Here is a 142,441-nt window from a genome sequence, read left to right on the forward strand (position 1 = left end):
TATGCCATTTTCGACTACAATTTCGGCAAAGTTGAGAAAACTTGCAAAAGAGTCCATTCTTTGTATTTGTTTATACATTCACTTTTTTAGTACCCCAGAGTCTAGAGGGAATGACAAGTGTAGTGGGGGTTTAGCAGCAAAAGAGAAAACAAACAGCTAAAATCACGAAAAAAAATGTGACAAAGGTTTTTAATACTAGTATGCGGTTCCGTAGTAAATATCGTAGCAGCGAGATAGCGATGCGTTAACATTACGCAGCAACTATGAGGGAAATCAAAATGCATGCATTACAAAATGTAATAGACAATTTAAATTAAAGTAAACACGCTACATACGAAAACAAGTTCGTTGCATCTCCAAAACCAGCATAATCGTGAACTTCTGCCGTAGTTTAAGGAAGGAGTATCAATTCTGTGATGGTCGGGGAATGACGTCATCGTAAAAATAAAGAAACTCTGAAGAGAATTTTCAGCGCCTTTCAAGCTAACTTTCTTATTTAATAAATATAGGTTATTTTCATCGCATTTAACCTCGGCATTGTTGTCACATTACACAGGGAAAAGATTAAGCCAGAAACCACTCAACCAGAATTCTAGCACCGCGCAACGCTGGCGAGACAAACAAATACACTGGCCATAAAAATGGCGCTAAAGCTTCCATGTCGCTGCCAGCTAACACAAAATAAATGCAGAAGAAAGGTGACGTCAAAGACGTGACAATTTATAGATTTTTAGCTTACTTACAATGTATCTCACATGGGAATCGCTAGCATAATCGAATTGACTTTAGACTGCAGTCATTCAAATAAATATCTGGATTTTCAAAAGGGTACTCAACAATAGGCCATATTCATGTCATCTATCGGGTTATATAGAAATGCGCAGGGCGTAACGAATACTTTTATATAGCCTTTATTAATATCGGGAGCGTATTGCACTCAACTGAAATGTCACCAGTGGCCAGCCAGCAGGTGATCAAAGCGCGGGGAAAAGCGGATTTAAATAGGCGAGAAAATACAAAAGACAAACCGGTGACCATTGCCTTTTGCAGGTGAAGTGAGAAAATGGCAGTGAGAGAGGTTGTCAAGCAGAGAGACACAATCTATTAACTGCTTTCTACTGAATGTTTACGAGAGGTATCTAGAGGTTTGGATCCGGAAGAACGCAGTTATGATAGGTAATAAAGGACACCTTGGTAACCTTTCATATCCAGGTGGCATGATGATACTACCAAAAAAGTTGGTGGCATAAGACCAAGCGCATCACTGAGGACGCAAGCAAAGTACAGCGGCAGGCAAACAACTTACGAGGCAGAATTCTTTAATAAACATCAACGACTCCAGAAAGGAAAAAACTGTTTACGCAGTTTAAGCGGTGATTTACTATCAGATCTACATAGGTCTGCAGTAGCGACCAAAAAATCCAGATATGGGTTGGAATGAATCTGGGAGACACAAGTGTTGAAGAGCACCTTACTGATATCTTTGGAAATAAAAACATGTAACAGTTTTATGCTGACATTATTTACCTACAAGGCTTAACTTTCTAGCCTAGCGGGAAAGCTCAGAAAATATTCAGAACAGTGCAGATTCGAGATGGAACTACAGTTATTGATATGTCAACTGAAATCGATTGGAATAAATCGTAATAAATTTGAAGAAAGAGATTACCACCGATCCGTTAGGGTAGCGCAGTGGATACCAAGTGAACTGTAACGTAGCCGCCAGCGACAGAAGAGTCAAGCAGGCATGATGCGATTAGGATATTCAACTGGATAACTAAGGTGGCCGGAAATATCGCATGATATGGTTGATTGTAGATCAGTGGGAATGGGCTTTGCCTTGTAACGGGCGCAACTTAGTTGATCTCGGTATCCTATGTGCGTCTTCCACAACAAACCAGATAGCGGTGAAAAGAGGGGGGGGGGGGGAAATAGAAAACGATAATTAAAAAAAAAACTTTTGCTGGTGGAGTGCCCATTCGCAGAACGAAACACTTCAAGCCACCAGGCAGACCTCTACAGTCAGCCACTAAGAGGTGACCGCTAGAAGGAGCAAGCAAACGTGAAACAGAAACACGAAGTGAAACCCTTCACTGTCAAGTGATTTACCATGCTTGAGACCTCTTCAGTTCCTTGTATACACATCACGATAAAGAGCGTCGTGCCGTTACGGCAGAACACGAGAACAATGCGCTGTGCTGCTGGCACGAGGCTTCTTGGAAGTTGACTTCCAGTCTGGTCAGCCTTCCAGGTGATCCTCGATAAGAACTGGTGGTATCTCTTTCCAGAAAACCAGCAAGCGGATTGATGTTGTTGCAGCTGCATATGTCAAGACTACCATCTTACGGTGAGAGAGATAAGAGAAGGGCCCATCTTTGTGTTGCCGCCCTACTGTCAGAAAAGCTTATTTGACGCAGACAACTTCTTGCCTCAGGCATCATGGGTAGTCCTCTCTGCGCGCCGCTCTGCATGAGCTGAGCCAGAATTTACGAAGCGCACTTTTATCAGGGTGCAGCTAGGGCGTCAGCGTTATCTGTGCAGGCGAAGCGCTCATACGAAAGTTCAGGGTCCGCATGGAGTACAGCTGAAGGTGACCTGGACTGAAGGTGATTTCAGCTGAAGACGTCAGGTACAAATGAAGGCCGCATCGGCGCTGTCTGTTATCTCTTTCTCTCTTTTTTGTAAATGAATTTGTGATATGAAAGCCGCAACCTGCCATTCAGAAACCAAATTTGAAGCGTATAAACTTTTCGCCAAGTTTACAGAAAATCGCTACAGTGGCAACGCATCTGACTACAATGACTGAGAGCTTAAAATGGCTTAAAGCATATGTTTAACCCTTTGCGTCCTGACGCACTAAGGTTAGGCACAGGTGAGCCATTTTGTCTAGTTGCAGTCTGGACACTACCACCTCAAGCATTGTGGCCGGGAAAAGCATAGCATACGCACTCTGCCATGAAGCGGTCACCAGCATCATCACCAGCATCAGCCCAACTACGTTCAGCGCAGTACAAGGGCCTCTCCCATTTCCCTCCAATTAACTCTCTCCGGTCCCACCTGCGGCCACGTGATCTTCGCCAGCGACCTAACCTGGTTCGACCACCCGACTGTCTGCCGCCTCTGCTGCTCTTGCCTTCGCTCGGAACCCTCTCCTTCACCCTAAGGACCATCGGTTATCTTACCTTCAGATTACATGCCGTGTTCATGCTCTTATCTCCTTCATAAAGGTATGGTACGTTTAAAAGCGTTGCACAACAAGCCAGTACGAACAATTAGTGACATTCATTCGGCAAGACAAATTCCTTGCGTAATCTACAAAGGCAGAAAGAAAGGTGTGCTGTTTTTCTGCGTCTACGTAACAGCAATGCGGCCAGAGAAAGTGCATCTGAGCTTCCGCCTGTCACCATGATGCCGTCTGGGTATTCCATGGACAACCGAAGCTTTCCGCGTTTAGGTCTTCAAGAGCCGGCTCGCCTCGCCCACGACACTGGGCTTTCTGCCAGTGTCGAAGCCCTGGCCTCGTGCCCTGAATCTTTATTAGTCTCTTACCCTTCCATATATTGCCGTCCTCCCTAACCCTAGTGTTGTTCTCAGCCGGGACGGCGCACGACAATTTGGCTTTGAACTTGAATCCTCGCCCTATTCCAAAGCAAGCCACCGCACCTTTTGTATTCGTTGAGCGCGATAACGTTGTTTCCAGGTTCTCTTTTGCTAACACTGAGTTGCGAGCCGGGGATCTTCCGGAAGCGCTTTGTTTACACAGGCGTAGCATGTGTCCAGGAGGCTCCTCTAAGCAGATAAACATACCACGCCTCAAAAGAAAGCTATGACAAAATTGCTTGCCCTCCCCCTCCCTCCCCCTCTCTTCCTGCTTGCCGCGCTCCCATCCCTGATTGTGACCCGCCAAAGACAATAAGATATGCGCCGTAAGCACTCGAGACTGATTGCCATATTCTAGGTCCATAGCAAAAGGTCTCGTGTGTACGCGTATCGTCCTTACTCCTATAAACAGCCTTACAAAACATCGTTTTGTCCACTGCCATTGACCCTGCGGGAACATTTTTTTCTATACAAGCTCTTTATATAGATGAAACTGTGATGGTACTTTTCAAGACTGCTCCTGTGGACTCACTGAGTGAAGCTCTTCACATGAAACATTTGGTGCCTGCATTTTACTTCACGGCTACGTGACTGTTAGTACTGTTAGTAAGCCTATTGGCGGCAATGAATGCCATGAATGCCATGAGCATTGGCAACAAGACACGAGAATTTATGGCCGCCTCCAGCTCCATCGCGTGAGCATTTCGGTATGTTTACACAAGCGGTGTAAGAGCACTTTAGGGATACCGTTATCTGTGGTAGATACTTCATACTCTGCAGCTGATATTGAAAGCATCGCTGCGGCGGATCAAATCCCTGTAATATGACCCGCCATTATTCATCAACAGCGTCAACCTCATGCATCCATAATAGTCACTATTATTACCAGGCAACATTGTACATGGGGGGGGGGGGGGGGGGGTTTAGAGAGCATTGCCTGTTCAAGAATGTTATGTGACAAGCACGCCGTATATAAGTGGCATTGGAACTAGACAGCAAAACCTGTGGTGAGAACCGCTGACCACCAAAAAAACATGTGAAGTAGCCTCTCATATCGTTGCGCAGCTTTTTTTGCGACGCAGTATTCAAGAACGGAAAAAAGAACAATGTCGTCTACATGGGGTTGTGCTCCGCATGGCTACAAAGAACATATCTGCCGCTTTCGCAAAACATGAAACATTCGCCCCACCACAATACTATGCCAGTCGCACTACAAACTGAGGAAACCTCTATTTCGTTAGAGGCAGGATTGATCAAACGTTTTGGGCAGGGCCAGTGCATTTGCAAGGCCTTCAGAACCCCGAATGTGTAGGGGCTGTATAGGGGCCTCCAAAGTCGCTGAAAAAAAAATGTAAAGTAGCGTCATGTCGTTTCTCCTCTTCTGTCCTCCTCCACCACAATCCTAAAGACGTCTTTCTCGTTTGTATTTGTCTGCATGTTTGCGTGCATGCATGCGTGTGCGCGCGCTCGATTTCCTGTGTCAGCGGTAGTGACACCTGGACTGGGAAAGTTCTGGACAGAGAGAAGCGGCACCGTCAGAAAAGTGCCTAGTTCGAAAAACGAGGGCAGAGGAGAGCTCCATTCTTCAAAAGTTGCTGCTTCTTTTGTTTACGGGCTCATTGACGCGCACTCGACACACAGAATAAATCTACTCCTTCATACGATGCTCCTACACTGTAAACACGAAATGAGTAAAAAGGCAGTAAGGTACTCCCTAGCACACTCCCATATATATGAGGGAGCGCACCAAAGGACGGCTTACGCCATCGTTACTCCTTTGTGTTCAGAGTGTAGAGGAGCAAACAGAATTAGCGACCACGTAGTCGTGGAGCACTCTGAATATATGTATATATTTCTTATCGCTTTGCTGTCGTTTTATGGGCATTCCGTGGGCAGCACGCAGGCCTTCTGCCGGTTGCGATGCAGTCCCTCGCGGCAGAAGCATCCGCGGACTGTTCCGCTGCCGCAGCGGGTCTTGGGGCTTGGCTCATCGCAGGTTGTCTCGGTGCAGCCAGCCTTCGCCTCTCTGAACGTCTCACCCGCGACGACGCACCTCTTGTCCGCAATGGCACCTGCAAAAAATCGAACGGGGGAACTGTGGCTTGATCGGACCGCTCAATCGCTTTGCGTTTGTGTGTGTGTGGGATCGCGTGGTCCTGCACTTCAGCAGTGCCGGCTCTTCACATTATTTTCTCAAGACTGTGCCTGTCTATGTACTTCGCAGTTTGCGGTCACGTGGGTTTGAAACTGTCTAATAAAGCCGATTCCAACAAGTTCGACAGGCTCAGCCCATCTACGAAGCTTAATGGAGACTATAAAAAGAACACCTTAGTGAATAAACAAGGAATATTATTAATCGCCCAGCATGAAGTCTACCCAGATCCACGTCAAGGAAGAAATGGTCACCTGAGGTGAGAGATATTAAGTCATCGTGGAAATCAGCCCTTTCTGTTGTTGGTGGTCGCCTCTTCTGTGCTCAGTGAAACTTTTTCTGTTTCCCAATTAAGTACGTTCCATGCCACGAGAGAAAAAAATTTATACAATTTCTCTTTGGCTAGTGTATAGGTCTCCCGAACTGTTACGTCATAAAGTAGCTCACCATTCTTGAATTGCTTCCGCTTCGTATGCGCAATCATGCCCAACAATTCTGGACAAAGGCGTTTTTGAACGGTAATAAGTTTATGAATACAATTTTTTTATTTTATTGTAAGAGTTCACTATAACAATCATTACATCCGCGGATCTCCCGTCGGCGGAATAAATTTTTTTCGCTATTAACGTTTCTACTATCGTCAAAAGCGTTCCCTGTTGGTTTTATATAGCAGTCTTAACTCCTCGATGCGAGCGACGGAAGCACTATAAAAGAAAGATTTTGCTACGTATCGGAAGAATGGACCATTACCTTCAGTATTTCCATACAAGTACCTTAGAGTTTTGCAATATTCAAAATTTTTGTCCAACATTGTTTGACACGTGAAATAAACTTGCTCCTCAAGAAAACCAACTGCGGAGCGCCGCAAGCTGAAAAAGCTTTCCTGCAGCCCGCAGAGTATGCAGGGAGTGTTTCGATTAAGTATGAAGGCCTCTTCAGGAAATGGAGTTTTTTTCCGCCGCCTGTATCGTAGTTAGACTGAATTTTCAGCACTTGTTTACTGGCTCTGAAGTATAGAATATATTGACTAGTCGCTTCACAACAGACTTCAGGCTTCGAGTGATGAGTTATTTTTATATTTCGAATATTTTTTTCCACTTGTTTACTGGCTCTGAAGTACAGAATATATTGACTAGTCGCTTCATAACAGACTTAAGGCTTCGAGTGATGAGTTATTTTTATATTTCAAATATTTTTTTCATAATTAGCCTTCTATAAAGGTGCAACTCCGTCAGTACAGTTCAGTTGCAGAAGCCGAACTCTGCGATTCGAACGCAACACCTTCGGCATGTAACGATGCTACTGGGCCCCAGCGGCAGTTAAGTGTTGTGGCTGTTAATCGCGACAGGATGACTTTGAGGTCTTGTGGCTATTTTTGGGCTGCTACCAGCTCTCCCTACATACAGATACAGCAGAAAACCGAAGACAGTAGGATTACGAGAACGCGTAATGCGCTTGAAAGATGTACAAAGAAATTCGGACACAGCCACTGTAGGCCGGCTAAGAGCTACTAAAATATACGATACACAACGCATAATTTAACCTACATGCCGCAGCAATACACAGCCAACCTTCTACGTTCGGTCCTACCACCGAACTCAGAAGGGCTTCATGTCCTAATGAATTCTGACGGCTACGTCCTCCAACGCAGCTTCATGCCGCGTTGGTGGACGCATAGCAGTCAGGTATCAGAGCAAGGAGAAAAGCTCTCTTGCTTACATGCGTAACAGGAGGGCCTCCTGCTAGCCTAATTACGTTGAGAAAGGGTTGAGAAAATCTTATTCGCGTCGTCCTGTCTACTCCTTCCTCTAGTGAACGCGTGCTTTTCGCTCGTCTTTTATTCCGTAATCATGCACCAACTGGCCCATCAAGATACGCTTCTGCGATCTTATTCGCGGGCACTGTTTCCTTTTTTTTCACAGATACCAAGATGACTTTTTGATGGAATTCACCTATATACCAATGCAAACAGCTATAAACATTTCATTTCCCTGTGCGTGTGATTTCTCCTTTCTCCACCTTTTTTTCACTTAACTTGAATTTAAATTTTAATTTAAATTGCTTAAATTATTCCGGAACGACAACATGTAATTCACTGTATGCATTTTTTAAATACAAAGAAATTACGACACTGAAAAGCATTACTGAAAAAAAAAAACATTTCAATTTACCCGCCGCGGTGGCTAAGTGGTTAGGGCGCTCGACAACTGATCCGGAGTTCCCGGGTTCGAACCCGTCCGCGGCGGCTGCGTTTTTACGGAGGAAAAACGCTAAGGCGCTCGTGTGCTGTTCGATGTCAGTGCACGTTAAAGATCCCCAGGTGGTCGAAATTATTCCGGAGCCCTCCACTACGGCACCTCTTTCTTCCTTTCTTCTTTCACTCCCTCCTTTATCCCTTCCCTTACAGCACGGTTCAGGTGTCCAACGATATATGACACAGATTCTGCGCCATTTCCTTTCCCCCAAAACCAATTTTCATTTATTTTTAATTTATTGTCTTGGACTGCATATGAGGACCGAGATGAGCTTTTCGGTAATACCAATGGGAGCAACTGAAACTGGAAGGAAATTCCATTCGCTTATCGCGAGATGAACAAATTAAACCCTGATTGCGGCAGTGCGCGTAAATGGAGGGTCAGTTTTGCTTATCTTCATCAAGGTGAGCAAATATATATTACGCGGAAGTGATTATCTCCGCACAATTGGATCCAAGGTAATAGCTAGCATAGAGCTTATCAAAAAGGGTAAAGCACAAGAGCTAACACCTGCTTCCGAAGTTAATAGGTCAAGGTCGTCTATTGTGATGCTTCAATGACGGGATGTTGCTGTCGCGTGACAAAAAGGCTGGAATTTGTTTTGTAGCGTCGGTAATCAGTTGATAAAATACAACTGAAGTGCACTTCAAACAGATCGCGCATACTCCAGATTTGGCGACAACAACTTCCTACAGTCGACATTCGATATTTCGAACTAGAACAGTAGCGAAAATTTGTTCGAAATATACGCAGTTCGAGTGTTTCAATACACTGGCTGTTTGTTGACGGGACCAAACGGGAGTTGGAATAAACCGTAAGCCGGGATTCAGGAAGTTCGAAAAAAATTACGGGGGGCACTTGAGGAGCTTGGGAATAAAGCGAAAGCCTTGCAGTTCATTTCAAATTTCATTCTAGTTTTCCGATTCTATTCTAATCCGATTAAAATTCTATTCTAACTATATTCTATTCCTTTGTAGTTGGTGGAGTTGTAAGTATAAGTTCGTACTGATTATTACTGGTCAATATTTCATATTTTTCTGCCTTTCGAAGTGACACGGTTTCGACCAACCGCTAGTTTTATATAAAAAAACCATTTTGAGGAAAGGAAATGGCGCAGTATCTGTCTCACATATCTCCGTGGACACTCGATCCGCGCCGTAAGGGAAGGGATAAAGGAGGGAGTGAAAGAAAGGAAGAAAGAGGTGCCGTGGTGGAGGTCTCGGATAATTTCGACCACCTGGGGATCCTTACGTTGCTTCATCATGAACTATAACCACGCTCGCAACCTGTACACACATAACATATTTTTGGAACATTAGGCTTATTTTTGGAATATGGCGGAGTGCTAGACGTACTCTGGCACGAGTCGGCCCGGTATTGCACTGCCTCCGGGATTGGCCCGAAGCCTATGGGCCTATTAGCGCGCGGCGCCTTTTCTATCTACCTTTCCCTCCTATCATTTAAGTCTCCCACTTTCAGCACGCGGCAGCGAGCGTGGCTCGGCTTGAGCCAGTAGGCATAATAATAATAATTGGTTTTTAGGGAAAGGAAATGGCGCAGTATCTGTCTCATATATCGCTGGACACCTGAACCGCGCCGCAAGGGAAGGGATAAAGGAGGGAGTGAAAGAAGAAAGGAAAGAAGAGGTGCCGTAGTGGAGGGCTCCGGAATAATTTCGACCACCTGGGGATCTTTAACGTGCACTGACATCGCACAGCACACGGGCGCCTTAGCGTTTTTCCTCCATAAAAACGCAGCCGCCGCGGTCGGGTTCGAACCCGGGAACTCCGGATCAGTAGTCGAGCGCCCTAACCACTGAACCACCGCGGCGGGTCCGTGCTCTTTCTTTTTCCTACTTCCTCGCAGCAAATTCAGTCAGTCAACCTGTACACATTTCTTATTGTGTACATAGTTTGTGTATATTACCTCTCCCCCTATCCCCTGTTCCTGTCCCCTCACCTCTTCCATTTCATTTCTCCATTCTGCCTGCTATTCTTTTATTCCGCTGCCGCAGCTCTGGTACTTCAGTATCGATGCCAGATGCCAGGGCTAGCAAAAATCTGATGCTTCATTTTTATTATTATTTGAATAAACCACTACTTCTACCATCTTTACGCCGCGGTGGCTAACTGCCACCTGACAGGGTGGCAGGGTGGGCGCGCTGCTTATCCAGTGTGCGGAACGTACTCAGCGTTACAGACGCCAAGCCACGTCTACTTGCCCGATACACCACAGCTCGTCTACTGAGCCGGAGTACCTGGGTTCGAAACCGACCGCGGCGGCCGCGTTTCGATGGAGACGAAACGCAAAAGGCGCTTGTGTGGTGTGCGATGTCAGTGCTCGTTAAAGGCCCCGGTGGTCGAAATTATTGCGGAGCCCTCCACTACGGCACCTTTCTTCCTTTCTTCTTTCGCTCCCACCTTTATCTCTTCCCTTACGGCGCAGTTCAGGTGTCCGCCGATATGTGAGACGGGTACTGCGCCATTTCCTTTTCCCAAAAACCAATTTTAATTTTATTTCTCACCCGCCACGGTGGCTCAGTGGTTAGCGCGCTCGGCTACTGATCCGGAGTTTCCGGGTTCGAACCCGACCGCGGAAGCTGTGTTTCGATGGAGGCGATACGCTAAGGCGCCCATGCGCTGTACGATGTCAGTGCACGTTAAAGATCGCCAGGAGGTCGAAATTATTCCGGAGCCCTCCACTACGGCACCTCTTTCTTCCTTTCTTATTTCACTCCCTCCTTTATTCCTTCCCTTACGGCGCGGTTCAGGTGTCCGCCGATATGTGAGACAGATACTGCACCATTTCCTTTCCCAAAAACCAATTCACCCTCTCACATTTTTTTTTCCTTCGAGCGACGCTGTGATTCTTCGACTAGGATCTTTCTCCTTTTATTCACGAAGATTTATCAAAGTAGCTTTTCAACCCTTATTCGAGGCGACATGGCTGCGCTCAGAGAAATACTTCCAGAGTTCAAGAAGTAACACTTGAAGACGATTAATTTTTGTGGCGCAAGGGCATCTGTCGCAAAGAGCGCCGTGGCAGAAGGTGTTCTGTGTTTACTCAAGGCGGGGGTCAAAGTCCCGCTTTCTAAGCATTTCACCCCAAAGAAGCCGAGCACCAGGCCAGGAGAAATCCTGCACCTATTGACCCCCGGTCTGCACCAGGTAACACCTGGGATCGAACCCCGTACCTCCTGCTTGTGAGGCGAATCCTCAAGCCACTAGGCCACCACTGCGGTCCAATAATTAATATTTAATGAAGTGTTATTCGTCTAAGTTTGTAGGCAAATACGTTTAAATCGATAGCCAATGAAAGTAGTCAATCATTATATGCAAACGAAACAGGAACATAAATGTCAGCCGTTAAGAATACATTGAATAGAAATTATGTTAAACATTGATGGGCTTTAAAAAAATGTCTGTAGCTAGTGAGCATAAAATTTCTAATCAGTTTTAAGTGGTAAAGAAGTCCTTATACCGATTCATTCGCCTATAAATTCACTTCTCTTCACACACTTTGTGACGGACAAGATTAAAATTTTCCCTGGCCGAATACCTTGTTCTGCGGACGGGTGTACAAAACGAACACAGAGGCTGGTGGTAGATAGACAAATGACAAAACAACAAAAGGTAGATTGATGTCACGTGTACCAGTAAGCGCTGTACTCGTCGTGCATCAACAACTTGTTCCATAGAACTGTCAAAAAAAAAATTGAAGGCTCATAATTTACGAAGTCCGATTTTGTAGTGTTGGTGAAGGTTCTAAGTGTTTTTTGTATGTTATCCCCCTAAACACACTCCAACAACTAAGAAAACTTTTTCTTTGTTGCCATCACGTAAAGAATTTTGCTTGTAAAAGTGATTTTATAAATGACTGGGTGACGCTCACAGATTTTTCTTTTTGATAGGCTATAGTTCATCGGGTCTTAGGACATCAGCCGTCTGAGCACATCTTGCTAGTTCAGATCACAAGACCTTATTCAACCAGCAAGGTCTTGGACCTTGTCTGAATAAGCATTGGCTGCTATCATTTACAATGTACAAAAGCAGGGCAGAAAGCACTGCAAGCGAACAGGGCATGAAATAATGAGCACCCTGAGTCTGATGAAGACTTGTATGCACTTACCAGACGCCGTGTCACAGTGCTGGACGAGTACCAGCAAGATGCTCGCAATGAGCACAGAACCGTAGGCTATTATTGCACCCATCATATCTTCAGTGACCTGAACGACGCTTATTTCCAGTCACGCACAGTGCAACCAACCGCCCTAGTTATTTTTGCTCCTGGTAGCTCTTATCAACCTCGAGGCCTGACTGCGGATACTGTACTGTAAGCAAACCGCCGCACCCGTGGCACCACCTTCGCCTTTGTTCTTTGCCATTTAGCCGTTTGCTTTTTCCTTCGTATCTCTTTAACCCCCGCAGTCCGCCTCGGTGTCGCTGCTGTGTCACGTGGGCCACGGAGTTAATCGCTGCTCCTTTCCGCCCCGTGCCGCCTCTCTGCCCGACGAGCCGTCATGCAGCCGTAAGAAGGCAAGCACCAACTGCGGCTCTACGCACACACAAACACACACAAGCGTGCACACACATTCGGCCGGGAAATGTGACGCGCTGGGACGCAAGCTGTTCTCGCTTAACAAATGTGTGTTGCTACCTTTCTGGCGTTCATAAGGAGCCGGCTAAGAAACGTGCCGCCGCTGTCGAGTGCGGAAGCCTATATAAGTGTTTATAGCTTCCCTGAATGGAAGCAGATGCTAGGGAACAGGAGGGAGTGCGCGGGGTGAATTACGGGAGCTTGCGGTATGGGCGGCGTATGCGCGGAACGCCGTCGTGACTTCTTTTGCGCAAGAGAACCGTCGGCGAGTTGTTCTCTTGTCTCCCTGCCGTAGACCGTATCCCGGAGATTTATGCGTGCAGAAAACGTCTACGTGGGCGTGTTTTCGCGGGGTCGTGCGTTGTCGCTGTAGGGTGGAGCGAACGGCAACAAACGAGGAGTCTCAGATGCAAGAGGCTGGGTGAAGAAATGCGGCAGAAGACTATCCAGCTACTGTATACAGACTCGTATCGGGCCGCAAACAATGGAACGTAAAGTAGATGTTTGACAATGGTGCTTGTAGAGGAAGATTTATCCATATATTAAACAGTCGCCATCGACGTCGTCTATTTGGTGCTTCGTAACCGAATACTTCACGCTCGCCCACCGAAAAAATGATTTGAATGTAGGACCCGAGAATGTAAATAAACTTGACCATACTCTGCACAATCACGGCGGGTTAAAGTATGCTCGCACAAAAAAGGGAACACGGCAATGCGTGGCTTCGAAAGCGCTCCCGCCGAGATCCGGCAAGTATGGGCGACGGCAAGCGCCTACGGGAGGCTATGTTCCCTGTAAATATGACGCATACTGTACCTCTGTCACTCACGCTTCTTTCCGAAGGGTGGGAAAGAGGTCTAAGAGCGTTTAGCCCCACACCTCATCCCTAAAGTGAAGTAGTGACAGCGATAGCTATACCGCATCTTCTCCGCTGAGAGTGGCCGCTATTGGTTATATTTGGACCACGTGACCATAGACCGATCCTCGCCTCACACGTCCTGGGCACGTCTTTGATAACGCTTGAGTGACCAGCAAATGAAGGCGAGAGTTTCCAGTTCCGAAATGCTACAATGTCCACTGCCCAGAAGAGAGAATTCATCGTGAAGTTACGGATGTGGACAGTAAACTCACAACATGGCATGAACATTAGTCATAATTACTCTGTGCCTGTTGCTACAATGGTCCCAATCAGGGTGTTCAATATTTGCGGTAAGGCCGTGTGGGCCGATTCCAAATGTCTTCTTTTGGACCTGCTTGTGCCGCCACCGAAACGTGCTTGCCTCATCCAATCACCATTCCGGATCTTCTTGCAGGCTTCGCTGAATCTATTGCGTTCTTTTGTTTAGCTATAAATGTGACTTTCCCTTTTGCTCCCAATATTTTACCCTTGCTTTGTTGTCTCCACTTTTCTTTCATAGGCAGCAACTGCAGCGGCCATGGCTTCGACACAAGGCATATTAAGCTCAACCGCCCAGTACGGTAGCGCCAGCTTAAGAAAGGACACATCTGAGCATCAAAAGCTAACAAACCTTTCTGGGGCTTTTCAGTTGGCTCATTACTGCTTCCATGCAGAAGGCGAGCTATTTAATAGGCATGTATCCCAGTACTAGCTACCGTTGAGCTATCAGGGACAATGATCCAGCCTTCGCGTAGTACAAGCCTTGGATGTGAAGGTTTCCTTAATGTTTCCGGGTTCTCGGTATTCTGGCTCTCCAGTCAAATACTGAGACGATTCGGTGACAAAACCAAGTGTCGAGTGGTTCATTGGAAATAAAAATGTGTCTCCGTCGTTGTTCTGAGCGATTTTAAAAGAAAAGGGCAGGGTCACCGAAGTGTTCACGTCACCGTAAACCGCACTTGGGTAATGGCCATTACATTAGGCGCATAGTATAGCTTAGTCGGATGTAGCAGTGACGTGCATCAAAACCCATATCGCAAGCGTGTGCCACAGTTCGTAGCAGAAGAAGATGAAGAAGGACTGAACACATCCGCCGGCGCGACAGGCAACAACATCGTCCGGTGAAGACACGACGGCGTAGCTCACCATTCGTCTTACGTTTGCCAGTCTAGCCTCAAGTCTCTTCCGCTCCAGGTTTTCTCAGACAGTGTGGCGACAGCAGCCTGGAGTAATGGCCGACAGGGTGGAGACTTCGCGAGCTACACCAACGCTGGCCACTCCCGAAGGAAGCGAATTGGACGAAGCCGAGACCACCTGGAAATTCAGACTCAAATACAAGACAAAGTCGACCGAAGGCGCGTCGAGCGCGGCCGCGGAGAAAGAGTCCACAGCTGCCTCTAGCCGCGAAAAAGTGGATGACGTAGAAAAGGCACCGACTCCTGTTCCGGTAGCGGCCAGACAACGAAGAAATGATGACGCAGAGAGGGCGAAGAGAGCTTTGTCGGCGCCGGCGGCGGGACAAGAAGAAATCGAAGACGTGGCGAAGGCGTCCACTGCGGTCGCGGCCGCTGCCGCTGCCGGAGCCGTTGCTGCTCGCATCGTAGGACGCCGAGTCGCCGTCCAAGACGAGGTGCAAGCGGTGCAGCAAAGAGGGTGCAGCAGCGAGCCATCCGTCGTGTGGCTGATGGCGGCTGCCGGCTTGCTTGTTGTGTTCTACCTTCTGCTGCGGCCAGGATCCAAGGGAAGCCGCTGATTCGTGTTCAAACGGCCTGCTCTGTGCGTCCCAAAGGGAAGTACTTAGGAAACTGCGGAGAACACCATGTTACGGACGCTAGGGTAGCTGCAGATACCAGTGACACTACGAAAAGGAGTGCCACCGTGTCTGTTTGAGACGGTCCCTTAAACGTGAGTCTTGTGGTAATCGGCGGCTTCAATATTCTGTACTGCCTCCTGCTGCAACCAGTGCCTTGGTGAGGCCACCGATTAAGTGCGATGGAATACCTCTCCCCTGCACCTTACCTTTGTATTTTGAACAGCCTCTAAATTCGTTTCGAAACAACTAAGCTGAAGTGCAATGATTTCTCGACTTGGGTATAATAGTGAAAAATAAAATTTCTGTTCTATTGTAGCGCTTCGAGCCTTTATTTATTCGGTTAAACATTCCGAGGCTGTCTGGAGTACGCTGTAAATGCGATCGGCAGCGATAGCGACCTTAGAAACCCAAGATCCTGTGAAGACACAGAAGAAATGAGCTTGCTGTCAGCTTGCAAAAACCGGTTTGAGAGACTAGCCGCAAGCTGGGGGAAACCGCAACTCTTGTGAACTTAACTCGGCGCTGCCATGAGCCCCGAACGCTAGGCGTTTCTTGACGCTTCAACAAGCACGCCGGCCCAGTGCAGCCGACGCGTTACAGTGCTCTGAAGCCTGAAAGTAGCGCGTCGAACTCGTTTTTGTAGCGAAAGCTACATTGGCCACGAACTCGCGGTGTCTCCGTGCTCGCATTTCCACCGTGCTCGCACCGCATCACGTGACCAACCACGTTACTGGTCACATGACCAACCGCGTGACGAACCACATGATAACTAGCCAGGCAACCAGACTAACCTGGACTTGCAATCAAGATTAACCAATGCTAACCAAGCTACGCCTTAACTTTCTCTACGTATATCCTGGCATAGCCGAGCTAAGCCACTGCCAATATTGGAATGCAAGAGCTATACTTGGTCCACGTGCGCCAGAGAATGAGCTTAAATTCTTTCTCGAAGTGGCACTGGGTACCGTGGAACTACACAGTTTCAGTGTCAGTCTATCAGTGAGTCTGGAACTGCATCCTATGCCAATTTGTATACATGAAATGGAGACACAGAAGCAGCTGCTACACATACCACAGAAAGCGCAACAAAAGTACACAACAAACCAGCAGCGCACTAGACGGGACTAAGTACATAAGAAAACAGACGCCAGCGCTACAGAAGCAAAGGTGAGCCTGATGTAGACCAAATCAAATTCAAGACAGAAATTAGCTGGACCAGTTGGTACATGACACATGATGGAATATGGCTTTGTTCTTTCTAGTGCGCTGCTAATTTTCTGCGTCATGCACCTGATGGCCCGGATAATTCCTCTCAAAATATCTGTAGCTACTTTGTTCTCTCCAGTTCTCCGGAGTGAGAACCACGAACGCGACAGCGGCGGCTGCGTTTCGATGGGGGCGAAACGCTAAGGCGCCCGTGTGCTGTGCGATGTCAGTGCACGTTAAAGATCCCCAGGTGGTCGAAATTACTCCGGAGCCCTCCACTACGGCATCTCTTTCTTCCTTTCATCTTTCAATCCCTCCTTTATCCCTTCCCTTACTGCGTGGTTCAAGTGTCCGCCGATATGTGAGACAGATACTACGCCATATCCTTTCCTCAAAGAAAACAATTTCCATATTCAATTTTGCACGTAGCATTGTTGTGATTCAGTAACCAGTAACTCTCTCTATCCCCGAAACATACGCAGCAGCGTAATTACGTCTCACGTGGCACGTTCTCGCAACGGGCGGGAACGGGCAGTTTTGGTAACCGGTCTCGGTTCTTGTATGTGGCGAGCTCGAAACCCGAGACGGCACGCTACGGAGCACTCGTGCATAGTATCAGGCTCAGCATCCTTGTTCCCGCTCTGTTCGGAACCCCTGGCGAGGTACCTTGCAAAGCGCGAGCGCCATCTGCATCTTCAGAGCACGAACAAGTTACGCACGCTTGTAGCTTGACGAAGCTATACGCTCCATCCAGCCAGAACACACCTTTTATAGTCCGCGTGCGCGGCACTATAGGAACACGCAGAACCTCTTTCAAGCAGTGGACATCTTTGTTTCCACTTCTAGCGGAGTGGTCATGGCCTTCCTCACGGCCACGTAGACCAGGGCAGGGACCTAGAAATAATCCTTCCAGTCTAATGGAATGTCATTCGCCAGTTTCCCCTTTCGCTCCTAAGAGGAGCAGCCCGTGACAGAAGGTGATAAGGATAACTATTGCATTAACACTTTATCTATACGTAAGAAATTTTCAGTAGGAGAGGTTATGATGATGATGATGATGATTATGATGATGACAGTGGATTTTTATGGCGCAAGGGCATCTGAGGCCGAAGAGCGCCATGGCACAAGGTATTTTCGTTTGCTCAAAATGGGGTCAAAGACCCAATTTCCAAGCATTTCACCCTGAATAAGCCAAGCACCAGGCCAGGGAAAGCTTGTATCCATTGTATCGTCGGTGGGTACCCTCTCGCATGCGAGGCGGATGCTCAATCACTAGGCCACTGCTGCGGTCAATAGGAGAGGTGCCTCCTGGATTGCAGTACTTTTAAGTAATGGAACTGAGAGATGTTACATTCAAGTGAAAGCTTGGAATGACTTCTCTCCCAAGAACACGCCTTTTTCGATTTAGTTCCCACCAGCGGCGACGCATTTCCGCTACCAGAGCACTACACCCTCTATATTCCGTCGTAGAAGACTGAGCTGCGCGGTTATGGAGACCAACGGCCCATTTCTTTGCTGGCCTCTTGATCGGACAGTTCCATACAGTTTTTTTCTCGGTAAAAATCAAATTTACAGCCCTTTCTGACTATGTTGATATTTGTTCGGCAGCGAAAGACGCATTTATTGCTGGAAAAAGTGCCTTTAAAAATCTCCCACCGCTAGAATAAAATTCGTGGCATCTACACCGAAAAACACTCCACAGTTACCGTTTTGAAGTGAATGGAGGTGTGCCTTTAGGGACTCATGGAAAGCTCGCGTGGTCCAAACGCTTGCACCACTGGCGGAAGAAAGCAGCTGTTTGTGGCCGTATACTTGCTGGGACATGCAAGACAATCTTACAGATGCACTAAAATTGAGGCAGAACTCAATTGTCGTCTTTATAGCCGAACAGACGTCAAAATAAAACGTTCGGTTTGCGGTTATTATTGTGTCTATTGCTTAAACTCTACATTTTGACGATCTAGCACGATTTCCAAGGGTGACCATAAATCCGCCCTGCTTCTCGGTGCTATTTCGGGTGTCAAGTCACAGGCAGTCGTGTCGCTACTGTCCTCTTTCTAATGCATGCAGCTTCAGATATCCATGCAAAGTCATTAAAAAATGCTACAGTCTTGGCGGAAAACACAATATTTGTATACAAAGTCGTCCGAATATTAAGAGGCAAGCACTGAGTCATGCGCACACAGAGATTATGTTTAGACTGAAAGAAGCGAAAGATGTAGGAAGAAAAATTAACAGCTCGCCTTATTTATACACGTACCCAGGCTTATTTTCCTTACCCTGGGTTTCGATGTAGGCGAAATTGTAGAGGCCGGTGCACTGTGCGATGTCAGTTCACGTTAAAAAACCCCAGCTGGTCGAAATTTCCGGAGCCCTTCATTACGGCATTCCTGATAGCCTGAGTCACTTTGAGACGTTAAACCCTTATAAACCAAACCAAACCTTACCCTGATGCCACCAATTAACAAGCGCCTAAAATGCATCGGTGTTTAATACGAACACATATTTTTTTATTCACTGCTACACTTCACTCTCAAAATCGCTAATAAAGGTCCGAGTTATCGTCTCCTATCGACCTATCGTCTCGGCGCCACGTACAGCATTCTTGGACAAAAATGTTGAATATTCCAATTTTCAAATGTTGAAGGCAATGGTCCATTGTTCCGATGCGTAGCAAGATCTTTCTTTTAAAAATTTTCCATCGGTCGCATCGAGCGGTTAAGGCTGCATAGAAAACCAATGGGGGACGTTTTTTGACCATATGAAAAAATTTAATAGCAAAACAAAATGCGAACGTGCTTAAGGGACATCTACGGATATATTGTTTCTTTCTTATAGTGAAATCTTACAATATATTAAAAAATTGCACTCATAAACCCTTTCGCGGCGAAAAATGTTTTTGTCCAGAATTGCTGGGTATGCTTGTCAGGACGATGTCACCGACAATATCGATTGCTGGGGCGATGTTACACGGAAGGTCCACTGAGCACGCCCTTAGTGACCAAAACGGAGTCTTTTGTCAGTACATAGGGCACTTGCAGAAAAGCTAAGCTTCATAGGTGGTCATATAAAATCGTTTATCTAACAGCCGCATCGATAAATCACTCCACAATTTTCGAGCCTCTTCATCGCCAGAGGTAGCCGGCCAAGGAGATGATGCAGTTGAGACGGTCAAAGCGTCGAGGTGACCAAGGCTCAGATTTTCTTTCAGGAACGGTTCAATCCCATTCGCGGCAGGGACATATCACTTATGCTGCTTGAGGTCATCGATGATCTTCCTCTTATCCGCTATCTGTTTCTCCAGTTCCCGGATGATCATCTCGCGCTCCCTGATTTCCCCTTCCATGTGGTCGTGCAGCATCTTGATCTGGTCTTTTTGCTGCGAAAGAAACAATTAACCCTTATAAAAATGGTTTATAGACTTTCTATAGACCTTATAAGGGCCCTTTTGTCTTCCTATAGATATTTTTTTTCATAGTCTACAGAGTGTCTACAGACAAAAGTCTACTGAAGTGTGCGGTCATAAATCGATAGATTGTCGATAGAATGTCTATAGACGAGTCTATGAAATGTCCACAGAAAGTTTATAGATTTTATCGATAAAATGGTATCTACAGTCTAGAGAGTGCCCAATGAATTTTTTAAAGGGAAAACGGCAGTGTTGTCGGATAAGACGTTCACAGTTCAGTCGATTTTCAGGTACGAGATAGCACAGCACATAAAGATCTGCGGTGCCGAATCGTGCAGCGTCTACATACACTCATTGCATACAGTTCGAAACGAGCGCATCAGAGCGATTGGCCAGAAGTGAGAACCTATACCAACGCCTCTCCTGAAGAGACGCTAATTTCTAGCTCTTCCCTCAACGTTAAAACAGGAAAATAAATGGCCGTGGCGCGAAGCTCATGCCGCCTTTCTGTCAACTGCGCAGATACATATTCCTGTCGATGTGACTGGAATTTGCAGTAACCCCGCATAGTAAAACCCCCGAAGCTCTCGGCAGAGATACAGAAAAGAGTTCTTTAAAAGTAAAACGACGACCTCTGTAGGTATACTCTTCCGCCAGAAGGTCCATAGCCAGCTGGTCGGCGAGGGCCGTCAACGCCAATCACACTCGCCATTGGGGATGAGGTGGGCTATGGTAAAGAGGGGGTCGTAGAGCTGCGGGACAGGAGAGAGAGATGTGCTCCGCAACTGTGTATAGAAAGCGCCTCCACAAGAGCCTGCATCTGCAGAGATTCCTCAAGCTTCACCGAATGACTCCCTTGCTCCTTCTCCGGATCAGCAAGATCAGAAGAGGGATGTAATTCCGACCGTGAGCCTCACTGGCAATAACAATAATAATAATTGGTTTTTGGGGAAAGGAAATGGCGCAGTATCTGTCTCATATATCGTTGGACACCTGAACCGCGCCGTAAGGGAAGGGATAAGGAAGGGAGTGAAAGAAGGGAGGAAGAAGGAGGTGCCGTAGTGGAGGGTTCCGGAATAATTTCGACCACCTGGGGATCTTTAACGTGCACTGACATCGCACAGCACATGGGCGCCTTAGCGTTTTTCCTCCATAAAAACGCATCCGCCGCGCTCGGGTTCGAATCCAGGAACTCCGGATCAGTAGTCGAGCTCCCTAATCACTGAGCCACCGCGGCAGAGGCATGTTCGGCTTCTCGCGGCGGCGTGGCTGTCAGATACTCACTTTCTGCGAATGTTGCTGCTTGCTCTTCTGTCCCGGCAAAGCTTCGCCGCGAAGATTAACGCCAGCTCCCTCCTAACACTGGTGCTTGCTGACCCTCTATTGCCGCACATGATTGAACGCTCTAGCATGTACATTTACGGGCCACTGGAGGCTCATCACAGGACGTTGAGCAGACTTGGGTGCGTAAGAATAAAAAGGCGCTCTTTTGCTCCCTTCTATGGCATAGCTACTCTCGTTTTTACTTTAACGCGATAGCATTAGAAGCTTCATCGGGGAAAAAATGTGTCGTTGGTCACAATATCGCTGACTGGCTTGAGGAAAGTGATGTCGCTAGACAGGAAGTGGCGCCTTTTCCGGCGAGGACACCTAAGTATTCTAATGCTGTCGCATCGCCAATACAAAACAATGTAGGTGTCCCTGTGAATTTTTTCTCTCACACTTGACAAGCTTCAGGCTCTACTAACCCTAACTCCAGCCTCACCTCTGCCTACATTACTCGACGACCCGGACTCGATCTGCACATTTGCTTATGTTTTTCTGTGTGCTTGTGTGTGTGCGTGCGTGGGGGGGGGGGGGGGGGGGAATGACAGCATTCAGTGTTCTCCTAGCGAGATGTTTTGGATGCGGGAAGGAAACGTGCGCGTCACAAAATGGGCGACCCGCCCGGTGGCCCAGTGGCTTCGGCGTTCGACTGATGATTCCAAGGTTGCAAGATCATCATAAGGGATCACCGTATTTCGACGCAGGCGAAATACAAAAACGCCCATTTGCTGCGCGATGTCTGCGCATGTTAAAGAAACGTGGCGGTGAAAATTAAGCCGAAGTCCTCCCCTGCACCGTCGCCAGTCGTTTCAAAGAATTGTTAAAACCCGGCAGTCCACAAAGCGAGTCAGGGAGTACCTAGACAGGATTCTCCGCCTCAACAGATGGCGCCACTAAGTTTACACGAGTGTGTCAGGCCCCAGCAGCGGCAGGTGATTGCGTATATTAACCTATCCTAAACGACGCCGAAAACAAATAATAAAGAAGCACTATCCGACATCGTATATTGGACGAAACCAACCATCAAATGTCACTTTCGCAAAGAGTTCGGGCTCCTGAGAGATTTTTTTTTTTTTCAGCTCGAGAGAAGTTTAAATCTTTCTCAACTTGAAATGCTACTCTTGGTACGAAGTGGCTGACGTCTCACGGAGCGTTACGTGGCCTGAGAATCCTTGCCTTGGTCGTTTCTCTCTTTTTTTGTTTCTTTCAGCGTAAATTTACGGTGTTGTGCTAGTTGTCTCTCTCAGCCGCCTGAGTGGATCTGTGTAAATTCCTGGCCATCGTATACCGCGCGAACTATGGAAGCCAAGCTCGGTCCTCTGCTGGAACGCTTAACTGAATTTTGCGTGAAACTCGCTTTTCGTAGCGTAAATGTCATCAAAAGCGTCGCGAGAGCCCGTCGAGAAACGTCGTAATATTTTTCAAAATACGGGCACTCAGAAAGCAACGCATGAGACTTGCTTTCCCTGTGGGCAATTTGGGAAAAAAAGTTTAGCACGTAGTAGGTTTAGTGAGCCGGCTTCGTGTGCTTGACCTGCTTCTTGCGTCATATAAGTGATGTCACCTGAAACAACCAGTACACAAGAACGCTGTCGCGTCAACATATCTCCGTCTAGAAAGAAAAAGTGTCTCATATGGACAACACTTTTTCAAGGTGTGTTTTCTCGGTATAAACAAAATGCCACAGCATTTAGCTCTCTCTCTCTCTCTTTGTTTCATGTGTGTGTGTGTGTGTGTGTGTGTGTGTGTGTGTGTGTGTGTGTGTGTGTGTGTGTGTGTGTGTGTGTGTGTGTGTGTGTGTGTGTGTGTGTGTGTGTGTGTGTGTGTGTGTGTGTGTGTGTGTGTGTGTGTGTGTGTGTGTGTGTGTGTGTGTGTGTGTGTGTGTGTGTGTGTGTGTGTGTGTGTGTGTGTGTGTGTGTGTGTGTGTGTGTGTGTGTGTGTGTGTGTGTGTGTGTGTGTGTGTGTGTGTGTGTGTGTGTGTGTGTGTGTGTGTGTGTGTGTGTGTGTGTGTGTGTGTGTGTGTGTGTGTGTGTGTGTGTGTGTGTGTGTGTGTGTGTGTGTGTGTGTGTGTGTGTGTGTGTGTGTGTGTGTGTGTGTGTGTGTGTGTGTGTGTGTGTGTGTGTGTGTGTGTGCGTGCGTGCGTGCGTGCGTGCGTGTGTGCGTGCGTGCGTGCGTGCGTGCGTGCGTGCGTGCGTGCGTGCGTGCGTGCGTGTGTGTGTGTGTGTGTGTGTGTGTGTGTGTGTGTGTGTGCGCGTGTGTGTGTGTGTGTGTGTGTGTGTGTGTGTGTGTGTGTGTGTGTGTGTGCGCGCGCGTGTGCGCGTGCGCGTGCGTGTGCGTGCGCGCGCGCTTGTCGACGAGCACTCACCAGCTTGCGGAAGTACTGCTCCTCGCGGGCCAGTTCCATCTTGGCGAAACTTCCCCCGGCCTCGCGAATGCTGCCACCAGCGCCCCCACCCTGCATGCATTTGCGTTTCAATTACATCAGCGGTCTCCTTGGGAACAATACAAAACTGCCAGTGCTTTTTCCACCTCCTGCCGTGAGTAGTAGAGGTGACAGTACTACCGCTGGTACCGCGTTCTGTGCTTTTTATATTTCTGTGGTGCGCTTAACTGTTCGCGTCGTTGGCTTCAGAGTAACTATAGCACACTGGATGCTAATAGCTGTACCAGTACATGTGCCTCGTCTCCTGGTAATTAAGAACGATGTGCTACTAACGACAACCACTACTGATGCTGCTACCATTACTTCATGATACCGCACGCTGCAAGCTCCGGTTAGCCCCCCTGACACAGCTATTGGTGTAACAATAGTTTACTGAGAGCGGAACAAATAAGATATGTATATGTCATTAGCCTCTTATCTCTAACGCCAATTAAGTTATTTGGTCACTAAGAATATGAGTAAAATAACTGCAAGGTCCCATGGTTAAAAAAAAAACGACAGGGGACCTCCTAATGCAAAGTGAAGTTGTTTGTGTCACATGAATATACAATTCCCTCAGTAATAACATTGTTAGTAAAGAAACATAAAATAGCAAACGTACAAGCGGAGTTCCCGGGTTCGAACCCGACCGCGGCGGCTGCGTTTTTATGGAGGAAAAACGCTAAGGCGCCCGTGTGCTGTGCGATGCCAGTGCACGTTAAAGATCCCCAGGTGGTCGAAATTATTCCGGAGCCCTCCACTACGGCACTTCTTCTCCCTTTCTTCTTTCACTCCCTCCTTTATCCCTTCCCTTACGGCGCGGTTGAGGTGTCCAGCGATATATGAGACAGATACACCGCCATTACCTTTCCTCAAAAACCAATTATTATTATTATTACAAAGCGCAGCAAGGAGCGATATGAGTGCACTATAACAGCAGCAATGAATGACAGAAAATAGCATCGTGGTACGCAAAAGTTAAATAGTGATTTGCAAGGCTAAATATCTTAATATGGCCGAGGAAGGCATTTTCCGCCATTCGAAATCTGGAATGTTAACATAGCAGGACCCAAAAAGCTATACCGCGCCGTCGTATTTGAAGGCAGCCCGCGCCTGAGCTTATGAAAAATCCAAAAAAGCAGCCCGAATCGCTTGTGCGTGAAAGCGTCATCTGGTAAAAGGGATTCGAAGTCAAGGTGGGAAGCGACGCCGACTGCAGAGTCCTTTGTTACGTGCAGCGGCGCAGCTTGCAGCCCCATCAAAACAAAATCAGGGCCGTGTCTTGGCCGCCTAAATTTTCCTATTAGCGCGCTGCCAACAAGTTGCGAAAGATCGTGTTTTACTCAGTTATTCCCAAAAAAACTTCATTAATTCGGGTTTAGTGGTCGTTTGTTTCGTTATTTCGGGTTAGGCCTATGAGAAACATTGAACCCTATGGGCACTTGCCGGGGAATCAGAATTTGTTTGTTAGATAGGAACTTCGTAAAATCGGGCTTCGTTAATAATAATAATAACAACTGGTTTTGTGGGAAAGGAAATGGCGCAGTATCTGTCTCATATATCGCTGGACACCTGAACCGCGTCGTAAGGGAAGGGATAAAGGAGGGAGTGAAAGAAGAAATGAAGAGAGAGGTGCCGTAGTGGAGGGCTCCGGAATAATCTTGACCACCTGGGGATCTTAAACATGCACTGACATCGCACAGCACACGGGCGTCTTAGCGTTTTTCCTCCATAAAAACGCAGCCGCCGCGGTCGGGTTCGAACCCGGGAACTCCGGATCAGTAGCCGAGCGCCCTAACCACTGAGCCACCGCGGCGGGTCGGGCTTCGTTAGATCGAGTTTTAACTGTAGCTTACATGTGCTAGCCAAGTTTGAGGCAATCCTGCGACAGGGATTCGAACATACGACATATGCACCTTCAATTGTGTGCGTTCCCAGACTCACCTCTTCCGTTAAGGCGCGGTTGAGGTGTCCCTCGAGATGCGAGACTGTTACCGCGCATTTCCCTTCCTCGAAAACAAACATTCCTACCAAAATTGCGACGCAACCGTTCGTCGTACACCGTTGCACATGGTGTCGGGATATTTCGTTGCATATAGCATACGTCTCTTAGCCAGGTTGGAGGCTAGCTCGCGACAGGTATTCGAACCGAGTGTCCGACTGTTTAACTTGGACATTTGTGGATTCAGCGTTTGTGGAATCAGCGTTCGGAGGGGGTGTCCTTGTTTCATTTCCCAGTGCGGAACCTGCGTCGAGGCCGAACGCTCACGATGACACATTAATGATTTCGCCTACGCAGTCTCAAGTGGCATCTGAAATTTTCTGCCACAGTATATCGCAAAATCAATCTGCGCTCAAATTTCGGATTAAGGAGCACCGCAGCTGTTAGTAAGCATTTCTTGTGTGCAAAAAAATGATTTTAACATCAGTAGTGGTTAGAAAAAGTTATTGACAATGACAATTGCACTGGCATTGACATTAGAATGAGTGGTAACGAGCGCAAGACAGAGTACACATCACCCAAGTGCAACAAAAAATGGGTCACTATTTACATGCCAGTCACCAGTCATGATCATACATACGAAGGGCGCAATGAAAAAGAGCAGTGATACACACGCTCCTTTGTTTTATTTCTAAAACCGATACTCATAAAATCGACACACACTATTGTTTCCTTCGTCTTGTGGACGGAAACACCACGTGCAGTCGCAGATTAAACTGAGGTTTGCACCTCATTATGCGCTTTATCCTTATTCCGATCGATATACTCTTTAAATTGCGAAATAGCCCCCCGCTGGTTGCGTTTTCTTGTAAATAAAAGTTCTGTTACTTATTTTCATTTTATGGATATTACCAAGAGCACTGTTAATATTTCAGAAAGTTAGCTTTGAGGAAATGACAGACTTGGTGACTCATGTGATTTTTGGTGGACACCTCAACCGTGCCATGAGAAGGGAGGAAGGTGGGAATGAAGGAAGAGAGAAAGAAGTGCCGTAGTGGAGGAAAGATTGAATAATAATTGGTTTTTGATGAAAGGAAATGGCGCAGTATCTGTATCATATATCGTTGGACACCTGAACCGCGCCGGAAGAGAAGGGATAATGGAGGGACTGGGAGAAGAAAGGAAGAAAGAGGTGCCGTAGCAGAGAGCTCCGGGATAATTTCGACCACCTGGAGATTTTTAACGTGCACTACCATCGCGCAGCACACGGGCGCATTTGCGTCTCGCCTCCATCGAAACGCGGCCGCCGCGGTCGGGTTCGAACCCGGGTAAGAGGGTCAAAGCCTGCATGTTAGTATAGTCCGTGTATGCCGTCCTGAACATTTTAAGCCGATATGCTGCATTTCCTTGGAGTAAGCGCGCTGGTGAAAGAACGAAAGGGGAGGGGGGGGGGGGGGACGAACAGACTAGCAGCACATCCATCACTGCGACGTAATTCTCCCACAGCTATGAAAGAGGCTTCACGGCAGACCCACTCCAGAAAGAGGTTTCAGGCCGTACACGTATACACATGCGAAAAACACTCATCTGCATGTTAGATGTATAATTACTAGTCCCCACTAACACACCTAAATCCATCCACTTCTACCTTCACTCCATCACTGGTGTAGCTGGCGCCATCTGATCAGTAAGAATCTACTTTTAAAACCGAGTATTCAGCCCTGATAGCGTGAACAAGTACTCAACGTGTCAACGGAACGCAAATGTTTTCGTGGGTCCATCAAATGCACCGGCCCTCACCTTGCCTGCAGCGCCACTCCAGTCGCTGGGAAGCGACGACTTGAGGCGAAAGTAATGGCTGAAAAAAGAAAATAGAGAACGCTAGGCTTACTTCTCGAGAGCGTAGCAATTAACCAGTCTATGGTGCCGTATAATTCTGGGGGTTACGCATGCTTTTGCCATCGAAAGCGGAAGGGACTCCAACTGGCCCGTAAAACGGGAATATGTCCAGATCTCTTCCCGAAGTTCCCGGACTTTAAACCTCCTTGTTGTATAACGAATTCAATTTAGGAATGTAACGCACCGCTACAACTACTATGAAATCTCTCAGGCGGTAAGTACAGACCGTTAAATATTTCATAAGGCAAGACAGATGGCGCAAGAACACATCGGTTCACCGCTCAGTCATGGTCACAGGCAAGACATATCGCATAGGCTTCATTATTACGTTGCCGACAACTAGCATGATATAACTCTCAAAGCTAGCGATCAAATTTTCCGACTTTCTCAGGATCGCTGCAGATAGTTTTTGTCGCCGACGGTACGCCCATTTATCAGTACCCTAAGACACTTTTTATCACTACCGTAAGACCCAATATTCGTGCAGTACCTACGCAAGAGTTCGTGTTCGTGGAAAAAAGAAGCCGGAAGCTCGTACAGTCTAAACAGCAAATTGTAAAAAGATGGTAAGCTGTCCTCTAACGCACTCCCTTTAAAAGGGTGTGCGCTAGAGAACGGCTTACTCCCTTTTTCTCCCATATGACGTATCCGTGTTTAGGGTGTAAAGCGGTCATATTGACCCGAAGCATTTGGTTAATATTTCCACCCACAGACGTCCCGCTGAAAATCGCCTGCAGCGCAAAGCAGCTGTGCTCTCACCTCGTAGGAAGGAGGCGCTGGAAATTTTTCGCCAACCGGCCGCTCAGCCGCAGCGCCATGTTTGAATCGCAGGGTTCCTCGCCTTCGTCCTCTCCTTTAGCTGTATCAAAACAAAGCGCGTTGCGGCTCGCTTCGGCGCGTGGTTATGATAAGGTTTACGGAGCATGCCAAGCACTCCAAGCCGATAATTTAGTGGCTTGGCGTTTGTGCTTAACGTTACTAGAGTGATCAATTGACCTCAGTTGACCAGTAGCCTTGTGTTTGGCGCTCTTTGACCGCAGATGCCCTTGCGCCATAAGAATCCACCATCATCATCACTTCACAAGTGGTTGACTTCAGCCTGCTGAGAGATACACGAACAGCAGTGATACCAGAACATCTGGCAATATCGCGAGCTGCATTTACTATTCTGATCTGCTCATGGTGCAACAGTCTTCATGCATGCGTGCTGCTCAACGTATCTGAAGGGAATATACTTAAAATTAACAGCGCCCGAGCGTAGTTACATTGATCTAAAAAGGTAAGACATCGAGGTTCCTCAAATCATAGTAGTAGTTGTTGTTGACCTCCAAACATTATTTCGCATACCCACAAGGGGAGTTGGATTCTGTGACATAGATGAGTTAAATGAGAAACGGGGTTCATGAGCTTAATTTGGAAATCGAAAAAAAATTTCATGGAAGAAATTTTGATTCGAGACGAAAATTTTGAATTTCTGTTGCTGTGCCCAAGCATGGAATTCGAAGCGCCAAGTGAAAGACAAACATTCAAAACAAGCACTAACCGAGTTTTTGAATTTGAAATTCCAGCAGTCGCCTCCTAAATGAAGTGAAGCGGCGACAGAGAGAAGAAAGTTGGCTTTATTCTTTATGGGGCTTAATCCCCGCCGTCGGTATGTGCCAGTAAGCCCGAGGACATCATAATCATCATCAACGTCCCAAAGCGACTCAGGCTATGAGGGACTCCGTAGTGGAAGGCTTCGGAAGTTTCGATCCCCTGGAGTTTTTTAATGTGCCCTGACATCGCACAGTACACAGGCCTCTATGATTTCGCCTCCATCGAAATGCGACCGCCGCGGCCGGGGTCGAACCAGCGCCTTTCGGGTCAGCAGCACGAGTACCACAATCACTGAGCCACCGCGGCGGCTAGAAGAGAAGCAAGTGTCCATTCTTTCAGGCTCATCACAGTATGGACACAAAGGGGAGATCGCCAGACCATATCTATTAAGGAATAATTTTTTTATTAAGTACACACTTTAAGCAGAAAGGAGTTCAAAGGGAGTAAACTGTCCTCTACCCCACTCCCTTTTGTAAAAGGGATCGCGCTTGAGGACAGTTAACTCTCTTCTTGCTCCCATGCGTGCGTATTCATGTTTAGCATGTACAGCCAGGAACAGTGGGTGGCTCCCCTATTTCAAGAAGCCACTGGAGTCCGCTGCTACCAGTGTGCCGTCTTCTGAATTTTGACAGAGGTTTGCGCCTGTGTTTGTCCCCTTTCTTGTCCATGTTCGTTATACGCGCAAAATTTCTCTCCATTATGAACAACCAACTCACCCAAAACGCGACGATGCCAACCCTCGTTGGCGTGCAAGGCGAGGGATAGTAGCGCGCCCTCCCATTGCTCATGCATCATGTTCCCGATTGTGCGATTTCTTGGACTGTGTTGGCAGGCCAATACTATGTGGTAAAGGTATGCCTTTTCGTTAAAAAATCGGCATTCCGCTTTATAATGATTTGAAAACATTTTATTAAGCCGCGCCAATGTATTCACGTGTAAGAGACTTTAAGCTTGCTGGATATGCAAAAATTATTGCTCTAAGGGAACAAAATATTATGGATATTATACCAGAAGATTGTAAGCGCTGAGGCAGCAAATTCTTGCATTATCGGATGCTTACGAAGCCCACCCGCCGGAATATATGCGCAGGTCGGAAGGATATCAACGACTGGACCAATGAGAGATGCCTTCGCTAAAGCGTCAACAAATTAATTAGAAAGAAGACCCCTGCGGCTGGGAACCCAAACTAAACGTACTGACTGCACATGTGGAGGTATCATAAACTTCAGCATGCGTAGGCGCGGACAGAGGGCAGCATATGTATAATGAGTCCGTAATTATTATTATTAAAGAAGGAAAAAAGTTCCCCAGCTTACGCAGGGCAAGGATCACTGCTAGAAACTGGGCCAAATAAATAGGGGCGAAATTTGAATACGGACGTAATGAGTGAAAAGTACTTGTCAGGGGACGTGGAGTGAGAGAGAAATAACATTAATTTGCGCCCGTCAAAAATGACAGGGGAAAAGGGTAGAGCCTAAACCTCCAATCATTCCCCTAACCGTCGACCGGAATCCCTTGGGACTCGGCGGCGGTCAGGGCGAGATCGATGACTTTGCGTTGTTCTTCTGCTTCGTGGCTGAGTAATAAGGTCTCCCAGGATTGTATATTTCTATTCAGGTGGTTATAGAAAGGGCAGGTCCAGACAATTTGGACGAGATCTGCAATGCTATTGAAGTGCGTGCATCTAGGATTAAAGACTCCTGGATGTCATTTACTGTACAGCTGAGGGTTTGTAAACACCCCGGTTTGCAGTTTCCTCTTCCCTACTGAGCTGTTTATCTGCTCCTGGATAGGTCTTACGACAGAACTTATCATGAGAAATGATTTCATGGAATGTGAGTTCGTCACCCGAAGGGAGGTGTTCCTGGCGTGGAGGTGGCGCGTCATCGGCGATCGACCGGAAAATGAGCCCCCGGGCGATCGCGTGCGCCTTATCCCTCTCCCACAGGCCCTCATGAACCAGGGACCAGATCAGTGAGATTAGCTCTGATGGTACTTGTCGTTCTCTCAGAATTTTGGCGGCCGCAGCAGATTCTCCCATATCTTTTGTTCCACTGAAGTCCTCCCTCCTCCAAACTTCCACACATGCCTTTTCTTGACACAGCGAGGCAATAGCAATGTGGCAGCGAAAGGCCCTCAAGTAATGTTGCAATTATAGTGTAGTTGCAGACCCGCCGCGGTGGCTCAGTCGGTAGAGCGCTCGGCTACTGATCCGGAGCTCCCGGGCTCGAACCCGACCGCGGCGGCTGCGTTAAAGATCTCCAGTTGGTCGAAATAATTCCGGAGCCCTCCACTACGGCACCTTTCTTCCTTCACTCCCTCCTTTATCCCTTCCCTTACGGCGCGGTTCAGGTGTCTCCGATATGCGAGACTGATACTGCGCTATTTACTTTCCCTACAAACCTATTCTCCTTTTCATAGTGTAGTTGCACACAATGTTTAACAAAGGGAACGGCATTAGTTTGGCATATATTGCAGAAAGATATCAAAGGTAGTTGAACAAATTCGTTGTTGCTCCGCACCGGAACGATTTTAGATATTCGTACCTTTAAACGTACAATCAAAGATTGGACAAAATGAGCTCTGGGAAATGTGAAAGCGAGACTAAACAGCTCTAAATAATTGCCCAAGCTGACAAAGGAAAATCAACTGGGACACACGTTGTTCCGAATCGCATATCTTCAAAAACATATGGACCGGCCGCGGTGGCTCAGTGGTTAGGGCGCTCGACTACTGATCCGGAGTTCCCGGGTTCGAACCCGACCGCGGCGGCTGCGTTTTTATGGAGGAAAAACGCTAAGGCGCCCGTGTGCTGTGCGATGTCAGTGCACGTTAAAGATCCCCAGGTGGTCGAAATTATTCCGGAGCCCTCCACTACGGTACCTAATTCTTCCTTTCTTCTTTCACTCCCTCTCTTATCCCTTCCCTTACGGCGCGGTTCAGGTGTCCAACGATATATGAGACAGATACTGCGCCATTTCCTTTCCCCAAAAACCAATTATTATTATTATTAAAAACATATGGGCCGTCAGCAGGCACAATATTCCTGTAAGAAATAGAAAAAGATATAAAACATTGGCAACGAATTTTACAATTCCCGAACAGAGACAGCGCCTCTCGCTCTAAGAGCAGTATGGGGGTACGGTTTGTACGCAGGCGCTCCAGAGAACAAAAGTCTGCTAAGTCCGAGATGGCTCAGTGGTTAAGGCGCTCGTCTACTAAGTCGGAGTACCGGCTGCGAACCCGACCGCAGCGGCGGCGCGGCCTCGTTTCGATGGAGGCGAAACGCTAAATGCGCCCGTGTGCTGTGCGATGTCAGTGCACGTTGAAGATCCCCAGGTGGTCGAAATTATTCCGGAGACCTCCACTATACAGCACCTCTTTCTTCACTTCCTCCTTTATCCCTTCAGTTGCGGGGCGGTTCGTTCGTTCGGGTGTTCACGCAGATACGTGAGACAGTTACTGCCCAATTTCCTTTCCTCAAAAACCAATTTTTCCACCTCCAAAAAATGAAAATTGGTTTTGAGGAAACGAAATCCCGCACTAATTGTCTCACTTATCTTGATGAACATGGGAACCGCGCCGTAAGGGAAGGTTTAAAGGAGGGAGTGAAAGTAGAAAGGGGTGCCGTAGTGGAGGGCTCCGGAATAATTTCGCCTTCCAATCCTTGGCGGATCCCCCAGTGTGGGTATGTGCCACAAAGAGCAAATAATCAGTGTTTTTTTTTTTTTACTGGGTGCTGTGCAGTGTTCCCCTAGAGGGCATCCAAATACCAATGTCTGTAACCCCAACAAAGCCACCAGGTCATTTTTTGAAAGGCTAACTACAACAATTTCGACCATCTGGGGAGCCTTAATGTGCACTGACATCGCACAGCACACGAGGGCCTTTTTGCATTTGCGAAACGCGGCCGCCGCGGTCGGGTTCGAACCCGTGTACTCCGGCTCAGTAGCCAAGTGCCCTAACCACTGAGCCACCACGGGGGGTTTCAAGATAGGGCAGATGTGTATTTTATAAACCGTTAGAAGGTAGTGTGTTAGCATGCCAGAACGGAGGCTGCTCAGTTCGTAGCAACATCAATATAAGAGTCTGCCAAGAAAGAGAGGCGTCATTTATAACCTCGATGTATTTAAAGGTGCATACTTGAGGAATCACGTGATTCCGATAAGAAAGATGTTTATCTGGTAAGATATTGGGAATATTAATATGTATACTTGTTCGCGTTTAGACAGAGGCGAATATAAAATAATCATCGAGCATGCGCAATTAATGCTTGTGACGTCACAAACACAGTGTTGCCTGCAGATGTCACCTGAACTGAGGCCACGGAAACTGCAACTCTTAAGTCGATCTTCGCAGGAATAAATTGCTTTGTGGCTGCCCAACTCGGCAAAATGATCGGACGGAGAGGAAAACATACAACAAATGTTTCATATTTAGAATGCACGAATAGCGAAAAACTCTCGGTGTTGCCCTTTCATAGCTATGCTGTAAAACTCTACCCACCATAACTCCACTGTCGTTATTAAGATTGGTAAGAGGCATTGCTTCTAGATAATTTGCACGGCACCTACCAAGGCAATAAACACGCGTGAGAGTCAACGGACAAGAGAAATAGTCAACCAAACACACCAAACAAAAATATTCTGAATGCATTCAAGGAATTGAATATCGCACTCTTCTTGTGGAAAGTAATATTCACACAAAGCTTTGTGCCATTTGTTTAAACATGCAGCAAGCTGCCGGTGTATGGCCTTACCACTTCGGGATGCTAGACACGACCAGATTTATCCGGCAAGATTGTAGCCTTGTGGAATTTTGCACGACACTTGGAATTGCCGCAGCTGCTTTCCCAACCTCTCGAAAGTTCTTTGCTACTTTTACACTGAGCGCACTGCGCCATGTATTTCCTTACCGAGCGCAGCCGAGAGCGGCAGTGACTGCTAATCTACGACTGCTGAGCACACTTACAGCTATCGGCGCCACACAGTTCTGTAGCGAGCACAGGTTAGGCCAATAAACAGTTTCACATGTCTTTTGACTGCCGTTAACACTTGCGTCTGTGCTGCCAATGCAGTCACATGAAAATTATTTTTTTGTAATCCGGGCTTACTGTATTAAAAGATAGCTTGCTTTGGTGTAGTAGTGTCAGTGATGGTGTGCATCAGAAAAAAGATATATTAGACATATGTTAACTACAGAACTAATATTTATTAACTTTTAACTACCCTATTACATCTTGCAGATATAGCGCAGCAAAAATGAACGACAATGGAGATTAGATGGGCACTGTTCCTCTATGTCCTTCGTTTTTGTTGCGCTAAATCTGCAAGATGTATGTTACCGACTCGCCGTAAAACAGAATTATACCCATTTACAGTTAGGCACATCATTCAATCAGAGGTTTGTAGTTCAGCTTAAGCAATATCCATGTCAGTTTTTAGATTTTCTAAGATGGAATTCTCGTCCCCGCTGCAGCGCAAGAAAATATGAGCCTGCACAGGGCAAAACAGACACTGCGTAGCCAGGCAGCGCACACAGCAACGTCACGAGCTCCTTACACAGCGCTATAGAAGAAAAAACACAGAAGGCTGACCAGCTGATTTTTCTAGGAAAGTCTTACAGTACAAAAAAAAATGGTTCTGGAAACAAAATCACAAAACAGAAAATATTTCTCTACAGAACAATAAGTTCTAGCTTAGTTGAAAGAAGGAAAAATTGGAACAAAACGAAACAAAACCTAATTAGCTGTTTACAGTAGTTGCCAAGAAAAAAGTTATAAATATGCCCAAAAGTACATGGGAAGGAATTGACAGCGCTTAAGTGCTGACAATTTTATGTTGACACAAATGGCAGTTTGTGCAAGATTCACTGCACTGAACGATTAAAGCAGCTGGTACACTGAACAACTTCTGTTCATGGCACACTTGCTTCTGTGTTTATCAAGCTTTTGCCCTCGTTTCTAGATCCCGCCTACCTAATGCTTATGCGGCATTTGCACTGCACAGAGAGGTAATTACTTGTCTTCCCTACACACGCTTGAGGTACCACAAAAAGTGAATATGAACTAAGAAAACACAGAATTAGTGTTATTTCCCTGTTTTCATCTGCCTTCTATGTTTGCCTTGCTTAGATTAGCTTCTGATGATGGACCATCACTATCAAGCAGCCCCACTTTCCCAATTTTTTCAGACTGAGACACCACAGTACACATGCACTACACTTTTCACAGCATTTCCTTGAACTGCCCCGATAACCATCAGCACAGCTAGAAGTGTGCAATGGTGCAGGTAAATACGAGTACAGTATTCTTTCTGTTTTCAAACAGACATGACCATGCATGCCACTCTCATCAATGTTGAATTTCCTTCTTCACTTCATTAGAAGAAAGACATTTTTCACATTTGACAACAAAAAAATATCACACAGCACTGCAACAGTCCGTGATAATAATTAAAAATCTAGATTTATCGGCAAAAGTTCTCTCTTAAGTCACTGTCAGCTTGGCTCATTCCGGCAAATGACAGACATCCTCCTCGTCTTGTGCACAGGTGAAGACCCGAAGATAGAGTGCTGGTTGGCCAGTATCTCATGTGTGTAGTCATACCTTGCTGTGCCTCTGCAAATGGCAACAGGGACAAAGAAAAAGATATGAATTACTGCAAGCGTAGGCATGAAAAGAACACAACATGGAGGTGCAAAATATTTCACTTCAGTGAAATGAGAAGGTTCTTAAATGCAAGTACACAAGCATTGGCATATTTTTGTTCCAATCAGCTAAAAAGTCATATAAGAACTAACAGTTCTAATGCAGAAATATTACTCTATTTCTCTATTACTCTCTATATTACTCTCTATTATTTCTAAATTACTCTATAGGAATATTACCATTTTTACTCTAGAAGTCATGTATGGAAAATGGAGGCCACAAAATAAAACTGATTACTTACCCTATTACGACAAGTCTATTAGAGTATTAAACCAATACAATTGTTTACAGATTACCAAACTGCTAGAAATAGGCGCCTTGCATGAACCAGCTATTTGGTTGTTTTTATAGGAGAACATTGGACTGCTCAGGCCCAGTCATGCAACTTCCGACATATTGTGATTTCTTATCCCTTGAACAAGTAAAACACTGCAATGCAATGCTTAAAGGGCAACTGAAGAGGTTTTAGAATTCGATGAGTTTAAAAGGCACTAATGTGTGAAACATGCAGGTAAAGCCTGCAAAATAATTATGCGCTAGCATCTGAAATGGTGGCATAAATCCCTAATGAAGCAGTGTCGGTGTTCATGCTTCTCTGCAGTGAACAGCAACAAGCAGATGCCCCGATAATGACGTCACGCACAACGGTGCTACATTTCCAGCAAAGGAATGGTTGTTTCAGGAAATAAAACCAACATCGAAGGAGAAGCTCATGAAGCATTGTTTGGCGGCATTGGACAACACACAGCAGCATGCAGGTGAAGGTAGAAAACATGTAAAATTTTGGCGACAACGACATCACTACGAGTTTCCTCGCACTTCTCCACCGCAGTGAGAAGCCTGAACATCGTTGCTGTTCGAATCGACGATTAGATCATCATTTCAAATGGTATTTCAAAAACACTTTGCTTGTTTTACCTAGAAGCTACATAGATTAGAATTCTTGAATAACCTCGAGTTATCAAAAAACCATTTCAGCTTCCCTTCAAGCAGCTGACATCCTCTGCATAATACAGATGAATTAGTTGTCGAAGTTTAGGTACATGATAATGCATAAATATATTCCAGCCAGGGTCCACAATTACTGGAAACCCGCCAAGAAGTAACTGGTTATTGACTGACTAGTTGATGAGGTAAGAATAAAAACTGGTTGAGGGAAACTCAATATTCATAGCAAAACAAAATCACAAGAAACTCTAGAAGTGTATGAATGCAGTAGCAAACAAGTAGCAACACTAGCTAATGCATTTCTCCTTTTACACTTTCAAAGGAAGACCAGAGATACGTGGCCAAATGTCAGTTGTACATGACAGTGTCCAAAATGCCTTGATCTATTCACGGAATTCCGAAACATTTGCCTGAAACATTCCCTGAATGAGCATGAAACGGCATACAAGATACTACCTAAAATATGAAACATCTCTTGACCATTCTTAGAAGTAGAAGTAGCATGGAGTACCTCATTATGTAGAGTGATCGTCTCCTCAAAAAAATCTTGACCCACTTCTCAGGTTTTTTCTCATGAACAAGTTTCATAATGCTGGACGACATGAGTGACAACCCTGCAATTGTGTCGCCACAGAACTGAAAAAAAAAGAAGAAAAATTTCCTCTAAATGCTGGACGGCAACAACACAATCCAAAGCTCAATGCTATAGGTCACCGGCTACAGCATGGTGAATGAACAAGTTGCTAGTCTGTATGGCTAAAAAAAAGTTTCAAAACGAAACAGATTTCTGAATGACATCATTAGAGGCGTACCTTACTCAAAGTGCTTCAAAATAAAGAAACCACTGGCAGTTTAGCATTGCCAACCATGACATATTGTGCGAAAGCAGGCTTCTGCAGGTGGACACCAAAGCCACATACCTGAAAGCGAGCTTCCTTTCCTTTCGTGATTTACACAGAGATGGAAGTTGATGAAAACGACGAAGTACAATGCACAGTGAGAGAGTGTGTTGCAGTTTAACACAAGGTGTGATTGACTCTGGCATAGAGCTCTCGTGCACTGGCCAGCAAAGCTGATCTGTTCGCGCCGTCGCGGGTTCGAAACCCAGTCGCGGAAATATTTATTTGATTTCTCCAGGCTCGACAAGGTCACTCTCATTCAAAGTCTCGTTTCTTTCACGCCATTTCCTGCATCACGTGACTAAACGCAGAGCCTTCACCACACACCAGAATTTTCCAGGTTAGAAGCGCAATAGAGCTTTTGCACTAAAAAGGACAGACACTGCTTTGCATGACACTTTCAGAAGCAACTGTGGCACTACTGCTCATGACAAATGCATGACATGGTTATTCTCCGTTTCATTGTGGCTTGTACTAGAGCCCATGATTTCCAATTGTTGATATGGTAAACCACATTATTTCATACTTGTTAGCACTTGGGAATAATGCATGAATAAGCAAAAAGCCTTGAAATGGACAGGCTTGATTTACTTGAGGACCACCACATCACTCTTTGGCCAGCCGTATTAGTAGAGAAAATAAATAGAAAGAAAATCAGTACAGAATATATGAACCAGCAAGACATCGCTCCAAGCTGACAAATGGGTAATATGGGTTCAGTTATGAGCGGAAAATGAAGACTTTTGCCCTGCTTTCTGCGCAAGTTAACCCACACTTGTAAGTTTTAATCGGAAGATGCACATGTGAAGCACCAGGGCACTTTCCTCTCCATTAGCAGAACCTGGTTCACATTAACCTGACCAGCTTTTCCATCTATGGTCCACTCATTATTCAAAAAGGGCTTCAGACCTGGCAGCATTGCTTTAATTCCTGTTGTTTTTGTTCCACAAGCTGAACAGGCACATTTGCCAGAATTCAACCCTCAGTAGCATTTCTCATGCAGTTGCAGAAATCTAAGCACTGGCACTACATGCTGCTTCCATCGTTAGGGAATCATACCCAAGACTAGGTAGCATGTTCACACACAGTTGTACTGCATTTTAACAAAACTGTCTGCTGCAAATTTTGCAACGAAAGAAGCAAAACGTGATTCCACTAGCACATGCAGTTATAGTGGTAAGTGCTTGTTCAATTCAATGAAATTCTTGAGTTGGCAGGATGAGCTACAGCTCGTTTATTCGCCGTTATGGCGATACTTAACAATTCTAGAATACCTGCACAGGCTGATGAAAGCACTGCCTCCAGGAGAGTTATAATGGCACAAATAGAGAGAGAAATCATTTGTTTCTCAAAATGATACATATATTACATGTGAAATGTAGGTTAATTGCTACCTGTGGTGGACTTATGGAAAAAAACATGGATAGCTGATTTTGTAAAAGCTAAACGGTATCTTAGTCATCACTGTAAGTTTTACATGCCCACTTTTTTAACCACACGCTGGCCAAACAAATTAAACATATTCCTCGAGCAGTCCTGCGATCCAGGAGGTCTAGCCTCAGCTGGCCTTGAAGGGCCATCTAGTCTGGCGTGTGGAAAAAGATACTGCAGTACAGCGAGTTATAAATAATGTCCCAGAAGCTCTATAAGAGGGGTGCTGCATGAGCAGTGGGTGACTAAGTAACTGATTTGTTCAAATTGATGACCTGAAGGTCAATGGACCAGACTGAAGCATGACATCGTTGGTAGAGTCATTTGTCATTTGCAGTTCGAGCAAAAAATGATAACACATGTGGAGATATGCAGGAAGGGCGAAGGTACATGATATCTCCATTGGGCAAAGCTTGAGACAAGGAAGGTGGCAGTGATCTGAGTACCTACTGCTGTCATTTGTCATGAAAGAAGGCCAATCTGCTGGAGCGTCTAGATTAAATTTCCTACTTCAATTACAAACTGTGTTTCGCTTGCACCTTTGCTTAGATTTATTACTGTGGGCCTCTGAACTGTCAGGACATTGACACAAGTTTGGTCTGCCTATAGTTCGACCAGAGCTGATCAGAATACTGTGGTCGCTGCTTCACGCGTGCCTTAAACCATAGCAATATAGTGCTTATACTAGAAATTAGTAGTATTCACAATTAAGGCCCAATAAATTCTAGCATGTCTCAACTAAGAGGAAGGATGAATCTGGAATACTGTGCAACCTTTTCATCTCCAAGTGCTACCCATAATGACCGTAGAGGTTAGTTTTAGTTTTTGGGCTATGGTCGACTAAAACGCACAGCTTTGTTCACAAAATTCTTGATTCTTGCCTCAGTCACAGAGTGCTATAAACTACCAAATACTTTGAGCCTACTATTGCCACAAAAATAGAACACAGATGAGAAATGACGCTATGTCCTTTCATATTGAATTAGAAACAACTCAGAAAAAACATCAAGAATTCATAAAACAATCTCTCACCCGAACACTATCCACATGTGGCTTTATGTGGCCATCTTCGAGCAAATCGAGACAGTGAACATGTTGTATCTGGTTCACGTCAGGTGGGAACGCAAGCGCACGGACTCGCCCTAATATCGCTTCACATGCAGGTGACCATGTTTTCCGCTCTATCTCTCGGTACCCATGAATTGCCTGAAAAAAAAAAATGAAAGGTCAATATGCAAAATGCAATACAACCTGTACAGAACATGCAGCCTGCTTTGTCACCAATGACTACAATTTTCAGCACAGCTTTTTCGCAATGAAGGAATCTTATGATTGGGAACTTCTTAGTACTAGGTGCCTGCGCAGTAAAGTAGAAATGTTCTCCCGCATCTATTTCGATAAAACTGGGATTGATAACGCTCTGTATGTTCTCCTACCTCATTTTGTACCTGCTCGATGTGATCACACTTTTAAGGTACAAGAAATCAGATGTCGAACAAACAGTCAACAGAATACCTTCTTTCCACATGTTATATTTGTGTGGAACAAACTGCCTAAATACATGGCTGACTGCACATCTGTGGAAGCGTTTCATGCATTTATTCACATATTGACTTTATCCTAAGATTGCATAATGCAATGTATGCAAGTGTGTGCATGTCGTGTGTATGGCTGTTTCGTGTGGTGTTCGAAGAGGCCCATCATCTGACTATGGCACTTGTAATGCTTGCTTTTGTTGTATGTCCCCCCTACAATAATGCCTTCGGGCGCTGCAGGAATCTTTGAATAAACAGATTTGCAAGTGAAAGTGTTAAATACAATAAGATAATGTTCAGCTCACTAACTCCATATTGGGCTTGAAATGCTTTACACGGGATCATACGAACGCTGTATACATCAGCAACTTCTCATATGGCAGCAACGAGCATGCGTGAAACCCAAGTTAACAAACATCATACTTTAGAAGCAGCTACTTGCAAGCGAAAATTACTATTGGCGTCACAGAAATTGAGAAAAACTGCCAATACCAACAATATTAACATCCACTATTAACATCAAAGATACTTGCTTTACTTGCCAAGTTACCTCGAGATTACGGCACTGCGAAACTATTACGGAGTGCTTCAATTAATAACGTTGCGGCTACTCTGTATCCGCTGTAATATGGCACGTGGGCTTTATCTTCCCGAATCTGCACGTAGATTGTAAAAGACGCCGTAGTGGGTGGCTCTGGATCAATGTGGACCACTTGTGGTTTTTTTTTTTTTTTAACGCGCGCTGACACAGCACAGCACAGGGGCGTCTTTTGTACCCAAATAACGGACTGAAGAAAAGGACAGAAAGAACACACTGACGGCGATGACACCACGCTTACTAACATCGTCCCAGTGGCTACTTTCGTACCGCAACCTCTTGAACTGAGGCTCGATTTCGGCCAGCAGCGTGGTCTCTTCTTCGGGCGTCACAAAATCGTCGTAGACTGTCATGCTCTGGGTCACCTCGGAGAGCGCGTCCGAGTCGGAGCCTTCAAAATGGCCCTTCACGTAGTCTTCTGTCAGCGCTGGCCGCTGCTTCGATGCATCGCTGATGCCGACCTGAGCCGAGCACAGGCTTCGCGTCGATTGCAAAAGCGCTGGTAAATAGCTAGAGCGAATTTTTGACGCCGACAAGGCAATGCGGCTCGCTATGAAGGCGGCCATTTTCAAATCTACATAAACCCTGCACCCTCACCTTGGTTTCGGTTTCGTTTTTGGGTTCGGTGTTTGTAGAGCAGAACTGTCATGTGATTTCTCAATTTCGTTCATTCTTTTTTAGTTATATGCGGTGATTATATAGACAGTGCATATTTGTTGAAACAATAAGTCATGACACTCCAGAAATGGATTAGAACTACGGCACTACGGGCCTACGGTTAAAATGGTTTTCGGCTGTTGCGGCATGCTTTGAACGCGGCGGGCTTGTGTGAACGGTAACCTCGTGTTCTCGAATACCGGTCGACCTGGTAAGGACATGGGTCAACTTTAGAATACCTATACCCTTATTTGGGATTGTTACGGCGCACACATTGCGTATACTGCATTTGCGGTGGCTCATTCGTTAGAGCGCTCGGCTACTGATCCGGAGTACCCAGGTTCCAACCCGACCGCGGTCGGGTTGGAACCGCGGTCGGGTTGGAATTTTCAATTTTGGCGTTTCTCTAGTAGGAATCCAAAATTGAAGTTGTATTGTGTCTTATCGCTAGCACGGCGCTAAACGAAACTAGAGCGTCCATGTAAACGAAACTACACCATGTGCCATGGCGGCAGAAATTTCGCGCCAAGAGACGTTCTCAGACATATTTTGTCTTCTACAGCACCCTGGAACGACAATGAGTTCCGCCGGTACGGGCGTCCCAAGGCTGTCCCTGCTTGCTCAGTTGGACGACTTCTGTCGCCAAATTTGCGTCGACGACGACGAAGAGACACTGCGTAGTAAGTGTTTCGATTGTCGCATTTTGAGCGTATGAAAGCATTGTTTCCGCCAAAACGCGGTAATAGGACAAAATGCAGTTGCAAGAAATTGAAAAAAAATTACCGCGCGAGCTGTATATACGTGTCTGTCTTGGCGTTCTGCATTCCTGTTCGATTCTACAACGTCTTGATCGATGTTGGTGTTCGCATAACGGATTTCCTTCTATGCATTGTCCTCAGCGCCTGGAGGCGGGAATCTTAGAAATAGTGTTGAAAATGCATTGGGAATTCCCTCACGATTTCGATTTCGCTTGATTCAACTCGTGCATTCGGATTTCCATTTTTTAATCTTTCACTGACCGTTCTTTACTTTTTAACTTGGTGCTGCATTAAGACCGAACCGTTTCCCGAGCTGCTTGCGCGTGGCCAGAAATATGCTTGAGAACGAATGTCAGTAAAAAAAAAAGAGAAGTAAATTAAATAAAGTTCTAACTGAATCGTAGTCATCATTTAAAGGAAGGCTTTGCACATTTCTTCGTGTTTTCTTCACTGATCGCCCAAGGACCTACTCAGCATTGCGATCTGGGGAGAGGGTTGGCACGTTGCACGTTGCGGAATTGGTTCTAGAAGGTTTAAAAGGCAAAGGACACGTTGGACTGATGCGGACGACACTATAGTTTTTGCAAACACATTTTGCACGCCTTTCTGAAATTTTTGGTTTGTGCTGTAATAGCTAGGTGAGCCCTAGCTTTTATGGGATTGTACCATTTGATGTTATTAAGCTTGGCTGTAATGGCAATTAAGACATTTTGAAGAGTGTGGAGTGACATTCACAATCAATGAACACTAGTCCTATTTAAACTGCTCTTCACCATGTTTTTGGAACAATATATGTCAGCTACAGCCAAACACATATATGCCACTGGTAAGCCGCCGCGGTGTCTCAGTGGCTATGGCGCTCGGCTGCTGGCCCGAAAGACCCGGGTTCGATTCCGGCCGCAGTGGTCGAATTTCGATGGCGGCGAAATTGTACAACCCCGTGTACTGTGCGATGTCAGTGCACGTTAAAGAACCCCAGGTGGTCGAAATTTCTGGAGCCCTTCACTGCGGCGTCCCTTATAACCTGAGTCACATTGGGGCGTTAAACCCCCATAACCATAAACATATGCCATTAGAATCATGTTTCTATAAGTGGTGCTTTTCCTGCCGCAGCCAGCATGAGTTGCATACCATCTGTTGGTGCAGTGTGCACAGAAATGTGTGCTAGCTATCACTGTATGTGCAGTTCACTGCTTATATTAGTTATAGAACCGTTGATATCAACACATGAGCCTCCTTCCATGTGTCATGAGTATAGCTATGCTCAGAAGTCAACCCTTATCGAATGCTCTCCATTTCTTTCCATGGCATTACAGCCACATTTGCTGTATGCTGAATTCAGTGCCACTTCCTGACCTTGATGAGAAAATTTTTCACAGAAGCTGTCAGTTCGGCTACATATCCCTTATGTCATATCAGTCATATGTGAATGGTGTGTCAGATATATAGTAATTCATATAATATGTTAGCCATATTAGAAACTGCTTTGCTCGCTCATCATGACACTGGTGGGTAGCAGCACATAGAGTCTGACTTGGTGCATGCTAGACACCAATTTAGTTTTCAACCAAAATGTTGGGTCATCCACTACTGAAACAAGACTGACGTACATTATCTGTGCTGTTCCAAATAGACTGTCAGCGTGGCTGCCTCTTTTACTCCAATATTATCGCCTTCATATCAAAAGTCACTCATTAGCAGTCATTTTGATCAATGTTTTTTTTTTTCTGATAAGACAAACAGATAAAGAACTTGACTACAGCACATACACCTATTGCATTGTCCCATGTTTCCCATTGTTGAAGCTGTTATTATGAGCTGCAGTGTGTGTGAGCTGTGATGATATAGTGTGTTTATTATGTGGCAGCATAAAGAGCTCGTCAGCTCGTTTGGTGGTGTGCAGTGTTGCACTGGGTCGGCGTGTGAAATAAAGTGAACAGAATCGGGTGCAAGCGGGACTTGAATCCATGTTGGCGCAACAGATAAGCTTCACTGCCTGGTGTGTTAGACCACTACGCCATTGCCGCAGCCTACCATCCTGCTTGTTACCAGTCTCTCGCACTGTGCTTTGGATGCAATCATCTTCAGCATCTTCTACCATGTACGAGTCAATTTTTAAAAAATCAGAAATTTGATTGTGTGACCACTTTACTGATGACAAAAAAAAAAAGTGCTTAGAAGCACCATCTCGCAGCAAATGACATATCACAAGTAATGGCAGGAGATTTTAAACCAACAAATTAAATTATCATCTGTGTGCATTCTATGGTGGGCCTGATTTTTCAGAATCTTTAGAATTTTTTGTTTATATAAAGTTGAGTTGCATGCAAATATGTTTCATTTCACACTTGAATGGTAATGACTTAATCTTAATCTTAATCTTAATGCCAAGAGCACATTTGTAGTTTTTACCACCATGTTATTGAATCACACTACTTCTGAAAAGTAGTAAGGTTCGCATGGTAATATTTTCTTTTGTGCGCACAGATCTGCCACTCCTCTATGTCTAGTTTGATGTCTCTTCTTTGGTTTTCTTTTCTTATTTGTTTTAAGCTTTTCTGGAGTTTGTGAGGAACCAAGAAGTGTGCAGGCAGCGATGGGAGGCAGCAGAGAGGTGCGTCACCAGGCTTGCAGAAGAAAACAGATCCTTGGTTCTGGCCAACTCAGAGTTGCAGGAAAAGCTGCAGTACACAAGGTACTTTACAAATGTCAGCTTTACTTGAAAGCCAAATTTTGGTTCGAATATAAAAAAAAAACGTATTCTCATGTGTAAAAGTGTAAAACTTTTAGCCGCATATCCAGGCCTCAAGAAAGCCAATTGATTACTTTTGTAACGGAAAACACCAATGGTTTTAGCACTCATATATGAAATTTGTTACAAACTGTCAAGGTAGTTGGAAACTAATGTTAAAACACCAGAATTCGAAATCAGTGGGCTAGAAATCATGAAGTCATTTTGTATTTCGACGACTCGCTATACTTAAGCTATCCATAAAAATGGAAAAAGACAGTAATACTGTTGGCAAAATCTGTCAGCAAGAAAATGGCTGATGACATGCTACCTACCTCTCTGTTTTTTTAGATATATTTGCAATGTTTCTTCACCTGGCATAAAATTGCCGTATTAGCAAGGTTAAGGATGCTAAATTTGCCCGAAACGAAGGAAATTAGTACTACCTAGAGCGCATTTCGAAAAGTCTACGACTTGGCAATGTACACAGTTGTGCACAAAACGCCTTAGAGGGTTTAAACTCCCCAGGTGGTCAAAGTTTAATTGGAGCTCTCCGCTACGACATTCGTCATAACCAGTGTGCAACTTCAGGATGTTAAATTCTCAAATATGAACACTGTTTATTTACACAGGCTGTTAGCATCTGTTCATCCTTTTAGTTTCTGCAAAAGACTTTTATAATGTAGCCAGAGAGGTGGAATGGAACTTTTTTTAGACCTTTCTTTATTCACTTTTTTAAGTGCGGTGCCACTTTGTGCTGGTCTCTGATTGTGTTCAGGAATTGTGTACAGTATATTAATTTTGACTGTCTTGTTGTTTTCTTTTCTCCAGGGCTGTGTTTGAAAAGGAAGTTGAAAGAAGACGCATATCTGAGGCTAGAGCTGAAGCTTTGGTAAGTTGCAGGCTTTTGTAATAAGTTTGAGAGTTTCTGAAGCCAGCGCAAGATCATTGAAAACCACAGCACCAGCCCTTTACTGAAAGTAATCTGGAGTCCTCCACCAGATCATCTCTTATGGACCATGTGTGGCTTCGGGATCTTAGACCCCGCATTCCTACGTGTCCACTTTTTTTTTTCCTGCCTTTTCTTGCAGGTTTTCATGAAATGACTCACTTGGGCAGCATGTTGCTTTTTAATCAGTGCAACATGTGTCTGTTCTGTTGTGTTCTTGGTGGGAACCCTAGCTCTGTGTTCATGCATTTAGTGTGGTTGGCAAAAGGTCCCATGCAGTCAGGCAGTTTGGGCACATATTTTTGTGGTTGCAGCTGCTGTAGAGCCTGCTTTCTGTGTACGCCCAAGGATGTCTTTGCCAGGCGCAGTAAATTAAAAAAAAATCAACGATTTCTTTTTTTGTGAAATTTTGAAAACTGAGCTGGCTTTGACTTTTTTCATTTTTGCGTATGGCGGCGCCACTCTTGGGGCACGAAATATAAGTGTTAAAAAGCATATGTCTGTGTGTTCAGTAGTGCGGCTTTGCAGTGGATTACATAAAGGGCGAGGGGGAAGAGGAATTCCACTGGAAGGTTTAATGGGTGTTTACTGCTGTGCCATTTTTTTTTATCTGATGAAGTGAAGTCCGGCACCCTTCTTTGACCATACTTTCAAGCAAACAAAGAAATGCAATATTTTTACTGTGTGTCACTGGTCGGCTTGGTCCCACCGACACTCCCTCTCAGCTTGGTATCTGTTCATGTAATACACCCACATATTGAGAGTGAATGAGTGCAGCTGAAAACGTCAAGCATGTAACAAGTGTCAAAGGAAAGTGCACACCCGCTTGTTTTAGAAACTAAAACAGCAGCGCAGTTCCTTCTTCAGTTGCCAGGTGTCGTAGCTATATCGGCTTCTAGCGCTTGTGACGGTATCTAGTTGCCAGAGATAGCAAACATTCTTCTCTTAAATGTTCTTGCATTGCAGTTGGTGCCTGAAACCTGTTCATAATTGCGAACCTACAAATGAATACTCAGCAGTGCTCCAGGGTTAATCAAACTAGATGCTGAGGCAAAACCATTGCAATGGATATCTGTAGCTGCATTCGCACACATGCTGTCAGCTGTGACCATTGGCCATGAAGGCTGCTGTTTTTCAACAACAGACTTGTACACTTCTTTTATGAACATTTTTTCCTCGAATTTCTTTCCTGACTCATTAAATTTATGAACTTTCTTCCGATGTGCTGGATGTGAAGTTAGTGTTATATTGCCTTGCACATCCAACGATAGGGTCGTTTTCTTCCCTATCTGCCATGCTTCTGCACGTAGCTATCTCCTTTACTGTTGATTTCTTTTTTTCTTTGTCTCTCAGCAACTGAAGCTGGACCAAGTTCGGCAGTGCATTTTCAGCCGCAAGTTTCGACGCAGGGAGTTCCAAATGGTTCAAGTGTTGAAGAGCATCTTCGGTAATTGCAGTGGTGGCCTTGCAAGGTAAGCTCAGCTGTACCATCCTTTAAGGGGCGATGTGGGGTTTGAAATGGCAAAAGAATTGCAAAAAAAAAAATGTCAATTTTCAGAAATCCCGATTATTGTCTCAAGTGTGTTTCCATGAAGTATTAGTGCTCAATCCCTTCTCTAAGCATTAAAAAATGCCAATTTATAAGTGTTGGAGGGCCCGAATTGGCAGTGTCAGTAAGACTTTGAGTGCAGTATATTTCAGGTTTTTCGTCAAGTGTGTTTGCCTTACAGGAGTTCTGATAATACTTTCATGAACAGATTTCAGTGAACCTGGTAGGGTTGCATTGAGTTATAACTCAGCTAGTTATTGCTGCTGCAAGGAAACCAAGTGTTCCAAGGATCCCAGTTTGACAACTTCTGCAGGTCCAGACAGTTCTGTCATGAAGTCAATTTGTGCAGGTCTGCGAAATTACACTACAGAAACAAAAAAAAATTGAATTGTAAGGCTCACAGCTTTCTGTTGACCTTGTCCAGCACTGCAGCTGACAAAAGCACCACTGCTGACAAGTCGGTCCAGTGTGCACTGTCGTCACCAAACTCTGGTCCAAGCCTGTTGAGCGGTGACTGTGGAATTGCATCAAGAAAAGCCAGCAGAGGAGAGGATGGGGCGCAGAGCTGGTGGATGGCGCAGTCATTGCCTGGTACACCAGCCACTAACACAGGGACTGGGCACCTGCCTTGTGCCAGGCCTGTTCCCGCTGAGCGCAGCTCTCTTTTGTCCGTGTCTGCTGGAGCTGGACCTGCTGGACCTGTCCCTATTGGGAATGCACCTAATGGACTTGGTTTTGCTGGAATGGCCTCCGCTGGAGTTCCCTCTCATGGGCTTTGCATGGATGAATCTGTCCCTACTGGAGCTGGACCTGCTGGACCTGTCCCTATTGGGAATGCACCTAATGGACTTGGTTTTGCTGGAACGGCCTCTGCTGGAATTGTCTCTCATGGGCTTTGCATGGATGGATCTGTCCCTGCTGGAGCTGGACCTGCTGGACGTGGCTTAGCTGGACCTGTCCCTATTGGGAATTCACCTAATGGACTTGGTTTTGCTGGAACGGCCTCTGCTGGAATTGTCTCTCATGGGCTTTGCATAGATGGATCTGTTCCTGCTGGAGCTGGCTCTGTCGGTTTTTGCTTTGCTAGACCCGCCCCTGCTGGAGACGTCTATGCAGGGCTTGGCTTATCTGGTCCTGCTTCTGCTGGCATTTTCTCTAATGGACTTGGCTTTGCTGGGTCTGTGCCTACTACAGCTGGCTTTGCTGGACCTTTTCCCATGGGACTTGGTCTTGCTGATACAGTCCTTGCCCCTTGTTCTGGCAGAGGAGCCCCTGTTGGACCTGGCTTTGCTGGGCTTGGATCTGGTGGGGCTTCCACTGTTGGGTCAGGCTCAGCTGGGCCTTGCTCTGCTCCCGCAAAGGTCAATTTTGAGGTCTGTATTTATGTGCTATGTTGCCTCTACAACAACAGAGTAGAGACACGGAAAGAGATGCGATGGCTATGATGCATTTTAATGGTGCAAGGGCAGCTTTGACCCAGAGCACCATGGCACAACGTACCTTGCTCTACAGAAGGTGAGGTCAAAAGACCCATATGCAAACCACTTCACACTTTAGAAAAACCGAGCAGCAGGCCAGGGGAAAGCTTGTACTCATAGGAAAATTGGCGAGTACCTGGCAGCAAGCAGGCGGAATCTGAACTATTACAATAGGGTCTGTGATAATCGGTCCAAAAACGTTGTAGGTAACGGGTTTTGAAACTAAGAAGACTCAAAGTGAAGTGGTGGCAGCATTAGGTACATTATTGTTTCAAGCAGTCAAGACTGACATCTGCTAGCTGACTTATTACGAATGATTGAAGTGCACAAAAAAATATTTTATCGCCACACATGGCGATAACAAGGTGGCTATCTGTTGAGCTTTCGTTGTCACTGCCGCCGTTAATGGAAAGAATTTCATTGCATATTATTTACCATGGAGCACCAAGTGCCTAGTGACTGTGCCTGCTATCTGCTAGCAAAGGTACCCTGCTCTGTGTCTTGCATCACCGTATTGTTCATGAATGAATGCTGTAAAGCTGTGCTTGACAGAAAATCATGGTTTCTGACTTGTGTCTTGCTGCATTTCGCCCTCTGTTTAACACGTGCTTATGCGCAACGTTTCTGAAACCTATTAAGCGTACCTTTTGATTCTAGTTGACTCCTGGGGGGGGGATGCTCCTGTAAGGTCTTTGCTGAACCTGTTGTAACTATTTGCAAACATCTTGCCAGCAGCTTTGATCAGGGGTATCAGTTAAGGGGAATTTGCTGGGATTTTTTCGCACCAACAGTTCAGTTCAAACCATGAGGATCCCTTGCCTTGGATAATATAGCTGCTTGTGAAACATGTTCATTTGGCACTACATTCTCAAATAACTTAAACCCAGTAGTTTTAATGCCAGCACTGGGATTAAAAACATTTGCACATTTCTATGAACATTGAAAATGCGTCTTAAAGAGATGTGGCTGTCGTTCTTCGTAACACTCTGGAATTGCCTGCCACAATGTTAAGGGCTGGTTGATGTTGTATGCATTGCTGTTGAATACAGCTTTTCATTGCAAGAAGCTTATCCCCTTCAGGCGCCAATTAAATCTGCTGAAAGGAAAAATCATCTTTTGCATAAATGGCAACAGCAGACTAAGCAGAAGTGATGTGCAAAAAACTACACAAAAAATATTCACATTTAAGCATATTTTATTCACGTCCACATTTGTGGACATAGCGCCTTAAACCTGGTACATGAGCGTAAAGACTGCTACATTTGCTTGCCTTTTCTAACTGATCGTTGGACATGAATAAATCTTTAGCTGTCAGAATATACGCTTCAGGGAATTATTCTGTAGTTCATGACTTATGAAAGGAAAATTCAGTATTTCGAGCACCGAACGTGGATTTTAGGTGTGCAGCATTCACGTCGGCACCGTTGCGTAATTAACATGTTCAAAAGTTGGGGCCACTGGTTGCTTTCATCATAGGTAATGCTTCAAGTTCGGCTGCATCGAAGGGGTCTCAAGTGATCTGAGCACAGGTGGAAAGGGTGTGAGAGATAGCGTCTTGCGCCATGTTTTACACATGGCATTTACAAAGATGAGAAGTGGTTTTTAAAGGTAGTTGTTTGCTCAATTTATGTCAGAGACCTGAAACGAACTGACCCTCGCTCTACCAATGTGCTGATTGTTGTATTGTAGACTTGGAGCTGAGCGGCCAGCTCTGAACTGACCATGGTGTGAGGGTGCGGGCTCCCCTTTTTCATCCCCCCTTGTGTAGTGCTGCCACTTTGTATTTTTCTCCGTCTCGGATTTCATAGAAAATGTAATGCTTCTTGATGCAAACCACAGCGAAATTTTCAAAACGAGAGAAAAAATGTTTCGACCGCCGCTGAAAATGGTTGCTTCTTCCAGATTCATGCGTTCTACAATCTAGCACAGGTGGTCTCAGATCCCTTTTTGAATATTGGTAGGGGGCCTAAGACCCTCCTAGACCTCCCTGTCATTATTCGCTAGTCATATCGCACTGTGCTTGTTGGCAGCGGCTCAGCTAAGTGTCGGTCCTTTGCGACAATCTGCAGGTCTTCACTTCTTGGTCGGCCATACTTCTTTGGAGGTGCTTCTACATCAGCTATTTTCATGAAAAACGCTTCAGCGCTGGAGTCGTCCAACGTTATCTTTGTACAAGCATAAGCCCATTTCCTACCATACGTGCACAAAAAAACACGCCGCGTTATGGCGAAAAAACACCACATTGATATTTTCAGCATTACGGCGCCATGTCCACGTATGTGGATGTGCCACTCTAAACATCCACCGCAGCAATTTTTCTTCGTCCGTGATGATGAAAATTGGTGTACCGTTTCTACATTAACCTACCGACATATTCCGAGCCCTAAATTGCATCATTCACGATCATTTGTAAAGATGGAATGCAAAAAAGAAAGCTATTTATTCGTCCTGCCAAAGAACGACATGATGCTCATATTTTCATTTTTTTTACAAACGCATTTCACTGTAGCTGCAAGAGATGGTGCCACAGACTTGCCAGGGATAAAGCCCCTTCATATTGAAAGTAGCGCATTTCTGTGAACTTTGCCGCCGCACCGCATACCGTCGCACATCCTCCTCGCCCGACTCTGCTCGGTGCTTTTTTGAGCGGTGATTGGCTGCTCCGACTGTCGCCCATGCAACGCGCGGGAAAGGATCGTTTTCTTGTGTTTTCATTTTTCTTCAGCGCCATGCGCAGGCCGTCTGCCTCTGCTGCTGGTCCAGCTCTGTTGAGTTACGCGCTGACAATTTGAACTCTGCATTTAGTGCCGCGTTCTGCCTGGTTGCGGTGCATTTCAGTGCACAAGCCGGAGCAAAAGTGACGCCGTGCTGGTCGCGATTGCTCGAGGAAATTATTGACATCAGCCGAAGAAAAAAGTGGATCCACAACATCGCCCTTAAGGAGTTTGTTCCGACAAAGCACACCGTCCTCAGCGAAGTACTGTGCATTTCGTGGTACCTAAACTAGTGCCCATACTTAAAACTTGTTGTGAGATCATAAGGAAGCTGATAGCCTTGCTTAATTCGCTGATCATTGTGCATCGTTTCACACGCTAATCTTTCCATTTAATGGCATTGCCCTGTTCTATTCGTGGCTGTTGGCGTGCAGATTACGCTTATTACATACACTTTAATTTCTGAATCTCAGTGTGGGTTTGCACGAAAAACGTTTGCATCGTCGGCATTAATTTTTTTTTTTTGCTGTTAAACACGCGTGCTTCTGATCTGGTGCAAAATGGAAAACGTCGATTTTGCTAGCATGTACGGCAGTCTCTCCCTCGTGTGCCCCAGATCTCTAGCTTGGTAGCTTTAATGACGTTATACCATTGTCTGTCTAGGGATGATAGCGGATGCTAACCTTTAGAGCGATTAAGGCGTTCGTCCCACCGTCGCGACTGCACGAAACTCTACCGCGATTCCGAGATCTAATGCCACCTGAGGAGCGTGTCACAAAAAAAAGTGCATTTTAGAGCGAGCTTTGACTTGTCGCAGGAGAGATTGCTATGGTATATTGCATTGAATTGTGTTTTTGAAAATAACATCAGATTCTTTAACTCTGCATTTTATAAGATAGTACGAATCGTTTCCATGAAACTCACTTAGTTACGGAATGAATACATCATTTCTGATCACGCTTTACAGTGCTGAATATTGATTCAGCACTGGCATCTGAAGCATTCCCTGAATGCATTCGAGGGATTAGCATAGATTAGTCATCAAGAGAATATCATTTCTTTCCACCACTCAATAAACTCTTCTGTTGGCACCAGCAATCACCCCAAAATTTTACGCCAAACCCTTGGCCAGGCTCGCTTCTGCAGTAAATAAAGTGAACGAAAAAAACTAGAAAATAAAATTCCTCGCTTTCAAGCTGCCGTGAAGTTTGTAATGACGGCAATAAAGCCGTGGCATGTGCATCACACCGAGCCAAGCTTAAAATTTTCGGTCTGAAACCTGTTAAAAAATACACAACGAGCATTAAAGAAAATTTCCCAGCATTTTTGCAGCCACTCACTCACTCGTGAAACGACTTCCGTTACCTAAATCTCCGCAATCTTTACTTCGCTCGATTGCAAAAGAACAGCGTCTGAACAGTATTTCCGCGAAAATGTAGTGCTAGGTCAAACTACGTTTAGCGGAGCGTCAGTGAGCTGAAAAGTATTGAATAAAAAACGTAACGCAAATCTCAGGATAATAAATACTCTGCTGTATTGAGGAGCACAGAGTGCGATTTTATTGTTCATGTCGCAAGCGCTCACGTTTAGTGCTTTCATTGCTCAAACGAGAAAGTGATAAATGTCATGCATGTCGCATCATTTTGTTGTGGTTGTGTTTAATAACAGAGCGTGAAAAAAAAAAGCGCAAACTTCAGCGCGCTCGTAGGTGCCAGCGAACACATCGGGCCGGCGAGCGCGCGATGGCCTGCGAATTGTGCCGTGCGCAGTGCACATAGCCGGCGGGCAAGGATAATCGAGGAGGAAAATGCGGGAGCGGAGGAGTGTCGCTACTTTCAATATCAAAGGGCTTCAGACAGGGAGGGTCAAAATGGTAAGAGTGCGGTATTGAAAGGTGGAAATTCGCCTTGCGAACGAAAATATGTGGAGGTTTAAGTCGCGTCCACATATGTGGACCCAGCGCCTGAAGGGGTTATATTTTTTTATGCAAGATTATTGTACAGTCTTAAGGAAGAGTGAATTTCACCTGATCAAATATGCATGATATCGAGGAGTACTTTCGACCGGGCAAGTTGGTTCTTGTTGGGAATCAAGAAAAAAGGTGAATACGAGCAGGGACGGGGAAGGCACATTTGCAGATGACACCAGGCACTGACTGCCATTCAGTTCCTGGTGTTGTCTGGGGTGAGCAGCACAGGTATACAGACGTTGGCGGCATACCAAAGAATGACGTGAAACTCGAATCATTTACTGGGGCTAACCTGTGCCCACTTACAGAAAGCAGCCTGCTGGCAGTGACAGTGTGCGTGGTGGTTGTCAGAGATCAGAATGATGGTCGCTCTTGGCTACGTTCAATTTAAAGGAACACTGCGGACAAATAGTAGTTGGAGTTGGCCTGTATTGATCAGGTACCATGTTCTAGTTACAACTCTCACCAATAGAGTGACTTTTAAAGGTAGAAAACTCCAAGAATAGAAATACAGGAGGCCATATCTGAGGGCTCCAGAATAATTTCAACCACCTGGGATCTTTAACATGCACTGACATTGCACAGCGCACCGAATTAATTTTTATTGAGAACAGCAGCTGACTGAAGTTGTCCTCATTGTTCGTGTAAAAGTGACAAATTTTTGAGATAATAGGCCCAAAGCAGCGACAGCAATCTAGCTTCATAGGAACAGCTGTTGCGGCTACAATCACCCCAGAAAAACCTGGTCCTCTCTTGCAGGACAAACAAAGCAATAAGACCGCACGCCACCAGCGATAATAAAAAACAGGACGGTTACGACTGTGTAACATGAGGTTCAGCGATAGCTGCTTAGGTATTTAATTTTGGGGATATTTTGCGGGTGCACTGGTGTAATGGTCACGTGATGCACCCCTGCACTGGCAGGCGGCTGCCAGTGCAAAACGGGCCCGTGAGACACCAAACCATTTAATTGCCTTGAAACGTCAAGGCCCGCCTCTTGGTGACTAACACCATTCAGCTTTCGCTGATTAATGCGTGAAACTGGTAAGCTTATATCTGAGAATTTTCTTGCTCTTTTTTGCTTGTAGCTGACTAGATCTCAGAAGGGAGGTGGCAACAGTTTCCATGCGCCCAATTCACGTGCGTCCAATTCACGTGTGACCAGTAGTCGTGCAACCAGTTCCCATGCTACCAATGGCCGTGTTGGCAAGGTGTTTGCCACTACCATGACTATGGTGGCAGGCGAGCCTGGCTACGTGGCTACAGTCGCCTCCCAGATGGAAGGCAGCGGCAGCACACTCTCTAGCCAGCAAACAGAGCAAAGCATCATCGAACCAGCCTCTACAGTTCAACGCTCACAAAAGCCTGTTCCCAAAAGGTGTAAGGCTGCATGACTTGCATATTTGTGCATTGTAGCTTTTGCTTTTTTTGCACCTTTTGTCATAATCAGCCCATAATTTTCATGACTGTGCATGTAAACCATGAGACTAGCGAAGTAGGTTAGGTGACGGGAAACTGTGGTTTGTGCAGTCAAAGAGATTTGAATAGGTTGTGTGGAGGTGAGGATATACTGCAGTTAGCTAGCTCCCACCTCACTTTGGCACTGATATAAGGCTAGCTGATACTGTTCAAATCATGTTGGGCAATCTTTAATTTGAGGACACTGTCTAAAGTGGTAGTCACCAAATAATCTGCAGTTCGTCTGCAAATTCTACACTTCCGTAGCGTAGAGCAGCAGTTCTCGAGCTAGGTTTAGCGGAATGTTTCGGTTTCCTAGAGTTCTTTCTGGGTTCACCAAGCAACTAAATTTGTCCAGGCCTTAACCCTCAACCTTTCCTTGCTCACACTATTTTGGGACCAGTCATATTGGAGTCATTTGCAGCAGACTGTTTCTCTATGCCACCAGTTATAAACTGAATTTGGTGTTTTACTGAGTATTGAGTCGGCATGTATGTTAGGCTAGGAAGGACATAAGCCGAGATGCATGGGGTGCCTCTGCACCTTTTCAAAGCTGTTGGGGTTCATCATCATCAGCCTGACTGCGCCCACTGCAGGGCAAAGGCCTCTCCCATGTCTCTCCTATTAACCCTATCCTTTCCCAGCTATGGCCATCGTATCCCCACCAACTTCTTAATCTCGTCCACCCACCTAACTTTCTGCTGCCCCCTGCTATCCTTGCTACACTTGGGGTTCCTCAAGGCTAAAAAAAAAACTCTCCAGTGGCTACCGCACCTGTGTAACATGACGTGCTGCAAGAGATGTTTTTCAGTGGTGAATGTGCCATTTGCCGTGCTACACTGTGCCAGCCTCTCTGCTCAGAGGCCTGAAGAGAGTAAGGGCCCATTCACACTTGTCCAAAAATCCGGCAAGCGAAGCGGATTCGGCCACTTTTGATGCCGAGCGAGGCGGAAAGCGGCACGGCGAGGGCGATCGGGCAGAACCCAAAATTTTCGCATTCGCCGCCGCTGCGGCGAAAAACATGGCGGTGCCCTTTGACGCAGGACCCCTCGTCTCGGAATGAATTCGTCGTTGTTGCGGCCTTTTTCAGTGCATTCACTGGCCATAAATCAGACACCGGTAAATCGCTTCGTCTCACCTCACCTAAAAGCAAACGTATAAGTGATAAATTTCCTTTATTTTTTATTTAGAGTGACGATTCTGCCGCTACTAGGCTTAAGAAGAGCGCCGGTTTTGTTGACAGTACTAGTTCCCGTCCTGACAAGCAGATGGCGCCACTAGGCTGAGCGTTTCATTGCGAGTCTGTTTGCATACGCTGAACTAAAAATGGGAATGTGCCTGCGTTTACGTACGTAAGCGTGCATACGGTTATGGTACACAGAGAGCGTCGATTTATGCTCTTTTCTAACCATATCTATGTACGCCGCGAGGAGTGACGTGGTGGCCGGGAAGTGTGTGGAAAAGTGAGAAACAGCGGCGGCGCGGTGGTTCCGCTTCGCTAGCTGGATTTTTGGACAAGTGTGAACGCGCCCTAAATGTCAGTTCTCGTCACTGCACAAAGAGGGTGCTAAGGATCAGTGATGCGGTGTTTGGTGCAGCGCCACTTCCCCTGCCTCCTCTCTTTCCTGCTTGCACTTCTTTGTGTTTAGCCAATGCTGTGGAATGTGCCCTCAACTGCTGCTGCAGTCAAATATTGAGAGCCTATGACAAGGAACAAAAGTTGTGTTAGGGTTGGCAGAAACTGATTACTTCTGAGAATTTCAAGCTGTAACTCTGCAAGCAAGCTGTGTTTTGTGCAGTGGAAGAGAGCCAGGTGGAACAGGAGTCGGGCTTCGTCTCGGGGCTGACGGAGCGCCCGAGGCGGCAGCGAAGCACCAGCACGCCCATAGACATGTCGCCGCCACTGTTGCCCCAGCAGTCGCACATGTTCACTCGCTGCCCAGCCGTCAGCATTGAGACGTGTGCAGCGTGCGGCTGCCGGATCCGTTTCTACAAGGCGTCCCTCCGCTGTAGCGCTTGCCGTCTCACCTGCCACCCTGATTGCAAGAACACAGTGAGTCGTCATATTCACCATCATCAGTCACAGGTCAAGTAGCTATTCTGGTGTTTTTTTAAACTCATAAAAAATTCGCACCTGACATTCATGGCAGGTGTTCAGCCTGTTCGCGTTATCTCGCTGCGATTGGCCGGCTGCCACGCAAAAAGTGACCAGCAGCACGGACGCATCTGACTGAGAGCATTTGTTGATAACGGAAGGACGGACGGAGGTATATGAAATTTTGGCCCTTCCAACAAATTCTGTTGAAACTTTTTTTCCCATGCAATAAACCCTCCCCCCAAACTGATGTAAACTTTTCTGGAAAAAACATGGGCTTTATGTGAGTATATACGGTACATCAAATTTATACTGTTCATGTTAACATTGCTATTGTCGCTCCCCCTCCCTCCTTTCGTCCAACACCCTCTTAATGGGGGCCTTTGGGAGTCATCTGAATAAATAAGTAAGAGGACTGACCGATGCTTGGTGAAATTGTGTTCAACAATGGAGTTTACATCAGATATGCTAAGGGATAGCGAGGTGTTCTGCACATACGCTGCCTTGCAGGTTCCCCTACCGTGCACACCGGGGACGCCACTCGAGCAGGCTAGAGTGGTTGGTGAGACCAGTGCAGTAGGAGGGAGCGGCACAGGCGGCGCTTCCTTGTCAGACTACACACCCGGCAGGACATGCCTGGTGCCACCCTTGGTGGTCCACTGCATCCAAGAGGTGGATCGGAGGTGTGCCATGGAAAAAGGGCCACTCTACGGGTCAACGGTGGCAGCTGAGGAAGTGGACTTGCTTCTCGGGCAGTTGCTCAATGGGCAAAGCTTGCCTGCCTTGGTGAGTGTATAAGCACTTTCTGTTAGAGTGTTGCTGCTACGTTGCTTCGTTTTGTTCACATTTGTTAAACAGCAAAAACAATGATGTCATTGCTACCGCTGCCAGCCAGTATTGATTGATTGATTCATTCATTCATCCATTCATCTATATTGGTCGCTGGCATAATCTGTCTGAGTTGAGTTGAGTGGTTGTAAACTACCGGTGGGATTAGCCTTGCAGTTGCTGCCGGCAATTGCTCCACCGTAGCGACACTTAAATAGAAATCACAGAAACACTGTCCGCAAAAACCCAAATAGACACTCCTGAGGTCACCATGTGGAGGCCAAATCCGTGTCCTGCAGGTAAAGTAGAAGAAGGCGAGAAGCATCCCTTCTACTCGACTGGCTCCCACGCGGGAAAACAATGTCCTGAAGAGAACTGTAAGGAACTCCTGTCTTCTTGAGGGATCCGAATAACACAGCCCGTTCCGCGTTGTACGAAGTACAGCACAAGAGGTAATGTTCTATGTCACCACACACACCACACGTTGAACATAATCTGTCTGTCAAATACCTCGCCATTCATATTTCTCATTCATTCAGTCAATCTCACTCACTCGTTCAGATACCCAATCAATAAAGAAAAAGTGGTGGTCTAGCGATCTATGAGCATTAGAACAAAAAATGTAAACAGGCACAATCAATATGTCAGCACAGTGAGAAAACAAGCAATGAAACACAACAAAGTGGTAGATATCTATTGCGATTGCATGCGTGGTAGTGCGGATAATGAGCACTTGCTATGGAGACAGTCACTTTTCAGCCCCATTTATTCATCGTCATTTACCACTCATTTATTGCCAGTGGTGGTAATCATGGCCTTATGATCCAAGAAGTAATTCAGTTTGACAAGAAGTGGTTTGCGTGCTCCAGACTTCATCCTGGTTTCCCGTCCTCCGCGTATCCAAATTCCAGGAAAGCCAGTGAGTGGGAATTGAGGTCATATGTTCTGGAGACGTTGCAAATGCCTCCTTTCAACTTTCTAAGCACCCACTACCTCCGGAGTACCCATACGGGGGGGTCCAGCCACATGTGTAGATACACTTTTATGACTGGTGCAACGTGGTTAGCATGTCTCCCTTTCGTAGCTGTGAGGAGGTGGTCACTCTCCTGCGGCTCCCTGCTGAGTCAGTGGTAGAGGAGGGGGTCGGGGCTTTCAACGGCGTTCCTTTCCCAAGACTACCGGGAGTGTTATGGCTTTGCTTCCCACATTTTTTGCCATTTCGTGCGTTTTTCCTTTCCCTCTGAAGCCAAACAGTAGCATTTGCTTGTCATGCCGTTACATCTGTTTTCTTTGCATCATGGGCTCAGCAGCAGAGAAAGCATGCAGGCCACAGTTTTTTGTGTTCGCAGACACTTCCCATCTACAAACACAGCTCTGCCTTGCCCTGGAACTTGCACCCACAGAGCTAGCACCCAAAGGAGCATTCAGTTACACTTGTTAAGCAGAATAAACACAGAAAGGAGAAGATGGATTGGCTGTCCCTTACCTCCGTAAGGGGCACAGTGCCCACTGGCTTCTATGATAAATTGGGAATATAGGAACTGGATAGGAAAGGAATCAAGGAATAGCCTAGGTATCTACAGTGGGGAAAGAGAACTGAGGCCTCCAAGCAGAAGTACAAGGACTCTAAGAAAATCAAGATGAGAAAAAAAAAAGGAATGCTTGGGGTGCTGTCAAGTTCTGTTGAATTCAAGAAAATTTGAGCGAAGCAGCAAGGCCCATCCGCTGTACCACATGTGGACTGTAGTGAACTGAATTCGATTGGATCGTGTGTTGAAACTATGCATTATGGGCTATTTGCTGCTTTGTTCAGTGGGGCCTCCTCACAAGACTTTAGCGCATTTTTGAAAAAAATTGGTTTTCAGGAAAGGAAATGACACAGTAGCTGTCTTACATATCTCGGTGGACACCTGAACCGAGAGTGCCATAAGGGAAGGGATAAAGGAGGCAGTGAAAGAACTAGCGCCGTAGTGGAGGTCTCCAGAATAACTTCAACCACCTGGGGATCTTTAACATGCAGACATCGCACAGCTTGCATTTACCCCTCCGTCAAACCCGGGTACTCTGGCACAGTAGACAACCACCTTAACCACTGAGCCACTCGGCAGTTTTTTCTTTTGGGGAGGTGGCATAACTTGACCTTCGAATAGTTTTTGGAGGTTTAACGTCCCAAGGCGACTCAGGCTATGAGGGATGCCGCAGTGAAGGGCTCCGGAAATTTGACCACCTGGGTTTCTTTAACATGCACTGACATTGCACAGTACACGGGTGTCTAGAATTTCGCCTCCATCGAAATTCGACCGCCGTTGTCGAGACCGAGCCCGCGTCTTTCGGGTCAACAGCCGAGCGCCGTAACCACTGAGCCATCGCGGCGGCTTGACCTTCGAATAATTTGAGCATTTGTTATAATTACTTGAAGTCCCAATTAATGAGGTTTTACTGCCCATCATGTTGTTTTAGTTTTCAGCCTTGTGTAAATTCATAGATTTCATTTTGTTACTCATTTTGCACGACCACATTACTGTTTGCTTACTTGATGTCTATAATCTATCGTTAAACATTGCTGTTGCTGTGCTTTTTTTTTTTTTGTATGGTGCTGAGTCAGTCTAGTTGTGTCAGATTTGTTGCAAAGACAATATAATTTAATGAAGACAAGGCCAATGCGCCTGCCCAAAATCTTTTTCTTAATTTTTTTTTCATTGTGAGCAGACATTTGTAGGCACATTTTTCTCCATATTTGTTATCCAAAAATTTCATTATTTGCACATCCCTATTTTTTAGTGAAAGGGCAGCAGTCATGTCTCATTCAGGGGATATTCTCTATTTAGGAGGTAAAGTTTGACGAAAAGAGAATTTTTACGGAGTTTCGAGGAATTTTAAGAATCGAAATTACCTCACATTTTCCAAATTGACAGTTTTTAAGCTCCTGTAAGGAAACAGGTCCTGAAATAGGGAATTTTCGGCCTAATTATTGGAAGTTTCTGTAACGACATAGAACACCACTGAATGGCAGGTCACTGTCCCGCTTTTTCTAAGGCTGTTCCCACTCTTGTCTTTGCTTTTGTAGGACGGTTACAGCTTACCGGTGGTGTGTGGAGCCCTGGTGACATTCCTGGCTTCTCTTCGGGAAACAGTTATCACCAAGGCAGCATGGCCGTTACTTGCTATGGCCACCGGTAAGATGCATGCTCTTAGCTTTCTGTGCGCTTTGAGACGTCAAACAGCTATTCGTACCCACATTCATGATGCCTGCAGAATCTCATGCAACCCTCAAAGTGCACTTCTGTTTTTGCTGCCGAACATGAGTGCCATAAAGCGAGGCTGGCCAATGGCGTGAAGTTTAAAGGGCTGCTTCCACTCCTTCAGCATTTCACTTAAAGCCAGACAGCATGGTTGTCCAGAGACTGCCCGGAACCGGCAGGCATTTGGTGACTAATACCGGACACTCAGAGTTCGATGTATCCAATGTGTAGTTCATTATAAAAATGCATTTTACATGCATAATGCTAGGAGAACATTCAAATGTTCGATATAAGGCAAAATTCACTCTATCCGAGTTCCGTTATGTTTGGGTTTGACTGTATACAGCAGTGCGACTTATAACAGCAGAAAATGGCCTGCCACTACACATCGTCTTTTTGTATGCCTATCATTTACTGTTCTAAAGAAAATTGATGCTTAAAAGAAGAAAAAAGATACTTATTAAAATGTGATCTTAGACAGAACTGTATGGTCTTCGAGTCGCCGCATCTTCTAGCCGTGTTCTCGAATGTTTCGATTTCGGTGTCACTTCCATTTGGCTTTGCGCGTCATGCATTGTTCTCCCCGAACATGACTTCGCCTACAAGACAAAGGAGCTACGATGCAGAATTCAAGTTACGTTTCATTGAATATGCGCTTGAGAATGGGAACTGGGGAGTAGGCAGACAGTTCAGCATAAGCAAGTAAAATGATCCGGGCACTGGAGCAAAACTGTGAGAATGCTGGCTGACGAAGCTTTTTAAGGCGTACTGGCCAGAGCTCAAGGATAATCTGTGCACAGCAGCTGTTCTAAGCATGTATTTCCATTGCACTTTGTAATGAAGGGATTGTAAGCGAATTTTTGTAGCGCTTCAAAAAGTCTCACCTAAAACACCGGTGCAACTTATATGCTGAGAAAAAGTGCTGTATGCAGGGGTGGTGCGCCTTATATGCCGGAAAATTATGCTTTCTAAAATGATAAAAATATAAGGCTAGGATATGACCAGAGGGTGAATGACTGGACGCCGTAATGAAGCTTTCTGTCTGTGGATGCAGAGGAAGTCAACGCTGAGAAGCGTCTGCCGAAGCTCTTAGATGCAACTGTTCTGTTGCCGGCCTTCAACCGTGCGGCATTGTCGGTGCTGATGGCGCACCTACACCGTGTGTCCACCACGTCGCTCGGTGGGGATGGCAGATCCCTTGCCGAGCTGGCCACGGTGTTTGCTCCCCTGGTCGTGGGCTGCTCAGAGAGTGAGCCAAGTGCCGAAGTGCAGAAACGGGACAAGCCACTGCAGGAACTGGTGAGCTGATGTACAACAAGGTGACAAATCAGCAAAGTATAGTTGAATCTCATTAATTTGAAATCACTCAACTTGAACCCAATTCGAACTGCCAGTCTATTCGTACTGATGCTTTGGTCCTGTCCATTAATGTACTTTGTCAGGGTCCCCCTAATTCAAGCTCTCTGTGCATAATTCAAACAAATTTTCAGTCTGCTTCCAGTTCAAATTATTGAAAGTTGACTGTAGTGGACCAACATATCGGCTCACAACTCGGTGAGTTCATCAGTAATTCTGTCTATTAATTGAAATATATTTTACACAGACAAACACAATTAATCAAGTCAATCTGTGAATCTAGTAATTAAAGAAATAAAGAATAAAAGTACTAACAATGAAAGGGGGTGTTTATGAGTCGTTAACCATCCTGGTCATGACGTCATCTACTGGTATGCAACATGTGGAAAAAATGCTTTGTAAGAGCTAGGAAAGGGGCAACAACGTTTTTCATTTGTCATTCTTTGACACACTGAGGTCTGTTTAAATCTGATTAATTCCATGTAGCTAACAATGAGCTAATCAGTGTTTGCAGTGTAACAGTGGCTTGCTGAAAAGGTCCTTTGTATTCTCCCATATTGCATTCGCAGATCATGCACTGCCTTCTCAGCGTGCCTGAAGTGTACTGGACGCACAACACTGCAGCCATTGGCAATGGAGCGGAAGACCGGAACTTCCAGCAGAGGCCAGGTATGTGGCTGCTCAGCACCGACTGGTTTATTCGAAATGATGCTTTGGCCACATCAACATGAAGCTTATTAAAAAGGCTCCACTCAATTTGAGCACTCTACAAGTCCAAAAAACTCAACAGTGTGAATTATCAAGTGTTCACCTGGCTTGTCAACTGAGTGAAACATTTCGCAAAGGAAAGCATACATTCACTGGCAGGCATTGTGATATGAAGCTAGTTGCCAAACTTGTTGCTACTGCTGTTAAATCAACACTTATGTTTCGATGCAGTGCATATGTCTGTTCTCTCTTGTCTTGTTACAGCAATCGATGACAATTTTGTGGCTGGACTGAAAGAGGGCATCAGGAACCGGCTGAGGTATGTCCGCTACTTATGACTGCTTAGGCCCACATGCGTGTTTGCTGCCCTCACAAATTGCCACTTGTGAACGAAGCTGCAGCATTCAGGAAAAGGGCGCACTCTATTCAGAAAACTGGATGATATACAAGCAGGCAACTTTAAGTAGATGCAAAGTACTAATTGAATTGACTGCAGCTCTCTAACAGAGAAAAAGAACTAAAAATAAAAATAAAGGGCATCTGCCTAGTATTGCACCTCTTGTTAAGCATTCATTTCAGCATATCAATAAAGGAAGAAGGCTTCCTCTTGCTTGCTATAACTGCTTGAATATAACTGGATGATATACAAGCAGGCAACTTTAAGTAGATGCAAAGTACTAATTAAATTGACTGCAGCTCTCTAACAGAGAAAAAGAACTGAAAATAAAAATAAAGGGCATCCGCCTAGTATTGCACCTCTTGTTAAGCATTCATTTCAGCATATCAATAAAGGAAGAAGGCTTCCTCTTGCTTGCTATAACTGCTTGAATATAACTGGATGATATACAAGCAGGCAACTTTAAGTAGATGCAAAGTACTAATTAAATTGACTGCAGCTCACTAACAGAGAAAAAAAACTAAAAATAAAAATAAAGGGCATCTGCCTAGTATTGCACCTCTTGTCAAGAATTCATTTCAGCATATCAATAAAGGAAGAAGGCTTCCTCTTACTTGCTATAACTGCTTGAATATACATAGTGTATTTGTTTTTTTTTCTAGGTAATCAGTTTGACTGACCCTGTCGGAGCCTGGATGTAACGAATAGGAGCACCAAGAGTGGTAGAGTGCAACAAAAATCGTCACTGCAATGATTTTAACGGTTTTTTACTTACCGACATTTATTTTATATCTTTGCTATTAAATGCAGCTTGTACATTGTGTTCCACATCTGAACCTGTACGGGCCAAAAGCTGTGATCTCTCTAGTCAATAAAATATTTCATGATTTCAGTGGCTTCTTTTTTGCGTTGAAAATTAATGTTCATGACAACCTTACCCTCTGTGGGAAAAAAAAATGACTGATGATTTGCATAGTTAGGACAAATACCATATTTACAGGATTGAAGTCAGCCTAATTCTCAAAATTTGAAAATCGGAAGTGGGGGGTCGACTTAAAATCGAAACCAAAACATCGCACCATAAATAAAGGCTAGACAAATTAGGTATCAGGCATACAATAGCGTGGTTGCATTTTTGCTGCGCGGCTGCATCGCTCTTGGTGCTGGCATTGAGCAGCTGCTATGTCGGCGCGCAGAACCTGCATCCCCACCACATGCGAGGCGGCCGATGGCGGCTGTCGATAAGCAGCAAACCAGCCCATTCGCCACACGCGGCCACAGATTGCGTCTGATGATGAACGGCGGCCGATAACGCATGCGCGTTCTACTCTTTTAATAGGCGTCCAAGGTTTTTTTTTTTTTGTTTACTTTCAACTGCGCACTCGGCGCTTGAGGGCCGATAGTTGATGGAAAGGCCGCTGTTCCAATCGCGGCGGCACCCCCACTCGGAACCGCAGCGGCGCCGGGAATGTCGTTAGCCAACGGAAGAGCCAACGCTGCTCACGTGATTATTTCTGTTTGGTTCTGACGCATTCGACTGCTGGTGGCCGCGTTTCACAAGTTGTTAATGTACTGCTTCGTCATTTCTGCTCCAGGTCTGGTAAGCCACCGGTGCTCGTTTTCAGCTACATTTAAGATGGCTGTCATTCTTTATGCCGAAGGAATGAACTGCGTCCCGGGCCGCAAGTTCGACGCTCGCAACGGGCGATACAGTTGTGGCAGCTGGAGCAAGGCAAAATTTTCAGCTGTTCCGTGCGATGTCGTGATGTGGCTGTTTGCGAAGTGCGGGATTTCACTGGACGACGATGTTAGAACGACGAGCTATGGGACCGCAACAGCGATCACGACGGCAGCGCTAGTGAGGACAATGGCGCAAGTGTGAACGAGTAGTCGGGTGAGTAACACATTTTCGTTTTGAAATGTGCCCACGGGCGCTGCCGCGCGCAGCAGCCAATGGCGGAGGTGGCAGGATAGTGCTATCGCATTCTATTATCAAAGGTCAAGTGTAAAAGACCTCTAATTTTTTTTTTCAGAAATGTGGGGGTGGGTCGGCTTACATTAGAGTCGACTTACAATCGTATAAATACGGCAATTCAGTTCCGGTGTTCGGACTGCGATAATGGATAGCACATATATAGTAGTAAACAAAAAGATATATTTGAGCTTTTCGATTTTAACTCTTTACCTCACGAAAATTTGCGCATGAGTTTGCTGGGACAATGTCAAAGCTTTACACAATAGCAGCTAATGTTGTATCACCATATTAAGGGGCAGTTTGTTCCCCCAGCAAATTTATCAAATAACTGCTTTCTACACTGCGTGAAAATATCGGTGGTTGTATTTTATTACAAAGTGAGACAACAATTTCAAGAATGCCTTTTCACAATTAATAACCTAATGTGTCAGTAGTTCACATGCAGCCGCCGCGGTGGCCGAGTGGTTATGGCGCTCGGCTGCTGGCCCGAAAGACGCGGGTTCGATCCCGGCCGTGACGGTCGAATTTCGGAGGCGAAATTCTAGAAGCCCGTGACTGTGCGATGTCAGTGCACGTTAAAGAACCCCAGGTGGTCGAAATTTCCGGAGCCCTTCACTACAGCGTCCCTCATAGCCTGAGTCGCTTTGAGACGTTAAACACCCACAAACTAAACCAGTAGTTCACACACAACCATTTTCAGCAATCACTGCTCGACTCTGTCGAAGCATGGAGTCCAGAAACCTGCCAGTGAACGTTTGTTCCATGTTTCTCCACTTTCGCAGCAGGTTCTCAACTTTCTGCTTGGCACTGCAAGCTTTTTTGTCCCTCGGACAATTCGCGATATTGAATTAAAATAATCTCAGTTGGCCGGCTTGGCTAGTCCATGAGATCCACCAACCTCCTCTTCATCCTATTTCTCGCAAGCGTAGAAGAATACTTCGGGATGTAATTCTGTTGAAACACGCATTCAAATATCGGATTCCTGCGTACCTATGGAAGCATAATCTTCTCAAGAGTGCCCTCATCAACCTCTTCACTCATGGTACATTAAGTTCAGTCATGGGAGACAAACTCCACGAGTGGAGAATCGGCCCCTTGCCATTACGTTCCTGCCTCCATGGCTTAACGTGGGAAGCTGTATACTTCATTTAGAACAACGCATACAGCCAATCCCATCATTTCCGCACGACAAGAACTTCAGTTCGCACGATGAAATCATTCTTTTTCATTCATGACCTATTCACACCAGGTGTTCCTTTACCTACATCATCCTGGGAACCCAGTTCTTTTCACAGTTGCACAGGGTTTGAGCCGAGCTCCTGTCATTTAGTTCAGCACACTGCACGTGATGTCTCACTGTCCATGCAGTTAGTGTAGAGGCTGATAGCAGGGCGAAATCTTCACAGATGTCAATAAGTCAGTCTAGAGGAAGAAGCACATCAAGTTTGTACACTTTAAAACATCAGCTAGAGTTACTAGGTGTGAAAAGTCAATGTATCAAAAGTATACAACAGCTGTAGCTTACCTATGGGGCAGAAACATAGAGGTTAACGAAAAGGGTTCAGCTTAAGTTAAAGACAGCGCAGTGAGCTGTGGAAAGAATAATAGATGTAACATTTAGAGATAGACAAAAGGGAGGAGTGGGTCAGGGATCAAACATGGGTTAATGACATCCTAGTCGAAACCAGGGGGAAGAAATGGACTTGGGCAGGGCATGTAATGCGAAGGCAAGAGAACTGCTGGTCCTTAATGGTAACACATTGGATTCCAAGGGAAGAGAACAGTAGCAGGGGGCAGCAGAAAGTTAGGTGGGCGCATGAGGTTAAGAAGTTTGCGGGGATAGGGTGGCCACAGCTGGCACAGGACAGGGTTAATTGGAAAGATATGGGAGAGCCCTTTGTCCTGCAGAGGGCATAGTCGAGCTGATGATGATGATGTATCTATTCCTGTTACAGCAGCCAAATACGCCGTTTTTTACTGCTGGAAGATAATGGAAATGGCAGAAAGAGCAGAGTCTTGCCAACAGAGGTGAAAAAAAAAAATTTATTTTTGCCCCCAGAAGAGAACAACACAAGAACAAAGAATGTACGACTGGGTCGAGTATTTCTTGGTCCTTAATACTTGGCCATCGGAATGTTGTCTCGTAGTAGGAAAAAAAAGTGTGCCAGAGGGCAAGACATCACACGCGTGCACATCAAACAGCAAGATGAGAAGTAGTGTCCGTGAGGACAGACAGAACCACCAGGAAGAAAGAGAAGGAACAGCTGCAGAAGTAGTGGAGTACAACGAAGGAAACCCACGACGTGTGCACGACACATTGGTAGATGATGAGCATGAGAGATGTCTCCCAAGAGCTGCCTGATGCAGCTCAGATGAGGAAGGGTACAATTGCCTTGCGCTGACGAGGGTAGTTGGGGAACTCGGCCTTGTACTGACGGTGCTTGCCCAGGGCCCACACAGTCATCTGGTAGAAGCCGGCCAGGGTGAACAGTCCGGCTGCAGATGGGAGAAAACAGTGAACACTGCATGAAACTCGCATGGGACCAAACCATTTTCTTGTCACATTCTTTTTTCGCATCCTCCTTATACATGCAGCCGATGCTGAAAGTTTTGTCGTGTTAGGTAAACACCTTTTTAACATTTCATAACAGCTGTTAAGGGCAGTAGCGCCGTTTGCCATGCAACAGATTTGTGGTGTCTTTTGTGCACAGCAGTAGGAGCTGATGTTTGTGCTGCCGGCACCTTTATGCACAGAGGGAGCCACTGTGTTACGTGGCAAATGGCGCAATCACTGCCACGGCCAGCTATCAGTTAACGTCACGTTATACAGATGCGGTAACTGCCGATGACATTTTTGGAAATTTTTTGCCCGCAACCAACTCTTCAGCAGCACCCATAGGTGACCTCACCTGGCAGGCACTGGGTCATGAAGGTGAAGGAGAGCCAAGCCATGACCTCGTAGGTGTAGTTAGGGCAGGAGACAAAGTCAAACAGCAGGGTGAACGGGTTGCCCGTGGGCACAGGGATGCGGCGCTCCTTGGTGCCTGCACAGGGTTGGCAGCCATCACAAAGTCTTGTAACAGCGGCACACGTCCACCAAGTCTTTTCCAAACAAGGAGCACAGAGAGGTATCAGACTCGGACAGTCTGCCGAGATTAAAAACCTTCTTGGCATTATGCTGAAGGTTATAGAGGTTGTCCAGAGATCATAAACATAAAAAAAAAACTCTATGAAAGAAGCGAGCCATGAAAACTTCACATAACAACACAGTCACAATCAACGGCAGCATCACACATACTTCTGAAAATGCCATTACATCCCGAAGCTGCCTAACACCTCGATGCCTCATGCCCACACTGGGTCAAGTCATGAGACATATAGTGCAAACTACGCAATAGGCACTACAATGCGCTTGCCGCGTGCCTTTTGCATACATAGAGGTTCATTCCGCAGAGTCAAAGATGCATCACAGAAACAGCCTGTCAGTCTACTATTATAGCTGTCAACTGTATTCAATACAATGCGCTTCAAAGGCCAAGTAGAGCTAGAATAAAGAAGTTACGAGCACCTCAACAGCACACTAATGGAAATGGAACTATTAATGGAAATCACTTCATCATTAAAAGCCATCATTTAATAGCACGAGAGGCAGTCATTAAAGCACAATCAATATTTATTTCACAACCTTTCACATATCACATTTATTCTTGTACTTCTTTGCAGACAAGTGATTCCAGTTATACGAGCCACAAGGTCAAGGTGTAGGTTTCACTTAAGGGAGGCTCAGTTATCAACATTGCATGCATTTTAAAACCTTCATTCCACCTGGTGCTGATGACTTTCTGCAGTGTTCAGTCAGCTCACAGCAAGATATCACAATCCCTAATCGACCCTCCACAAGAAATGAATGACTGGATGGCAGGCATGACCTAAAAGGGGAAAATGAGAACTACTCACCAGGAGGCCTGAGATTCCTAAGGGCAATGTGGATGCTCAGGTTGCCCAACTCTGCAAACTACACAGCAAAACAAAAAGCTAGTATAACAACAAAGCAATGAATAAACCAAGCCACTTATGCTAGTTCACACAGGCTGTGCTGTTATTACTACCCTGAACTGCTGTGCACCTTTCCACCAGCACGGAAGTTTTTTACCAACAGGTTAAAGTGGATCACACTTGAGTCTCAGCTAACACATTATACTGGTGTAACGAAAGGTTTCCTTGCCAGGGTAACTACAATTCAATCCAACAAAGTCTAAAAAATATGGGTACAAACAAGGTTTGTTGCACAGAGACAAAAAAAAATTGTGCATATAATTAGAACAAAGCACTGTATTAAGGTGAAACACTGCTAGCTTTTAGCAATCGCCACATGTTGTCGTTATCATTACAGTCTGTTTCGTAAAGCATTATGCCACTTGGGGAGTACTCACCACAAATGCGGCCAAGCCACCGTAGACCTGCACTGGTCCCAACACTGCACAGAATAATCGCAAAGAAACATGCATATCCTCACTATCCAACTTTTTTTTACCGCACAAAGCCTCTACACGAACAGCCAGACAAAAATTAGACATTCACCCATCGGCTACAAGTCCAACGAATTATGCGTAGCTGAAAAAACGCTAAATCCATTAGACAGAGTGAAGTAGCAAGATTACACAAGCTTGCAATCAAAATAACAGCACAATGGCATTCACTCTGCGTAAACCATCTGCCAACCTTTACTAGCCGCAGGACTAAAGTTGTTAAACTGCAGAATAGATGCGTGAATTCTAAACGCACAGGCTTGTAACCCTGTCACATGGACAGTTTCAACTTCCTTTCAGTTGAGCAACAGTTCAGCTCTCAAACTGACATTGAAATGGCAGACTGCTGCAGCTATGCAGCATATCCCCGAAACATGCTGGTGATTAATAAATGAAAAAATACTTTTCTATCTTTATTTCTGATTGCAAACAATGATTCATGCTTTATTTCATTGAATTACCGTAAAACTCGTGTAAGGGCAGCACTATTTTTTTAAATTCGGGTGTAAATCTTGAAGGTGTGGCCCATGCAGGAATTTTTTAAAATAGGAAAAATAGGACAACCATATTTTTTTTTTTAAATCATCTAGTCCACAACAGGGAGTGCGGCTCATACACGGGCATGGCCCTTACAGGAGGTTATACAGTGCAATTTAAACCCACGCTTTGTGTGCGCCGCAAATGAACACCACACAGAGCTAAGACAATTCAGTAGAAGCACATCTGGCTTCACCACCTAGCCCTTGTTTTTCTGGCGCCGTTTCATGGCTTTGCACGTTTACACACATAGAGTAGCAACAGCTGTAGACTGGGACTTGTACTAGCCAAGACAACAAGCGTTCACGTGATTTGAGAACATATGACAGTGGGAAATTCCACCAATGCAGCGGGTCCACTGACTGCCATCTTGTCACTTGACCAGTACAACTGTAGCCCTCGACGTCAGTCAAACTGAACTGCCGTTGGCGGTAAATGGCGCTGCTGTGTAACACCACTAACTGCCATTGAAAATATTCATGTAACAGGAGTATTACTTACTCATGATTTCCTCAAGGCCCTAAGACATAGTGGGGAGTGGTTGTGATAAAAACATTGTGAACATAGCACAGTGTTCACACGAATATAACGAGAGTGTGGGCTAATGCGCCATACTGTCTGACACCGTAAATGATACCGCATATATCGATAATATCGATTCATTTGTTGCTTCGGTATCTGTGCATCTTTGTTTGTTCCAAGCCCTTAGCACATCGTCTATAGTTGGCTTGAACGAACTGTGATCACGTTATAATCATAACACTTTTTCTTTTTTTTCATTTTCATGATGTCCCTAACACGGCCCTCACGTTAGCATTCATGGTCGTGTAAAATACATGTAAATACGGCTGCCAGTTTTCCACAAGCACAGTGCAATTTTAGTTTATTCTAGGTGCTGTGAATTATTCAGAAATAAAACAAAGTTGGGTATTACTAGAAGACAGTAAAAAAGCCAGTAAAACAATGTGATAACAACAGTACACCTTTCAAATGTACTGCGTTAGCCTTTGTTAGATATACAGAACATACTTGATAGCAAGTTTCGCACTGTTAAATATTACTACTAACTTCTTTTTCAACAGTGGGTAACCAAAAAAAAAAGAATACCTTATTAAGCCCTCAATAGCTGCGACTTACTAGCAAAACCATCACTAGCAATGCAACAAATATAATACTACCTCAGCAGCCAGTCTTCGCCACGCAACAACATTGACATGATTGCCCATAGCACTTCGATTCACTTTCATTGGAGCAAAAAAATGCAGTTTTTGAAAGCAAGCAGTACGCTTCCATGCACACACCTGGAGGAGTGTACAGGGGGTGGTTGACGTAGTAGCCAATGTAGAGGCCGAACAGCCAGTAGTATGAGCAGTTCTGTGGACAAAAACAAATGGCATGAGAACCGAAAAAAACTAGCAGAGGTATCATGCTTCTGCTCTCTTCTCTTCCACACATTCTCCACTCAGCATTTTCAACTTCTCAACAGAAAACTTTATGGCAGTGACAAAGCCACAAGAAAAATGCTTGGACAGGGCACCTCTCCAATTCCTGCCAGCACACACACTCCGTGAGAAAATTCAATGCTATTTCTTTTTTTTCAGAGAGATAGCTGCACATGGGAGTTTGCCTAGGGAAAATGGCATTGTTGTTCATTTTCAAAATAGAAAAAGGTCTCCCCACCTTCCTGGACAACTAACGGTACCCAGGTGGGGCTAGGTGGTTTCGGGAAGCAGTGCTCGCACAGAGCATGTGATACAGGTAATACAGCTGCTTCTAAGCTCTAAGTGCGGGTTTCTTGTTCTCTGTGCTTGCCCTGTTCTGCTGCGGTCAATCACAGCAAGAGTTTGGTTGAGCTTGCTTTCCTCTGGCAACCACAGTGGCAAGGGCATAAGGCTCCTAAGGAGCCTCTTCCAGCCGTAAAGTTTTGCAAACAATGGCCACATGGTTGCTGACGTGACTGCGGTCCGAGGCAGATTCTGGAGCGTCACCACAGTCACTTTCATTACCACTGTGGAACACCAACTCGAGAATTTCCTCATACGAGAGGGCTTTCTTTTTTCGCGACGCCATGCTCGAGACGCAGGACGCAGCAAACGAGCCAACAAAAAAGCGGGGACGCCAACTTCTTTTGTTTTCAAACAACCAAGCTCAAAAATAGTGGAAAACTATGTCCATCTGGTGTTAAAAGGACGAAACAACCCAACAACAGTGCAGACGGAAGCGCCATCTATCGGAGTGTTTTAAAAACACATTTTTCCAGAGGCCGGCGAATAGCTGGCTTATTGCAGTTTGGCCTTTGCCGATGCGGCTGGCGGATCGCCGGCTTCGGAAGCGAATGGGTTAAAACAGAATAACTGTTGTAAAACAGGCGCACGTGCACAAAAAAAAAACCCCAATGCCGCCTTCTTCACATGAAGATCACTGTCAGCTTAACCGCACTGCAGAACAAAGGCCTCCCCCATACCTCTCCAATAAACTCTGTCCTGAGCCAGCTGCAGCCACCTTATCTTTGCGAACTACCTAAATTCATCCACTCACCTGACTTTCTGCCACCCCCTGCTGTGCTTGCCTTCTCTTCGGATCACCTCTGTTACCCTAGACGACCATAGATTATCTTGCTCTCACATTGCATTCTCTGGCCTAGCCGATTTCTTGTTGATTTCGATTTGGGTGTCATTAACTCAGCATCCATGACATGAATCCGGAGTACCCGGGATCGAACCCGACCGCGGCGGCTGCGTTTTTATGGGAGAAAAACGCTAAGGCGCCTGAGTGCTGTGTGATGTCAGTGCCCCTTAAAGATCCCCACGTGGTCGAAATTATTCCGAAGCCCTCCACTATGGCACCTCTTTCTTCCTTTCTTCTTTCACTCCCTCCTTTATCCCTTCCCTTACCGCGGGTTCAGGGCTGGTTCAGGTGTCCGCCGATATACGAGACAGATACTGCGCCATTTCCTTGCACAAAAACCAATTATTATTATTATTATTATTATTATTATTATTATTATTATTATTATTATTATTATTATTATTATTATTATTATCATGACATGAATGCCACAGCTAGCTAGCTTGCTATTAAGTAGGAATTACCAAATCAAAAGAGGAATTAATCATGTACTCCAGCCGGTTAGATGACTACCTTTGTTTAAGCAGTGTAGCCATGCGTTTTGAAGCATTGCTCCACTACCTGAAATGCCTCTGCGTGCCAAGAGTCTCCATGTCCCTCCTCGCCAAGTGTCATATGCTAGAGTAGCACTGTTCCCGACTAGGCCAGTTACTTTATTAAGTAGGTTCCTCCACTGCCTATAAGGACACTGGCGTGAAACCATGCAGAAATGTCATAAAAGGTCTTATTCTGGCTACCGTTACTGTTAAATGGTAGTTCCATTGCTGCAGTCAACTCACAGACTATACAATACCCCGTCGTCCTCTATCAATGCTAACATTTCATTTCAACATTTCAACACTAACATGACATCCCACCTTTAGTTAATCAGACTGCCTGAAAGTTCTGTCTCACAGCTGAATCATTTACTTCCATTACTTTCAGTAATGGCAATAACATAGCCTTGAACAAGCACAGCTCTAAATGTGATCAATTATGCATCATTTGTTTGTAAATCAAATGCTTGAGCTGGCAAAAAGCTAAGATAAACATATACAGTCAAAACTCGATTTACCGAAACCCAATTTAATGAAGATATCCCGATTCTCCTTCAGACGCCCATAGGGTCTAATGCTTTGACTGACACGAAATAACGAAACCAATTTCGTCATCTGTATCGATGTAACAAACCTTTTCTCGAAAAACGAGCGTGAAAAGCTGTTATTTTTCGGTCTATTTTGTAGAGAACGCCCCAAAATTTATTGACTCAAGCCAACGGCCACATCGCGGAGTGCCTTTCGTCCCGCTTTTACCAATCTACGCAGCACAAAACGACACAGCCAGTCTGGAGGGCAGCAACCGCTCTTCCCGAGCGTGCTGCCGTGAAAATGAGATAATATTGAGTTGAGTTGACCAGATAGCGCCACGGGCAAAAAAGTTTCGCGTTGCACGCCATAGGTGGCGCTGTTGCGGTTTCTTCTGCGGAAATTACCTCGTGCTTTCGCCTTCCTTTTTCTTTCTGTTTTTCTTTGCAAATGTTGTATCGTGTTTGCCGAGCTCAGCTTGTTAGGCCTACAGCACCTACAGTCAGTCTAGCCGTGCTACTCGCGGACACGGACGTGATACAGTCAGTCTAGCCTTGCTAATCATAAACGCGGACGTGGTGTGTGCAAGCAAGCGCGCCGCGAACTCTACTGACTAGCGTGTTCAGGGCTGCTAACTACGATACACTAGGCTCTGAAACTGCCAAAGCTGTACCAGACTACGCAAGCGCTGTGCACTAGCACGAAGGTGCCTAGGAGTATCTGCGCTCAGTGGATGAAGTGCCCATAAAGTTTCATCGACTACGTGAGTGCCGACGCAAACACAGTCACGACAGAAGTTTTGGATGACGGCGGTATCTTGCGGCTTGTGGGAAGCGTGGAGTGAGAAGCGGGCGAAGATGCTGAAGACGACACTGATGATCACGAACACGGTGATCACCAAGCTCCCGTGCCGACACAGGGTCAAGTGATGGATGCCCTTGACCTGCTGCGGCAGTTTGCCGGAACACACGAGGGGACCGAAGTCGCACCGGACACACTTCAGACTTATGAGAAATCTATGCGGCCATTGCTTACGAAGCGCATGCAAGTAAAGATTACCGACTTTTTTGCTGGTAAATAAATTTGTAATCTCCTGGGGCCCTTCTTGTTGTGGTAATAATTCTTGTTTCTTTTCATGCATGCTAGCGATGTCGGTCGTATCGGCTGGCCGCAGCTTCATTTTCGGCGTATGTATGTTTCGCAAATATGATGCCGCAGTAGCTTTCTGAATGCGGCTGCATCATATAATCGATTGTATCCAATTAAGTGATCGAGAAATGCATCACTCCATTTAACAAAGTTCCCGATATAACGAAATAATTTGCGGCTCCCCTCAACTTCGTTAAATTGAGCTTTAACTGTAGGTGACTTTTCAGTGCTCTTAGACGCCACATTATATCACTGAAATAAGCATGAATTCATCCACACGGAAAAATAATCAATAAAAAAAGACAGTTTTGAAATGAGCAAAAGTCCACTGAATTATTCAAAGACAAAAGCTTAAATCTGCAAATGCATATGTTCCTTTTGAGGTAAAGACTGCAGAAAATTGGCCTACTCTTCAAGAGCTTAGGCAAGCGGTAAAAGTCAACAGTGACGGGCAGTTGCTGCACAGAGCAGGGAGGAGGTTCACCCCGAGCACAACGCAAGAAAAGTAAAAACAAAATGAACGGTTTAAAAAGAGAGAAGCGTGACTCACCTTGAAAAGGTTCATGATAGGCATGGTGCCGTGCGAGAACCGGTGCACAAAGAGCGTCTCCAGCAGCCGCTTGACATAGTGCACACTCCAGCAGCCAGCTGCAACCCTGCACAACCAATAGACAGCTTGAGCACGCATGAAGTCAGAAAGAGCAACCAAGAGTCACGCACTTGAGACAACAATACGGGCAAAAGGGGGCCCTCAGCAAAAGTAGCGATAAATAGCATGCAAAAGAGACTGGAATAATAATAAACTGCGGTAGCTAATAAGACGGAATACAAGGCAGAAGCCAAGATAAGCTGGAATATAAATTTCTTCACTGGAAAACGAAGCAGACTGGAAAAGGGTTTCTTAATTAATAATGGCTCACATTTTGTGATCGCTGCTCAGCCTTGTGTACAGCACATAATACACTGATTCAAAGATGAAAAGACACTAACGCACGACTGTACTTTAGGGCTGTACTTCAGCAGCTGCACACTATGCACCTGAATTTTCAAGATGTAACTGTGAAGACCACTGCAATCAGGTCGTGGAGCTGTGCATCGTTTACTTCTGACATCAGTGGTGCAGAGTGAAGGTTGGCAGCATGCATTCCAGCCAAACAAAAAGTTTGCAGGGGCAAAAAGAACAGCCCATAACATGTATCCAGGGTAAAGCCTCCGACTGAAGGCACTTTGCAAATTAAAAACTGTTTCTCAGCAAATGCACAGCCATGAAGCAGACCATAAAATATGCGACACACAGCGACAATTCAGGAGCAAGCTCACACAGGGTTGTTAACAAAAGAAACCAACCTGACAGCAATGTCCATCTGATGACGTGCTGCATACTGGCCATACAACCAAGATGGCCGGCTGACTGTGACAAGGTACAGAGCCAAGGGTCCAAAGTACTCCACCAAGAACACCTAGCATGAAAGGGAGAGCAGTGGCATCAGATGTCTAATAAAGCAACAACTATGTCAACCAGACTTCTAGTCTTGTGGACAACAAATGGTACTTCCATCCGCAGAAGATGCGACCGTAAGCAAAAGGTGGATGGTACACATGGTTTAGATCATCCAAAACAAACAATGCTTCAAAGCATGCATACAAGCATACATATGGAAACCATAAATTTGCGCCAGGTCTCCTGAGGCTTTGGAGCCTATAATTATTTATCCACAGTTTACCATTGTTGCAAGACGTATCTTGACTAGACCTGGTACAATAGTGCAGTGGCTAAGGTGTTCAGCTGCTCCACTGAAGGTCATGAGATTTAAATTGCGGCTGCAGCGATACTTCGATGGAGGCAAAAGGTGAAATAGCCTGTGTGCTGTGCAATATCCATGTACATTAAACATCCCCGAGTAATCAAAATCACTCCAGAAGCCTCCATTAAGTGCCTCTTTCTCTCTTCTTTCACTCCCTCCTTCATCCCTTCCCCCTGACAGCTCAGTTAAGGTGTCCAACTTGAATGCGACAGTTACCAGCACCTTGCATGGACACCTGCCTTAGCATGTATAAGCACAAGCAGCCAAGGGTGCACCAGCCAATCTCTAAAACCAGTACCCAATCAAATACAGAAACATAACCCTACTTTCAATCTCACCATAAGCACAAATTCGCAGCAAGCTTTCCTCTCTATTCTTTATGCATCTGTACATTTCTGCCATCCGTGAGCACCTGATAAGCAAAACAGCATGAAATCAAGGTAATCCTCCATATCAACCCACAGGGAAGAAACAGCACCCAAACAAACCTGGCTGACCACTTATGTAAGCACCAATCATATGTGTAAAACACCCCAGTACATAAACTTACAAAGTAGTGAAAACCTGTGTTCTAGCTCACGGCTAAAGCTTCCACCATGTGGAGTTTTCAGCACGGTCAATAACACGATAACATGACGGCAGTAACAAGGGAACAGGACTGCAGACATCGATAACTGTCATGGATGCTCACTGGTTGCAGTGCATATGTAAGGGCCTAAACGTGGTTGGAATCAAGTCAGAGCCCACGATATTCACTTTGCAACGGGTCGCCGCAGCCACAATGTTGCTTTGGGATGTAAAAATCCATTAATCACGCTAACAGAATACGCAAGTCTTCCGCTTACCGTCTTCCAGCCAATCTGGGGTCCCAGGTCCTTGAGGTACAACTTGTCCCCAGATTGAACCCTGAGATCCTTGAGGGTGCTCTCATCTTTCAGCGTTTTGGCCTCTGCAAAGAAAAAACATGACCAGATAAAAAAACACTCACAATACATCGGTTGCAGTGGAGTAAGCGTTCCACCTTAAACTGACCGCTCTGATTGCAGTTTTACGTGTCCTATCCAAAACAATTTTTGAAGCGAAAGCTTCACTATGCTAGGTAAAGCCGATTTTGCCGTGCATTGCCGATTGACCTACAAGTGAGCAAGAGGTCAAGTGTGGCTACAGACCTCACCATATGTGGCCCAACATGGTGTCGCACCAGTTGACCTTTGAATTTTGAGCAACCGTTAGTCATACAGCATTCTGGTTAGTGTCATAGCATTTCTCTTTGCATAAAGCTTACATGTTCTAGTAAAGTTGGAGGCTACCTTGTGACAGGGGTTGGGACCAATGACATATGCACCTTCAATTGCCTGCTTTCTGAGACTTGCAAAGGGGGGAGGTGGTTGGGGGATTCCACTTATGACATATGCACCTTCAGTTGCATGCTTTAAGGCGTGGGGAGAGCTACTTCCTCCTTTGCTTTTTCTCAAAAATCTTTCCTTTCCTCAAAACACATGCTTTCGCATTCCTCCAAGTAAGCAGACTTAAGTGCCCTCAGAAAATTTCTTCCTCCTAATTTCTGCTTGGACATCATCAACTAAGTTGCATGTTTAGAAATGTCTTCTGTGACAACATCGCTCGTAAAACGCCCTACAATCTCCAAAAGCATTTTTCTTGTGAATGACAAGGGGCTATGTCGCAACTGCTAAGGCTGAAGCACATGTTGAGGGGAGAAAAAACATGGCAAGTCTGAAAAAATAAAAACGAGAAATGAAGTATACAAGCTCACCCACTCTAGCTAGATAATAGCACAATATGATAAAAAGTTTGCTACAGCTCTTCAAGTGCATTTCACTTCCTGCCATATTTCTAAAGAGCATTCTGAAAAAGAAAAAAGAATTATATATTTAAAATCCTTACTTGGGTCACTCTTCAGGGCCTGCCTGTCAGGGTACAGTTTCGGCCCTGCAAGAGAAACAAGCGAATAAGTGCATGTCACTCAATGCTGCAGGCAACATAAGATCACTCCCTCAACATTAGCACTCAGGAAACAACTTACTGAGGCGGTGAACCTGCTTCTTAATGTCCAAGACCGTTGTGCTCTCGTTCAGCTGGAATGAAGAAAAGTAGTTTAGAAAATAAGCACTGCAGAACATTCCATGAAGGAATGGAACTGGCCACAGTACCACCAAAACCTTTCTTTGCTCACCCCATGAAGCTTGGCCACTTGCTTGTTCGAACCGGCTGCCACAACCTCAATCTTCAGAGAAGAGCGTGCAAAAAAATGATAGAATAAGCCATGTAAACCAGTGGATAAAAATAAACAGCATCAAAACAATCCTAAACCAAACCTATGCATAATCCGATTAAACTCCTGCCTTCCGTTTCAAGACACTTCCGCGTAATCTTTTTGTCACATGCGACCTCAGTGAGCCATGAATGTTTTCACATCTGACAAATCAAGTGTCCTAACTCATTCCACGTTCATTCCACGGAAGTTAACAGATGATGATAATGATTCTTATGGCACAAGGTGTTTATCGTATACTCAAGGTGGTGTCGAAGTCCCATTTTCCAAGCACTTCACCCCAAAGAAGCCGAGCACCAAGCCAGGGGAAAGCTGTAGTCATTGTATAACCGGTGGGTAGCTGGCGGCACTGGGGACCGAACCCAGCACCTCCCGCATATGAGGCAGATGCTCGAACCTTTAAGCAACTGCTGCCGTTTGACGTCAATAGACTCCTTAGGGTACAAACAGTGTGAAAAATGGAAACTTACACAGGAAGCAACACGGCATATCCTGGCCAGTTGTTTTGTGGATTACAGTGTCCATTGTGCTAAGTTATACCTTAGCGACTGTAAGAAGTCTAGTCACTAGTTAACACCCCTATTTGACTGTGGTTTGGAAGAAGTGTGAACATTATGCACGCCTTTCCAACATTGTCATTTTAGCAAGAAATAACAGTCAACTAACCCGACAGATCATTTAGTAGCATTTCTGGTTGATCCCATAAGCCATGATTATCGTGGCGTGTAAAACTGATACATTCTTTCAAAAATTGTCGTTAGTTTTACCTAGTAAAGCACAGTCTCCTCAGGCATATCGTTGTGTCAGTGGTTTAAAAATGTATATATTCCATGTCTGTTCAAATGCCATTTAGGTTAAAGTGGGCACAATTAAGACCTGTTGTTTCCTGCAATCATTTTCATGTTTGACACTGTACTTCCTTACTACCTGTACCTGTACTTCCTGTATTACCTTACCGACTAGCCTAACTGTCGATATTGTTGCCAAAGGCATTTTATTGAATTTCTGTACACATTTTCAGATAGGTGCATATCCTCTACAACCACTATCAAGATAGTGCACATGAAAGAAGCGACAATCTTCTTTCGCATCTTCAGTCAGCCATGCACCGTGCTGTAAGAACTAGACGTACAACTATGTGGATCACACCACACTTATACGAGACTAAGCATCAAGGTGCAGCGTTTTTCCTGAACCACAGGAAATAAAAAGAAGGCAAAGGTGCAATAAATGGGCGCCTCTGCAGAAGCAGGAAACAGAATGAGACAGGCGTCTACCTCAATTACCTATGGCCTTGAAAAAACTCGCAAAGCTAACCGAGAAATGCGAACAGCGCGCTGCTCTATGTTTCCATCACGTCTGGTCTTCCTAAGAAGCGAGACAGTTCGTTCAAGGTACTAGTACTAGGGCGTTACACCGACCCGACACCGCTCTTTCCGGTGCACAGGTAAAAGTGCGCACACCGGATCGCCGTTACACGCGCCGCCGACGGCGTCTGCAGTCCTCCTACCTTCTTTTCCTCTGGCCACAGACCAACGAGGAAATCAGGAGCGTAAGAAGGAAAGATTACCCGGTTGAAAAGAGCAGGGGAAAGGGAGACTGGTGTAAACGTGCCGAGTAGCCTGCCGGCTTTATTTCTATTTTATTTACTTTTTCAAGGCGACGCGCATCGTGGGAAAGAAACAACTCCCAGGGAAGGACGCTACGTGCGTCCCAAAGAGGAAAAGTAGTAATCACAGAGCCCAGGGGGCCGGCTCTTTCGCGTAAAAGCCCTTCCTACAAAACACATGTTTGTAAAAGCTTATTTGTTGGGAAAAACACGGGTTCACTGACACGTTCGCTACGCCCAACCCGAGCTCGAGAAGGCCGGCATGCAGCTTCAAAAAAAGCAAGGATAACAATGTGCTTTGCCACGAGCGATTCGACCCCGCACAGCTAGGCAGTCGGCAGTAAGAGTTCGCTAGACGTGATAATAGCATGCCCTTGATCACCGGAACAGATACTGGCGACTTTGCTTTTTTTCGATAGCGCTGCCTTGAAACGCTCGCACAGACACCGATGTCAGAGCTGATTTTCCTGCCGATCGTAGCCTGGAGAAATAAGCGGCCGTGCCCCAAGCCACAAGCTTTCGCAGGTGCTACTCGACAAAAGTCTCCATAAATGCCTCACCGAATATTAAAGCACACCTCCGCAAATTTTAAACCGCAAGCCTTTCCTGCCTGCTGCATAGTACTAGTTAGCTACGAGCGTTTTGGAAAGATGACGCTTTCAACAAATCGTCGTTCACTACGATTTGCTACGATCTGCGTTCTTCGGAAGTCGGAAGCGTAGCTCACCTCCATGATGATCGCCGGATGCCGATGAACGGTTTGTTCGATGCTCGAAGAGAGGTGAGGTGATAACGAGAATCCTCTTGGAGGAAATGGGCCGCTGCGACAAGTCGGGATGGTGTGACCGGCCTCGGAGGAATGAGACCGGCAAGCTGCCGTTCGAGAAGCGGTGCTTGAGCGGTATGAGTAAAGAGGATTTCTCACTCGTAGTTTGCGTCAAGCTTTTGGAGAGGTCGCCACTGCCCTCTCAACCATCCCCATCATCATCAGTTTGTAAGCTTCTTGGTTGCCTGGTTTATTTTGTTTTCGGCCGACACGTCACCTGATTGATTCTTTAAAGACAGTAATGTCTAGAAAGCTAAGTATAATTATTAGATATTTATAAAAGTTTTAAACCATTATTTTTTCATAAAAACTCACTTTATATTGCTTTTTGGAGATAAAAAGCGCAATATTGCACATTTTGTGCCTTCTAGAAGGTACTAGAATGTTCTAGACGCGCAAGTGGGGCATCGTACGCAGCGCCGCCGCAATTTTAGCGGTTGTTTTGAGAACTGCAAGGGCTGCCAGTGGTTGCGCCTCCAAGCTATGCCTGCAGCTACAAACAGCTGCGGCTCATCAGCAGCTTATTCGCGTCATTGGGACGTCTCTGCTGCGCAAGGGCTGCTCTGAGCGGTGAGGCATTGTTCGCGAATCAGCCTGTGTGAAACGAAGCTAATTGTGTAGCAATATTCCTTACGCTGGCAGCGGCAAGGACTGCCAGTGGCATCCCACTGTGCGTTGCCAGCTGATTGCTTCAGTGTGGTTAACGTGCCAGCCGCTGGAGGACGACACTTGCTTGTGTGACGTCACTTGCCTGACAAGACGTCACCCAGAGAGTTTTCGAGACGTTTCTGGAAGCCTGTTTCCAACGTATATACCCGTTCCCCGCAGAGTCGCTCTAGCATACAAGAAAGGATTCTGAGTGTGGTGTACTACGTTGGTGCGATTTTTGGATTACCGAACTCGCAAGAGTACCGACCTTCACTGACCTACAAGTCCAAAGAACCCAAAGGTAAGTGGACTTTACGTCTTGATTTTAGTTCGTTTCTTGATGTTAGTAGCTCATCGCCCACGGTGCGTGTCGTTGGCCGAGCCGTCAATGTGACTGCGTGATGTGATTTCTTATTATGTGGTAAAGAGATCTATAATCTGTTAGTTCAGCTTGCTGTTAGCGACTAAAGAAAATAGCGTGAAGCTTAACGCCGTGCTTTCAGCCCACTTTGCGCGCTGATCGGGGCTCGTCCCGCCATTTGCTTGGCCGCTGAGACCCTTTTTCGTGCAGCCATGGGAGAAAAAAAAAATGCCTTACAACGGTTTTCCTCCATCGAATTGTGCAGAAATCAGTGCGATAATCTCGGGAGGGGTCCTTTGCAGCCTGCACACCGTAGTCAGTCATTCTGTGCCCGTCACATGATGCCGTTGTTTCCCGTTGTTTCAACCGCGTCTTGTTTCAATGCACGTAGAAAACTGCTCCCGCTCAAAAAAGAAAAAAAATCACCTGCGTGTAAATGGAGTCTTGCACATGTGATTAAGGTTGTAGATGTACTGACAACGCTTATATCTTGCAAGCTAATTTTGGTAACTGGAATTTCCACTCATTCCGCTGGTCAACTGCTGCTAATGGCGTACTACAACGCGTCGTCGGTCGGACGCTACCGTATGTCCTCCGTGACATTGGTACCCGATCGCCGCCCGCCTCAGCTAACTGCTCTCCAGTCTGTCTGCTCAAGTGCGCATGAGGTGTTTTGTTTCCGAAACCCGTTTTTCATACATTTCGTAACGCTGCCGACAGCCGTTGCTGTTGCTGTGTGGACGTGGCGAATTTTGCCGTAACTTATCGCGCACCGACCAGCAAGTTCTAGAAACGCGTTCGAAGCTTTCCTCGCTGAACTCAGCTACTTAAATCCGCCGCTAAGGCCTGCGATTTTTTTTCTTCTAGCTCGGGTTCATGTGGTCTGCTCCTAGTGGATTCGATCTTTTTTTTTTTTCGATTTGCTTAATGAAAGGGGTTTATGATTGCGCAAGACTGACACCGTTTGGTTCTGGAATGCGCGCATTGCGGCAATAGCGGGCCGTTTGCCCGGCCGGCGCGTTCCGGCTCTGCGTCTCTGTCCTCACATTCTGGGTGCGGCCTAAGCTGTTTTTCGCCCTGCTATTTCGTGCCCGCGCGCGGACAGAAAAACGGTAATACCGCCGCTTAGGGGTGTCGAATTTCTTGTTCTTAGTTAGCGGTGCATCGCTTAGGTTCTTGCAAACGTTGGCTGGTCGATGCTGGCGGGCGACGTTTTCTGAGTAGAGGCCATGGTTCAAACCGCGTAGTGTGAAAGGCGACGGCTCGCCCTCGTACTTTCTACTGCACTTGCACGAAAAAGCGTCCCCGCTGATCGGGCTTCGGCTGCTGTGAACAAAACAAAAAAAAAATTCGGAGGACTCTTAAGCTTCGTCTTTCAGGGTGAGACGACAGCGTGTTGCAGCGTTGCCAGAATGTGTACGGAACGCAATCGTCCGTTCTGTGCGACGCGTGGCCCGTTGGACAATTTGAGGAAAGGGCGCCTGTCTCGCATATCTCGGTGGACACCCGAACCGGGCGGTAAGGGAAGGAAAATGAAATGAAAATTGCTTTTAAGGAAAGGATATGGCGCCTATCTCACATATCTCGGTGTCCACCGGTACCGTAAGGAAAATCCCTTCCCTTACGGCGCGGTTCAGGTGTCCACTGAGATGCGCCATTTTTCGCTCATGGTCAACGCCGCTCCTTAACGCTGTCGCGTTAAAAAATTCTACCGACTGCAAACTTTGCACACGTTCGATCTAACTGCGGTCCTTTTACTATCTGCGGTCGTCTTCCTCTACTCCTGCACTCACCTCGTTTTGCCCTTTTGTTCGACTTTTGCAGGACACCATGGGTAAAGACTACTACAAAATCCTCGGCCTCAGCAAAGGTGCCTCTGAAGATGACATCAAGAAGGCCTACCGGAAGCTCGCGCTCAAGTACCATCCCGACAAGAACAAGACGCCCGAGGCCGAAGAAAAGTTCAAGGAGGTCGCAGAGGCGTACGAGGTGCTGAGCGACAAAAAGAAGCGGGACGTCTACGATCGCTTTGGCGAGGAAGGCCTGAAAGGGGGAGCTGGCGGAGGCGGCGGCGGCGGTCCCAACATGCCCGGAGGCCAGTCCTTCACCTACACCTTCCACGGCGACCCGCGTGCCACGTTCGCGCAGTTTTTCGGCACCGACAACCCGTTTGAGAACTTCTTCGGCTTCGGAGGAGGACCCGGAGGGCCTGGTGGGATGAACATGTTCTTCGGTGGGCCAGGGGCCGGTGCAGACGACATGGACCTGGATGGCGACCCTTTCGGTGTGCCTATGGGTGGCAGGCCCGGAGCCAACCCGTTCCGGTCCCAGAGCTTCACAGCGGGCGCTAGGCCCGGCAGCGGCGGAAAGGCTCATGGCCGCCAGGACCCGGCCATCGAGCACGATCTGCACGTGACACTCGAAGAGGTTCTCCGCGGCTGCACTAAGAAGATGAAGATCAGTCGGAAAGTTATGGGACCGGACGGACGGACACCCAAGCGCGAGGAGAAGGTGCTCACGATCAACGTGAAAGCCGGATGGAAGGCGGGAACCAAGATCACGTTCCAGCGCGAAGGGGACCAGCTTCCTGGCACCATCCCAGCGGACATCGTGTTTATCATCCGCGACAAGCCGCACCCGCAGTTCAAGAGGGAGGGCGCGGACATTCGGTACACAGCCAGGATAACGCTCAAGCAGGTAGGTTTGACCATTCTGGGCTTAGATGTAACTGCATTATGAAGGTAAAATCAAATTTTATAGTCATACATGACATATATCTGGAGATGGGGAAATCTTGGTAGGGTCATGGTTACTATTGGTTAGTTGAGGGCCACTGATGTTGAGGGATAGGGCGGCTGATATGTGGGTGAATGAAATTAAGAAGTTTGTGGGAATAGGGTGGTCGCAGCTGGCACAGGACAGCGTTAATTGGAGAGACATGGGAGAGGCCTTTGTCCTACACTGGGCGTAATTGAGCTGATGGTGAATATTGAGAGGCCTGCGGAAATCTCTACATGTTATTAAAAAGCTTGTTATCTCTAGTTGCAGTTGAAGGCTGTGGCTGAATAGCTGAGCAACATTAATTTATAGGTTGGGCAGGAGGCTGTTGACGTATTCTTTATAACAAAGTGTACTGTTATACCTGATACATTTCTTCCCTCTTGCATTGTTTTTCATACGACACAGCTGTACTGAATTTCTTTTTCCTTGTTCTACTTTCAGGCTTTGTGTGGAGTGACGATCGAGGTGCCTACGCTCACCAAGGGCAAGATCTCCCTCCCGCTCAAGGACATTGTCAAGCCAACAACAGTCAAGCGCATCCAGGGCCAGGGCCTGCCATACCCCAAGGACCCGACAAAGCGTGGCGACCTCATTGTCGGCTTTGACATTCAGTTCCCCGAACACCTGACGGAAAGCGCGCGGCAAATACTCTGGGACACGTTGCCTCCCCACGTCTGAGGAAGAGCGTAGATGACCTTGGGACGAGGAGTTCTTTTCTACGTGAAAAATTACTCGGACCTGATTTTAGGCCGATGCAAGTGACAACACGTCACTAAGCATTTTGTGCAACGACAGAAGACTGGAACAAATTATTCCGCTTTTTAGTATCCACTTTGAGAGAGGTTCCTACATGAAGCTGCCAGTCTTCCACAGGGAACATGGACTGACATCCTGAGTCTGCAGCAAAGCATGGCACTGGCAGCCATTGCAAGTCACCTGACTAGGTTGATGAGGAAGGGATGGCATTAAAAGGGCTGGCAACTTCAGTAGTATGACTGCACTGTGCCCTTTCATCAGGGGTGTGTTGCAGCATCTCAAAGATCTCTGGATTTTTTTTTTTTTTGTCAATGCAGCTCTCCTGTGGGCACTGCCATTCAGGCCAGGGCCTTGGCAGACGTGGCAGTTCTTGCATTTCATGACAAAGCAAGCTGCTTTGTAAATAGTGTATATAAATTTGTGCGCGCACATTTTTTTTTTCCTTTGCACAGATATGGGCGCCCAAACAATGTCTGTGCTGTGCTTGCAAGCAACATGCTTTGTATGAAGAGTACTCTGCTGTAAATAAAACACTTTGCTATGTTGTGACTTTGCTGTGATGTCTCTGCCTTGTTGCCTGTCTCCAGTGTAAGGTTATCAAGGCCTTTCTTACTCTGCACAGTGGCTACAGCACGCACTAGCAAAGGTATTAGCCGTAATGGATTGCATCGGCCCAAGAGCGGAACGAAGTGTGGTGTATGGGTGCATTCTCTGGCTGGTGTTCTACGCGGTGCGAGGTAACCAGCGAAACTAGCTTTCGATGGGGGTGGAATACAAAAAGGCCCGTGTGCTGTGCATTGCCGGCGCACTAACTTCAGGATGGTCTAAGTTAATCCGGAGCATCTCACTGCGGCATCTTTCTCGTAGCCCGCGTCAAACCACGTAATTTACAATTTTCCCGGCGAAGCTTAGCACCCAGAGGCATAGAAGGCAGGCAAAGACTAGTCGGGTACTTTATACCTGCGCAGAACCGAATGGCGCCAACAGTTTTGCTTGCGCTCCTTGAACAACAAGCCCATCTAGCGACCAACTGGTTGTCTGATGCCTAAATTTGTCCCATGTTTGACAGATAGCAGTTCGGCATGCGAGCGCATGTCCTGAATTTGATTTTCTTTTTTCGACTAACGGCGTCATCGCAAAGAGACTCATTGCCCTGCAAATACTCTTGCAATGCTAAACGCGCACCATCAGATGCTTCTTTTGGTTAAACCGCTCGCTTATTCGCGCTGGAGTTTTACGCAAAGATGACATACAACAGCTCTTGCTTTTTGAATAGCAAGTTTGAACGATGAACTAAGACATGCTCTATTTTCCCACTACAAGGGTGGCTACGCCTTAAAAGTTCTTGGTGGGAATTTTGACAAATGGTTGCATTACATTTGTCTCGGGTGCCTATGGGAGTCGAACGTAAGACACCCACATCACGCTGGAGTCAAGATTTCTGGACCAAATAGAGCGAGGGGATGTAGTACTTGCTGATAAGGGATTTCCTGTAATTAGGGCACCAGCTGAAGGCAAAGAAGGAATTGTCGTTCTACCCCCATTCTCGAAAGGGAATGTCCAGTTCATCTGTAAGAAAGTGCAGGAAAGCTACCATATTGCACAGGTACGGACGAATACACGTTGAAAGGGTGATCCAGCCTCTGAAGCTGTTTAATGTCTTGAACTCGGGGATCTCCGTCGACATGATTCGTCATATGAGTTCAATAATGCGCATGTGCTGCATTCTGGTTAATCTTCAAAACCCAGTTATCGACACAGAAGGTCCTGAGGTTAACAAAAATGAGGACTGAAAGCCCGACTGCATCACATTTCTTTTGTTCGTTTGGTTCGGTTTCACTGTGTTTACATCCCAAAGAGACTCGAGCTATGAGGGATGCCACAGTGGTTCTTTAGCATACACTTATTTCTTTTGCAGGTGCTCTTGAGTACACTGAAAAACCAGTATCGTATGGTATGCGGAGTGTAGTGTTGCAAATGTATACATATGTATTGAGAGACACAGGTATTAGAGGGCTGTAGGCTAATTTTGAGCTATGTTGATGTCAAAACCGCACAGGAGAGGGTCCGTTGGAGAGACTGTGCTGACCAGCTAGCGTGATCAGTACGGTACTTGTCTGCAATGATAGGTCGAGAATGGACTGCTGTCTTACATATCGGAGTTATTTCCGACATTCATTTCTGCCCTTGTTACAGTTTTGGGTTGCACCTTTCTGTGTCTATTCAAAACCTGACAGTCCTTGCTCGTTGTCTTCATGACAGTTTGAGTAATGCTTTCATGTGTCTGCACGTGCTTTCAACCTTATACTTGTGTTCATGTTCCCCTCTTATGTTCTTCCTAATTGCCAAGTTCTTATGTCCCTGCTGACTGAATTGTGCTCATTGATTACTCAGGTTCTCTTAGTATCTATACTGCATTTGTTATTAAGGTTAGTTTTCTGCTGCTGTCGTGTTTTTGCTGGGTGTGGGCACTTCAGCTTTGTTGAGCCGCCAGTTATAGTAGTTATCTCTCTAAAGTGGAAAGCAGTAGCTGTAGCCACCTTTCGGCACCAACCTCTCCTTTCAAAGCTAGTCCGTTTCACTGGCACACACATAAGTTTATTCCAATGACATTTTTCTAGACCATGTGCTATGTACTTGCAAATCGATGCTTGAATGTGTTTAGCTTACATTAAAACAAATTGATACACAAATCATCCGCACCTGCTTTCTATGGATTGCCCAAAATCCACAAGCCAGACGTTCCTTTGCGTCCCATCGTGGATTACACTCGCTCCCCCCTGCATAACCTCTCGAAGTTCTTGCACCAAGTCCTTTCTCCGCTCGTTGGCCAGAGTCCCAGTCACGTCCGCAATTCGTTCGACTTTGTCGAGAAGAACCGTAGCACCTCAATCAATGAAGATGAGGTGATGGTGTCGTTTGACGTTAAGTCCCTGTTCACGAGCATCCCGATACACCTTGCTGTCAGCGTTTGCACCACTGCCCTCGAGGCTGGTGTTACTTTGCCGGAACGATCACCGATAGACGTACCGGACCTGCGCAGGCCTCTAGACTTCAGCCTAAAGAACACATACTTCGTTTTCATGGGCAATTTTTACAAACAGGTACACGGGACCCCATGGACACCTGTTTCGGTTACGGCTGCCAATCTCACCATGGAAAAGCTGGAACAGCGGGCGTTGGCCTCCTTTGTCCCTTCCCCGAAGGTATTTTTCCGCTACATCGACGACTGCTTCTGCACCATTCAAAAAGGCGTGGTGAGCAAGTTTCTGGACCATCTTAACAGCCTGAAAAGAGCCATTCAGTTTAATATAGAGGAAGAATTGGACGGCAGACTGCCATTCCTTAACGTCCTTGTTTCACGGGAAGGCCAGGGTCTATCTTTCAGCGTATACCAAAAGCAGACGCACACTGGCCGCTACCTATATTTCAACTCAGTGCACCCTGCCAGCCATAAGAAGGCCGTTAGCACGTTATTGCAGCGTGCGAAAAGGTTGTGCACAAGGCCCGAGGATGCGACCCTGGACGAGAAAAAGGTATGTGATGACCTCAGAAGCTGTGGATACCCTAGGCACTTCATCAACGCTGTAGAACGTCAGTTGGCAAAACAAGGACAACCGGACACCCGCCCTCCGCTCAAGAAACGGGCTTCTGTGCCGTATGTCACGGGTACAAGTGAATGCCTGGCATGTGTCCTACGGGAATATGATGTGCAGGTGGCACATGTCCCGGCCAGAAAGATGCACCATCAGCTTGTAAAGGTGAAGGACACACTGCCAAAGGAAAGGTTCCCCGGAGTTGTCTACGAAATCCCCTGCGCAGACTGCAACGGTGTGTATATCGGGGAAACTGGGAACTACCAGAAGCGATTGCAGCAGCACGCTCGGGACATAAAAAATGAAAACACCCGCAACAACGCCTTAACAGAGCACGCCGTCATGAATGGCCACAATATTGACTGTGACAAGACAAGGAACATCTCAACCGAAAAAGTAGCAGCAGCACGACTTCATCTGGAATCCCTAATCATACAAACTACGTCACACACGTTAAACCGGAACGACTGTAATTACACCCGATATATGCACGCTCCTTGCGCCGATTATTCAATCATACTTAAACGACCCTTGTTTGGTGATGAATTCGTTGTGAACAAGGCCTCCGTGTGGAAGCCGAAACGTCAAGAACGAACCTTTTTTCACTGGGAGTTCATGGCTGTTTCAGGAATGTTACAAGCAAAACCCGAAAAGCAATATTGAATCATTACTGATTATTTTTTTTGTAAACTTCTGTCATATTTTCAAATGATAAATCTGCCACCATCAATAACCACTCCATCTTGTGTTCGCTTTTTCTTCCTGCAAATACAAGTTATGCCTGCAGTTAGTGCTGCCAGAAGAGTTCGAACATAATCGCATGATTTTTATGAAGTGTTTTTTTGTTTACAAGAGACATGAATAAAAATATGGAGTGTTTTAGGAAACAAATGACTCGAGCACGTTTCTGTATTAAAATGATCAGTGTGCAGAGTTCCAGGGTTCTTGATCACGTTTTACTGAAATATAGAGGTTACACCTCACCTAATAGTAAGCTGCACCTGTAAGCATGTGAAAGGGAATAATATTATTACTTTCAGTAAAAGCTGCAAGCTTGATTCCACCTGGGGTTTTTTCACCAGCAAATACTGCAGCCACACTATGAGACTACACTGTGGGTCTTAGTGAAGACTTATTGCAAAGCATACTATCACTATGTTTTCCAGTTGCGCATGGGGAGACTAAATGGTACACATCACTCATTCTACTTGCAGCCGTTTATTTCAGCAATCTGTAGCCTGATATGCGAGGCTGTAAGATGACTAGATTAACCAGCACAGTTATTTGTCAGTGTCAGAAGGTCTTTCAGTCAATGCGTGAGAACCCTCAAAAGGTGCTCAAAATAAAAGACTTCCAGCTTCGGTATGTACTCAGCTAGGAAGCAATCATCTCTCTTCACTGTGACTGTTATGCTGTGCTGTGGTGAGTAAACAAAAAAAGGGCATGCTCTAGATTTAAAATCTACAGCATCACCATCACTTGTGTGTAGTAGGCATGTCCTTTCTTAAGCATCAAATGCCAATCGTTGTACTCAATATATGGGACAAAGCTGAGCTCATGTTCATAGTCAATCAAATGGTAGTTTCCTTTCAGCGAGAAAGGGCACTTGATTTCAACAAGGCATTTGTATCCATTGGCTACATGAATTCCATCAGGGCTGCAACATAGCCATTGTTTCTCCAGATGTATTATAAGCCCGACCTGTAAAAAAAAGTATATATAGCCTAAATAGGTTACATGAAAAACACCTATACATTACCTCATAGATTAGACTTCCAAGAGCCATTGAAAGTTCTCTTCTAGCTTCAGCTTCTGCCATTTTCCCTTGAATACAACAGCACTATGCAATATATTAGAATAAAAACTAACGTTTTGCTTTATAAAATCATTCCAGCATTAAAATTTAAACCGTACAAAATTTAGTTCAACACGAACTGGCAGAGGACATCATGCATGCACAATTTTCTTGTGTGCAGTTCATGCTGGTTAGCACCCAGTGCAAAGCATTCTACCGTATGAGGTGGCCACTGTTGAGAAGAACGTTGGTCTTGCCAGAGATTCCTCCAGGTCTTCAAAGTTTAATGTGCGGGTTTTAATTCTGTGCGCGCTGGTACTTGTCACCCGAACGCATCGTTCTTGATGCCACCTGTTGTGAAATGTGAATTGATCATTGACCCAAAAAAAAACGAGACAATTGGCCAAAAAGAACGTGGGAAAAATTCCGCTCGCAAACCTTGCCGATGCTGCCTGGCCTCTCGCCCAAGCTACCGCCCAAACATTCTCTGATGAGCTCAGCTTCAACAGCTGTACTTTCAAAAGAGAGCGCAACCTCGCACTTCTCTTCCTTTGAGCGTGCCTCTCTTTCCTCCAGGGCAGGCACAAGAGTGCAGTTTACCTGGGGAAAGTTCGCGAGTGCGCTAATTGGGCACAAAGCCCCAAGAACCGGAACCGGCAGGGGACGACCAGCAGGAATAATGAAAATAAAAACATACCATCTCACGAAAGCAAGAAGTCGTGCCTGAAAGTAATCTCACTTGTGAATAGCTCCCGCACAGATTTTTTTGTGTCTAGCGTAGGGCAAGCGGTAGGCTTCCGCCAAGTACAAGGCAGGTCTGTGCACGATACGTGCTTGTAGTTGTTCACGAGCACAGTTAATTAAGCGGCTCCGTGCTTACGCCAGCCCCAGAAACCAGCCTTACAACTGCAGCTGGCATCCATGATACATCTGGGGTTTGCAGACGACTGAAGAACAAACTTGCACATTAATAAAAATAACAGCTGTATACAAAAATGAAGCTTACCCGCAGCCGGACTTCACACTCCGCGGTATTCATTTGCGCCGCACATTTCCCGATTACTTCGGATGGTGCCGCTGAGGCCACGATCTCTTCCCTCACAGCATATGCGTGATTGCTGTCATAAAGATGGCAACCACACAACAAACTGCTTCTTTTAAAATATGCGTGGAAGTCTTCAATTCTTTTAAACCCGCCCGTAGGTGGCGCTCATTGTACCGGAGCAGTGGCGCCACCATACCAGCGCACAAAGCCTATTGCTGCTGGATTTCTGGTGTGTTCACCCTTTAAATCAACTTGCAGTGTGTGTGTGTGTGTGGGAGTGGGGGGCATCATCACTAGTTGCGTTAGTTTCATAATTAGCTTCCCTGCTTTGAAATTGAAATGTGCCAGCACTGGTCTTTGCAAACAGAAGTTGTGGGTGTTTCGGCGTTTTTGCTTTTCGAGTCAGTGCAAGTAGACTTTCACAGCGTTTTTCAAAGTTCAAATGTGTTCAATCAGAATATGGGCAAAATATGATCAGTTTTCATTGCAAAACTTCATGAAGGAACAGCGACTGTCCTACCATGTGTGCCTTTTAATGTGGTAGCATTAGGAGCGTCATAAAGGCCAAAACTGTCCGTCGGAGCCTGTGTGGTGCCTCCACCTGTTAGGTGGCGTTTAGGGAGATTTTCCTCTCTCCACCTGGCCCCTATTGACCATCTCCCTGACCTCTTGCCTCTTTCCTTCTCCGCCTGTAGGGAAGGAGAGCGAGACATGGCATGAAGAATATTACTCAGCAAAAATGAAAATAAGAAGAAAATGACTCAGAGAACAGCAGGCCTACATGCAAAAAATACAGCCTCTTGAAGAGCTGTCTGTGGGAAATTTAAGCTTGCAAGAGCTACTCTTTCTAGCATTCCTCAGGAAGAGCTAAATATGTGTCTCACGAGCCCTACCAGTAGCTGTGTCTGCCAGCGCAGTGGTGCATCGCTTAACCGCTGCGCCACTGCACTGGTAGTTGTATAAGGACTCGCCGCAATCTTTGAATGTGGCACATTTTGCCTAGTTGCGTAGTCGATATTCGAAGAGAATTAGAATAGGATCAGAACTGGAATTGACAGCCAAGTGAAAGAAGCATGCTATCGTATTTCTTCTGCAACATTCAAATTGATTGCCCCTAATTTTTCTGAATCCCCTGTACTCAGATAATCGATGCTTTGTTGAAAGATGCAAGCGGGTAGCACAATGCACCATTTCAACCAGCGTCATCAAAGGAAGAAAAAAACCATGGATGTGATCCTGCTGACATCTGTAATGACAGCCTGGCTGCAGCAAGCCCGGAGTCTCCTGTTCCAGGGACAGGCCAATATTATAAATTCTGCTTAAAGTATCTGCAGGTGACACTGCGACCTGCTCAACGATATAGAAAACTTCAAACAACACCACAAGCCATCTGTTCATGTGAGTACCACATGAGTCAATCTGCAGATATGAATGTGCATTAATTTGTCAGCACTAGTTATGTGCATATTTTTGCTATTCATATATATGCACATAACGTTCAAAGGAAGAGGTAAGACTTGTACTGTAAATGAAAAAATCAACACAGTGGTTGTGTTCAACACTCTTTGCATTTGTGACGCATTACTCTTACTCTAATATGTGGTAGGTGATCATTGTCATTATCATTAAAACTAATCCAAAGCACACTAACATTTGTATATCTATCCCATAACATTTTATTTAGCATGTAAAATAATTTTATAGTGTGGGTAGTAGATAGAAGACATTACATGATTTCACCCATTTGTACAGAAAAGAATTCACTCGTACTTTGCTGGCTACACTTGTGTCTATGGATGCATAACAAGTTTTCATGGCTGAAAACTACTGTGAACTATGTGGCCAAAGAATCTTTATGTGGTTTGTTTATGTTGTTGCACTTTCAGGCACACAGACAAGCACCACCACTGCCTTCAGAGATGTTGCTATTGAGACAGATATGCAAGACTTAAGCATCCACTTTGTTCTGCATCAAAGGTGAAAAAAAAAGTGGTAAAATGCCTGTGACGTGAATTCCGTCACGCCACCTTTCTGACTGTGATTACAAGTGCATGGCAAATTCATCACAGCTCCCACTGCTAACTAAAGTTGAACTGTGTTCACTCTTTTTGCCCGAATCTGATAAAAACTGACAGAATGTATTGTTAAGAACTTAAAAAAAAGGAAAGCACTAGCAACTGGCAGGTTGCTTATGGAAAGAGCACTCATGTGTGCATCGATGTGAGCAAACTACTCACAAGTATGACATCAAAATGACATCAAACCATTTGTGGCATCAGTAGCACAGTTATTGACCTACAATATGTCTTCCAGGAAATGCTAGCAATGGCTAGTGGCAGTGGATAGGTCTCACTCTAGAGCATTGGATATTTTCTCTGAATAATATGGCAATGGTGCTGGGTATACTGCTAAGGGGGCTAAATTTCACTTGAAATACCTTGTCATGCACCTCTTGGTTTCCTCATTATTACAGGGCCAAATTTTTGATATCGCAGAACAAATACACAAACACAAAAATTCTAGCTCACTGCTCGAATGCAGATACTTCAACCATGTAATCAGGTGCTTTGTATTTTTATGCAGTCTCATGCATTTTGCAAATGCAGTTTTATACCCCTCCTTGTTTCAATCTCTCATTGAAAGATTCTGTGATATGTAGCAAGAAATTGGCTCTGTATATTATGCCTTTGTGGTGCTGAATGGAGATATGCTGCCTGATTTGTTCAGTGGTGCTGGAAAATGTTTGTTCAGGACTGTGTTTCTATTTGGTGAACAACTGCAATCAAGCCCAAGTGAATTTTTTGGCTGAACATACTGCACTTTCAAAACGTGTCATATGGATATAATTAATTATTTGACTCTTATAATATCATGCCTCACAAAATTCAAGTTAATGGCCATGTTAAGAATTTTCAGAAATTACTGGCAAGGCATCTTACTCCCAAGATTCCAATGTAGTATGTATACTCGGTATTGCTTCAACCATCAAGGAAGTTATGCCGGTTGTCTTTGCGTTTAACATCCCAAAGCAACTCAGGCTATGAGGGACACCGTAGTGGAAGTCTCCAGATAAATTCAACCACCTGGGATTCTGTAACGGGCACTGGAAACACACAGTACACGTGTCTCTAGTATTTCACCTCTATTGAAATGCAACCACAGAGGCCGAGATCGATCACGTGTCTTTCGGACCAGCAGCCGAGCACCGTAACCTCCAAGCCATTACGGCGGATAAGAAAGCTATGCATTGTGGCATGTATATAATTCCATTGTAGGCAAACCTTTCTATGACATGCAATTTTTCTTCACTTGCTTTTATTTGTAATCGTATGTTTGAAAACCATCTATTTCACAGAACTTTTGTATTTGTCATTACCTTACAATCTTGTAATGAGGATAATGAAAGGCCCATATATTGCAGTTTGTTTTCTGTAGATGTTTCAATAAATTTTGTTCACGCACAAGCAATAAATTGGTAGTGTTTTAGCTCCATAAAGCAGATGCCTGCGTGCTGGTATCTGCGACGCGTTGTTAGAATGGAGTTTCAGAATGCCTAAAGATGTGATGATGCTGATTTCTTGAATGCACCAACGAGGAAAGGAAGCATGTGCAATGGGGGCGGTAAAAGAAGAGGGTTGACCTCTTTGCACATGTACACACCTTTACAAGTTCACCTAAGTTCTCTGCGCAAAGTACACAAGGCAGTTCACTCTAAAAAAAATTGATGCACAAAGTCGTAGGATTCAGCCATTTTCTTTCATTTTTCTTTCATTTTAACTTGCAGGTAAACTAACCGCCGGGGTGCGGAAGTATTAATACAGGTGCTTTGGCTGTCTGGGAGAACATGCTGCATGTATTATGCTTTTAAGATAAACAATCAGGAAGGCTTCTTGTGCACGTTCAGCTGCCTGACACATATGTCAAATTCAGGGCACAGACAAATAGGATTTACTTGGGCTTCCCCGAGGAGAACGCTTTGTATTCGATTTTGCACATTCTGGGTCACTTTGTTATGTGCGAATTATTGGAATTTTTCACCTGGAGACCATTGTGCTTGTGCCAGGCTTAATTTTTTTTTACCTTGGGAGGGGGGGGTTGCAGCGGCCTGCATGTCAGGATACCTGGAAGAAGTAATCGCATCGTGCTGTGTGAAACTTCAGCAAAGCAGAGCAGTTTAGGCAGCCCTTATGCATTTTATGTTAAAATATAAATGTTAAAATATTCTATGTTAAAATATAAATGCACAAAACTTTCATTGTGTCCCAGGTAACACCGAGACATTGCAATGTTACATTTTTGTTCTGGAAAACATTGTTTGATTGTTCTTGCTCAAATAATATTTGCCTAACGTTAATGAACATTAATTGAACATTGAACACCATACATGTAACATTCTCGGAAATGAAGAAACTCTGCACGATCATGCAGGCCCGCCAGTAGCGGTACACAATTTCATGAATGCTTTGCAGGGACCGGATACGAGGGCGGCACTTCATCTCAGCAATGTATTACAATTCATGCAACTCGTACATGGTATACACTCACCTCCGAAAGGATGCTTATATACCCGTTACTGAGAGGTGTACCATGAGTGATAGTGGCGAACGGGTAATAGGCAAGGTTTTCTAACAAAATAATGGGGCTATATGCACATAATCTATGGTGGGCACAATCTAAGAGGTTCAGCCGCAAAGTACTGCTAGTTGAAAAACATGTTCATTCTAAGAACAGCAGGAAAAGTTCTGGGACTCAGTGCTTAAAATATATGTTTTACAGTTATGACTCAAGCATTATAATAATGATTTGAAGGCTATATTAAAACAGTGTTTACTTTCAGTGTTAAGCTAATGTTTCAGATATAACATATAACGCTATATGTAAATTTTTAACTTTAATGTAACATTTCAGTGTACCTTACAACGTTTCTGCACCTTGTATTCTAACATTATTCTAATGTTTGGTGCTGCCTGGGGTGTTCCGTCTTTGCAATGATGTGCGGCACGTTGGAAAACATGGACAGCCGTGTAGATTGCGCCAAAAAGTGGTAAATTATAATGAATTTCTTCTCATGCATGCTCGGTTTCGGTATCGACGGTCGAACGACGGCTATGACATCATACGAGTTGAGGTCGCTTGCGGAATACAAAAACTGCGGTATGGTCGTTGCTTTCTTCGTTTTAATTCTCCAAATCTCTTACGCAAGCCTACTCGAGTTTGGAATCACAAAAAAATGAACAGGCAGCTAGCGATTATGTGGAACTTTTGCATGACTTTCGTGACCTGAAATGGTCGCTTAAGTCACAGCCGTCGTTCGGTCGTTGAAGGTATTAGTTTTGAGCCGACTCCACGCGACAGCTTCTCTGTTATTTAGGCCAACATCTGGGGGGGTACCAGTCTGCGTCTTAATTTGTAATGGTCGATCATTTCCCTGTAATTTTGCAGGCGCTCGTCGTATGCCCAGTGTGCGGGGAGCTCGAATGACTACCCGGAAGTAGAGAGCTCGGGCTAGCTCGTGAACCCGGTCTGGGCGTTTCACGTGCTACCAGAGCTTAGGGAGAACTATCAGTGCAAACACTGTAGGGCGAGAGGGACCCTCGACCACATTATGTGGGCGTGCCCACAATCCCCAGGGGTGGGGCAAAATGTAGTAAGTAGAGAAGCCTGGGAGACCCTCCTGCGAAGCGCGGACCCTGCCATCCAGCGACGCACCATCCATCTGCAGCGGAAGAGGCCGCAACAAGCCAAGGGCTGCCTGCCAGCCTCTAATCCGCAGGCGCACGACTCCCCGTCTTCCCAGGCCTGCGTGCCGGAGCCGGGGAGGGAGGCGCCTTTTTTCTGATGGAAATGAGTTGTTTCAAACGATCAATCGGCCTTTGAACTGAAACGGAACTGAAGAGGCGATGGGCACGACCAAAGGCAGCCTCGTGCCTCAGACGGACATCGAGGCACAGAGCACGACCCAAGGTAGCCTGCCGTCCACGTTGCACGGACTCCGAGGTGCTAAACACGACCCAGTCCACGTCGGACCGACACCGGGACTTCTTGGATCGGTCAAAAAAGAGGCCGCGGGCCAGAAAAATCTTGTTTTAAGGCTGATGAGTGTGCGCAGGAAACATGTACAAGAAGTGTCCACTCTACCTGTCAATCAAACGAAGTGAACATAAAGTAAAATAATAAACAAATAAAAATGAAGAGATCAAAAATAAAAGAAAATATCAAAAAGTAAAGAAAATAAAAATAGCGGGCCAAACAGAGGACAGGGAAAGGCTTTCGCATTTCCGCTCATAAGCAGACAATGCAAATGAATTTTTACTTTATACACAATGTTAAGATGGCGGCTTTCACAATACTACAATGCAACTGCAGGTGATTTTTAAATGACTAAAATTACATAAAAGAGGCCTTAAACTCAATCTCCCCTGCTGCTTTATGTCTACAAGAGACAAATCTAGGTCCTTTTCACGCGAATATGCTTAAGATAGAAACAGCTTCCTGAGCTTACTCACAGTAGTACATCAGAAATGCAATTGAACTCTTAGTTGGAAGCATCATTCACAACATAAAAAAATACAACACAAGGACGCACGATAAGATTTTGCTGGGTCCCGAGCCATGTCGGGATGGATGGAAACGAGAGAGTCGACTTGTGCGTTGCAGAAGGTCAGAAGAAGGAAATACATGTACCCTACCAAGATTCCATTAAGTTAGTACAGTGTAAGGTGAGAGATCAATGGCAGGCTAAACGAAAAAAAAAATGAAATAATACTACACCTGATAAAACCCAACATTGGACAATAGAAGACATGCACACACCAATAACTTTTTGTTGAAGAAATTTTATCCCATCGGCGTATTGACACCTAACACATAACTTCTTAGTGACAACCAAAGACAACCCTCTATGTGAAAAAATGTGGAGCTGAGATCACAGAAAACACATTGTGTTCTCATGCACAGAACTCGAGCAGCTAATGAAAAATGCTTTACTCTATTCGAGCGATCCAGGAGCGAGCGCATCGAGCAAGGCATAACTGCTTCTGCACTTCTTTGCAGCTGTTGAAACTGCACGGAAGCTGCTGCACAATCACCGGAGGACTACACGTGCTGCTGAGGGGAGCTATCGCTGCTGCTTCCGGGGGAGCCTGCCTTACCTGCGACCAAATCTCCAGCGGCAGATCCTGACTAAGCGCCGGCGCATTGCATCGACATCCCGGCCTTCAGCTATAAATTGGCGCACCAGCGCCAGACAAGCATCATAACAGCGAGCGATCCAGGAGCGAGCGCACCGAGCAAGGCATAACTGCTTCTGCACTTCTTTGCAGGTGTGTAGCATTGAATTATTCTTATTTAGAAAATTTGCTACCCGCTCGGCGCCTTGATCGCTCGCTGTTGAAAAATGGGTGACAAACCACCTGGTACAATCAAAGATCTGCTGAAGTATGTAAATGATCAGAATTCCGACCTTAGAAAGGAAGTAGAAGAACTGAAGCAAAGCATGACTTTCATGAACGATTCCTTCGAAGCCTTTCGCACGACAGGTGAAGAACTCGAGGCCTTGAAGAAAGAGCACGCAGCCCTAAAACTAGAGAAAGATGAACTAGCACAAACCTTAGCAAAAACGCAGAAGGAACTGATTGAACTAAAGCAATACTCCAGGCTTTCTAACGTGGAAATTAAGGGCATCCCGGAGACCGAGGACGAGTCACTGGTAGAAGTGGTCCAGAAAATAGGTGAAAAAATTGGAATGGACGTAGAAACAACCGACATAGACGTAGTACATCGTGTTCCCACAAAAGAAAAAAACGAAAAAGAACGTCATTGTCAAGTTTGCTTCACGCGCAGCTCGGGACAAATTTTTGCAGTCTGCAAGGAAAAAGAGGCTATCCGCAAATGACATCGGTTTCTTCCGAGACCACACCCGTGTACCTGAACGAGCACCTGTGCCCCGAATACAAAGCATTGCTTGGAATGGCAATTGCCCGAAAGAAAGCCAACAACTGGAAGTTCGTCTGGGTCTCTAACTCTAAAATACTGGCAAGGAAAGCAGAAAATTCCACTGTCATACACATAGCCACTCGCGACGACCTGTCTAAGATAGTATAGCCGTTTTCTTTTTTCTAAAGCATTGCGCTTACATAGCGACAAGCATAAAAATGCTGAACAACACAGCCAGAATACGTGGAAAAAACATATCTTTACTACACTGCAACATTAGAAGTCTGCATAAAAACTATGACTCACTCGCTGCCTTTCTTTCTCACCAGAAAATGCGATATGACGTCATAGCAATTTCAGAAACGTGGCTTAAAGGAGACGAATCTCTGAATCTACCTGGTTATAAATTTGTGTCCTTGCCAAGAGCGGCTGGTTCTAGAGGCGGTGGTGTAGCTTTTTACCTGTCATCGGAAATCACTTACAAAAAAACTGGACATTACAGAGACCAGTATGGGTAACTACGAAATGCTCTTTATAGAACTAGAGAACAACATGGTTATTGGTGTCATGTACCGTCCACCCATGTCTAGAACTCAGCCATTTTTGGACAAGCTAGAAGAGGCACTGTACAGCCTCACAAATAAGGAAAAAAAGGCGGTTATTTGTGGCGACGTTAACATCAACACAGCTGTTTCATCTAGTAGTGAATACGTAAATCTTTTGTCATCCTACGGCTTTCAAAATCATATAGCAAGTCCAACCAGAATAACGCCAACATCATCATCTACAATAGATCACATATTATCAAATTTGGATGTCAGCCCCTTGAAATTTGGTGTGATAAAATATAACATTACAGACCATTTCCCGACGTTTCTTATCGCTCCTACAATAGCTGTACATCATTCCAAGGACAACACTCATATGTCACCTAGACGGGACTATGAGGCAACAAAAATTTCTAGCCAAGAAAAAGACTTTTCAAGCATCGATTTTGATGACGCCAACAAAGCATATAATGCATTCAGCACGCTGCTTTCATCATGTTGCGTCCAAAAGCAATACAACTCTCGCAGAGCATGGCGCCTTCATTCACCTATTTGTCCTTGGATGAATGAAGAAATACTCTCCATAATCAGACTAAAAGAGCCTTGGCATACTAAGTTGATGAAAAATCCAAACAACAATTATTACAAGGAAAAGTACAGAAGCATACGGAATATGTCACTTTCTATGATGCGGAGGCGAAAAAAACAGTATTATAGCAACCTGGTTAAGAAAGCCCAAGGTAACTCAAAAGAAATATGGCGGATAATCGCTTCCATTACTAGATCCCTCGAGAAATGTAGTATTTTGCCAGAGCTCAGTGCCTTCAACTCTGACCTAGCATGTCTTGCTTCAACGTTCAACCATTTTTTTCTTAACATAGGTAATAGTATAGCTGCCACCTTGCAAATCAACTCTTGTGCTGTTTTGCCAACTCCGTGCTCTAATACTTTTGTTTACACAGAGATAACAGCTGCCGAAATTGTTGCTGTCGTCCGCCAGATGTCGCTTAATAAAGCTATGGGTCATGACGAAATATCAGTGAACATCATTAAGGACAACATTCATATTTTGTGCCTTCCACTGGAAAAAATATTTATTCAGGCTTTTTTATCGGGTATCTATCCTGAAACGCTCAAGATTGGGAGAGTTGTACCGATCTACAAAAACGACAATCCCAATGATGTAGAAAATTACCGCCCAATCACCATACTGAGTTGCATTAATACGCTCTTCGAAAAACTAATAGCTAAGAGAATACAGGATTTTGTTGAAAAATATGGCATCTTAGCCAGAGAACAGCATGGTTTCCGCAGAGGTCATTCTACAGGCACAGCAGTACACTCAGCAACAGAAATAATTAACCGGGCTTTAAATTCAAACAAGATTATTATAGGCATATTCCTTGATATTAGAAAAGCATTCGACACTGTTAAACATGACATTTTGTTGCAGAAACTTGAAAGTTATGGATTTCGAGGACCAGCCAGCAATTTTTTCCGTAGCTACCTAACTAACCGCATGCAATTCGTGCAAATCTCAGATCAAAGATCTTCAATGGGGGAAGTTAGGACAGGAGTTCCGCAAGGGTCAGTACTTGGCCCCCTGCTTTTTTCCCTCTTTATAAATAATTTTCCTCGTTTCATTGAGCATGGACAAGCAGTCATGTACGCAGATGACACAGCTCTACTAATACCTCATCAGTCGGCAGAAAAGGCTGAATCACTTGCAAATGATAGCCTCCAAAAAGCAGCAAATTGGTTTAGCACTAACAAACTAGCGCTAAATGTTAAAAAAACAAAGTTCATTGCTTTTACCTCCCGTCGTAAATCTACCCCCGCAGAATGTAGTCTGCATCTCGATGGATTACCAATTGAATGGGTTCAAAGCTACAAATATTTAGGAGTAACTCTTGATGAGAATCTACACTGGTCACCTCATATAGAAAACTTATGCAAAAAGTTAACCTCTGGGTGCTATGCACTAATTAAAGCACAAAAACATTTTGACAAGAACACACTACGAATGATATATTTCAGCGTTTTCCATAACCATTTAATATACTGCATTGAATCCTGGGGTTTCACCTTCGCATCTTACTTAGCAAAAGTTAGCACTCTCCAGAAAAGGGCTGTCAGAATAATATCATATGCACCGAGAGCAATACCATCCAAACCTCTTTTTGATGAATTAAACATAATGCCCTTCACCAATGTACGTGAGTACAAAACGGCCATTTTAGTCCGCAAGATAATTAGCACGAACTCTCCACATCCTTCTTCCATATTCATCTCTCCCAAACGTGACACTAGGCAGGCACAGCACAATAATTTTAATTTACCCATAGCTCACAACATATACGGGCGGCGCTCAATTTCTTTTATCGGGGCTAAAATATGGAATACCGTGCCGTGTTACATGAAATACACGTCCAACGTTGTTTCTAAACTAAAACGCCACTACCTTAACAAGCAATCTGATGCACCAAGCTAAACACGTGTTGTTGCTCATAGCAATGCTCCATATAGTGATTGTTTAACTCTGACAATGTTTGTAATGGATCCATCACTAGCCATAGCGGCTAAGGATCCAGATGACTACACAGCATTTTGTGTATCAATTTCTGCGTGAATAAACCTTCTGATTCTGATTCCGTTTCCCCGCCGCGGTGGCTCAGTGGTTAGGGCGCTCGACTACTGATCCGGAGTTCCCGGGTTCGAACCCGACCGCGGCGGCTGCGTTTTTATGGAGGAAAAACGCTAAGGCGCCCGTGTGCTGTGCGATGTCAGTGCACGTTAAAGATCCCCAGGTGGTCGAAATTATGCCGGAGCCCTCCACTACGGCACCTTTCTTCTTTCACTCCCTCCCTTATCCCTTCCCTTACGGCGCGGTTCAGGTGTCCAACGATATATGAGACAGATACTGCGCCATTTCCTTTCCCCCAAAACCAATTATTACTATTATTTCCAACCAGCCTTCCTTCTAGGAGACAATTCACTTTTTGACATTTCACTGACATTTTTGACAATTCACTTTTTTACAGCTTTGTAAATGAAACAACGATCCCAGATTAGTTCAATGTTTTCGTTCTTTACCCACTAAACAAACTCATTAAACTTTTTGTTTGGTGCATGATGGCCTTAGTTGCCTATGCGCCATAAAACAAGTATTTTTCGATAAATTGATATATATCTCTTCTGTGCCAAAACTTTTTGCTGCTTCTGAAGTCTCTAATGTGGACTGTAGAAGCCTCCCCTGGAAAATGCAAAAATTTTCTCATGATACGGTTTTAAGGTGTGGTGCTATTGGTGCGAAGCTTTGTAATGTTTACTTGTTTATGTTCAAGGTCGCCGGCACGCGGCGTCATCACTTTATGACGCGAGTTACAATCAAATTTATGTGGAATGATCGTAGCAGCGCGCAACTACTTCTGCACTTTTCTACATAGAAGTAGCTGGTTTCCGGGCTTTATCGAGAAAATTCTTCAGCTTTTAAGGGGTTTTGACACAGCTTCTGAGGAGAGTACATAAACTCGCTCAAGCACATTCTGTTGTCATGAGCATCTGAACCAAATAACACACGCAGCAGAGCACCCACAATCACGCGAGAAAGCTGGGGAGGGAGCGCTTCCGGCGATCTCCTAATGGTCGCGCACCTGCGTATCGCTCTTCAGAGATGCCTGTTGCTTATAGTCGCAAACGACTTAAGTCTGCAGTGAAGCTCCTGCCACATTCAGGAACGCCGCACAGAATCCCTTCAAGACAAAAAGTCCGTTGTTAAAACTGTTCTTACCTAAACATGAAGCTATGGTCACAAGGGAAAAAAATTATAAGCTCTAGAATTTTGATACCTTCCTTGTTTAATATAGACAGACATTTAAAAAAAATATTTCGTTTATTCCTGCGATTTGGCCAGCGGAGTGATACAGTACGCCAAGTACCGTGGCCCAGTGTTAGCCACTGCTGTTTTTTTTAAGTTGTATCCTACCATAGATCCTTTCAGACGTCGCGCAGCCACCATGGCCGCGCCTGGTCAGCCGCTCTGGCGGGTCAGAAAGCTAGCTCCCCCCCCCCCCCCCCCCGCTCCCTGCCACTCCGACTTTTGAGATTGCAAAAGGTGAGAGGAGAGGGGAAAGCATAAAGACGCTAAGATTAGAATTTTGACAAACGATAACTCAGCTTCTACTAAACAAAACGCCTTTAAAAGACTCTTGCCGGAGGATTCTCGTTTAGCGGCGTCCTTTAACATCCCCGGAATACCGCCCCTTCATTGCGAGCCCCCTTTCAGGGTCCCTTTAAATTGGGTGCGGCCGAACGCGGCGGGTATTTCTCTTCGACGATCACCGAGCGCGCTTGTTGCTGCCGCCGCCGAGTTGTTCATTTTCTTTGTGGCCTCAAGTCAGCTTAATAAAGAGTTCATTTCAGTGCCACGCCAGTTTGCTTGTCTGTTGGCTTCAGCACTGCCACCACCACTCGACACTATAATTAATTCACGCCGCGTGCGCATGCGCAGAGCTGGCCTGTTCTATATACCACGGAGAGGAGGAACCGCCGCAGGGCAGCACCCTGTAGAGAGCGTTGCGCAGGCACTCCAACCAGTTCCCCCTCTCACGCCACGCACTCGCCCAGGAGTCGCTTTCCTCCACGCCCATGTAGTTACTTACGACACTTGTTGATACAACCAGCCCGACGCTGTTTATGTTACCACCACGTTACCACAGACTGTGAGATATTTTCCACTCTAGCAAGCAACTGCATACCGACATAAAAGAAGGCGCTGAAGGCTGTGTACACTCGTGTTGCTCGCGGGGTCGTTGAGCCGCTATTGAAATTCTTGTATGGTTGCTGTAGCTCGGCGGCACTTTCTCGAATTATAGACTCTGTGGGTCATCGGAGCCTGTGTTGACTTCAGAGTACGCGGAAGCAAAGGTAAGGTCGACTTGCTTCTTCATCCGTATTTCTTTTCCTTCCTTTCTTGGAGCGCTTACCCTACTGACATGTGTGTCCGTGATATTCTGATTGTGCTGTTGTCCTATACCTGCAAGCAAACAGGATCATCATAACCGAAGCCAATATACTAGGCTAGCCCATTTATTTTGCCGCAGGTTACTGAGTTGTACGGCCAAGCGCATAAATTCTGTACACTAAAAAGCGGACAGGGCACAAAGACCGAGAGAGCGATAATGAGACAGGAGTTGCGGTTTCATGTGAGGGAGATCTGTGTCCGTTTGGCTCTGCCCTCCAAAGAAGTGGAGCACTTTTTCAACGATGTAGTTCTGGAACTATTAACAGGCAGCTTCGCAGCGTTCACCTGAACTGCCGTGGCTGAAGCGGTATAGTTTAATAATAATAATAATAATTGGTTTTTGGTGGAAAGGAAATGGCGCAGTATCTGTCTCATATATCGTTGGACACCTGAACCGCGCCGTAAGGGAAGGGATAAAGGAGGGAGTGAAAGAAGAAAGGAAGAAATAGGTGCCGTAGTGGAGGGCTCCGGAATAATTTCGAACACCTGGGGATCTTTAACGTGCACTGACATCGCACAGCACACGGGCGCCTTAGCGTTTTTCCTCCATAAAAACGCAGCCGCCGCAGTCGGGATCGAACCCGGGAACTCCGGATCAGTAGTCGAGCGCCCTAACCACTGAGCCACCGCGGCGGGTACGCGGTATAGTTTCGGAATTCTGAAATTGTTCGCGGTCACCAAACGAACAATAATAATAATAATAATTGGTTTTTTGGTGGAAAGCAAATGGCGCAGTATCTGTCTCATATATCGTTGGACACCTGAACCGCGCCGTAAGGGAAGGGATAAAGGAGGGAGTGAAAGAAGAGAGGAACAAATAGGTCCGTAGTGGAGGGCTCCGGAATAATTTCGACCACCTGGGGATCTTTAACGTGCACTGACATCGCACAGCACACGGGCGCCTTAGCGTTTTTCCTCCATAAAAACGCAGCCGCCGCGGTCGGGTTCGAACCCGGGAACTCCGGATCAGTAGTCGAGCGCCCTAACCACTGAGCCACCGCGGCGGGGCAAACGAACAACTCCAAGGAACAACTCCAAGAACACTTCCCAGGCGCACGCGCGTACAGCGGCGATCGGTTTACAACAATGGGAGATCCGGCCGGCTCCCTGGCGCGAGAGAGGCAGCGAGCCAGCACCGGGTACGCGGAGATGCATGAGCTTTTCGAGCGCCTGGCGCCTAGTGGCGATTGGCGCTGAAGCAACTGACGCACCCTCCTTGCAAATCTCGCCGGAATTACCGCGCGTAAAGGGGGCGGAGGTTCCATAGCCTCGGTCTGGAAGTGCGTTTTGAATTTTCCCGGCTGAACACATGCATTGCTACCGGACAAACTTCTAAGTGCGTTTTTCGGTCCTTCTACTTCGTCCCGTCTCATCGTATGTTTGCAACGTGGCATCTTCAAACTCCGCCTGGAACAATGTTCGAATTCTTAAATGCTGCGGCTGGAATTCAGTTTCCATGGTTGCTTCACTTGTCGGCCATCGTAAATTCCTCGAAACTTGGAATATGCCGCACTCAGTGGTAAGAGGACGAGAAAAATTGGGTTGGGTTGTTGCCAGGTTTGGTCCAAGGCTGAACGCAACGTGCGTCCGCCCGCTGACCAATAGCTGTAAACCTTCCCTAAGGCCGTCAATAGCTGCAGTTTCAGGCGGGTATAGTTTTCTATAGACAGCTAAAAGCATATATGCATGGTTCCGACGCTGTAGCTCTAGTGACATATTTTTTTAATAGCTGAAAATAACCACAGCTTTGGGTATGTATAAACGATCAAAAATGCCATGGCCGGACATAGCTTAATATGAATTGTTTACACAGATGCCCATAGGCCAATTTTCTATCGGTTGACGTCACGGCTGACTGGCCAACCCGGACTGCCACATTTCTGATGATGTCAACGTCGCCGGCAAGCACTGGTTGTTCCTGTGAACAACCACTGGGATCGGTGACGTCGCAATAAGTGGGGCAAGTGCACCTGGACGTCACTCGATGCGGGTGAAAATGCCGAGCGGGTCGTCGGACGCCATTTACAATCACATCAAATTATTAACGCTCGTCCCCTTCCACTGAAGCTTGCTAGCAGGCATGTCCTTACGCCCATTGAGAAAATCTTATGGTTTGCATGCGTTTTGTATTTGTTTTATTTTTTTCTGTCTGTACCTACTTAAAGGATCCATTACCCCTTATAGGTTTAATGAAAAGCGACACCAACATAGAATCGGGCCCACAAGGAGTTCAGAACGGGCGACAAACTTTAGCTTCTACCGGCTACATTTTGTCGACAGGCGTCACTGCAGAGTGTCGGCAGAAAAAAGAAATTTAATTAGGAGCACGCTTAAGCTTCGCCTTAAATGTGGACGCGATAGCACCATTTCCACCTTTTTTTTAACTTTTCAAACCCTTTCTTTCTCATTTTTCTCACCGAATACCAATCTACAATCGCATTACCGATCACGTCGTCGATTACAATCACAATTAGCGATCACATTGTGGATTACCAATCACCAATAAAAATTATCGATTACCAATCACTATCTAGGTTACACAGCACGACATACTACGCCACTGCATAATCATACCCACCATTTGTTTGAGCACATTGACGCACCACAACACCGACATTTCATTCCGCAGAATTTCTGACGCCTGAATAGCATATCTCTACTTGTTCTAACTTTTTTTTTATTACTAACATCAGGACACACCAGAAACACACGTCACCAAGTCATTCACGCCACAATGCGTTCACTGGTGCCCCTCTAACAAGTTCGAACTAAAGTTCCTTGGTGGCCTACGCATTGCGTGCCTGCCTGGCACGCATAGAGCCTGGATGCCTGGGTTCGAACCCCAATTCCCGCTAATTTCTTTTGAAACTTCTGAGTTTTTTTTTCAGCTGACGCAGGAAAACGGCGTGCACCGGGCTTTCAGTAGAACGAGCTCCTTACGCTTTCGTATAAAACAAAACTTCATTTACATTTAAAAAAATCATTCGTCTTATGCAAGACGCGTTCGAGTGCTCAAATGAGATAAACCGAGTCGGGAAGTTAGTCTTGCAATCCATCCGCTATCGCCGGATGAAAGCCGCTCAACTATGCGCCATATCTGCGTTGCAGAACGAACGACGGCGTATGTGCCTCTCGAACGCCGCCAAGTGTCGTCGGTCGCAGGAAAGGAAAACGTGACGTCAGGTCCGCTAACACACGCTGGGAAGTTCAATCGCTATGAAGCGTCAACTAGGTAGCTGTGATGGAGATGAGAGGGTAGTGAAGATATTGTGCCGCTGACGTGTTCTTCTGGCCTATATACACTCTACTTGAAGAAGTGTACAGTTGCCTTATAAGTCCACGAAACCAGACGTGAGCTGAGGGTGCATCTTAAGTTCTCCTTTCTGCTCGCTGGAACAATTGATAACGGGTTTGTCCGTGTATATAGCTTTGATCTGATCCATACCTCAGCCAGACCACGGTCGGAAGGCCCTTTTACTCAAGCCCAGAGAACCGGAGTACCCTGATCAGCTTTGTCTGGGGCTTGGGACTTGCTTCTGCATTTGCGCGGTGCCGGCTGGCGCTGGCTGCCGGCAGAGGCTACATTAGGATTGCTGTAACAAACGTGATTGCAATACGGACGCTGTACCGTACAAGTTAATGGTAATCAGTGGCACTTTTTGAATGCTGTACTCGCAGAATCATCGACGTCTTCGCTGACTTGAAAGCGGCAGCAGCAAAGGTAAGCTGGAGTTTTTTTTTTCTCCATGCATATTTCTATAGTTACGGAATGCCTAACTATTTCGCTCCCTATAAGAGGGTGGAGTTTCCACAGCATCGGCCTGGAACAGTGCTAGAACTGGAATAGTGGCTTCACTTGTCCGACATGGGAAGTTCACTGAAATCTGGAAAGTACTGCATTCAGTGATAAGCGTGCGGAAAACTTTGGGTTGCGGTTCCTAGGTTCGGTCCAACCCTGAACACGTCGTCTCTTCGCCCACCTACCAACTGCACGTTCGAAGGGCATGAACTTCTGCAAACCCAGTGAACTTTACAATTTTTTATGACGGCAGTGAGCTTCGCTACTTGAACTTTTTGAGTTCAATACCAGGCAAAGAGTTTGCGTCAAGACCAATTACCGACTTCGTCTATTTTGTAACGTACGTGCGAGCTGCGGGGCAAGGGGACCAGAACTAATAAAGTGAAATGTTTTCGTTCAAAGTCAGCCTTCACGGTTGCGCATGTATTCGAACGTATTTCACAGGGCAGAAAAAGAAAACACCATGTCAATACGTGATTCGTTTCACAAACGCGAACAAGATATGAAAATTCTTCAACCGATTTCATTTTTAAACGTTCTCCGTGATTGGCTGGAGTGATGCCACGCCTCGCGTTCCACCTTTTTCATTGGCTCCAGCCCAGTCATAGCGGGGGCTTAGCGTTGCTTTATCCAATCCCGAATGTCGGGAAATACAAATACGCTCGACCGCGGCGTCCGTCATTGAGGGCCAGAGAAAGTAGAGTTTGGTAGTAGAGTTTCGCAGATTAAAGACCATCGCATTGAAGGAGATAGTGGAAAAGTTTGCAGCATTACGAAGTATATTTTTCTTCGCAATTGTTGCTAATTCGCATCAACTTCGACTCGCATTAACTTTGCGATGTCGCAATGGAGAAGCCGCCGGCCGTTTGACTCCATGATACAGACTCAGATGAGCAAGGTACACTCTTGGAAGCACCCCACTGCCAAGTTAATCACTGTCCCTAATGCAATCAGAAGAGTCGTGATTGACGCTTATCCTTCGCCATGTTCCGGAGCGTTGTGATTTTAACGACCAGACAGCCATAGGATGATCACTTTATCTGCGTAAACAAATGCGACATTTGAGAAAAAAAATCTTCCACCAGTCGAACCTATAGTCTGGAATAACCTATGCTCAAAACCCGCGGTATTGAAAGGACAAATTCCTACTCAGGAAGGGACGCTTTCCTGATCAGGCAGTACCATGTAGTCTCATGAGTGTTTTCACACAGTACGACAAAGACATGCTTGACGCTTCACCCATATGTGGAAGTGTCGAAATTGGGGGAGGGGGTGGGGACATTTGTATAAGCTTGCGTTTGGACGTTTCGAATGACTTGTTCATTGGAACTGGAAAAAACCTGCCGTTGATCATTCAGAGTGTTGCCAAGAAAAATGAATTACCCAGTTAATAATCAAAAGCGACAACAACATAGAATGCGGCGCGCAGGGAGTGCAGAAAGAGTGATAAATTCAAGGTTCTGACTCCGTTTAGTCGACAGGCATCGCTGCAGGGGACAGCGTTCACTCCTTTTCAGAACTGTTCAGTTCCATGAACACGTAGCCTAATATTATGCAAGATGGCTTGTTAGCTTGTTCAAATGCGATACACCGAGTCATCTAGTCAGTCTCGCGAGCCTTCCGGAAGCACCGGATGAGAACCGCTCAGCTGTGCGTCGTAGTATACGCTAGACATATAGATGAACCTCCTGTGTAGTCGGTCGCATGAATGGGAAGCGTGACGTCATGTCCGATAACACGCGCTGAGAAGTTGAACGCATATCAGTCACCGACACTGCCGTTGTGACGGAGACGAAAGGATGGGGACGGCACTGCACCGCCGACGGTTGTTGTTTTTTTTTCTCGTCCACTCGCTCGACTTGCAGGAGTGTACAGTTCTTCATTCGCCTTGAAGTCCACGCAACCAGAGGTGGGCTAATGATACTGATAGGTTCTTCATTTCGTTCGCTGGAGCGCTCGCTAAATATTTTATCGCTTATGTAGCTTTAATTTAAGGCCGTGGCTAAAGGCATGTCGGACAGACCCGGTCCATCTTTTTTTATTGTTGTTCAGAACGTCGGACTGATCCGATCACTGTATTTCAAGGCTGTGGCTAAAGGTGCTTCGGACCTCCGGGTACCTCGAACAGACCCAATCAGCTTTTTTACTAGTCCACGTATCTCACATAACTTTCTCGTAGATTCGGTATCACGGGTACGACAGAGTGTTTCCGCCCACTGTTGGTCGTAACAGGGGACTCAAGTCGACACGACTGTGCAAGCACGTCTTCGCCTCGTCAGGCTCGCAGGCCTGGTCATTGCCGCTCTACCAGCGTAGTTAAATAGATTTGACATACCTCTTCCCATGACTAGGAGGCAGGATCTAGAAATTTAATGATGAACATCATATTTCTTTTGTTACCGGTGTGTCACATCCACCTGATGCATGGGCAAGCTTCATTTCAGCGCTTTTAAATTTCCTTCGACAAACATGTTAAACACATCCGTTGTTTGATGAGCTTCGGTTTGCGTTGATGTCGGGTTCGGTATGTTAAAAACATGGTCACAGCATATGTTAAAGCAGGGCTCTGTTATGGGTCAGCAGAAGACCCGCTTTTTTAAGAATTTCACGCCGGAAAAGCCGAGCACCAGGCAAAGGGAAAGCTTGTATAATGGGCACCCGACGGAAATGGGTACCCAGTACTTCCTGAATACTACCCAGGTGCTCTAACCACCAGGCCACCGATGCTGTGACTTGAAGATATGTGCTTTAGAAGTGACTTTAGAAAAGGCTTTAGAAGTAGTGTCATACGTGCAGAGCAGAAAAGAGCACGCTGCATCGGCACCGCCAACTAAAGGAGGATCTGGAGGTGCAGAGCCATGCCATTCGCTCCGTTGCCAGTTCTTTACCGGCACACTGAGACTTCGTTTTCATAGTTTTCCTATTAAAAAGTTATAGATATTCGCGCACAGCGATATGAATGAACAGCTAAGGTTCACTGTACGATTTTTCTGGCACCCGCAGTGCAGAGAGAGCATGGGAGCAGGTAGCTTTCTCGCTGTATAGTGGGAACGCTTACAGCAACCGTAAGAGCGGAGTTGCTATCAGGTACTCAGCCTATATTTCTAACATAAAATATTATTCACCTGAATTATAACGAACTTTATGAAAAGAAGGCATTGCTTTTTTTTAACAGACATGGCTGAGCACATATCCTTAACCGCCCCATATCAAGCGCTAAGAGTTTTGTACATGACTGCCTTCGTGAAGACAGGCCTTATTAGGGCATGCATTTATGAATTTACGGTGCTTTGATATCGACGTAAAAAATGGTAGGGGCGACATGATGGTTTAAATTTCAATTCCATTTCATTCGGATTCTTTTTGCACTTCTTATGGCCCAATATCCTGCTGCGCTTGGAATCGGTAAGTTAAACCGGTGCATAATTAGAATCGAATGGAATAAAACGCAAAGCACTGTGTCTTATCGGCCTGCATTCGATACATTCGTTCCATCCAGTCCTTACACACGCAGACTGAAGGCACAACGAGCGGTTACAATTACTCTGAGAGACCAGTGCGCGAAAAAGGTGACCTTGTATTTCTCTGTTTCTGCATGCACGCAGTATTGAAAGTACATACTCACAATTAATGTACCAAGTGGTTAATGACAGCTTTGAAACGCTAAATGGACGACTTCATTGGTTAAAGCTCAAGCGGCAGAGAAAGGCAAACATTTCTAGCTTGTCTTCTCCTCAAGCAGCATGCCATTCACTCAGTCTTGCTTACCTGCAGTGGTAAATGCAGAAGATTGCGCTTATAGCTTTGCAATTGAAACGATTCACAAAAGTCTTCTACGTTGACGTCATTGGAAGGTCTTGGGAGGGTGGCGGAAAGGTGGGGGGGGGGGGGTTAAATTCTCTCCAAAACGATCGTCGAGCACCTATCGCTCCGCTATGACGCCGGCCGTTTTCGAGCCAGGCAACGTTTTCTTTGTTACCCCTCGTTGATTCCTTTAGACTCGAGTAACGAAAGACTGGCCCACATGAGGTCACTACCATCGCGAAACAAGCGTGGCTGTACATAAGCTGCCCATGGTAGTAGTGCGCCGTACCGGCGTCATACAGAATTTCTTGAGGCCCCCTTCATGTTATGGAAATCGCTAACACCTATATTGGTCATATTATCCCAAACAAAAGTTCTGCGCAAGGCTTCTGCTCTGTTGCAGGACAGTGTCTTGCGCTGGCCACGAAGACTCAATATATATGGTCCTCGGCCCTCACCAATGAACAATGCCGGGGCCTTCAAAGCAAAACGCGAGAGCGAGAATTCTCGCTGCATGTATCAGCACACTTCGTCTTAGGCCTCGCGTACCTCCGAAAGGGAAAAAAATTTGAGCGGACACTTAAGCTTCGGTTTAAGGTAGCTCAAAACACAGGGGACAGGTTGCCCCCTGACACAGTGGCAAGGTCGGGATGACAAAGCAAGGTTACATACTCTCTATCAACCAATCATTGCTCTAACTTCCGCCTTTCAGGGTGGGCAGTTTGTTCACAGTCCGGTGGGTATGTTGTGATGGTGTCACAAGGTCACGACACCTTGGTGACAGGTGGGTCACCTGCTCTTCTCGGCGCCCCAATGCCGCCGACGCCCGGGCTTTCAGCTGAACTGGACTCTTAACCCTATCGCGTCAGATGCAAACTATGACGGCGCCTTAACCTGAAGTGGATAAAGGGCAGCATGCTCAGTGCGGTATCTGGACGCCTTACAGGCGCCTCAGCTTTCTGCTTCGGATTACAGGGAAGCCATGAATAAGGACCACTACGAGATCCTGGGCATCTGCAGAGGTGCGAGCGAGATTGAAATAAGGAAGGCCTACCGGCAGCTTGCACGCCTGCACCATCCGGACAAGAACAAGACGGACGGGGCTTCAGAGAGGTTCAAGGAGATTCAAGCAGCGTACGACGCGCTGAAGGACAAGGAAAACCGTGAGTCCTACGACCGCGCCTCTCAGATGAACGGCCCCCAGAGTGGTGCACCATACGAGAATAGCTTCAGTCACATTCCGGGTTACGGGACTCCAGGCCCACACCCTTTCGACAGATCCTCAGCGAGTTCGGGAATGCCGAGCAGTACTCAATTGACCCAGGAGCTACTAAACCCGACCGTTGAGTGTGAATTGTACGTGATGCTCGAAGAGGTTCTTCACGGTTGCACAAAAGATGTGAGGGTGACGAGGACGGTGATGGCAGTGGACGGCCGAACTACCGTGCCCGAGGAGAAGGTGCTCACGGTCAAGTTAAAGCCTGAATGGGAAGATGGCAAAAGAGTCGTGTTCCCCGGCGAAGGGAACCATATTCCAGGCAAAGTCCAGGGGGATGTTGTACTTACCATACGGCACCTTCCATTCAAGCGGGAAGGGACGGACGTCCACTACACGGCAAGAATCACGCATACGCAGGTGACTATCCTTTTATGCACTGAATTATAAATACAAGAAACTAGACCAATAGTAATCACTTCCAGATGGTAAAGTTTCCTATCAAATTTTGTGTTTCAGCTAGTTGGTTCATACTTCAATGATAACAGGGCAGACCAAAAACCGGTACGGAACACAGAACACTGAAAACAGTATGCGCGCTGGCTGCCAACTGTTCCTTCTCAAGCAACCCAGCACATTATAAAGCCCTGACCGTGACTGACACGTGGTCAGTGTTATGGCTTTGTAATGTGCTGGGTCGTTTCAGAATAAACAGTTGGCGATTAGCGCTCGTCTTATCTTAAGTGCGACCTCTGCATTCCGTGTCGTTTTTTGAACTGCCCAATTATGGTTCATGTAATGTTTAGTTTGGAACGTTCGAAAGCAAGCTTGTTAGCATCAGGCACAGCTCAAAATGCCTTCCAAAGCCCTGCTTAACGTTCACTGGAGTCGCTGTGATCTTAGGGTAACTGTATTTTGGAGACGGGACTATTTGCATGCATCGACAATTGTTCGGAAGGTTACAAGTTCCGAATAACGCTTGAAGTTACCAGTATGCACGCTTTCCATTCGTGTTGCCATTTCGTGAGAGCGATACGCTTGAATTGATTGCAAGGCATCAAAACTGACTGCATGTATTTGCGATTTTTGCTTGCAGATTAACCGAGAAGAAATGATAATGGTGCCCACGCTAATAGGGGAGAAGAAACAAGTGAAGCTCAACAAATCAATAAAGACCGGGGCTGTACAGCGCTTGCAGGGCATGGGCTTGCCTGACCCCAGCAAGCCGACAAAGCGTGGAGATCTCGTAGTCACCTTTATAATCTATGCACCTTACTAACAAAGAAAAAGGAGCTGAGAGGGACTGGAACATTGAGTGATGGTGCTGACAGATAAACGTACCTCGAGGTTGAGGCTTGAAAAATTTGCATATCTTCCAAAACAAATTGACTTTAGAACTGTGAAGAAGATTGGCACCGATTCCAGGTGCTCGACCAATGCAATGCTCGAGACCACTGACTGCGGAACTCCAACATATTCTTTCAGCTCTTGTCATAGTATCTTTCCAAGAAGTGAACATCGGTCGTTTCATGTTGGTGGATGTGCGGGATGCAGAACTCATAGGCAATGTCCTGGAGCATCGACTGAACCCATCGACGCAAGTCTGCCTCTCCGCCGATTATCCTGGTGCTTTTACTACAGCCCGGCCCATATTCAGCGGGACTGACGGCCATAACATAACAGATGGGACGATGTCATGAATCTGATCAGTATGATCTTTTACCTGTCAAATGTTGTGACCCTATGGTACTAGAACGACGATTCAGATATTACCACCTCATCTGCATTCAAGAGCAAATTTACTCTTATCTTCACCGCCCTGCCGTGCGGATGCTCTGCGGTGAACTGCGTCCGGCGTTGAACCACAACGGAGGGTCCAAAGCAGCATCCTTGATTAGGGTGTCGTCAATTTATTCAAATGTGTTTACGTGTCGTTCACTGATTCTGAGAAAAACATGCCCTCAAAGCTTCAGCAAAAATGTTACTTTGCATGCAGATGTCGGTGCTGCGTTCCGGTCCACTTGCTTTGGTCTTGTAATGTGGCACAATGCATAGGCGTGCTCTACAGTCATAGTCATCAGTGTTGCACTGAGTCATCTAACTTTCGGCTAATGTATGTACTTGTTGCCATTAAATAAACGTTGTTTTTGGTTCGTCAAGCTTTGAGCTGGAGGCGTACCCTTGTTTCACGTCGTCGCTGACCTCCGTCCCGAGCCCGACACTATAGAGCACCGGACGTGTTCGGGCCGGCCCGGAAGCCCGGGACATACGAGGGCTACGCCGGGCCCGGAGATGCGCTATTTTGCCAGGACTGGGCTGGACCCGGACTTGAAGACGCGGGAGCAGGACGGGCTCGCGCCCACACTTTTAGGCCTGTTTCTGGATTTTGATTCATTACTTCATGGTACACTTGGAGATTTCTATCGGCGACACGAATGAAACAGGGCGATGTTGTGGGTTGTAAAAAAAAATCTTAACGCAAAGTATTTATTTTTTGGTGCCTGGCACAGCTGTATTTTTCTCACCCGAGAAAAATTAAAAACAATACAAACAATGTTTATTTTTTCGTTTCGCCTACTGTCGGGTACGTCTCGGTCATGAAAAAGTCCCGGCGCTATCAAATTTTTCCAAGGATGTTGATCGTTGACGTGGAATGAGAGAAAGCTTAACTGCGTCATTTGTAGGCCGAGTTCAATCAGCGTCGGTCGCAGTGTTATGGTCGGACGCACACAACCAATACTGTTGAACCGTACAAGGGATGACATTATATGGAATTTTCTCAGTTACAGAAGAGCAGTAACGACAGAATGCTCTAGCAGGTTCTAAAGCGCCAAATCCAGCAGTGGGATGCACGGCAGCGCCGTTTTTAGCGGAACGCTGTTACGCCTGACACGCGGTTCATTTACACGAGCCCGTACAAAAATTCCTTTAGACAGTCTATAGTCTGTCCATAGACATCTGTATGTAAAGTCTATAGACATTCTACCGGTAAACCCTAGAGAACATTCTATAGCCAATACAAATTCTATGGACAGTCTATAGACAATCTATAGATTTATAGTCACTTTTTGTTGACTTTCTCTGTAGACAGTCTGTAGAATATGAATAGACAAAAAGAAATATATATATATATATATATATATATATATATATATATATATATATATAGGAAGCCAGTAGGGCATAAAGGAAGTCTATATACTGTCTATAGACCGTTTTTGTAAGGGAGTGCGTTCGCTTGTAGTATAGCATGGGGCACCGCTGGCTTGGGCTGTTTCAGCTATCAGCGTACACGTGGTGTGGATCTATACCAAAAAACACACCGCATCTGCTCGGTTTTGTGTTACTGCAGGCGGCTCGACAATCGAAGTCTCGTAACTGCTGGAGAAGGACCTTCATTCTACGGCTTTTCGGGCCGCTGTCTGTTAAAAAAAAAACGCCTTCGTTTGAGTAAATTCGCGTCAAAAACGCACGCTACGAGAAACGCCATTGGAGAAAAACATATTGGTTTACCGTCTTCAAGCCCATGCTAAACTATAAACAGAACCCATTGCTTTCCGTCTCTTCTGAAACGCGGCAAGTAGGGCCGTGAATTCAACCCGCGTAATCCAGCTCATGCAAAAAAAAAATCAACGTCATCGCTATACGGCTTCGATGAGCTTGTAATATTTAGACATCGCGGTCCATAAAAGGTGGCCGATTAATAATGTTTAGCTAACGCAAAGTAGTATTACGCGCGTGTTCTATCCTTTTCATTTGGCTCAAGGAACTTCGGGGCTACGCGCAGACGAAATCACCATCCTAGCTTCTATTTGTGTTTACCAAACGAATTTTTTAAAGCGTTATTGCGATGCGATCTAAGCTTCTTTGTTGGCGAGATCTTTGCTTGTGGAGTGCGAGGCTACTTGCACACGATGAGCAATTTACATAACGACTTGCTGCCGGAACGGGCCTAGGCCGCGCTAATGCTCAGCGCAGTAGTAATGCAGTGGCCCAGGCTTAAAGCCGTGGGCCTACGCTTGGCTCGGACAAGGCTCGGACCTGAAAATGAGCCCCGTTCAGGGCTCTACTCGACACTATTGGCCATAGGGATGGTGAGCTCGTGGCTAACTTGCACATAACGTTTAGCTATGTTGCTGCCAGCTGAAGAATTATTTTTTAGTTGTCGACATGACCTGTCCAGTGCTGTAGACGTGCTCCTACGAGGGGGAAAATTTGCAGTAATAGCCTGCTACTGGTCTGCTCGAAACTGCACATGAAGCTAATCCTGTAACAAATCGCACCAAATATCTGGTCAAAGGAAATGGTGGCTCAGAATGAGTGCGTAGGCGGGGAAGCTTGTAAAGACGCGTGTAGTTTGTTAGTAAGTTAGGCGTTAATCAGTTAGGCGTCGATATTGTCGGCCCTTTTTTTGCTGAAGTAGAGTCATGCCCTTTGGCTATTAAAACATTGACTGATGACTCCTAAAAATGAAGAGGGGTAGTTTTCACGTACACTACCAGGACTACAGAAATCATTTATTTCTTCCGGGACGTGTTTAGACGACAAGGGTATACCCGAACGAAATCTTGAATTTTCACGCAAGTTCAATTATACCGAACTGAATCTTTCTACGGGTAAGCAGGACATTTGAGTTATTTGCTCATGGAGTATGTGTACGCAAAGAACGCCCGTTAAAACCGGATTTTTCAGCAGCGCCCACTGAAAAAGGTCAAAGAGGAATACATGAAACGCATCGTTCCGAACCGCATGCCACTAATGGAGAAGAACCAGCTGCTCTTCTGTACGGCCAGCAGCCAGAAAACTTAGCGGGATTGGTCGTGAATGCAAATTGTTGAAATATAAAAGACAAACGCCAAAGACTAGAGCAACCAGGAAAGGCGCGAAGTTTGGACTGAATTTGCTCTTACGTTACCCATCCCGAAGAACACACGTAAAGTGTGTGCATCCTTCTAACAAAATAGTTGAAAAAAAAACAATCTCTGAGCTAATCAGGCAAACCGATGATTCACTTTCGTGGTCCTCCGTCCCGCCTTACGCCACTTTTCAACTATTTTGTCAGCCTCATCCTTAAAGGGCCTTTAACTTCTTGCGCGACATGGCTTCCGAGAGAAGGTGTGGACGAACTACCTCAACCAATTTTGCTCAGCTACTCAGTGGGTGACTCGTCATACAACTTATTGAGCGGGTAGGATTTAGTGCCTTTACTGCGTGAAAGGTTGTGAAAGAGGGGGGAAGTGAAAACTACTTTGATACCCGAAGAGTGGCTCGACAATGTTCCTTGAAGCCCGGAGACTATAGGTCCGAGTTAAGCCTCCAGCGCAGTTTTTAAAGACAGTTACTCTCCTCACGTAACCGTCGTGAACCGCTGTTACCACGGGACGTAGGACTTGTCTATCGGCTGCGTTTAGAACGCGAGACCCTAGAACTCTTCATCGCACTCCATCAAACGTCCTGGATGCTCTTCAAAACCACCCACACCACTACTCTGCATCCTCGCAAGCTCCGTCACCTCGTGTGGTACGCCAAGGTTAGGAGGACACATAAACACCATACAGACATGCGAAGACAAGATCTGGCAACGCGGGCGGCATTGAAAAACATTGGGCACATTGTAGCGATTTGTGCATGAGGCGACCATGGCGGGCCATATTTAATCCCGCACTGCTATTATCCTGAGGCTTCGAGTCATACCATACATAGATGCCCTTCGATTGAATCCAACGTGAACAAAAACAGTGCCGTACACCCCCAAAAAAGAACAAACTTCAAGTTGTCTCGCTTATCAACTGTTCAGAGCAGAAAAACGTCTGTTCAAGGCTTTTTCACTGTTTGTGTGCAGCTTTCCATGAGAACAACGTCGCGCATCTACAACAAACGCGCACATACCAGGCATTGTTCTTGTGCCTCGCCTGCACCCAGTCAGGCACCTTCAAATTAAAGTCATCATTGCTAACAATTCGACGTAGGCATTGATTTTTGAGGAGGAGGAACAACGACAAGCGTTGGTAGAATGTTGACCTAAAATCGATACCAACAATATTTAGTGCAATATATCTAGAAGAATAACACACGTCACGCCTTTCTGCTTCAGTTCACAGGGGACCATGTTCACTGACCTCTACGAGACCTTGGGCATAAGCAGGGATGCCAGCGAGAGTGACATAAGGAAGGCCTACCGTGCGTTCGCCCTCAAGAACCATCCGGACAAGAACAATACCCCGGAGGCAGTGGAGAAGTTCAAGCTTGTTACAGCGCAGTACAGTGCGTTGACCGATCAGTCGATGCCCATGTCGGTTGATGAGGAGTCTGAATTAAGCGCGTCAGGCGGCGCCGGAAATCAAGCAACGAACCAATCCTCCGCGCAGTTTCAAGGCCAGGAAAATATTAACACGAGCGGGCAAGAGAGCGCGCGATCAGAAAGCACCTTTGGCGACCATTCAGGCGCCGGAGGCCAGGCGACAAACGGCGGTTCCTCGCAATTCCAAGGGCAGGCAAACCTGAACACGAGCTTCCAGTTCGGCGGTGGATGCAACGGGTCCGGTACCGCTAACTCGTCCTATTTCCCAGGATGGTTTGGCGGACAAGAAATCGCACCATCTGCACGTAGGTACGGTCTCTCTCCGGGCTACGGGCTCCCAGGTCCCCACCCTTTTGGGAGATCCACGGCGAGTTCGGGAGCGCCAGACAGTCCTGAATCTTTCCAGAACATCCAGGACCCCACGGTGCATCGAGACGTGTACGTGACACTCGAAGAACTTCTCTACGGCTGCACGAAAGAGGTCAGTGTCATGAGGACGGTGATGGCAGCGGATGGGCGGACGCCCGAGCGTGAGGAGAAAGTGCTCAAAATAAACGTGAAGCCGGGCTGGAAAGCGGGCACCAAGTTGACATTCCACCGCGAAGGAAATCATCTTCCAGGCAAAGTTCCGGGCGACATTGTGTTTACCATACGTGACCTGCCTCACCCGAAGTTCGATCGGAATGGGGCGGACGTCCACTACACGGCCAGAATCACGTGGATGCAGGTGAACCCATATATATTTATATATATATGTTAGGTCGTGGGTTGGGATCTCACTGGCGGCATGGGGTTTTTTCCGCTTTGTAATTCATTATCTTTAAGTGATAAAAAATTAATAATAATCTCCGCTGATAATCACCACAAATGTAAAAAAATAACGTTCTGTATGCTCCTTGCTGTCGACTTCCTTCACATGTATTTCGTTATAAAAAGCTCCATTATAACGAGGCTCGACTCTCTCTCTCTCTCTCTCTCTCTCTGCGTGTGTGCGTGTGCGCGTGTGCGCGTGTGCGTGTGTGCGTGTGCGCGCGCGTTTGCGTGTACAATGCAGTCTTTATCCCCTAATTTAGGCGTATCGAATTTTGAAAGCGCAGCTACACAAGTGATGACAGAACTGGGCTTGTCTTAACCTCACACAACTTTGGTAAAAGTTAATTTAGAAATGTAATGTTTATTCGAGAACATCATGTGTGCTCTTTTACACGGTACTCATTAACCCACAGAACAACATAAAATGTCTTTAAACGTAGCTTGTGAGGCTGAGCATACTGGTTGTGATCTAAGGCTGACTTCATTGATAAAGATCTTCTTGGTACTGTTCCGCCGCATTTGCATTCAGGGACCATTACCATGGGTATGGATAATGTATGTGATGCTTTTTTAAAAACACTAGATTACTGGCTGCCGAATCCACATCGGCATGTGGGTTGTGTTTATGCGTTTTCAGTGTGACGCACGAGCTGTACTTGCCATACATCGGAAATTAACACCTGTGTTCATGGATTTTGCTTGCAGGTTTACTATAAAGAGATAATAGCAGTGCCTACGCTGACAAGAAGTCAGATATTTATCCAGCTTGACGAATCAATAGAGAACTCGCCGAGGCCTGTCCGGCGCATATGGGGCAAGGGCTTGCCACACCTCCGCAACCCAACAAAACGTGGTGACCTCGTTGTCAACTTCGAGATCATTGGTTTTTGCTGACAAAATAATCAACTGTAACCGGAATGAATTGTAGCACTATGCTATGGTGCTGACAGAAAAAAGCATGCATCGAAGCTAGGCAACGAACAATTGAGAGGAAAAATTGAAAGGAAAATCGGCACCAGCAGCATGCCTCATTGGCGACGCAAAGCATACGAACTGTTAAAGCTCACGGCAACGTCTCTCAGCATTTATCAGGCGAGTTCCTCCGCAAGCAAGCACCAATTCATCTTGGTCAAGGTCCAGGATGCAGGATTCCCCGACAGCATCAAGAAGCTTCACGAATGCCCACACACTGATTCCAGATCCAGCGAAGTGAGCCACCCAACTTGGCTCTTCGGCATCTCCCGCGTTGTTTAGCTACCGCGTACTTGAACAGTGGGGCCCTTTCATGTTTATTACGACCGGCGACTACGATGCGGAGGAAAGGCTGTCCTCCATCTAAGCGCACGCTGCCATGAGTGCCACCAGGGCGATTTTGCGTTGGAGAAATGCTACTGGCCCAGAGTACAAGAATCACGATTCGAAAGAAATCACCTGCTCTGCTCGACAGTGCACCTTCACCCCCATCTTCTGGCGCCGTGCCTAGTGGAAGCATCACGCAAACAGCATTACGACGCTGCAGCTCAGGAGCAAGTTGAAAACTTCACTTGTTGAGGTCAGGATGCAATGGACCTCTGCAAACGTGTACCTGGATTTCCTGTATACAGTCGGCGCAGTATGTGTGATTAAATGAAAATGTTTTGCGCTGTGCGGACTAAGCGATATCTGTTTTAATAATAGCCTATTGTAACGCGTCATTCACTATCACGAGGTTTTTCAGCCTTTTCTGCCTTATGTTTACGTTTATTGCTGTCGCGCCGAATACAGGCACCAGCAGCAATCTCTGTTCGAACAATATCGTATCTCTTCTTACTACAACCAACATTGCAAATCAAACACGTGAATCATGATCAGTGCCTTAATTCGCAAGATACATAACCTTGCTGCACATGCGCATAACCTTGCTGGTATTCCAAGCGGCCAGCGCAATGTGCAGCTGCGTGTTTCGCCTCACAGTCATGAAACTTTCAAAGCCAGGAGTGCGGATGTTTTCTCTCGAAAATGAAAATGATAACAAAAATAGACAGCGAAGATGATCATTTAGTCGATATCGAAGTTATAGATCTTCCCAAATAGCTACTGTAACTGATGATGACGGGTTCTGATACTGCATAGTTCTTCGCAGCATTTGCAAAAAGAACGCGCACACTAACCAAACAAAGTAGAAAGAAAAAAAAGCATTCGCATTGCCACAACCTTACTCATTTCGCGGATTTTACACTCAATCCGTGCGCCCTATGTACAGGGATGCCGGCCTGCGGACTATGGTACTGAAATCACGGTAAGTTAGTTCCAGCCAGAGAATGAAAAAAAAAAAAGAAAGCGCTACTCTAAAAGGCGCTCAGAATGTTTTTCACCATGCACGTATGGTTCACAAATAAGGTTATAAGCTTCACACTAAATAATTCGGGAATGGGAGTGGTTAGCGGGTGGGGGGTCTTAATTAAGTAAGAACTAAAGTGAGCATTGGATTGCATTTTATTTGCATTTACAAAAAGCAGTAGAAGTTTAGATCAAAAAGTTGCAGATAGCAGCCTGAAGGCCCCAGGCAACAGTACCGTGGCAGCAGGGCAGAGCGTACACATTCATGCTTCATACATACTGCTCTACAGGATAAATACATCGGCCAATAATTACTCATAGTAATGTCGATACATCGGGTTTACATTCTTCCAATCACACGCACATTCGAACATATTGTTGCATATACTACTGAAGAGGTGCAGAGATCTCATGTGCATTCTTTTTTGTAAAACTAAAGGAAAGGTGACAAGAACCAACAGTCTATGACATTTGTTTTTGTTTGTGCGGTTTAACCTTTTTCTTTTCTTGCCGCTTGTTAAGCGATCCCCTGCTTCTGTCTGCACGCCGTACCGGCCTTTTGTTGTAATTTGAGCGTCCTCTAAAAGTGCTACCTCACTTGACGTGCTATCTGAATTCACCTCACTTGCTTGTTTACATGATCATAGAGAATAATAAAACTCGAATAAGAAAAAAAGATCGCACCGTTCAGGGTATTTCAAGTTCTAACTCGTTGAAGTTCACAGAAGGTATAGGCAGGCTATCGTGGCAACTTGTATATCAGCGAACCGATAGTAATATGGCATGTCAAACAATCTTGCATGACTTTTCCGAAGCTAGTTTTCGTAATAAAACCGTTAGGCAGACAAGAGGACGCCGTAAAGCCAGGGCCACCAAAGACATAGCTGATCAGATACTTTAAAAAGATTGTCTTTTTCAGAAACTTATTTAAACTAAAAGTTACAGTGAGTTAGAAGATTTCAAGCGCCGACGAAACAGGCTTGTTGGCGCATAAGGAAGGCTAAAAGAGCATACGGTTTGGATTTATTTTCCAACGTTATACACCGTTCTCATCTAACCTGGAAGAAGATAACCAGAGTCAGTTGCTCGCGAGAAACGAAAACAGCGGAGGCCATTGCACTGAACGGTGTAACAGTACCAGGGCAGGTATTAACAAACCTCTTTAATGATTTCTTCCTCAAGCAATTTGCCGATAAGGAACGTGGTCAAAATAGTTCGCATGAAAGAAACAATCCTCTCATTCAAACACACTGTTTTTAACGCCTACAAGCGAGCAAGAAGTAAAGTGAATATAAACAACGGCAGCGTGCCTGACGACGAGGAGCTCCAAATTAAACCAATGAAGTGTGTCATTGACATAATAGGGCGGCCCCTGGTACACATAAACAGGTGTGTTCCAAAACAAATGCAGACGCTGAAAGTTATTTTAGCCTTTTAAAAGCGGCGACGACAATATCCTGAAAAACTATACTTCAATATAAATTTTACCAGTTTTACCAAGCAAAATGCACAATTCTTCACTTCAGGCTAATACAATATCTGTATAAGTATAATGTACGAAAATATTTTCAACACGGCTTTCGAATGGGCTGTTCGACTGAAACTGCTCTACTAAAACAAAAATAAATTATTCTGAAAACTTCGTAGACAACACGCTGGTGTTGGGAATTTATGTGTATTTATCTAAGGCATTCCATTCTTTGAACCACGAAATCCTACCTAATAACTTGCGCTCATATGGAATACGTGTGGTAGCCTTTGACCTTATGGCTTCTTACCTGGAGTGTAGCCAACAATACATATCACTCGGTAAATTCTCATCCAACTATAAAACCATTAAACAGGAACGCCTCAAGGCAGTATGTTAGGGCCACTTTTATTTACGATATACATAAATGATCTGTATTATATGTTAAATCATCCTGATGATTCCTTCGTATATGATGTTCATGACGCAACTCTCTTCATAATAGGAAAGACCGCGGCAGACATTGAAACAATAAATCAGCAGGTCTGAACTAATTTCCATTAATGGAGTAATGAAAATTTTCTTAACATAAACAATGCGAATACGAAAGTCGTGCACAGAAACTACAAACCTAGTCGATAAATTTAAAGTACTTGTTGAGTTTTCAAATACACTAAGCTGAGATAGCTGTAATGAAATCCATGAGAAGTATGTATAGTTAGTAATTTTGTTATTAAAACTCGCTATATGTTGCCTGAACGTGTAAGGATTTCGCTTTATATAGCCCTCTTTCTTCCACACCTCACCTGTTGTAGTTTCATTTGCGAAACAAACTCAGAAACAAGCCTTTGCAAATTAGTAAGGCTACAAAACAAAGTGTTGAGGATTATTGACAATGCACCATTTGCTTCACACACGGGGGGACTGTTTGATCAGTATGAAATAAAGGAAGCAATTTAAACCAGTAGCGATTACTCCAGAAATACTGTACAGCTATAAAGAAACAGTAGCTTATTTTATGCAGATTTATGACCTCGACATTAATAATTGAGCACACCACTCGTTTTGCGAACAATTGGCACACTCCAACACCCAAAAATAATTACTCCTTGCAATAATTTATACACAACCTTCCAATATGTTAAAAAGTTTAATAACTCTGGAATATATGTTTGCCGCCTTTTTAAGGAAGGCTTGAAGTATTTGTCCTTCTGATGAAATTTATGCGATGCTACCATATTTTATCTTCTAAATTTACCGTGCTGTGTACAATTTGTTCAAGTACAAAATAAGCAAGAGATTTGCGGGAGTTCCTATTGTCACGTAGTGGTGTCGGCAGTCGAAGCAGCGATGAAGACGGACAAAAGGGTCTTCTAAATGAAAACTGTTTATTGGGCTGACTTGCAGCCAAAATGGACTGAATCACTCGGCGGCGGCGAAGCGACAAGCGTGCTCGGCGGTCGTCGAACAGAATGCCCGCCGCTGTCGGCCGCGCTCAGTTTAAAGCTGATAGCGAACTTTCGAGATAAAGCGTGCAAAATTACTAGAACACTCTGGAACAGCGTAGAATCCGCTCTGCTTGGCTGCGATCAATCGAGATAAATCTAGTCGTGTCTTGCGTCGCAAACAAAGCTATAAAGTGGTGTGGCGGCAGATTTGAAAAACGAACAAACACTGCAAATATTCGCGGCACTATTTTTGTATTCTTTTTTCCTGTGTTCTTGCTTTTGCTTACATGTCTGCTGTTATTGTCCATTGTCCTTTACTGGTTAGTTATATGCTAATATTTGTGTGTAATCTTACACTACAGAAACAGTCATGTACGACATTTATATCAGATAAGTATATTTCAACTACTTACTTCTGCATTCATTTTTCCTTCAAACTGACTGATATTATATTTGATGGGATGCCAGCTGTTGTCACATATGTAGGGGAAGAAACCTCGTCAAGCTGCCGCTTAGAGCAGGTTTTTGCGACTGCCAAATCCTTATCTAAATGAAAATAAAGATCTGATTGATTGATGCATATTCATGTGAGTCCTCGCATTTAAGGTATAAGTGTTGCTGAACTTCAGCATTGAGGTAAGTACTATGCGCATCCAGCTTGTTTCGTCCTTGCGAAAGCTTTTCAAACCGAAAACGTTGTTTCCACCGAGGCACTGCCGACTGCTACAGGAAAAAAAGATCAAGTTTGAAAAGTTTTCAACGGTAAAGTGCTTGAGAAACTCTACCCACTTCATTTCAGCTGTCAGTTCTGCACATTAATTAAGTGCCGGGCATTTGAGCACGCAGGGAGACAAATTCGTTGCAGAGTTCGCCGACATTAAGCTCTAACCCAGTAACACTGAAAAGTTTCAGAGGACCAGGACCTCAGCAAAAATCCCTGCCCCGATTGGGTTCGGTCAGGACAGTCCCGCAAGATCTAGGATAGGTGGGATCCTATTTTCATGTTTGCCACTCGACAAATCGATTCGTTCCAGGAGGACGCCACTTCTGCCATATCCATGTCAGCAACATCATCACCAGCGGGCTACTACGTACACCACAGGATGAAAACATCCAGTTACTCTCAAATGACCTTCAAGTGACCCTGCCCCGCTCCATATCTGCAATCCCCCGTAGTGATGAACACCCTAATCTCATCTACTTGCTTGATTTCTAGTGTGCCCCGCCTAGGTTTACCTTCTCTAGCAATCCACTCTGTTACCCTAAGGGACCGTCGTTAGTCCTCCTTTCCCATATATACCCTGCCTGTGTTCCTTTGTTCTCCCTGATTTTATTTAAATATTGCTATTATTTAACATCATTCCTATTCAGGACCAAGATAGGCGGGGGTTGTTGCAAGTACACAGACGGTAGCAGCAATCTCGAAACAATGTAAACACAATGCAGTCATGTCCATAAAAACACAACAATAGATGATTAACATTTCAGCTGCTAATACATCATTCAAGCAGCAGGGCGGATAAATTCCTCACCCCGCTATAACCGGCCGCCGCGGTGGCTCAGTGGTTACGGCGCTCGGCTGCTAGCCCGAAAGACGCGGGTTCGATCCCGGCCGCGGAGGTAGAATTTCGATGGAGGCGAAATTCTAGAGGCCCGTGTACTGTGCGATGTCAGTGCACGTTAAAGAACCCCAGGTCGTCGAAATTTCTGAAGCCCTTCACTACGGCGTCTCTCATAGCCTGAGTCGCTTTGGGACGTTAAACCCCCGTAAACCATAACCACGTTTTAATCATATAAAACATGATTGGGCAGCTCATACCAATTTCGCAATGCTCGATCGAAGAAAGGACATTCTCTGCAGTGTTCGGAAAACTATCTTTCTTCTACATGCCTAGGATTCTTATCATGAGTTATTCCGAAAGCGGATTTTTTAATATACAATTTGTTTTCTTTTTACTACGAGAACTAAATTACTTACGACGGAGCAAAAAAGGATTCGTCGTTTCTGTTCGAACCCGACCGCGGCGGCTGCGTTTTTATGGAGGAAAAACGCTAAGGCGCCCGTGTGCTGTGCTATGTCAGTGCACGTTAAAGATCCCCAGGTGGTCGAAATTATTCCGGAGCCCTCCGCTACGGCACCTCAATCTTCCTTTCTTCTTTCACTCCCTTCCTTATCCCTTCCCTCACGGCGCGGTTCAGGTGTCCAACGATATATGAGACAGATACTGCACCATGCATTTCCTTTCCCCAAAAACCAATTATTATTATTATTATTATTATTCTGTTTCCTCGATTAATTCGCGTTTCTTACCTGATTCACCGCTCGCTTCCGGTCTCTTAACGGTACAGACTCTTCATAAATAGACATTTTACATGTACGTTGCGAGAGGCCGAAAGTTTTGCGAAAAAAGCGGTGACTCGGTCTCTCCATCTCGACGCTCGTGCGTAGCATGCAACGCTTCTAGCGTGACTGCGTGCGAAGCGTCGTTGCACGGCTACCGAACTCGCTTATTTAATTCAGAGCGCAACGCAGTTCGCATGAGCTTTCCGCCGGACGCACACTGGAGCCCTTATCGTGATGTTCGCGGCCCCCGCTAGAGGGCGTAGCTTTTCTTTGGAGCTGGTAGCTGTTGCCGCTCGTCTACTCGACGAGACGGGCGGGTGCTGATGTGACAGTTCGGCGTTTGCCGGCCTAGTTCTTATCCATCGCCTCGCAAGGTAGCGGTGGCAAACGGGCTGAAAGTTTTATCTACGCTGACGAGTATTCTCATATCACGAAATTCGCAATAGCAGCGACCTTTCCTGAACCGAAAGCTCACAGTATAGAAGGTAAGTCAACGTTGGGCTACTTTGCAGTACTTGTTTGTTCCTACTTGTTACGACACTTGGCCTGCCGTGTTGGCTACTCGTGGCTCGTTTACTGGATGGCGCGCAACATCTGGGCAGAGCTTCCCTAAGATTCCAGAAACATGAACGCATCGGGCCGCCAGTTAATCTTTACTGCCATTTAGCGACTATTCCGGCGAAGTGCGCTGTTACTGGCTACTCACAATTGGACAAAGTGGAGAAGAGTGGTGACAACTGTTCTAGAAAGAGGGAGAGGGGCCGCTATTAAAACGTTCTGGGGGCACCTGATCACTGATTACATGTGGTAATGCGATAACACAGAGCTCTTATGCACTTTCACAGAGCAGATTTCGCATTGATACTCCGCGCACATTTCGTTTCATAGACGCCCGTGCATGTGTTGGTTGACCGTTTGGTTATCGACCAATGGCCGACTCAAGTTGCAACTAGCAGTTCTGTGCTATATGTCGTGCATATTCTGATTCAATTATTTTATTTCACACCGCGACGGGTGGAGCCAGCGCAACCCCGAATGAGTGACGACGGCGGATGACGGTTTTCTTCTCGGACCAGGCTTCTATGCTACCGCGTAAAAGAGGTGATAGCATAAAAGGGGCCTCAAGAAAGTGCAATGTCTCTCTACCGGGCTATAGTTTAGGAACTACTGCAGGAACGTGCGGCATCGTTGGTGGACTTGGCGCGCTCGAAGCCACTTAAGAGCTCACTTGCTTTCCCTCGGCATTTGACGCTACGTTCGAGCAGTTTCAGAACCCGTCGATGCGGCTTCGGCGACTTCGCTGATTGACGTGGATGCCGTCAGCCTTCGGACTCTACTATCTAGGTCGTAGCACGCCGCCTCATATAAACACACCTTCGCACAAGCTTGCTCTCTCCAATGACGCTGAGGCCGGTTCTCATTACCGATGTGAAGCGAAACAGAGGGTCTCATAATAGAATACCGAAGGGAAACGTGTTTGCCGTTTACGCTCTAGTCGCCAGTATGGCAGTGTATCCGCCGAAGGGCTGGTCGAAAACCTCTGGATTTAAAAACAGTCGGCCCGCAGCGTCCTTGTGGATTCTTGTCCTTTACCTTTTATGTGCAGGTTTTCGCATTACACATGTGTTTGCCGATAACCAGTTCAATTATTTTTATGCACGGAATTATTTCCTTCCGCACGGAAATTGAGAAAAAAAGTGTTTTATTTAGCACTGTTAGAAACTATTGTCTAAACATATCGACGTATACTTTGGTTAAATTAGCCCTTTCGAAACTGCAAAAAGTTTGCGACATGGTTAGTTCCTTTAGCGCATAGCGAATTGGGCTGATTCCATGTAACACCAGACAAGTTCGACGCACACAAACATCATGGCGAGCCACAATATAACAAAACTAACGCTTAAGACGGGGACGAAGAAGATGTAATTCTAATAGTCTATGTATTCGTCTTAAGCGCTACTCTTGTTATACTGTATGGAACATGCAACTGTCATGCTCTCCGCTATGTTCGTAGTGAGAAAAAACAAGTAAATCGATTAGAACGAAAATTAGAAGCCACGGGTACGTATGAAGTCGAGTCTATCAGAGTTAGCGCACTTCCAGTCGTTCATTGATTGGATGGCTGTCGGCAGCGTCATATTACCACTGTGTTCTAGCATGGAATTTTTTAGCTGGTGGGAGCTGCTGTAGCTCACGCCCGTGCAGCTTGATCTTATAGCAGAATTCCCAGAAAGAAAAAAAGGTGGCTGATACGCTTTTTTCAAACCTATCGTATATTTCCCAGCAGTGGCCTTTTCGTTTCTATTTGGCCGCGACGCAATCAGCGGAATGCAGTGTAGAGATACCGGCCCTTGTAGGCTGATAGACCGGCTCCTGCCAGGAAATGTCGCCTATTTTATCTCTGCGCCCTTAGTTATCTTCTAAGGTCATAGGCGGCTGTTGTCTACCGTATATGTTGCGCTGGGAATATCAGTAATCGATATATCCCCCCCCCCCCCCACGTTTTCTGTGAAATTATTTTCTCTGCTCATACTTTTGAGGCCCCGTATGCGTATCAGGCGCGGTTCGAACTGACGCATACTGCGGTTAATTTTCACTTCTTTCTAGAGGAGCTTTGCGTTCAAGAAATTATGCGGTGCTGTCCCTAAACTCGTGGTTTTTGAGAAAAGGAAGTGGCGCAGGGAAAGGGGTGCCGTAGTGGAGTGCTCCGGAATAATTTCGACCTTCTGGGTATCTTGAACGTGCACTGACATCACACATCGCACGGCCGCCCTTTGTGTTTCGCCTCCATCGAAACGGGGCCGCCGCGGTCGGGTTCGAACCCTGGTATTCCGGCCCAGGCTCCGGATAACTTCGACCACCTAAAGTTCTTTAACGTGCACTCACACCCCGCGATACACAGGCCTTTAGCATTTCGCCCCCATCGAAATGCGGCCACAGCGGCCGTGATCCAACCTGCGTCATCCGGGTCAGCAGCCGCGCACCACAACCACTGAGCCACCACGGCGGCTTGGCAGCGCTCAAGAAACGAAACTTGGGTGACAAATCAGCTTGCCTTACGCTTGCAGCTTTCCTTCACGGTCGCCGTGACGAACGTCCGTTGGGGCAAAGCAAACTTGGGACGTGGTGGCCATCGGGCGCTGCTTGGCAGCCAGGACGAGCGTTTCCACAGATGCAACCTTCGGTGTCTCCTCTTCGGACGCGTTTGTAAGCAAGGGCTAAAGGGTACTTCAAGGCAACTGCTTATTGAACTTTTCTGTATCTACATCAGATGGGAAAGGAAATCGGCAACGGCATACTGCTGCCGCGCTCTCTTAAAATAGATTGGGCTTTTCAGATAACGGCTTATGTTAGCGGGAATGGTCCGCACGTGTCGTTATCGGCCGGTGTGGTCGCCATCCCTCCGCAACAGAGCAGTCGCTTCTAGCGAGCTCACGCAAGATAGCTCCCGCTGCAAGGCGAACAGCAACATGATAACTGTCGTGCGCCGGAGGGGGTGAACAAAAAGACACTGTTTAAAAAGTAAACAAAAAATTACTCGCTGTATCATTGCGGCATTTTTTTCTCGAGCGAGCGTCGGAGTGCCGGCCAGCTAAAAGCACGACAGGCTAATACATATCCTAGTCACGGGAAATGAGCAGGTCGCTTTGCTGTCGGCTGTAATCTGTAAGTACGTAGTCTGTAAGTCTGTACCGCGTTTTGTCTGATAACCGAACTGAACGCTGCCTTCTCTCCTTTCCAGGGGCGATGGGAAAGGACTATTACGCGATGCTCGGCCTCAGCAAGGACGCCAGCGAGGCCGAGATCAGGGAGGCCCTCAAGAGATTCTCGGACCAGAAAGACAAAGAGGTAGCCGAAGCGTACGAAGCCCTCCGCAATACAAAGAAGCGTGACACAAGCGGTCAGTCCGGCAAGGAGGGTCTCAAGACAACGCCAGATCCGGTGGACCAAGCGTGTCAGACAATAAGGGGTACGCACATACTCCGGAGGGTGCCTCAGAGGCTGCGTTCGAGGAGTTATTTGACCCGTTCGCCAGTTTCTTCGGCTCTGGTGGGCTTTTCGGGCCCAATTTCTGCAACCAGTCCTCCACTAAAGAGGGATCAGGAAGAGAAGCCCCGGTCAACGAAACCTCCGAGCTAGATCTTGATGTGACACTGGAGGAAGTCTACAACGGATGTACTAGGAAAGTGAAAGTTCGCAGGAAGGTGATAGCGCCGGGACAGCGCGTGGCCACGTCCGACGAGAAGGTGTTCACAGTCGAGGTGAAGCCCGGCTGGAAGGCCGGCACCAGAATCACATTTCACCGCGAAGGAAACCAGTACCACTATGGGAGCGTCCCCGGCGACCTCGTGTTTATTATTCGGGACAAGCCGCACCCACACTTCCGCAGGGACGGTGTGGATGTCCGATACGAGGCCAAGATCACTTTCAAGGAGGTGGGTTCGTGAAGCACTGTCTTCCGAGCGGTACGGGTCGCGATGGCTATCACTGCGGCCACTGGCCAAGCGATTGGCGTCACAAAACAACACTGACGATAACAATAACATAAAATGACAGCCGATAAATTCCGCCGAGTGTCGCAGTCGGTGAACTCAACGGTAAAGACGGACAGTGGAGAGTTACCGACGTTTTGGTTGCTGAACAGCCGGACATGATAACGTAGTGCGTATATTCTCGAGATTAGCAATGCGAAGAGTGATTTTGGTGAGCAATGAGGGAGGAGGAGTAGTGAAGTAGGAAAGTGTCGCCAGAAGGAAGATCACTTGTGTTTGCTGGAGAAGACGGGAGACCGCGTGCTGCAGTGCGACAGAGGGCGAGGAATGTAGTGAGGGAGAACAAAGGAAGCCGGCACTCCATCCTGGTGGTTTTGCGCGTTATAACTTGGCCGATGTGTCCTAGCCGACTGAAGATACGATGGACACTGTTAATTATTATCTGAACAACAGTGTAGATTAAGCAGCTGCATGCGGTACTTAGTTCTTCGCGAGGACAAGGGTGGAACTTACCAAATGCACCTTCGCATACATAGCATATTCACAGGCACCGAACTACCAACAGACATAATGCTATCATTTATAAGTGTAAAGCGTAGTCAATTCGATGGTGCCTTGATAGTTCACGAATTACAGCGCCGCTATGCAGTGTTTTCAGGAATTTCTGCTATGTCGCGGAAAACTTGAAAACGTGATTTCAGAGATAGAGAGAGAGGGAAAGATGAACGGTAAAGGAAGGGAGGCTATAGCTAGTCGACGCCCAACATGCTACCCTACATGTGGGAAGGAAAATGGAGGGAGACATATAAATGGGTGAGAGGAAAGGGAGATCACTTTTTCATGTGTCCGTAGGCTATTGCTAACACAGTACTCAGGGCACTCACTGAAAGTTTACAACCTTTAACTTAGTACTGAGTCCTTGAAAAACTTGAAAAACGTGTTCACAGCTGCCCTCTGCTTAAAGGTATCAAAAAACAAGTTATGCTTCCAAGGAGCTACAACAACAGTTGGTATCCATGCTCTGTTGAACATAAGGGTTCACAAGACAGTGATATACACCAGACCGATTCGTATGTGGCCATTGACGACAAATTAATCAATTGCGACAGCAAATTCACCAGCGCTGAGGGACGCCCAGAGCGCCGGCTTATGACGGATTAATTTGCATTCTTTGAGATTTAACGTTCCGAGAACGCGCAAGCAATTGTCACATGTGCAAGCAATTGTCACATGTCCTCCCCGACCAGCACAGGACGTGGAACGTCATGAGCTGTACACTCTGAACATTAACACCCCTATATAGGAGCAAAAAGGGAGTAAGCTGCCCTCTAGCGCATTCCATTTTATAAAAGGGTGTGCGCTAGAGGATATCTTACTCCTTTCTGTTTAGAGTGTAGCAGCGCGCCTGTTTACAAGTTGACCTTAACACACATACTGAATTCCTGCTTTTTCCCTCTCCTGTACTTACAGGCTCTGCGCGGAGGCCAAGTGGAGGTGCCGACGTTGACCCATGGCAAGATAACCGTACCACTGAACGACATCGTCACACCGAACACCGTCAAGCGCATCCCGGGTCAGGGCCTGCCTCATCCCAAGGACCCGACAGCAAGGGGCGACCTCCTCCTCAGTTTCGACATCGAGTGTCCACGCCATACGACGGAAGTCGAGCGCCAGCTACTGTGGGAGGCGCTGCGTCCCTTCATTTGAGTTATACGAATGTTCCGACAGAAGAACTTCTTGCATTATCAGCCTCTTCATCTCCGTCATCAGGTCAATGCAGGTGGAGTTATGGCGTGCGTCCGTGCGCCAACGACCAGACAACTGTGTTTTCTTTCACCAACCGGGGACACGAATGCCAACGCAGGGCTGTTTGGTGAAATTGTCCTGCTAATGATGCAGGTGATGATAAATGTGGGTCCACTATGGTTTCAGGGCTTTGTGACTTTTTTTCTGGAAGTGTGCCTTAGTATTCAATAGAGACAGCGTTTTCTACGTCACCTTGCAGCTTTTTTTCAAAGTCCACCATCCAAGAATGCTAAGGAAGCTTGTCCATCTTAAATGTGTAGACGGCGTGTACTGCCGGCCACAAATGTTTACTGGGTGCGTGTTCTCATAAAAAAAAGATATTGTAGCGCTGCCTCGCGACTCAATCGCCTGGTAATGTTACTAGGTGATGACGCGTGCACGTTCCCACTCACCTTCAGGCATTTCCGACGGTTTGACGTGAGCCACTGTGTTGAAACAAATAGTTGGCCGCACGCCCCCATCCCGTTAACGTTTCTGGCCGATAGTATATCTTTCAATGCGGTGCGCAAGTTTGCTCTGAAAGTTCCAGAGGGAGCCACAGGCCGCAAGGGAGTTATACGGCCCACAGAATGCGGGTGTGGCTTGGCGGTTGGAGATGCGTTAATAGTCCTTTGTTCTGCGGTGGTTCGCTCGACGGGTCCTTGCTTTCAGTCTTCAGACATCGTACCAGCAGAGAAGACAGGCAGACCTTTATAACGAGAGCAAGAACTCGGCGGCTGGCTTTGGTAAACGTGGCGTGTGCATGCAGACTGCTGCATTCTTTTTTTGCACCGTCACTTGACTAGAACAAGACGATTTAGATATAGCGGCTAGAAAAATTATTTCGCCTCTAACAGTGTATTCCAAGATAACACGGAGCTGCAACAGTCCGTTCTAGGAAGGAAAATCAAAGCGCCTCGAATGGGCAAACGCTTCGAAGGTTCTGCCAATTCTACAAAAATTCAGCTCTGCATTAGTAAATTTCCAAATGAGTCAATATGGGCCGCAATTTTGATCAAGCTGCGCTGCAAACTGCGGTCGAGAATGTTTCTGGGAAATTTCGGAAGTCGCCGTCTTTTGCGTTTGTGCATAGTGGGAATTGATTTGGAGTTGCGGCGTCCCTTATAGTGAACGTGCAACCACAGCTCTTTGAATTCCACATGCCGTACCATACACTGCGTGGATACCTACGAGGGTAGAATATAGCAAGGTCGTGGGATCGAATCCCTGCCCCAGCGGCAGCATTTCGGTGAAGGAGAAATGAGAAAATGACCGCCTGCTGTGCGATGCCATCGCACGTTCAAGAACCCAAGATCTGAAATACGATATAGTTGGATCATATTTAAAAAAAAAAACGTTACCGCGAAGACAACGGGACAGAGGAAGGAAACTATTAACACGACACTAGCGCTGACACGACATTGACCTGTCGTGTCGAAGTGATTCCTCCCTCTGTACCATTGTATTCGAGCTAGCGTGGTCCTAAACGCGTTAAAGAAGCCCGAGTGGCCAAATTCATTGGCGGCCCTATGGCAACTGGAGAAAGTTTTCCAGTGACTCTACCGAGCCCTACATGACGGTACCCCTCGCACTCCACATTCCTTCCGTTTCTTTTTATTTGTCCTCATTCGCATAAAATGTATTACGGAGGATATCGCTCCTGCAAGGATAGCGCCGAAGGTCCCGTAGCCAACATCCAGAACAGCTCCCAAGAAATGCTTAAAGTTCTATACTTCCGGATGATTCTCTTCCACAAAAAAGAATGCCGAAAAGGTGAGGGGGAAGGACGGAAACAAATCAAAGAAACGGGTAACCCGTTTAACCAATACTGGCCAGCCGCAAGGCTCCCGGCAATGGCTGCAGGAGTGCCAGACGACCCGATCTTAATTGACAACAGTGGCAGAAGAGAAAGAAAGAAAGAAGGAAGGAAAGAAAGAAATGAAGAAAGAAAGAAACAAGGAAAGAAAGAAAGAAGGAAAGAAGGAAAGAAAATGAGCAATAATGTCGAGAATAACTAAGAGGACGTTATGCAATACGGCACAAAACAAACCAAGCAGAGCATAATCCGCTGGTGAAGTGGTAGCGGGCGGAACGCGGTGCGGTGCACGGAGCGAAGGTGCACGTCCGGCGAACACGCGTTTGATATGCAAGGCTGCTCAGTTCTGGTTAACCAAGGCTGCTCAGCGTCTGATTCACGCCGCATAGAGCGCAGTCTTATCGCGAGTGACGCGGTGGCCGGTAGAGGACGCAACTTGTCTCTGTGACTCGCGCGGATGACGAAAGTCATCCGACCTCAAGTTTTCTGTGCAGTATGCGCCTTGCGGACGCGGTGCTCATATGACTCAAACGTGGCACTGACGAAAGCGTTGAAAAGTTCGCCGTGCCCGGAGGTACCTTCTCTTATTTTGCTGGACTCTGGCGAGCACCCAGCTTCTCAAGTCTGAAGCCCAAAATCTGCAGGTATTGTGCCGTGCACACTTGACGTTTTCTTTTTATTCTTGTCTGCTCTGCATTTCGGAGCCAATCATTGCCTCACACAGCTATCTGTGTTACCTATATTCCAGTGATAAATATGACATGATTAAACGCAGTAATTCAAGCGCATTTCGAAACTTCAGGTTTGTTCCATGGATACTGCTACGCGTTTGCAATCATTAGGCAGTTTTAGAAAAGCGTATGCACGCTTACGTACGGTAAACGCAAGCGTTTTGCGGAACGTTACGCTGTTTCTCACATCCGAACTTTTAGTTCAGCGCATGCAAACGGAGACGCAGCGATATTGAAATGAATTAAAATGGACTTTACAGCCTACTGGCACCATCTCGTTTTTAAAATGGGAGTCACTCAAGTCAACAACCGAATCAATTAAATAATATTTTTAACGCCATACCTGCAGTGTATCAAGCATGGACTCCAACTTGGGCTTCATGCCACTTGAACACCTTAGCAAAACTGCACGGCACGGATGTCAGTTTCACAAAATTTACGATCGTGAAGAGCTGAGTATGGAATTTCTCACTGCTCATTCATGTCAATAATCGCACGTCCCTTGCACGCATACGTTTATAATAGTTTAGTCCACCCCTACCATTTTTTTCTATTATTTCATCCCACGAACATCAAGGTACTAGAACCACCTTCCCTAATCCGTCGCGAGATTGAGTTTTTTTTTTTTTTACAATTTAATAATGCCACGCAGAGTGCAGTGCGTAATATCTTGACCAAATTTTATCTTTGTGCCTGTTTGCAAACATGATTGTTAATTAATTTCTAGGCTTAACACATTTTCATTGTACCAAATATTACGCAGCCCACTTCCCTCTACAACACTGAACCCCCCCTTCCCCCTTTTCGAGCATACGAATAAATTTAACTAAAATTGCACGTGCATTGGGCAATGCGATCGTAAATGATTCAGCGCCGGACGGTTCACAAGCGGCGGCCCAGAACTGGTACTTACGCCCCTTACCGTTTTCCCAACTTTCAAAACGTCTTTGGCCAGCGCATGCATGAATAATTCGCAACGGTGCTTTCCGGCATTCATTCCCGCGTACTCTCGCATAGTTTCGCATTCGTGGCATGCGCCTTCGCTAGGTCGCTTTCTTGCAAGTTTTCTGAAGTTGCAACGTAAACTCCCTCCCTTGTCCGCTATGCTATTCCATTCTCACCCTGCTTCCTCTCACGTACACTTGTTCAAGGTCGAGAGCAGCAGGAAGGAGAGAGAACACGTCAGAGGACGGTTCGTGTCTTTCGTGCGCAGTACTCTACAAGATTCTCGTGACCCTGCTAGCGTGACAATGTAGGGAGTGGTGACACAATGGAGAGGGGGCTCTATCCCCGACCGTAGAGGAAAGGTATTATTCCCTTTAATCTACCATTCCCTGCATTGTCACTTCGTCGGCAACGCGCTTCCTGCGGGTAGTAATAAAGGCTGCTCCGGGCGTTCTCGGTTTCAAATTGAGATGTTCACACCATTCACTTTAAGAAACAAATTTATTCGCGCAATTTCGCAACCGTAGTGGTGCCCTGCGGCCTCTTTCTGACGCAGCGCAATGATCACGCGTCCTTGAAGCGCTGGCTAATAAACGGTTTAGAAGTGTGGCTTTACTGCGGCAGAAAGTCGAATGTCTTTTTTTTCTATTACAATATGCGCAAATAAATGAACCTAAAAAAGAGGTAGATTATTCGTGCCGCAAAGCAAAACTAATATAAAAAGGGCGAAAAATTTGTCTTTTGCAGCGGAAAAAGTATTGATTTATACGAAGGTCAAAATTATGATGCAGTTGCAAAAACCTTCATTTTACGAGTATTTCACACTTCACTGCGCCGAGCTGTGCCCTGGCGTTACCCTACTAAATGTTCTAGCAGCACTTGCATTCAGGTAGAGCGATTTAAGCAATGTCGACGTTGAGCATTCATTTCCAGTGAGTGATGCAGCTGCAAAGCAACGTTGGCTGCTCTCTGGTCGCTCATAATGACTGTTTGCTTCACATAAAGCCGCCAAGCCTAACCATGATAGTATCACAAAGTCAAGAAGACTATCTTCTCGAAAGGAGCGCTCTCTTGCAGCGGCGGTGTTATTTTTCGGCCCTCCAAGCCGCATTAGCTCTGTGTCACCTGCAGGAGCTGAAACAACTACACCGCGAAGCTCGATCGGCAAAAAGTCACTCATTTCTTTGTGGAACGAATACTTCTCCAGATACAATTTATCGGCCGTCTTTATATTGTAAATGGATTGGACAAATCGCCTCAAAAGGGAATGTTTTAGCGACCTGATTTCTCATCGATTAACCAGATCTTACGGCTTGTTATTTAGCTTGTCAGTATGTTAACGTGTTTGCAGGATTGTTCATATCTCCTTGCTGACTACTTGTTCTGTTCAGGCTATCGTAAACTAGGGTATACTTGGAGATGTACTGTCTATATAGGATTCGGCTGCAGAGATCGAGGTCGGGGGTTTGATTCCCGGCTGTTGCGCCTGCATTTCATTGAGGCATCCATCCCGAAAATTGCCTCCCTTGTACGTGACAGTTTGGTTGCTCTAAAACTGTTGCACTCTCAAGTTCAGGCAATTGTTCTTCATCTGTGCACGCCCGAGCGTCCCGTAACACTTTCCAGGTTTAAATTGTACAGCGACTAGCCTATATACAACCGTTTTTAGACTACATCGAGCTCAATTCGAAGACAGAGCTTCGAAGCCTTTTCTTTCGCCAATGACGAAAGAGAGAGAGAGGGGAATTTAAATGAGAGGAAAGGAGGAGAGGTCGGCCGGTGGTAACATGACCCTGGCCTGCTAATCCACACTGGGAAAGGGGAAAGGTAGGAAAGGGAAAGGGGTAATGAAGGCTGATGACAATGACGAAAGATGTGACATTGCAGGCAGCACCTGGTGTGCCATCTTCGTTTGGGGCTTAAGAAAATATCAACGCAACAGAAGAACTACTGGGCATTGTAGCGATGAAGGCACCACTACACGAGCGGCCATCACTTCGGTGCTTGAAGCAGTTGTCGAACATATCGGCTTGCAGTAGGGGCGAATGGCGTGTGTGTGGTAACCGATGGTGCTCCACAAAAGTTCGGAAGCAGGAGCGGTACTGTAAGACGCTTACGAATGACGCTCGAAGC

At 45.9% G+C, this 142,441-nt stretch overlaps 8 protein-coding genes across 8 annotated transcripts; 3 read left to right on the plus strand and 5 right to left on the minus strand.

The window, feature by feature from the left end:
- Nucleotides 1-5,392: 5,392 nt before the first annotated feature.
- LOC144110163 (venom peptide SjAPI-2-like) lies at nt 5,393-12,400 on the minus strand. Its single transcript, XM_077643002.1, has 2 exons — nt 12,136-12,400; nt 5,393-5,672 (listed from the first exon to the last, which is right to left on the minus strand). Exons 1-2 carry the CDS (start codon nt 12,218-12,220, stop codon nt 5,476-5,478), a joined length of 282 nt encoding a protein of 93 aa, XP_077499128.1. The 5' UTR covers nt 12,221-12,400; the 3' UTR covers nt 5,393-5,475.
- Nucleotides 12,401-19,580: 7,180 nt separating this feature from the next.
- Nucleotides 19,581-28,440, minus strand: LOC144111004 (uncharacterized). The gene is made up of 4 exons (XM_077644088.1): nt 28,278-28,440; nt 27,420-27,477; nt 23,621-23,710; nt 19,581-19,899 (listed from the first exon to the last, which is right to left on the minus strand). Exons 1-4 carry the CDS (start codon nt 28,334-28,336, stop codon nt 19,765-19,767), a joined length of 342 nt encoding a protein of 113 aa, XP_077500214.1. The 5' UTR covers nt 28,337-28,440; the 3' UTR covers nt 19,581-19,764.
- Nucleotides 28,441-34,305: 5,865 nt separating this feature from the next.
- LOC144111003 (alpha-ketoglutarate-dependent dioxygenase alkB homolog 7, mitochondrial) lies at nt 34,306-41,808 on the minus strand. Its single transcript, XM_077644087.1, has 4 exons — nt 41,480-41,808; nt 40,134-40,307; nt 37,283-37,407; nt 34,306-35,733 (listed from the first exon to the last, which is right to left on the minus strand). The coding sequence occupies exons 1-4, from the start codon at nt 41,798-41,800 to the stop codon at nt 35,613-35,615; spliced, it is 741 nt and encodes a 246-aa protein (XP_077500213.1). The 5' UTR covers nt 41,801-41,808; the 3' UTR covers nt 34,306-35,612.
- A 229-nt stretch (nt 41,809-42,037) lies between these two features.
- Nucleotides 42,038-65,015, plus strand: LOC144111466 (uncharacterized). Its single transcript, XM_077644784.1, has 14 exons — nt 42,038-42,102; nt 42,454-42,571; nt 45,203-45,344; nt 46,212-46,272; nt 47,683-47,801; nt 48,303-49,251; nt 55,128-55,419; nt 57,297-57,550; nt 58,103-58,378; nt 61,488-61,596; nt 62,717-62,961; nt 63,588-63,687; nt 63,991-64,045; nt 64,786-65,015. Exons 2-14 carry the CDS (start codon nt 42,469-42,471, stop codon nt 64,787-64,789), a joined length of 2,709 nt encoding a protein of 902 aa, XP_077500910.1. The 5' UTR covers nt 42,038-42,102; nt 42,454-42,468; the 3' UTR covers nt 64,790-65,015.
- Nucleotides 65,016-68,120: 3,105 nt separating this feature from the next.
- Nucleotides 68,121-82,665, minus strand: Sc2 (trans-2,3-enoyl-CoA reductase Sc2). Its single transcript, XM_077644089.1, has 12 exons — nt 82,440-82,665; nt 80,005-80,055; nt 79,855-79,906; nt 79,716-79,760; nt 78,656-78,759; nt 77,353-77,465; nt 76,556-76,661; nt 72,466-72,538; nt 70,532-70,575; nt 70,056-70,113; nt 69,008-69,142; nt 68,121-68,594 (listed from the first exon to the last, which is right to left on the minus strand). Exons 1-12 carry the CDS (start codon nt 82,443-82,445, stop codon nt 68,467-68,469), a joined length of 915 nt encoding a protein of 304 aa, XP_077500215.1. The 5' UTR covers nt 82,446-82,665; the 3' UTR covers nt 68,121-68,466.
- Nucleotides 82,666-82,982: 317 nt separating this feature from the next.
- On the plus strand, nt 82,983-87,633 carry LOC144111105 (dnaJ homolog subfamily B member 4). The gene is made up of 3 exons (XM_077644242.1): nt 82,983-83,487; nt 85,372-86,244; nt 86,770-87,633. Exons 2-3 carry the CDS (start codon nt 85,378-85,380, stop codon nt 87,004-87,006), a joined length of 1,104 nt encoding a protein of 367 aa, XP_077500368.1. The 5' UTR covers nt 82,983-83,487; nt 85,372-85,377; the 3' UTR covers nt 87,007-87,633.
- A 5,554-nt stretch (nt 87,634-93,187) lies between these two features.
- LOC144110953 (uncharacterized) lies at nt 93,188-95,134 on the minus strand. Its single transcript, XM_077644027.1, has 3 exons — nt 95,112-95,134; nt 93,482-93,629; nt 93,188-93,422 (listed from the first exon to the last, which is right to left on the minus strand). The coding sequence occupies exons 1-3, from the start codon at nt 95,132-95,134 to the stop codon at nt 93,336-93,338; spliced, it is 258 nt and encodes an 85-aa protein (XP_077500153.1). The 3' UTR covers nt 93,188-93,335.
- Nucleotides 95,135-110,484: 15,350 nt separating this feature from the next.
- Nucleotides 110,485-136,971, plus strand: LOC144110954 (uncharacterized). Its single transcript, XM_077644028.1, has 8 exons — nt 110,485-110,747; nt 115,605-116,265; nt 116,942-117,123; nt 121,940-122,873; nt 133,607-133,745; nt 134,281-134,387; nt 134,432-134,974; nt 136,502-136,971. The coding sequence occupies exons 2-8, from the start codon at nt 115,612-115,614 to the stop codon at nt 136,736-136,738; spliced, it is 2,796 nt and encodes a 931-aa protein (XP_077500154.1). The 5' UTR covers nt 110,485-110,747; nt 115,605-115,611; the 3' UTR covers nt 136,739-136,971.
- The last annotated feature ends 5,470 nt before the right edge of the window (nt 136,972-142,441 follow it).

This window comes from Amblyomma americanum, chromosome 11, assembly GCF_052857255.1.
Source record: "Amblyomma americanum isolate KBUSLIRL-KWMA chromosome 11, ASM5285725v1, whole genome shotgun sequence".
Classification (NCBI taxonomy): domain Eukaryota; kingdom Metazoa; phylum Arthropoda; class Arachnida; order Ixodida; family Ixodidae; genus Amblyomma; species Amblyomma americanum.

Coding starts and splice junctions, on each gene's coding strand:
- LOC144110163 (XM_077643002.1), bottom strand. CDS start 12,220: ATGATGGGTGCAATAATAGCCTACGGTTCTGTGCTCATTGCGAGCATC. Junction 5,673..12,135: donor GCACTGTGACACGGCGTCTG/GTAAGTGCATAC, acceptor GATTTTTTGCAG/GTGCCATTGCGGACAAGAGG.
- LOC144111105 (XM_077644242.1), top strand. CDS start 85,378: ATGGGTAAAGACTACTACAAAATCCTCGGCCTCAGCAAAGGTGCCTCT. Junction 86,245..86,769: donor CCAGGATAACGCTCAAGCAG/GTAGGTTTGACC, acceptor TTCTACTTTCAG/GCTTTGTGTGGAGTGACGAT.
- LOC144111466 (XM_077644784.1), top strand. CDS start 42,469: ATGAGTTCCGCCGGTACGGGCGTCCCAAGGCTGTCCCTGCTTGCTCAG. Junction 49,252..55,127: donor CCGCAAAGGTCAATTTTGAG/GTCTGTATTTAT, acceptor TTTTGCTTGTAG/CTGACTAGATCTCAGAAGGG. Junction 58,379..61,487: donor GGCAAAGCTTGCCTGCCTTG/GTGAGTGTATAA, acceptor TTGCTTTTGTAG/GACGGTTACAGCTTACCGGT.
- LOC144110953 (XM_077644027.1), bottom strand. CDS start 95,134: ATGATCACCTACCACATATTAGA. Junction 93,630..95,111: donor ATCACCTACCACATATTAGA/GTAAGAGTAATG, acceptor ATATTTTAAAAG/AAGCAGTTTGTTGTGTGGTT. Junction 93,423..93,481: donor AGTGTGAAGTCCGGCTGCGG/GTAAGCTTCATT, acceptor TTTGTTCTTCAG/TCGTCTGCAAACCCCAGATG.
- LOC144111004 (XM_077644088.1), bottom strand. CDS start 28,336: ATGGCGCTGCGGCTGAGCGGCCGGTTGGCGAAAAATTTCCAGCGCCTC. Junction 27,478..28,277: donor CAGCGCCTCCTTCCTACGAG/GTGAGAGCACAG, acceptor TTCTTTTTTCAG/CCATTACTTTCGCCTCAAGT. Junction 23,711..27,419: donor GGAGTGGCGCTGCAGGCAAG/GTGAGGGCCGGT, acceptor AAATGCATGCAG/GGTGGGGGCGCTGGTGGCAG.
- LOC144111003 (XM_077644087.1), bottom strand. CDS start 41,800: ATGGCCGCCTTCATAGCGAGCCGCATTGCCTTGTCGGCGTCAAAAATT. Junction 40,308..41,479: donor AAAGTAGCCACTGGGACGAT/GTTAGTAAGCGT, acceptor TTTTTTTTTCAG/GCAATTCATGGGTACCGAGA. Junction 37,408..40,133: donor CACATGTGGATAGTGTTCGG/GTGAGAGATTGT, acceptor TTTTTTTTTCAG/TTCTGTGGCGACACAATTGC.
- Sc2 (XM_077644089.1), bottom strand. Junction 76,662..77,352: donor CAGATGGACATTGCTGTCAG/GTTGGTTTCTTT, acceptor TTGGTTGTGCAG/GGTTGCAGCTGGCTGCTGGA. Junction 72,539..76,555: donor CTATCATGAACCTTTTCAAG/GTGAGTCACGCT, acceptor TTTTGTCCACAG/AACTGCTCATACTACTGGCT.
- LOC144110954 (XM_077644028.1), top strand. CDS start 115,612: ATGAATAAGGACCACTACGAGATCCTGGGCATCTGCAGAGGTGCGAGC. Junction 122,874..133,606: donor CCAGAATCACGTGGATGCAG/GTGAACCCATAT, acceptor TTACGCTTGCAG/CTTTCCTTCACGGTCGCCGT. Junction 134,388..134,431: donor CGGACCAGAAAGACAAAGAG/GTAGCCGAAGCG, acceptor AAAGAAGCGTGA/CACAAGCGGTCAGTCCGGCA.